We start from the raw sequence: 102,462 nt of genomic DNA, 5'->3' as shown, positions 1-102,462 counted from the left end.
CCCCTTACCCCATCCCCCACCCACCCAGGAACCCCCAATCCCCTCACCCCTCCTCCTTCTTCTCTGTGGATGTAACCTCTATCTACACCTCCCCACTCCCACCTCCCCACCCTCAAAATTCCCACCCCCTGGGGCATCCAGCCTTCATGAGGTCAAGGTTCTCTTCTTCCACCTATGCCCAGCAGGGCCCTCCACTCTTACATATTCAACTGAAGCGCTGGATCCCTCCCTAAGTGCTCCCAGGCTGGTGGTTTAGACCCTGGGAGCTGTGGTTGGTTGGTATTGTTGCTCTCCTCATGGTGCCGCAAATCCTTTCAGCTCTCCTTCAGTCTTCACTCTAACTCCTCTATTGAGAACCCCATGATCAGTTCAATGGCTAGTTGTGGGCATCTGCCTCTGAGTATGTCAGACTCTTGAAGACCTCTGAGGAGACATCCATATCAGGCTCTTATCAGCATGCACTTCCTGACTTCCACATCAGCCTCTACCTTTGGTGATTGCACATGGGATACTCAGGTGGAGTGGTCTTGAAACGGCCCCTCCTTCAGTTTCTGTCCCTCACTTTGTCTCCATATTTGCTCCCTTGAGTAATTTGTTGCTCCTTCTAAGAAGGACCGAATCACCCCCACTTGGTCTTCCTTCTTTATGGGCTTCATGTGGCCTGTGAGTTGCATCTTGGGCATTTCAAGGTTCTGGGCTAATATCCAATAATCAGTGAGTGAATACCATGTGGCAACAAGTACTTTTAAACACTGAGTCATCTCTCCAGTGCCTTTCTTAGGATTTTGCATTTAGATTCATAAGTAACTTTTATTTTGTATTTATACAAAAATACACATGCATATGTTTCTTGTAATGGTCTTTTAAGGTTTGGGTATTTATGGGATTTGAATTGTGGAATTTTTAGTTTTGTTTCCTTCCAAAGGAGTTTATGTAAGACTTGTAATTTTAGCTTTACATGGTTAGAATTTGCCAAGCAAAGTGACCTGGGCTTAATTATAGGGTCAGCTTTGCTAAGTGGTATGGAACTGTTTTTCCTTTTTCTTACGCAGTTTATTAACTCATAGCTCTAGGAATGTATCTATTTCCTAAAATTTCAAATAGTCAACAAGTTTATAAAATGGTGAGTGTAATGCCTGTTGGATCTATAAAGCTGCCCCGCCCCCTTTCCTCTGGACATGGAAGAGTTGTCTTCTCCCCTAATTTGTCAGAATTGAATTTATCTTGCAAAAAGACAAGCTTATCTTTGATGATCTCTCATTTTTTTTCTTCTCAAAATCTTTTTTTTTTTTTTTTGGTTTTTTTTTTGAGACAGGGTTTCTCTGTGTAGTCCTGGCTGTCCTGGAACTCACTCTGTAGAGCAGGCTAGCCTCGAACTCTCGAACTCAGAAATCCGCCTGCCTCTGCCTCCCAAGTGCTGGGATTAAAGGCGTGTGCCACCACCGCCCGGCCCTTTAGTTCCGACTTAAATGAAACAGATATTTAGTCTTTTCACACTTTTTTTCTTTTTAAAGATTTGTTTATTTAATGTATGTGAGCACACTATCTTCAGACACACCAGAAGAGGGCATTGGATCCCATTACAGATGGTTGTGAGCCACCATGTGGTTGCTGGGAATTGAACTCAGGACCTCTGGAAGAGCAGTCAATGCTCTTATTAACAGCTGAGCCATCTCTCCAGCCCCTCACACGTTCTTAAGATCATGAATTTCTAGCTAGGTGTTGTGGTGCATATCTACAATCCTACTAGTTTTGGAGGATGTTACAAAAAAGATCTCAAGTTGGAGGTCAACCTGGACATACCAAGATCTTATCTCAAGTAACAAAAAGATTATAATATTTTCAAAACTTGCTGGGCAGTGGTAGCACACACTTCTGAGTTTGAGGCCAGCTTGGTTTAAAGAAGGAGTCCCAGGACAGCCAGGCCTACATGGTGGAATGATCTTGAAAAACAAAAGACCCACAGAACGTATAGTGACCTGAAGAGGTAGTGGAGCTGAAAAAGTCAGTTGAGTCTAGCAGAGAATTGAAGTTTTTGTTCACTTGGCTTAAGCATCAGTGATACAGTAAATGAGACTGAAGGGTAGTGATCAAAGGTTTAAACTGTGTGTTTATTTTAGCGCTGCTGGGACATCGCCCTGGGGCCCCTCAAACAGATTCCAATGAACCTCTTCATCATGTACATGGCAGGCAATACCATTTCCATCTTCCCTACTATGATGGTGTGTATGATGGCCTGGCGACCCATTCAAGCACTTATGGCCATTTCAGCCAGTAAGTATTCATAAAATAATAATCCTTCCCTGGGTGCTAAGGATTGAAGGCAAATTCTTTGGTATATTTTTGGCTAGAGGGTATCTTGGTGGTGGTAGTCAGGGTACCATTTATAATCTTATTTTGGGTCTCTTAGTATAAATTCAAGGTTTCATATGGGAAGAAAAACGGTGTTGACAATGTTTGTTAATCCCAACAGCTTTCAAGATGCTGGAGAGTTCAAGTCAGAAGTTTCTTCAAGGTTTGGTCTATCTCATTGGGAACCTGATGGGTTTGGCATTGGCTGTTTACAAGTGCCAGTCCATGGGACTGTTGCCTACACATGCATCAGATTGGCTAGCCTTTATTGAGCCCCCTGAGGTATGGTTAAAATTAAATTTCAGGCAAATAGAATGTACAGTGAATAGCTAAGCTAGTTAGTTCATTTGATGGTAGAGAATTAGAGGTGATATTGAAGGTTCATTTCTTTTTTAAAAGCATTTACATTTTTTAGTGTGTGTGTGTGTGTGTGTGTGTTGTTTTGGAGGTCAGAGAACTTTCTCCTGCAAGTTAGCTGGCAGAAAAGAAACTATAGCACAACTTCTGACTGAAAATCTGGGTTTGGGGGAACTGAACTCAGGTCATCAAGCTTGGCAGCAAGTGCCCTTACCCACTGAGCACTCTCACTGGCTCAAGTGTTCATTTCTTAAGTTTACATGAGTTTGGAAGTTACAAGGTCATGTATGGCAGAGCTTGTGATTAAGTCACTGACTAAGAAGTTGTTTGCCATTCACCTCTTTATTGTTTTCTTTTTTTTAGAGAATGGAGTTCAGTGGTGGAGGATTACTTCTGTGAACCCAAGAAAGCACCATATATATGGACCTCGTTTGCATTTTTAAGCTGTTGACTCCTAAATATCCTCACTTAAAATAATCATGCATGTTGAAAAGAGCAAAAAAGCTTGCATTTTTTCCATGGTGAGGAGAGAGATTCTACAAGGACAGTGTGCAGCATGTTATAGCAGAAAAGAAACTATAGCACAACTTATGACTGAAAATAATGTAGAAAACTTTATTTATGTTCCCAGCACAGAGCAAGACAAACAAAACCAGACTCTATGTAAACAAAAGAATAGCAGCTGCTGAGTAGCAGCATCTCCTTTCAATAAATTAAATGGTTGAGAACAATGCTTTAATGTTTCACAAGTTCCCCTTAAGTCTATCTTAATATTTCACTTCTATATCACATAAGCAGACTTTTTTTGGAAGATGTGAGAAACTACCACTGGATTCAAATTATACATGATGAAAAGTAAGCCAGAAAACAGAGCATGTAAATATGCGTACAGTGTAACTTAATATCCACAATCAGGAATTGTTTTTAACATTTAGGGGGAATGAGGATTGGTGGGATCCTTGGGGCCACTAGAAAAGGAGGCAACAGAAGATGAAAAGCAGCGACTTTCCTCTGCCGTGAGGAAGCTGGCACCTGTCACGCAGGCCCTGTAATTCAAACTCCAGCTTTTAAGGTAGCTATGAAAGGCAGAGGGCCAATTGGGGGACAACGAATGTTACAGCCTGCCCTGCTAAACTCATAGGTAAGACACAAAAGCTGGGTCTTATAAGAAGGCAGGAGAGGGTCTTCCTCTTTCCTCTAGAAACATTTGGCCCCTTCCCCTAAGGTGCATTTTCTCTCTCAAGTTTTCAGTATTGCTTTATTTGCAGTGATTAAAAGAGATAAGACACTTTGCAGACAGACAACATAAGCAACACATAGACATGAAATGTTCTAGACAGAGATGAGTATAAATTTGGCCTAATAACCATTTTTTCCATGTAACAGTGATTTTTGTCTTGGAGACTGAAGTAATAGCTATATTAATAGCCACTATTTTCTTACCCTTTAACAGATTCTTACATAGCTCTAATCACAAACAGCCTTTCTAAAAGTAACCTTATTCTCTTGCCATGTTTGTTTGATGTGAAAAAAGTATGTATCACTTTGGTCAAGGGTAGGTGTTAGGCAGTTCCTGGGCAGGCTGGCTTTTACAGAATGGGCAGCTCCAATGCTTTGGAACCTAGGGGGTTATACTCAAGTATGCAATGGAGTGCTGGAAAGAGAACTATGAACAGTTTCTACTCTCTGCAGGAGGCAAAGGAAAAAATTCTGGATCCTTTGCTACCTCAAGTGGGCCTGGGAAGAAGAAGAACAAACCATGACTCAGCTTCTTAAGCCGTATTGTTGAGTTTCCTTCTGTCTTGGGTTGAATTCTGGGTGTTTCCTTGTATGGAGAGTGGCACAATTTACCACCAATGAAAGAAAATTTAAAAGCAGCCATGAATGTAAGCAAGAAGACAGTTCCTTATCTTGTAAATTATCTTGTAAAGGATATGGAAGTTTCACATACTTGAAAATACTGCTCAGCCAAAAAGGCTGTCTATGCTGGTAAGCCAAGTGTTTGTGATCAGTAAATTAGGAAAGAAAAAAAAAAAAAGAATCTGAGCTTACATAAGTAATTCCTTGGCACATTTAGAGCTTTTTAAAAACAAAACCAACACAGCAGATCATTGGCTCACTGAACTACTTATTTCAGAGCCAAGTTTCTGGAGTCAGAATGAATAATAATATTGAAATGGGAAAAGCTCAGCTCTGGGCATGGAGGTTGAGTGCCTCAAATCTGCACTATGGCTTTGGTGAAGAGGCCACAGATTAATTTCTTGTGAAAGAAAAGGTGCTTGTGTCAGGTCGATGCAAACCTGTCTGCCAATGTAGGCAGATGATTTTGGCACAGTGGAAAGGGTATGGCTTTCACACCCCCAGTTCCACTGCTGAACCCCTCTGAACCCTGGGGCCTTGGACTTGTCATCACATAGCCCTAGTGTCTCTTCCTTACAGGTTTTGCTTGTTTGTTTTTTAGACCAATGCCTACTAAAAGTAGAAGAGATCCTTCTGGTTAACTACGTAACAGCCCACATTTCTTAGATAATAGCTTGTGTGCTTTGTGTTGCATAGCTAACCACTGTGTTTCTATACATTTTAATAGGCACTCTTTGGAATCCCCTTAGTTCAGCAATTTGAAAACCTGAAAAAAACATTTTTACCTTTCAAAAACAAAATTTCTACAGTAACACCACTGTCTGCATTATAACCACAGAATGGGTTTTAAAACAAAGTTAAAATATACAGTACAGATAAGAAGACATGGGGGAATCTAAGTTTTGAGGAAGAAGTAGAGGCTGCAGCTATGTTTCAGGTTTTGTGTATCAGTATCCTCTGTTTCTATCCTGGCTTGCTGCAGGCTGTCTCTATAACGGTAACTCATTTTTCACTAAGGTGAGGCTTAACTGCCTGTTAACTTTCTGGTGCTCACTGACCTGTGTCTTCTGAGACTCGTCCTGAAAGTTAGATATGAACTTGCTTTCTGTTAGTTAAATTTCTAGCATATGTTTTACTAACTCATTACCTTCTGTGTGCCAAAAGGTTCCCTTTGGCTTAGCTGGTTAATTTTGACTTGCCTTCTCCTGCCATTGAAATAGCTTTTAGGACTTGACCATTCTGCTGTTGAGGGAGTATTTGCTTCTGCTGTGATGGCAGATCATGCTGCAGCCAAGAGCATAGTTGGGACTCAGCTCTGCAAGAACAGAGTGGGAGTGGTAGGAAAGGGCTCTCATCTCCACGGACGACGAGTCTTAGGGAAGGTGGACCACGCAGAATCTCACACAGCTGATTATGAGTAAATGGTGATGACTTCACTGCCACCACCACGGACAAGGAGGACTCGCTCTAATCCCTCAGTGAGTACTTCTAGAAATTCCATGTCTTCAGAAGTTGTCAAGGAAATAGGATGATCAATAGTGCATTTTATGACCTGGCATCAGTAATCTATGCTTATTTGATCATAGACCTGCAAACTTAGCATGCTTTTCTTAATTATATATTCCAAATAGGAAATGTCTAAACTTGACTCAACATCCACCTATATCCACCCACTCATTCAGCAGTGTTATGGATTAAATTTAGGGCCTGGTACTTGCTAGGCAAACATCCTACTATGTGGAGCTGCTTTACCTGCTCTGACTAACTTTTTAAAATTCTGAGACAGGGTCTCACTAAATTTCCCAGGCTGACTAGCCATGGCACCCATATAGACATTTGTAAATTTTCTTGAGATTATAGGCTTGTACCACCAAGCCTGGAATTAAATTCAGTTTTAAACTTAGGAAATAACACTGGAATCTAGACCCTTTGTGTATTTAATACAAGACATTCTCATCTGTTCCCATTCTCCACTACTTGGATCTGAACCAGGAGTCTTATGCATGTTAGGCCAACTTTCTAGCATTGAGCAGCATGAGCCACAACATGCCGGCTGGGCACTCATACCTGGGTCCTTTGCAAGAGTCCCAGCCTGTATTTATTTTCTAAATGTGATTAAAAACTGAGTTAACAGTGAGATGGCTCCACTGTTGAAAGCATCTGTACAAGCCTGACAACCTGAGTTCAGTTCCTTGGAATAAGTAGAGAGTGTGCTTGCACACTCACACACACTCACACACTATTGTGTAACACTAGCTGGCCTGAAACTCACTATGTAGACTAAACTGGCCCTGAAGTCAGTGATCTGCTTGCCTCTGCCTCCCCAATGCTGAGATTAAGAGTGTGAGTCACCATGCCTGGTATAAATAAAAAGTTTTAAGTGCCTGGAGAGATGTCTCAGTAGTTAAGAACACTTGATGCTCTTGCAAAAGACCCAGGTATGAGTGCCCAGCCTGCATGTTGTGGCTCATGACCATCTGTAACTCAGTTCTAGAAAATTCAACAAACTCTTCAGACCTCCATGGGCACTACTCACACATGCACACAAGTTTGACTGATTCAAAGGTTTCCCTCTGACCTCCACATACAGAGGTTTTCATAGACCTCTATAAATATGTATGCACACACAATTCAAAAACAAAAAAAGAGAATTCACAAGTAATATGTTATCCTTTTGACAAAAATGCCAAAAATAAGAAAAAGGTTTTTAAAAATCAGCTAAAAAGATCTGTAGAGAGACCTCACATACTTTCTAAGTGAAGCTACACGAGTCAGATTTTCATACCAGTTTCTTCATTAATAAAACAGATGACCCGTTTTCTTCAATGGTGTTGCTTAGAATGGGCCAGTCTGTGTCACTACAGGGATGGAGGGTTCCTGTAAAAATAATCCTGGGATGAAGAAGAAGAATCCTTTGTCTTTTTCTCACTTTGGTTAAGAAGTCTCAAGTGCTGCTTACCTAACTCCATCCAAAAGAAAGCAGCTTTGCAAAGTGAGGATCTTGAAAAGGAGAATAGATGGGTATTCTGTCTCTAGGTTTATCGCTGAAAATTATAAGTCATTGCAAATTTACCACCTTGGTATATTTGAGTTTCAGAGAGAACACAATAACCTGCCCCAGCTTCCTGATCAGTCAATCTCACAACTTTGGAAGTATCCCTACCTATGACATTAAGCGCCTCCTTCAAGAATTGCTTAGGGAATAGACTGACTTTAACCACTATCTAGCTGTCTTGAGAAGAGTATTTTCCCACTGGCAGCTTCATGCTTGGAAAGGATACAGTTTTCATCACCTTCAGGGTTTCGGGGTGGTCCTGGCATATTCATCAGAACCAGCTTTGCTTCATGGGACTTGTTAACTATAACTTCATTGAGCTTCACTGCTGTATGCATCCGTCTCACATTGGACTGGTCCCTGAGTGGAGAAGAAATCAAATAGTTAAGGCAAAAAGAAAACCAGTTTAAATACTCTTTATTTTGAGGCACAGAGCCTTTTCACTTGACTATGGATAATGTGGTTAAGTTTTTTGTTATATTAACATCTCTAGTTTTCTTATTATTTAAAGGTTGTGTGTGTATGTAGGAAGGCAGCTTTTTGGGAGTTGGTTCTCCTTCCACCAATTTACAAGAGGTGAGTCCTGGTGGTCGGTCGATTCAGCTACTAAGGCTTGGCAACAAATACCTTTACCTAACAAGTTATTACCTCACTGGCCTAGTTTTCTCATTCTGTTTGCCTATTTTATAATAATAAGACAAATAATATAGAAATGAACTATGTGGAGGAGAATAAGATGGTTAGCTTGTTCCAGTGTTTAAAATTGGGAACTAATCTTCACAAGCAGACAATAATAGCTGATTTAGGTAAGATGAAAACACCCATGCTTTGTGACTGTGTTCAGGTAGTCATGTATGTACCACTGTCTAAGATACTGTATTCTAGGATAAGCTTGTGAGTGCAAACACTTACGGACGCATATTAAGTAGGTCCTGGAATCCTTCCATTGACTTGACCTTTTGCCCCCGAGATGCCATGTATTTATCCTTGGTCCAAGTCATGTGCACCTTCTCCTGGTAAGTTTCTGTCTCTTCATCCTCATCAGAGCCAATGCTAGTTAAGCGTAGCATTGAGTTTCGATCTTTCACCAGTTGTGCCTGGAGAAAGTCAAATATAGTTATTTTTACTATTCTTTTTCTCATACTAAAATATTTTGAAGACAGTAAGTTATACTGGACTAACTGAGAAAAAGGAGAAAGTATCTGTCTTTTTATATAACTGACAGGCCTTACAGAACAAGATCAGATCAATTCAGCAAGGTCTTACCTCCCTGTCTCGTTCTGTTTTGGACAGCCGCATATGCCGAAGCATCTGGGACCTCTGCTCCATCATCAGGGTGCGCTCGTATGTATAGGCAGATATGTCACTGTCATGCTGCCACAGACAGCATACAAAGTAGGCACAAAGAAGAGTTAAGTACACATTTTTGTTTTTATTTTCTAAAACTTTATTATTTTTATTTTGTGTGCATCGGTGTCTTGCCTTATGTATGTCTGTGTGACAGTGTCAGATCCCCTCAAACTGGAGTTACAAACAGTTGTAAGCTGTCATGTGTGTGCTGGGAATTGAACCTGGGTCCTCTGGAAGAGTAGCTAATGCTCTTCCCCATCTCTCTAGCCCTCCTCTCCCATTTTTATTTTTACACATGACCTAATTCAGAAGAACTGCCACTACAGCAACCTTTCCCTCCTACTCTGTTCAGTCTTCGGTTATAAAGACACATGGTTTGGGTGATGAAGATTAAATACAGAGGCTTTGAGGTTTTTCCATGGTCTAATCATTATTCATTTCTTAAAACACACAAAACTAGTTTGACATTTTAGTATGAATTAAATATTAATAAACTAAGTAGCTAAAAAAGGGACCTATGTAAGAACTGTGTAATAAATAACAAAGTAAACAAAAAGCAACCCCAGGAGTAGGAAGATGACCCTAAGGGTAAAGGTGCTTGCTACCACATCGGATTCCCCAAATTTAGGTTCAGAGATGCACATGATAGAAGGAAAAACTGACTTCTGTATATCATCCTCTGACCCATACACACACACACACACACACACACACACACACTCTGTAATAAAAATGTAAAGTTTCAAAAAGAAAGCAAGTAAACCAACTGTGAACATTTGTATGTTCTACTTACTTAGGTCAATTATCTAGGGTTTTGTTGGGCCTAGGTGATTAAAGCACACATTTCTAGCTGAGCAATGTCCCGAACTAGATTCTAGGAAGAAAGCTAGGGTTGAAGAAGTGTTAGTCTTTTCTATTTCAAACTCTTCTCCTCACCATCTCTACCACTTCCACTTCTGCCTCAATGCGCAGATGATACAGGAAGGTGGCCAGGTCCTTCTTCATCTGGATGCTGTTGTCTTCTAGTTGGGCTACTGTGAAGATCCGAATGCTGCATTTTCGCCAAACCTGACATAATGCCATGTGTACATGGAAAATTAGATGCAAGAAGGGAAAAGGTGATTTTTTAAGAAGAGACATTTATGTAAAATGACCTTGCTGTAGTATCAAGTATTTGTTCTTTGCTTCCTGATAAGATTGACTAAGCAACACATTAAATACTTTCTAAGTTAACACTATACCCTAGCTTGGCCTTCAGAGTGGTAGGATTACTGGCACATTTCACCATTCCTGGTTTTAAGTTCTTAATTTCATTACTAAGAAAAAATTTAGCCGGGCAGTGGTGGAGCACGCCTTTAATCCCAGCAAATCCCAGCACTTGGGAGGCAGAGACAGGCAGATTTCTGAGTTCGAGGCCAGCCTGGTCTCTACAGTGAGTTCCAGGACAGCCAGGGCTATACAGAGAAACCCTGTCTCAAAAAACAAAAAACAAAAATAAAAGAAAAAAAAAGAAAAAAAGAAACGAAAAAATTTGCTCATGTAATATTGTGAAATTGGTCTTTGTCCCTGACTTCTGGCACATAACTTGCAAAATCCTTGGAAGGACAGAGGGGCTGAAGGTGGAGTTGACCATCAATGGTGGATGATTTGTCAGTTAGGTCTATGTATGAAAGCCCCCATAAAAACCCTACTACACTGAACTTTGGAGAACTTCTGGATAACTGGGCATGAGATAGTTCCTGGAGAGCAGTACATGCCAGCAAGGGTACACATAACTCCTCTATGCCCTATGCCCTGTACATCTCCTTATCTGCATCTTTTGTAATGTTTTAAAATTATAAACCAGTAAATGTAACAAACTGTCCAGTAAATTAACTATCTAGGAAGGGAGCCATGTAAACCCCTCCGTTCTTAGATAGTTAATTTGGATAGAAGCATGGGTAGAATAATCAGGCCTTGTAGTTGGCATTCCTAAAATACAGGAAGATAATGTAAGACTGACCATCAATTTACAATGGGTAGAGTGCTACCTACAGATAATTATGTCAGAATTTAGAGGATAATTATGTCAGAATTTAGAGGACACCAAACTGCTGCCCACTACAGAACAGCTGCTGGCTTCATATGGGGAGGGAAAAACATATCCTCACTCAGGGTGCACTGAGTGCTTTTTTCAAACAGCATAGCAATGATACCATTACAAATTTAATAGAGATCCGGGTATGGTGGCACATATCTTTAATCCCAGTACTCAGGAGGCAAAGGCAGGTATATCTCTGTGAGTTCAAGAATAGCCTGGTCTATAGAACAAGTTCCAGGACAGCCGGGACTGTACCTGAAACTGATACATTCTTGTATTTGGTTTTTTTGTTTTTTGTTCTTTCCAAGCACTGTTATACAGGAACTTTAGTAAGCTTGTAGGAATTCACTTAAGGTGGATTGGTATAAAATAGAACAACAAAGTAAAATTAAAAAATAAAATCTTAAAGCCACTCTACTTCTCATAAGGCCAGACATGGGATTATGGGATAGCTAAGAATAAGCCCTGCCTCTTCAGATTTAAAGTCCCACCACCAGTACAGCAAGAGGTAAAGAGAGTGGTCCAGAATACCTTGTGCTGTTTCAGTAGGAATGGTAATAGCATGAGCATGCCCCCATCATGTACAATCCACCACACATCAATGTTGCCCTCAGAAAACTGTTCCACATTGCTGGGAAAGAAGGAGACATTTTTAGCCACCAGCAGGGCTAGATGGGCAGCAGTTGTCACTCGAACTGTGCCTGTGGAGAGAAGAGCGAATTGGGATATGCAAACAATCTCTTGGTGTTGTTTCCCACCATTTCAGGAAAGGAAGGTAACACCCATTGACATTTCTTTAAATAATGCATCCTATTGACATAATACATTACACTTAAGAAGCAGAGGTCACTGACTGAAGTCTGGGAGCTACTAATTGAATGGGGAACCATGGCTTAGGTAAGTAAGGATGCTCTAGAATACCACATATTTAACACATGAATTTGTCACAGTCTGATGAATGATAATCCTTCTAGTTCCTGTGGGGTCATCAGAATGAAAAATAGTAACTGAAAATGTCAGTTTGAGATTTGACATAGATAAATTTCCTTGTGGACATAAATATAAAGATGAAGAAGGCAGGTTAACATCAGGTTATTAGCTTTAGAGGCCGTCTAACAGTGTGTTTCATGGCATGGTCTCTGCTTTAGGATGGGGGTTAGGGTGACAGAGATTTAATCTAGTCCCCCCTTCTGGGCCCTCATGTTTAATACAGAACACTGTACCAATGAAAGTCTTCCAAGCACGAGCATCTTCACTCTGACGCCAGCCATTGGGCCAGCCCATCACCACTGTGTTGTGCTTCATGCCTCCAAGGCCACAGGACTGGATAAGGTGGGAAATGCCCTCTTTCAGCTTGGCAGCCACCACCAGCTGGCAGAATCCTTTTACCTTTTCTGCCTCCATTAGGTGCTTAATGGTCTGAAAAAGATACAAAACTTCAACTGCTTTTCCCTGGACTTTTTTAACTCATCACTCTGTCTAGCTTCTGTATTTCAATCTCTCCTCAAATTCTACATAAGACTCTATCTCCACAGAAAACTTCAACAAATTAAATGTGTTCAGTCAAGTGTCATCTTTGTTTTGTTTTTACTTGTCTATATCATCTGTATTTATATCTGTAGCTGTCTGTCCACATGTAGCTCCTCTTCCTTCTCCTCTATTCTGTGTGCTTCCTTTTCAGGTCAAGCACTGAGCACAGGGATGCCTAAAAAGTGAATACCAGACACGGTTTGATTGTCAGGGTAAGTTCACTAATGTAAACACTTGTCATGCCAGGCATGCCCTGACTTATTTTTCAAGAAACCTAATCTGATGAACCTAGAAGTTTCACTTCAGAATTTTCTCAGATAAGATTTCCTTTTTTTTCCCCCTCTTCTTCTCTCTTCTTATATTTACTGTGATATTTGAATTGTAAGGACACCTGCATTTAAGTTATTAGTGCTGCATTTAGTCAAGCCAACTTAGAGAAAACACCGTATGTCCATTTCTTCTTACCTTACTCCTCTGGTGGAAAGATGATAATGATGTACAAAACGGATATGATTTTCCCAAAGACACAAATTAAGTCAGATCTAGGGTAAGTCTCTTCATTTGTAACCATTGTAACCATATGCCTTTTAAAAAACTAATGTTTGTCACCTGGGTTAATGTTGCTGGAATTTCTAGTTTTTTAAAAATGGATTAATTTTAAAAATTGAGAGAGAGAGAGAGAGACAGAGAGAGACAGAGAGAGAGTAGAGTGTGTGTGTGTGTGTGTGTGTGTGTGTGTGTGTGTGTGTGTGTGTGTATAGAGGAGGAGTTGGACTCCCTGGAGCTAGAGTTATAGGTGATTATGAGCTGCCCAACATGGGTGCTGGGAACCAAAGTCAGTACTCTTTAAGAGCAGTCTGTACTCTGAAATAAAATCCACTAATAATTTAGTGACAGCTGACAGTTTCCCCAAACAACAGGATTAGTTCCATCATTGACAGTATTAGAACAAATACGTCTTTATACAGAAGAACCTGCTCTGCACAGGTAATCAGAAATAGCAAACTAAGTTCTCTTGATTCCATACAAAAAGTGGTAAAAAGAAAAGTCACCTTTACCATTGCTGGTTTAAGATTTAGGAACCTTCTCCACAGCCCAATAATTATCAACACAATTTCTCTTACTTTCAGATCAACATGTTTGGAGTCTAACTAGGAATTATGTTTATTGATAATCTCACAGGTAATGCTTTAAATGGGAAGAATAGATATCTCTTCTGGTTTCTGTTTGAGGGCATATGATTATTCAAAAGTCAGCACTAAGTTGTAGGCCTAGGTCGCAAAGGGAAAGATGTAACTTAGAAATCTGAGACCTTCCTGTTTGTATGAACTTAGCTTTGTGATAAGTTGGTAAATCTTTTAAAAATATTATTAAACCTTATGTTCAAAATGGGTCAACAAACACTTGTATAAGTACAATCTTTTAAACTGATTCTTAACATCTATTATACCATTCAAATGCTTTATCTTCCTCTATGATGTCCTAGGAAATCTGTTGTCAAGGGTATATACAGAAAAGCTTTTGTTTTGTTTGTCTTGTGAGTCAGGGTCTCTCTATGTAGCCCTGGTGCTTTCTGCAAAGACCAACCTGGCCTTGAACTCAGAGATTCACTTATCTTCTGAGTGCTGGGATTAAAGACATGCACTACCTTGCCAAGCTCAGAAAAGTATTTTTTAAGTTAGTAGGAATAAAAGAATTTTTCAGCTTTTATTATATGACAACATATAATAAAAAAGGTTTACCATTTGGGGAGAGAATCACCACCCTTTTTCTGACAGGAATGCTGACCTTTTAAGGCTGGGGAGCACAAATGCTTGAGAAATGTAGACCCAGAGACAGTGCTCCTCACCTGCTCTGCCGCTAGAGCGTCACCATAGTTCTCCAGGAAGTTCCCCACGATGACAGAGCCTACAATAGTGAGTCCCTTTCCTGCCTTGAGCTGTGAGGCAAAGGTGAGGAGGCGAGGGTGCTTGACATGTAAGTCTTCATCCAGCTTCAGCAGGACAAGCAGCTGAGGCCTGTCAAGAGGTGAGGGAGAAGGCATATGGGTGTGGGAGACAGATAGCAACTTCATCCTTTACCTCAGGAGGTCCTTACAAAGCATTCAACTTTGACAGAGGGATAGAATCAGTGGAATGGTAAGCTGAGAGTTCTCGGTTATTTTGAATGTTCTCAGTATTATCTGAAACTGGCCAATATTCATTGAATAACAACAATAAATACATAACAGTAAGTAAGGCAGCAAGGTTAGGGGATAGTTTAAAACTTGACAGCCACTCCTCAAGCCACATAATTTCTTTATCTGGTGATCAAGAGGGTACAGCTGTGTGTGTTAACTGTGGGCAAACACTACTAAGCTCTGCTTTGTGATGGCTTTACCTCCAGTTTTTAGTGTGAGGAGGTCCTTCCTCTAGGCGGAGCAAAGCAAAGCGGGCTGCACTGAGCGACAGCCCACGGATACCATCGCCCCATTCTTTCTCAGCCCTCGGGAGAAAAAGAAAAAAGAGGGATAGTCAGTTTACATTATAGTGAGTAGTTCAAAAAAAAAAACCCCAAGATTTTCAAAATCTAACAGTAAAATATGTACAAGGTAGAAGATTAAAACTCATGGTTATAGTTTATTTGTTGTCCCTTACTTGCATGGGGAACCCACTGTGAGATCGACTACTCTACAGATGGTCCACAATACAGGCTGACAGGGTTACTCACTTAACCCTGTGTGGATCTATTCAAACACAACTATGTGGAACAGTAATTCAGATTAGGAAATTACTTGTAATTGTGATTTTGAAAATAATGGAAAGTAAAGCCAAAGTAATCTGAGTCAGTATATAATTTATTCCCATTTTTGGAGGTTGTTTGAGGTTTTGGTTATTTCAACATTATTCACGATTAATTATACTTTAGACTATCCCTTCTTTAAAAAGGTTAGCTAAGCTGTTTACATTTGGGTTATACTTTTAAAAAGTTATCTATGTGTATGTGTGGATATGCTCGTGTATGTTCAAGTGTCTTTAGAGATCAAATTAGGTGTCAGATCCTCTGGGGCTGGAGTTACATGTGGGTTGAGAGCTGCCCTTTGAGTTCTGAGAAACAAACTATGGTCCTGTGAAAGAGTAGTAAGTGCTATTAACCATTCAGCCATCATATCTCCAGCTCAGCATTTTTCTTTTCCTTTTTGATGAGGGAGAATCTTGATATGTAGCCCAGGTTGCTTTGTATTTGCAATCTTCCTGCTTCAGCCTCCTGTCTACTGTGACACTATGCATGGCCAAATCAGCCATTCTTGACTGCCCCTTTCAACAGTGACGAAGGTAAAATTCAAACTCACCCTTGGTACTCAATGTACTTGTAGATCATGCCAGCTATTACCATAGCTACAATGGCATAATACCAAGAAGAAATGAACATCAGAGCTAGACAGATACTCATTCCCATGAAAGAGAGGGCCCTGGAAAATGAAAATCAAAAATATAAATCAAGAAATGTCTTAAGCAGCAAGGAAAGACACCAGTTTGAGGGGTTCCTAGACTATGTTGGAGACTGTTTATGTATGTAAGTGTGTGTGTGTGTGTATATATGATATAATATATATCAATGTATGTTATATATTTATATATAATTAAAATAACATGCAATGCACAATTATATAAAATATGTGATTAACATAAATTATATTAATATTAAATTATATAATTAGTATATATCATATTCATCTGATATATTCTAATATATACTATAATATATTAATACATAAGTGTTAATGTTAGTAAATATTAATTTCCAGTTAATTTCAGACAGAACTTGTGTTAAATATAATGAAAACTGTTATTAGAAAAAATCCTTATGTTTGCTGTAGCAATGACTCCTACTTTTTCTTTTCTTCTTTCTGGTTCTGTGGCTCAAACCCAATGCCTTGTACATGTAGACAGGTCATCTATCTCAGCCTTCACACCAGCCCATATGAGATAAACCCTATGACTTCCTGTGTCTGGACAATCATGAACTATGAAGAGGGGTGCTACAGTGCTATCTGCCTCAAGGAAAATTAGTACTTATTTGGAAAAGCAGGAATTGAATACCATCAGGAATCTGAAATGTGATATTAAATATTTTTCTTGTAAGTATTCCTAACATATTTATGAATATTTAATTCCCCTTAACTGTGAAATCCAGTAATGAGACACTATTAGCTTTTAATAGCAGTTAAAGAGAAACTGGTAGTGACTGTTTTGAGCAAATAAATTATGTAGATAAAGTATTACTGAAGCCCCTTTGATTGCAGTATTGCCTTTCTAGCTCTATGATGAATGAATGTCCAAGTGTAAATAGAAGAATTGTTACTTTGGAGAGTAAAATATAACATTAAAAATGTTCACCACAAACTTTTGCTAATGTTAAAGCTAGAGGGAGGATGAGAGGCGTTAAAACCAGTTGTAGGCATATACTTTTAGCACATAAATGTCCCATCCCTGGCCATTATTGTAAGTGAAGCCAGAGGAGGGAGGGAGGTTAGAAAACAAGAGCACAGCAACAGGCACACACACGAACATAAAATCCACATGGTCATCTGATCACAGGAAGACCATGAGACAGATGACAGCTGGACAGTGGTGCTGCACGCCTTTAATCCCAGCACTTGGGGGACAGATGCAGGAAGATCTCTGAGTTTGAGGCCAGCCTGATCTACAAAGTGAGTTTCAGGACAGCCAGGGTAACATAGAGAGACCCTGTCTCAAACAAAACAAACAAAACTAAACAAATGAAAACACCAAAACCCCCAAACTAACCGTCCAAAATCTAGGATAATCTACACCCCCCCACACAAAAAAAAGAAACATAGATGGCTTAGGGACTGGCGAAACTTTACCACAGCACCATAGCTTTTCACGGAGAGCTTTACTATGTACCAGCACTGTATTAACGTGCACTTTAGCGGAGTGGTATTACTCCCTGTTTTGAATTTGTAAAATAAGATTTCAGGAGGCTATATGCTTTCAAGCAGATTTCAGGACTAGGAAGTAGTGAAGATAAATTAAGGACTTGGGTTACCTAACTTCACAGTCACATGCTTAGTTACTGAGTGAAATTCTGATAACAGTGTGAAAATAAAATCTGATGAGAAGATGCAATCCAGTGCTCAGCTAAGAGAGAACGGAAAGGTAGATGTGCAAAAGGGAGGTATATATGAACCATAAGGCTGAAGCAGCCTGTAAATAAGCACTTATGTCTCTGCAGCTGTTATTATAAAGTGATACATAGCAGTTGTGAAAGAGTAGGGAAGAAGGAATTCCAGCAACAACTGAACATCAAAATAGTATGGAGTGGCTGGCCAATTTAAAAAAAATATATTGAGCCGGGCAGTGGTGGCACACACCTTTAATCCCAGCACTTGGGAGGCAGAGGCAGGCGGATTTCTGAGTTTGAGGCCAGCGTGGTCTACAGAGTGAGTTCCAGGAAAGCCAGGGCTATACAGAGAAACCCTGTCTTGAAAAACCAAAAAGAAAAAAAATGTACACACACACACACACACACACACATATATTGAGAACCCAGAATATCCTAGATTTCTACAAAGATGAGGGGGAAGATGAAGACTTACCAGTGATAGTATCGGAATCGAGGCCTCCAGTTGGGGGTTCGCAGTAATGTTTGCAAGGCACAAGCCAAGTTCACAAAGAGGTAACACATGAGAAAAAACCTGAAGGAATAAAAATGTAAACAGAATTATTATAAAATGTTAACTGGAGGCCTCTGCACTATTAAACCCTATTTATAGAGCATCAACTATTTAAAGAAACTTTAAAAGCCTTTTCTCCCAAACCTGTTTATCTTCCAATGTTCTCTCTTTTGGCTGATGACACCATTTTTTTTAAAAAAATTTTTTGGTTAGGCAGTTATGCCACACATCTTTAATTCCAGCACTTGGGAGGCAGAGGCAGGTACATCTCTGAGTTTGAGGCCAGTCTGGTCTACAGAGTGAGTTCCAGGACAGTCAGGGCTACATAGAGAAGCCTGTTTCAAACACACAAAAAAAATGTGTATGTGTGTTTTCTTGCATGTGTGTCTGTGCACCATGTGTGTGCTGAGAGCCTGTGGAGGCAGAAGAGGGTGTTGGATCCCCTTGGACTGGAGTTAAAGACAATTGTGAGCAGCCATGTGTGTGTGCTGGGAATTGAACCCAGGACCTCTGGAAGAGCAGAGAGTGCTCTTACCCACTGAGCCATCTCTTGGGCCTGGCACAACCATTCTTTACCCAGATGTTCAGAACTCAATCCATATTTCTACTTTCTTATTCATTCCCCCCACTACATTTACCTATCAAGAAATATAATTCTGCCTACTTCAAACTTCCAAACTTCTTTATTATCTTAGTTTTAGTGCCCTCACCTTAGTTCAGGCTTGCAATTCTTTTTTCAACTTCTAGTTCAATACTATGTTCTTCTAGTCCCCCTGCCTCTATACACATACACACACACACACACACACACACACACACACACACACACACACACACACTTTTTTTTGACACAAAGTCTCATTTATGTAACTTTGGCTGTCCTAGAACTTACTGTCTAGATATATAGACCAAGCTGGCCTTAAATTCACAAAGATCTGTCTGACTCTGCTTCCTGGACTGGAATTAAAAGGTGTGTACCACCATACCGAGTGAAGATTTATTACTTTTATGTGTACAGGTGACTGCAGAGGCCAGAAGAGGGCACTGAATCCCCTGGAACTGCAGACTTAAGACACACCCTCCTTCTCTGCTTAGCAAATAACTAGTTACCTTCAAGACACATCCTACAGAAACTTCCTCTCTGTCTATGTGCCATGCTTTTGTGGCACCCAATGGTTACCTTTACCATTCTTCATTCATTGTACTATATGGAGGACTCGTGGATTCCTTACCTATCATCAGTTTCTTGAGACCTGTATGTCTTATACATCCTTCATATCCCAGTGTCAGGTAGACAGTAAGTCATTAGTAATGTACAGGTAAATGAATAGTAGCCAACAGTGAAATCAATTGCTAATGACTCATAAAATAAAGGCAGGGGCTACAGATGTAGCTCAGTAGTAGAGAACATGTTTAGTGCATACAAGGTTCAAATGCAAGCATTATAAAAAAAAAAAAGAAGAAGAAGGAAACAGGAGGAAAAGAAAGGTAGAGACTTGAGTAACTTTTGAAGTTATACAAGTTACTTGTATGTAGGACCTCTCCCTCCATAAAACCACAGTCATTTATAAAAATTAGCCTTATATAAAAGTTCTTAGGAATATTCTTTTAAAGACTTATTTTAATTGTATCCATGTGTTCATAGAGGTCAGGTGTCAGGTCTCTAGGAACTGGACTTAAACGTGGTTGTGAGCCACCTGACATGGGTGCTAAGAACTGAACTTAGATCCTCTGGAAGACTGATAGGTACATGCTATTAACCACTGAGCCATCTCCCCAGCCCCATCTCAGATTCTTCTAAGTAAAGTGAAGCCTACGTTTGGTCAACTCTGTCATCATCACTACTTTTGGATGAGTGATAGAAACCATGTATTTATCATTAAGCAACCATAATTGAGAATAAAGTAGCTCTTACATGGAAAGAATTGGGGCCACGAGATCCAGGGAGGCGATGAGAATTCCCAGCTCTGCTATGGCAGCAGTTAGAAGTAAGGCCCAGGTAGGTTCCCCATTAGCTTTGCTGTGACCAAAAACCTGTACATGTGAGAAAAAACATCAGGCATGGAGGCACTGATACAATGTGCCCATCTCAGATATCTGAAGAATAACTTCATAGCAAGCATATATAAACACATACAAAGGATCTTGTGGACCTTGTACTAAAACTCTACATGTTTCTACATTTATGATCTCCTAATTCTTAAGCTGAAAAGGGTAACATTTTCCCATAAAACCTGAAGGGAAAAAGGGCAAAGGGCACAGCAAACCATCACTCACTCACCCTAAGGAAAGGTATGATATTGTCCTTGGCAATAGCCTGTAGTAGCCGAGGTGCACCTGTGAGGCTCTGAAGTCCGGCTCCACATGTTGAAAAGAAGGAGCCAATAACAATCACCCATGGGGATGGCCAGGATAAGGTGCCTACAACTAAATTCCCTTTTACAGCATCCCCAAATCTGTAAAAGAAATAAACAGTGGAGAAATTTAATTTGAAAACAACTTTATTTTTTTTCCTTTTTTATTGGATATTTTATTTATTTACATTTCAAATGTTATCCCCTTTTCCTATTTCCCCTCCAGGAACTACCTGTCCCAACCTCCGTCCTCCTGCTTCAAACAACTTTAGATTAAAAGTTAAGACGACATTCACCCAGTAATGTTTTCTTGCTTCTAAGTTTTACAGTCTCAAATGGAGTCAAACATTTATACTAAAATATGTAAAGGTACAGAGTTTTCATAATAGCAGGCATGATGGCACATATCTATCACCTCAGCTTTCAGGAGGCTAGGAAAGGAGGATTATGAATTTGGGGACAGGAAGGCTACATTTATGAGTCCAAGGCCAATATAATCTACACAGCAAGTTCAAGGCCAGCTCAGGATACACAGCAAGACTCTGTCTCAAAAATAAGTTTCTAGCTAGGGATATCTAACACATCGCTTACTTAGCATATTTCTGAGTCTCTGGGTTCAATTCCCATCACCACTGTGGGAGGGAAAATTAATAATATATATTAAGAAAACAAAACAAACAGTACGGAAAAAAAAAACCAAGCCAAGCTTCATTTATAGATTTCTCTGGAATTGCTATTAATCTGCTTTGGGGTAGAAACTGGAAAAGTGCAAAAAATCACAAAGCAGGAAGCCCATATGAATGTTTAAGGACATTTATTACTTTTTCTTTAGTGTGCAAGCATGTTTGTGTACCAAGTGTGTGCCTAATGCCTGGAGGCTAGAAGGCCAGAGAGGTGGTGGGAACTGAGCCTGGCTCCTCTGAAAAAGCAGTTAAGTGCTCTCAAGCACTGAGCCATTTCTCCAGTCTCAAGAGTTTCATAATCTTAACTTGTTAGCATTATGCATACTTTGCATGTTTCTATCTGTTTATAACAGTTTATATCATGTTATTCTACTGTTGATATTTTTTCATTAGTTTATTTATTTATCCACTTTACATCCCAACTTCAGCCCCCTCCTACAAATACTCCTTTATTTGAAGTACTGTAATTAATATCATTATGAACACATATACAATGAAACATAAGATACTTTTCCTTGAGGCAGATTCCTAAGAATTGCAAAAATTAATATATTAAAACATTTTGAGATGACTGATACATTTTATTTATATAAAACTTAGTAACAGAGATGTCTCAGGGTAGCAGCACTTGTTGTGCAATGATGAAGACCTGAGTTCAAATCCTCAGAATCCATATAAAAAGTGGGGTATAGATGTGTATGTGTCTGTAACTCCAGAATTCTGTAGGGCAGAGACAGGAGGATTGCTGCAGTTTTCTGGATGCCAGTCTAGCTCTAGGATCAGTGAGAGATCCAGTCTCAAGGAAATAAGGTAGAGAGTGATAGAACAGACACCCAACATTCTCCTCAGGCCTCTGAGCAGGCATGTGAGTGCGCACATACCTACCTACCTACCTACTCCCACACACACATTTCGGTGTCTATTTTTCTCAACAGTATTTATTTATAATAGCATGTCCTAGGATTCCTGCCTTCGAACAGTTCAGTCAGGGGAATGTAATGTGAAAATGAGTAGCTGCATTAAAATGTGGTAAGCGCAACACACAGTAACTTTACATATAGTGAATAGTCAAAAGGAGGAGTAATTCTACTTTGGGGACAAAGATAGAAAACTATAGGACAGAAGACCCTTCGCTTATTCTTAAGGAAGATGAAGTGAGTCTTCCCAGCAGGAACAACCAACTAAACCAAAGGAAACAACACAGACAAAGTAAGGAGAAAGAGCATCTTGGTGGCAATAGGTATTAAGGTGATAAAACTCAAAGGGATATTATCATGTGATTATAAAGAGGAAAAAAAGAAACCTGAAGCCCTGTACATATTGATGGGACCACTGAACAGTGAGAAGTAGATACTCTTATCTTTTAAGCCCTTAATCCCAGGGCTTAAAAAATGACTTGGATGATGGATGAAAATGAAGAAAACACCTAGGGTAGAAAGATATTACACTCCTTAGTGAGAGGGACTGAAGTGAGGGTATTAACCAAGATGTGGAAAATGTAAGAAATAGCAGCTTTCAGGGAGAGATTTGTCCACAAATATCTCACAAAACATGAGAGAAAAGAAGTAATACATACTAAGTAGCCTTCATAAAGAAAATTACTTTCCAATTTCCATTCAGAACGCCTAGTGTTAGTAAATAGATGCCTCTCTCTTGTAGAGCAGATGCTGGAAATATGACATAGTTTCTTTCACTTGTTCTACTTTTGTACAGCTTTCTAGCAGTTCTTGGTGTACAGGGAAATATTTAGTATTTTGACAACTTTATGGGTTTTTTTGGGGGGGCTACTTAGTTGTATCCTACAAAATATCATTGGTCCTCATTATTTATTAGTTATTTACTGCTTGAGGCAAGAGGAATAGTTAACCCAGAAAATTGAGGTTGGCTTGAGGAACATTGCAAAAACAAAAACAAAAAAATTACAAGGTATTTTATCTTATCATAGGCTAAATTATGCACATATATTTTAATTCCTTTTTCAAACTTTTTTGTATTGCTAAAATCAAACCTAGGGTGTGTATGTGCTACACAAGCTCAGTTTGATGTATGTATGTATGTATGTATGTATGTATGTATGTATGTATATCTGCTCTCTATATATGTATGTATATACATATGCATATGTGTATACACACACATTTTAGCTCAATATATACATTTTCTATTTTATTAGTTATAACTGACATTTGTCCTGGTTTCTTGATATCTGTGTTAAGACTAGTGACAAAGTGTCATAGAAGACAGACATACAGTTGTTATACTTACTTGTCTCTGAGAACAACTCCTTCAATACATGCACCAAAAAGGACAACATTACTTAAATCTGTTATGCTGAGAGTCAAGGATATTACTGTTGTCTTTTGGCTTTATGTAGTAACTATACTATCAGTAAATATGTTGCTAAATTCATGACTTCTATAAAATGTTTTAATGATGCTTATGAAACAGGGCAGCTATCTGGCAAGTTAAGTGGTAGTAAGAGATGGCACTATTATTAGATAAAAGTACTGATCATTTTAATTCTATTGTATGACCCCATCACCATGACTCAAACTAGATTCACAAAAAGGATACACACGAAGGATGTGGTCAGGATGGCAAGGATGGTTCCAATGGGAATGGACTTCTGAGCATCTTTCAGATCTCCAGATCTGTTTGATCCAGCCATGATACCTAGAGGGCAAACACCAAGTTAACTTCTTAGCTTTCAGGGCACTCTGATGTTCATACTGATACTGAAGACTAGGGGTAAACAGAACACTGAGAATATAATTCTATCTCCAGAGAAAACTCACTCATTGTGGCTGATGGCCATCTAAAATAAGTAACAGCCCTACCCACTTACCTGTAACAGAAGGAAAGAAGATCCCCACCAGAAGAGTGAAGGAGGTGGTGATATCAGCAAGAACATATTCATGGTTTAAGTTGCCTAAGACATCAGATGACTTGGCTGATGGCTTTTCAATTATCTCACCCTTTGGTAAATAATTACTCCAAAGGTTTTCTGCAAAGGGTTGAGGAGTGGGGTGGATAAGAAGAAAGAGAATCTAAGGATATAAGCAATATGGAAGTAATACAACTATATGATTATTTACCCAAACAACAGTTAACCAGAGATGCCTATTTTTATTGTTATAATTACTGTAGTAGAGACTGACCAAAGAGCCTTTTACTTGCAGGTACTGTGCCACAGACCTACCTCTACCTCAATCCCTTAATGTTTTTAAAGAACCACTGTTTCTTTAACATGAACACATGTAAGTATTGTAGGATGAAACATGATGGTATTTCTCATTTATTTTAAAATAATTTTACAAATATTTTAGTGCAATAAATGTAGTTAACTTTTCTTTTTTTTACATTTTTTATTAATTTTTATTTCTATGAGTACACTGTAGCTGTTTTCAGAAACAGTGAGGGCATCAGAAGAGGGCATCAGATCTCATCTGGTTGTGAGACACCATGTGGTTGCTGGGATTTGAATTCAGAACCTCTGGAAGAGCAGTCAGTGCTCTTGACTGCTAAGCCATCTTTCCAGCCCCTGTAGTTAACTTTTCTAACACAACTTAGAAAAAGTTAAGCAGACTAAAATCAAATGTTCAATAAAGCCCATTTTTAAATTAGTTCTCAGATATAAAGCCTTAAAAAAAAAAGTATCAAAGCAGTTTTAACCTCTTAGTATGAACTTGCTTCCTGGGCAAGAAATTTGTGGACAAAACATTTAAGGTGGACATTACTCAAGAAAAGAATTTCAGAAATTTAGCTGTCTAGGAAAACATAGGTGTGTTTGGTGACATTAAAACAGTTCTATCGCAGGGTGGTGGTGGCACATGCCTTTAATCCCAGCACTTGGGAGGCAGAGGCAGGCGGATTTCTGAGTTTGAGGCCAGCCTGGTCTACAGAGTGAGTTCCAGGACAGCCAGGACTATAAAGAGAAACCCTGTCTCGAATAAACCAAAAACCAAAAACCAAAAACCAAACCAAACCAAACCAAACCAAACCAAACCAAATCAAACCAAAACAAAACAAAAAAAACCAGTTCCATTTTAGCTATCACTGAAGGAAGACCACTGGCAATTTTTCAAGAGTAAATTAAGTCAGACACAATGGCAAACCCCTGCAGTCCTAGCTTGTCAGGAACATGAGGCAGAAGGACTGCTTAAGCCCAGGAGTTTCAAGTTAGCTTGGGGAATATTGCAAAATAAAAATATTCACAAAATATTTTATCTTTTCCTATGCTAGAAAGCCATTTGTCCACCTGTTCTCAAAAAGGGGCAAATTTTAATAGCTGCATTCTGCAAAGAAGCTCTAAATATAACTTCACTAAGAGGAAAACAGAAATATGAGGGCACGGTACTGCATGCCTATAATCCTGCCAGTACTCACAAGGCTGAGGCACAAGGATTCTGAGTTTAAAGTCATCTGTGAATACACAGGGATCCATGCCAGGTTCAAATAGAAGGGTCTTGGACAGTGGGCTGAGGTGTCTATCAATGGTACAGCATGTGATTGATGCCTGTCAGACATACTCCCCGGGGTCAACCCTTACCACTGCAATCATAACCATCACCAATTAAGGTCTAGGTCATCAGCTTTAGTCGGGAAGCTACTGCCTATATTTGCTAAATGGACATGCTGTGCCTGACAAACTGCCTTCTAAACAACTATGCTTATGCTCAGGTATTGGTACTATCAGCTTTGGTCAGAGACGTCTTCTTTTACAGTGGGCAGTGGTCACTGTGGAGGGTCATTAACAACTAGTCACATTGGTAAGAATCGACTGTTTTATGCAGAGTCATAAAGGTATTTATATCACTCCCTTCAAGGCTCAGGGAACATTGTGGAAATGGGGCTGGAGGAATGGAAAATCCAGAGGAAGAAAAGGAATCATGTAGAATGCTGACTTCTTGTTGTGGCTCTTGCATCCTTGAACTCACAGCATCTCTGACTACTTGCACAAGATCTTCACAAGATGGGCTCTATCAATATGTCATCTGAGGAAGGGGGAGCTCACAAGACCCCACCCATTCCTGAGACTTTATACCCACCTACTGTGAGAGGGAGAGACATTTTCCTCAGTCTTGTAGCCACTGTAAGGTGCCCATGCTGCTATAAACACACCACCCATGAACCTATAATCAGTTCTAATGAAATTTAGTGTGTATGTAAACAAATGAGACCATAATGAGTATGAGTCAATATGATCAAAATAACATAACATGCATGCATAAATATAATAAACTCATTGTTATGCATAATTAATATACTATAATATAAAGTAAAAAAAAATAGGGGGGGGTGAAGAATCTAAGATGGGAAAGCCTATTTCCCACCACTGCCCTTAAAGATGAAATGACACAAAACAAACGGAGTCTAGTTAAACTCTCTAACTTACCAGTAATGATACCACTAGCCAATCCCGGAATGCCTTGGATTGAGGTGACATTATTGTGAACAAAATACTCATCACAGGTGGCATTAAAAAACTGACTTGAGTTGCAGAAGAATCCCCATAACTTTGATGGCACTGTCATGTTGTTAACTTCCTTGGTCTTAGAGCAAACATCGAGGTGTCTTGATGACAGGGTGCGGTTGCCTAGCATACAGACCCTAAACCAAAGCAACCAGAGAAGAAGAGAAAAATCAAGAAGGGAAAAAACAACAGAGAAAACTAAGTTTTAAAGATGAAAAACTGGTTAGTAAAGGATAAAAATGTGACTGCTATGAGATTTTACTGCCATGGGTAGAGAAGGACGAGCACCTTAAATCAAGGTGACTTATATTTTCTGCCAGTGTAACCCTCACAGATCACAATATTTTAACATTTATCTTATGTAGCTGGAGGCACTGAGGATTACAGGGATTCAGTATTCTGCCCAAGACCAAGGCCATACAAATGACAGATGAAGGGGATATGATTCAAACACAAGAATGATACAAAGAAACTATGCTCAATTATCTTCCAAAAATATTTTTGCTACTCATCCGTTTTCAGGCCCAAAAGAATTCTGAAGGGCTAAGGAGATGGTCCAGTGGGTTTGGAGTTCTTGTTATGGAAGCATGAGATCCTGAGTTCAGATCTCTAGCACCCAGGTCAAAGCCTGGTGTGATCACACATGCCTGTGATCTCGGCACTGGAAATGGGGGAACGGGGAGGAGGAGACACAGAAAGGCTGGGGTTTGCTGGCCAGCCAGTCTAGCTAAACAATGCAAACAATGATACACTATAGAGAGCAATGGAGGACACCTGAAACCTTCTGGTTTCCACACAGGCATACAAGTGGACCTCACCCGCACACCATTACCACTGCCAGCAAGAATGAAATCCCAGAGAACTTCTCTTATCTTTTTTTTTAAAAACGTCCAAATGCCTATATTTTCATTTGCTTGTTTTCTTTCTAGGCAGAGGGAGAGAGGGGGAGGAGGAAGGGAAAGAAAGAAGGTGGAAAATGAAATGTGAAGAGGCTCTATTGTCAGAACCTCCTGGGACTGCCAGCTCTTCTAAGGCTTCTGGCTGCTGTTGTAGGATAGCCTGACTAGACTTAAAAGCATATCCCTCTATGGCCCAAGAGAAAACTGTTTTTGACCTTAAACCTAAGTAGACTCAGTGGGAAAGAAGAAATTTAAGGATAATACAAATATTAACCGTAGCTTTATTTTTTTTGTACTAGCTAGAAACATAAACAAGAATGGAGTAATAGATCCACAGTAAAATACTTCTGAGCTACAAAAAAAACAGGATTTGGAATCTGCAGACTGATTTCATACATACACAATGAGCCACATACCTATCACTTGGATTCAACAACCCTTAATAATCCTAGTTTTGTTTCATGGTTTCTCTAAGGTTTGTTTTTTTTTAACATATTATGCTGGAATTTTAAAAAACAAAATAATTTGCACTGGGATTTCTTTTCCAACCAAACAGAAGTGGAGAAGCCCCAAAGAGGAACCTGAAGCAAAATGGAATTTTCCAAGTTGAGATACAGCTAAAATGTTGCATCTAAAACTTTTATAACTCTGAAAAAGATCTTTATTTTATGGCCCTAAGTAAGCAAAATGAAAATTTATCGTAGGATTTATTACTGACATCACATAGAAGAGATACCAAACAGCAATCAGGAAATCACAAAGTCCCACGTTCTTGCCTACCATCAGCTGACTTCGGGTAAAGTCATTTATCTTCACTAGATTTAGCTTTTTCATCATGAAAAAAGTGGTTTTGGTTTTTTTTTCCGTTTTAACCTGTTTTAAATCAGCATAGTATCAGTAAATTTTGCCCCTTGCTGATCCATATGACCTCAAAGGCTACTTCTGTAACAAGATTACAAATAACTCAGTGTCACCCGGCCTCTGTGTCACAAATCCATGGGAAAATAGGTGAGTCTGTGAGTGAACGCTCTGCACAAATCCATCACTTCACTACTGCACGTTATGTATGGCATGGAACATCCAGGGCACACACATGTGATAAGACAGTCATTTTCCTTAATACCTGATAATTCTTAGCACTTACAGTACCAAGAATAGAGTAAATAAACAACTTAGGTAACTCCTTGAAAAAAAGATTTAGTTTATGCACATGGGTGTTTTTGCCTACCTGTATGTCTGTGTGTGCCAGTTGTATGGCTGAAGCCTGTAGAGGCCTGAAGAGGGCACCAGATCCCCTGGAACTGGAGTTACAGACAGTTGTGAGCCATCATGTGGGTGTTAGGAATTTAACCCAGGTCCTCTGAAGATCAGCCATTGCTTTTAACTAGAGAGTCCTCTCTCTTCAGACCACTACTCTAGAATTCTTTTGAATTGATTTTAAAAGCAATTGAACATTGGTTGCTGGTAATGACTATGACTGCAAAGTCCTTCATGGATAGTTCACATAAACACAATCATTATTGGGGGGGGCAGGGGAGCACATCTAAAGAGATGTACCTTAATGATGGCGACAGCTGGTAGGTCTACATTTCAGAAGTGAAGAAGAGGGTTAATAGGACAGTATGTCACGAAGCTTCCTTCTGAGAAACTGGACCAATAGGAAATCATTCCATGAAATTCTGATGGAAATGTTCACATCACCAGATACCATCACTGACTATCCAATGATGACTATGTCAAAGATAGTACGTACGGGAAGTGTGGTGGAGCAAAGGAAGACTTGATGGCACCAGCATAGATAGCCAAGATGGACACAATTACACAGGCCAGGAAAAGTGAGGCGAACTTATTCACATAGCGTACGCCGATGAATACTACCAAGACCATGAGGATCAAGAAGGCTGTACCATAGACGCGCATGTTGTTCAGCATGGCTGCTGACTCTTTAAGTGCATCATCACTCCGAAAGATGGCAGCTCGGGGAACAATATACACCTGTCAGAAGAAGAAAGAGAAGTAGTTAAGATGTGAGACTGTTTCAAAACAATCAAGTAGAGGGGCTATAATAAAGACAGCTAAACAAAAGAATCAGACACACCAGAAGAATGCATCATATCATATTACAGATGGTTGTGAGCCACCATGTGGTTCCTGGAGCTTGAACTCAAAACCTATGGAAAAGCAGCCACTGCTCTTAACCACTAAGCCATTTCTCCAGCTCAATTTTAATCCTTTTAAGGGGGTTGTATCCTTTGTACCTGGAGTTACAGACAGTTGTGAGATACCATGTGGGTGCTAGAAATTGAACCCTGGTCCTCTGCAAGAGCAGCCAGTGCTCCTAAGCACTGGGCCTGTCTCCAGCCCTCCTTTCTTCTTTTTAATCATTTATTTTTAGACAGGTCTGATTACCTAGCCCTAGTTGGCCTGGAACTCAAAGAGATCCACCTGCCTCTATCTCCCAAGTGCTACAATTAAGGTTATGTACCATACCTAGCTGCAAATTAACCAAAATTTGGCTTTAGGATGTCTATAAAAATGTTATGCCGTAGATTATGTGTTTTCTATTTGCTATTCTGAATATCTGCATTTGCAAATGGGAAAAAGAAAAATGAATAATTTTATTCAAAAGGCTATAGAAAAGATGTATACTATATGTAGAGAAATTAAAAACTCTTTCATTGGTATAAAGTTATCAAGAAGAGAGGTTCGGGATACAACTCAGCCAGTGAAATACTTGCTGCACAAGAATGAGCACCTGAGTTTGATCCCCAGGACTTAAGTTAAGAGCTAGGCATGGTGGTATGTGCTTGTCATCTTAGCACTGGGGAGGTAAAGGCAGGAGGAAACCTGGAGCTGACCAGCTCCACAGACAAAGGTGTTGAGCCCCAGGTCCCAGTGAAAGACCCCATCTCATAAAACAAACTGGATGTGGAACAGCAGGTGAGGAAATAGGTTGATTGCTGGCTTCTACACACATGTATTCAACACACTAGAACACATACATACAAACACACGTACAATATAAAAAATAAACTTTATTTTATTTTTTTTTCATTGACATATGTGTAAGTCTTTTGTACTTAGATATGAACTCCTTGGTTGAGGTGATAGAGTTGGGGACAATCAGATAGAGGAGAAGGACAGACAGGTGAAAGGACAACTCAACCTTTCTGCTTCAGCATCATGGTAAGAGGACAGTCCCAGGCAGTCATCACCTGATTGGCTGCCCCACACTTCGCCTGATCTCAGAAACCTTGGTATCTCAGGTCAAAATAAACCCACAGAGCTTCTACACTGCAGTCCACAATTACTCCATCACTTACCAGAAAGATTTCAATGGCACCAAGAATATACATGGCTGCTGCAAATGTTGTGCCAAGATAAAAGCAGAGGCCCACAGCCCCGCCAAACTCTGGGCCCAGGGCCCGGGAAATCATGAAGTATGAGCCCCCGGCTACAAGACAAAATAGAATTTCAACAGAATAAATAAAGTAAGGGCATCACTAAAAGAAGTGTAAACAAGTCATAAACAATAATTTTAAAATATGCACAAAAAGATGTTTCAGACTTTGGGAAACCGAATGTAACAAAGTAGATTTGCTAGTGGGAATATTGTGTGCTCAATACTCTACATTTTGTCACTATTAGGGGAAAAAAATTGGAAAACTTCCTATAGAAATAAGACAGTCTAATAAAACATTTTATAAGCAAAGAGTGTGGCTGAAATTAGAGCACTGTAGTCTAAAAATAATGAGATTTCAAAACCTTAAGCTAAACAGCATTTGTTTCTCTGGCTTCTAGAAAGTGTCTGTTACAATACACTATGAACAACAGAATAAACACATTAATTTTCTTTGGAAAAGCATAAACACAGTGATTGCTCAGTAGTAACCTCTGAAATTCAAGGTTGGGCTACTAACCTGGCACCACTCCGTTAGTGGCAATGGCACTCATGGAGATGGCAGTTAACATTGTCTGTAGAAGAGAAGAATTTTACTACAGAGTAGAGCTGACATTTCCATACTACTTTCCCATGTATGAACGTCAGAGCACTTAACAAACATTTTACTCTAACCCATTTTTATGAAGCGTTGCTGTATAACATATTCAAACGAAACAGCTAGGGAGTTAACATTGCAAAGTAGGCTGAACTTACCTACACACTAGCTACAATGTCAAAAATACAGTAAGAACCATTAGAGGGAAAAATTAAAATATTATGTAGAAGCACAGTACAGAAAAGGCTTGAAAGTGAGAGTTGCTGGAGGCATAGTTACTAGCTAGTGGCTACTTTAGTGCAAATGAGATGGAAAACCAACAGTGTGGTAGTGGGAGTAAGAGGGAAAGTCTGCATATGAAATAGTTCACAGAGCACAGATTGGCCATGGTGAAGGGCAAAGGAGGAATATGACCTAGAAATTTCGAGTTTGAGAAACTGGAAGTGGGGAAGCCTGTGCTCTTAAGTTCTTAATGACATAGGTTATATCTGTTTAACCTGCATGGTTAGTGCAGGGGGAGGATGTAATGGTTACTACAACAACCAGAACAGTAGAAAGTGGGCAGGGATGGAACAAAGAAGAGTGAGCAGTTTAAATGAAGGAGAATCAGAATGGGTTGAGTGTGAGAGAGAAGTCCTGGGGAAAACTGAGTGATTTCTGGGAAAGGGACAAAAAGACCTCAAATAATCCAAACCTAATCCAGGCCCAACTCACCCTTCCACGGCACCACCAATTGTACTTTCAGTACATTTTGGAATAGTGTATGCATTTTCTAATGTTTTCTGTTACAACATCAGTGTTTTCTATGCTCAAATTATCCATATTTTAGATTATTTGAAGACCTGCATTTTGTTATGTATTTCCAAAAATCTAGGAAACCATATACTATATAGTAAGTAATAAACAATAGCTGCTTGGTGAAAATCTTTTAGATTTTAAGATGAAAATTCTCTCTCCTGTTGGGGTCATGAGTCTTTTCACATATTTTCTGTGCTGTTCCATATTTTCTGTGCTGTTCCCCAGGAGGTCAAGCACATATACTCTTGGCAGCTCGAAATGACATAGGGTAAGTTCTAGGAGCCAATGCCCGACTTACACAGCAGCAGCAGATGAGGACAATTGCAAAGGCTTGAAGGACTCCAGCTGTGCCCACTACCCAGGTAAGACGCAGAAAGAGGATCACTCCAAAAATATTCTGTAGACATGGGAGATAGACACCCATGAAAGTACCCATTTGGGGGCTCTGAAAATAAAAATGTAAGACAAAAGGGAAATTATGTAGTTAGCCATAAAAGATGCTTTGATTTACTATATTAATCTCAAAGTAGAGTCAGGAAGTTTAACCACTACCTTTTAAGATCTCTTAGTAAAGTTTATCACTATACTTCTATTATCTATATACATTTGTAATTTGGATAACTTCCCACATGTTTTTACTATATCTAAACAATGGAACATTCAAAAATCTAAAAATATTATTCAAAGTTGCTAAAATTCTTTTCATTTAAAAACAGAGCAATGACTTGTGGAAATTGTTGAGAATTCAGGTTCAAATTCTTCATAATAGTTGGTAAACAAAATAGATGGGGAAAGTAAAAACTTGAAGGCCATTTGGTTCCTTCACAAATTGCTGACCTAACTGTGTGAATTTGCGTAATTTTTTTAAAATTTATTTTTAAATCAAATCGTAATTTTTATTTATTCACACAGGGGTTATAAACACAAAAAGGCAGGACATGGGGAAGGGGATGACAGCAGAGCGTGGGTGTTCAGGGGGAGTACAGATATCTTTCAGAACAGGGTATAGATTGGGTGAAAGTTCAGGGGACAGGTCACTATGACTCTTGTCTATGATTCACTTGTCCTTATCTAAGTTGGTACTATCTGCCAAGGCTACCTATTTACAAGGTCTATGACTAGTCAGGCTGGTAAATTTCCACAAAAGCTGCCTGTTTACAATAGCTTATAACCATTTGTTTCAATGTTTTCCACAGACACCCAAGACTTTGTGTTAGCATACATGTATGACAGGCCTATTGCTGATTTTAGGCCTATGGCTGATTTTAGGCCTTCAGTGTGTAATCAGGGCTGCCCCTGTCATCTCCTCCCTTCTCTAAGTATAGAAGGGCTGTGGCAATTCTAATCTTGGGAAGGCGGGGATAGAGGCCTGACCTCCAGTAATTGAAGGGGACCTTGTAATGGCTCCGGTCTCCCTGTCGTTGTCCAGTGAGGCATGGAGCCATACCCATCCCAATGTCTTTTTCCTGGAGAGGGGATACTTTTGACATCAACCCCTATGCAGTCAGGCTTGTCCGTCAGGGAACCCAGACTGTTCTATGACAGTCCATTGATAAAAGAGATTATTAATATAGATTTATATTTCTTTAAATAGTGTCTTCATGACTCTCTGAGTGTGGAAGGAGTGGCTGTTGGCGCTTCTGTTCTGATATTACAAGGACTCTGAAAAATTGGCTTTAAAAACAAAAGAGGAGGAATGGTACTCCCCCCACCCCATCCCAGAAGGAGTCTCCCGAAATACTCTCCATCATGCCTTGTTCACTTTTAATTCTCTAAAACTGAAAGCTCATGGCAAATCTGCTGCTGACTGCCTGTTGTATCACTGAGACCAATAAAAACTATGCCACAGCTATGTGGAAGGACCCTCTTACCCTTAAAGGGAATGGCCTGGACCCAGTTCTCTTATGGGGTCAAGGATTGATATGCCTGTTTGATACCACAGAAGACACAGCTAAATGGCTGCCAAAAAGATTAATGAAATAAATAGATACCCCCACAAAGCCAGGTCCAACTATAAATAAGATGAATAACAATCGACATCCAGGGAAGAGAAATCTCCCTGAGAATTCCCTTCTTTTTCCTTTCTAGGTAAGAATTGGCATAATTTTATTGTAAGAAAAATAGTAGTATTTTTAAAAAGCCTTAACAATTGCTGGGTATCATTATCATGGTACATGCCTATGATTCTAGCACTGGAGGCTGAGGCAGGAGGATTCTAAGTCTGTCTTATATTTGAGGCATAGTCTCAAAAGACAAACCAAAACAAACAAAAGAACCCCAAAATCCTTGTACCAGGCAGACAACTTGAGCAGCCACGTAGATATACTCCACTCCACTGATGTGCTAATATCTTTTCCTGCAATGCTGTCAGTCACATGGCTAACCACTTGGATGGTTTCTGCTCAAATCTACCATGACAGAGGGCCTCCTCTGACCAGCCTACCAGAGTAGCAACTCCTTCGAGCAGGCTCTCGATAGTCTCATTGTTTTGAACCCTGCTTGGTTTTTTGTCAAGCCTTAACTAACACTAAAAATGTTATATACTTTAACAGTTTAAAGAGCATAGGGACTGGCTTCCCACATGGAGCTAGGATACTGTACATCTGTCTGGGCCATGATGCCCATGCTCAGCATTGCCCTGGGCACGTAAAGTATGTACTACACTGTTTCTTAACATGGATGGATGCCCTGGATATGTCTCCATCATCTTTACTTATCCCAGCTGTTTTGAGATATCACCTTGGTAGGCTTCTTTTTCCCTTCAGTGATGTTCTCTGCCTCTTCATGTTCCTTTGCTCCTTGTGTCAGATTTGTATAGTTCGCCATGCGGTTGAGGAGAGAAGACACCTTCGGTCTGGTGTCCATTTCTTCCTACAAAGCCAGAAATAATTTACGAAGGATACTGAAATTCAGCAACAAAATAGGCTCTCAACCAGGATACAGAAAAATAAATGATAAAATTTTTCACAGATAAATATTTTAAGAGAATTCTTCAGTGAGACAATTTTTTCCTCACATTTGAAAGACTGTACAGAACTGAAGGTACAGCTCAGTGAGAGTAGCTGCCTGCATGCTCATGGTCCAGGGTCCACCCCCCAGCACCGAGATGGTAGAAAAGACCATGCTTAATTAGGGTAACAAGTCAAGGTAGGCTAGAGTTCCGCGATGCATTAAGGTTTTTCATACAAATGTGTATATAATTATGTTTGTGTTCTCATTTGTTCCCCTCCTCCTCTGCCTTCTCCCATTCCTTCTGAACCTCTTAGAGACTAGGTTCCCTTCCTTCCCAAATTAGTTCCCCCTTCTCCTTTCATGTTACATGCGTTCTATTATCCTGTCTCTACCTCTCTGCTCACTTAATCTCCTTACATCTCCTTTCCTTCTCACAGTCTGTGTGCACTTTCCCTCTCTCCCTTTCTCCTTCTTTCTCTCTGACACACACATACTTATATACACATATGGGAGAAAACATTCACTATTCAGTATCTGTCTTAGTTTAGCTTATTTTGCTTAACATAAATGATGTTTCCAAACATTCTTCTGAAAATGTGACGGTTTCATATTTCCTAGTAGCTAATCAATTCTACTGTACAGGTTGGAAAGACAACCCAGTCAGTGGATAAGAGCCCTTGTTATTCTCTCAGAGTTCTGAGTTCAGTTACTAGCACCCACACTGGGAGGCTCACAACTCTACTAACTCTGTCTCCAGGGAAATATGATGTCCTCGTCTACACAGACACATACATATATAGATAATTAAAATATTACCTCAAAGAGTGCCAAATTTTTATCAAAATATTCATCTCCTTCTTCATAGTTGGAATTATTGAGATAAGCATTTCGAGCTTTTTTATGTCCATCATCTGAAAAGAAAGGAAAACATTGGTTTTTCATGGGTACTAAGACACCAGCACCAATAACTATGTTGCCTCTGTGTTAGCAGAAACCACTTCAGAATCAAGTTCAGCTTGAGTGGTAGACCTCAGTTAGCGCTGCTTAGAGAATGTAGTATTCTGGCAAAACAAATCAGGAAACCAAAGAAATCAATACAAAGTTCTTTTCCTAATACAGAGACCTCTGGAGGCCCTACCCTTGAACTTACCCACAAATAAACAAAAACACATAGTATTTCTTTCTTGGTGTGTTGTACTGCTCTAGGCATGGGCTACTTTACAAATTGTTGATGCTGATAATGGGGGAAAAAGCTATTTCCAAGGCTATGTTTTAGATGTATGTGTATGTATGTGCATGTGGTGCGTGCGTGCGTGCGTGCGTGCGTGCGTGCGTGCGTGCGTGTGTGTGTGTGTAGAACAGTGTACATGTGGAAGTCAGAGGACAACTTGGTAAAGTTGATTCTCTCCTACTTTTGTAAGGTATGGAGCGCAGGTTGTCGGGGGTGCATGCCAAGTACCTGTTGAGTAATGTTGCTGACCTCCTTCCTAATGCTTTATCAATTATAATAGGTGACTTAATCTTTGATGATAGTTTTAAAAAAATTCTTTGATCATTTTTTAGGATGTATGTTGAATATATTCAACCCTCCCATTGCTTCAAACCCAGCTTTGAGACTGCTTCTGGTTTTTTTTAAAGCTTCTTTCCCATGAGATCCAGTTTGTGTTGCTCAGCAAATCTCACTTTGGGGATTAAGGTATGCTCTGGTGTGTAGTCATACTATTAAGGTCATCATCATTAAATGATGACCTGAATCTCTTCTTCACAGCAATCATTAAATGATAATAGCTCCTCAGCTGGTGCTGGGATTACATATCCACTTCATTCCCACTGTACTGGATTCTGACTGGCTGGAGCTTGTGTACGTCTTGTGTACACTCCAACAGTCACTGAGTTCATATGTACTTCTGTCTGGAAAAGTTTCCTTTAAATAATCCATGACCTTTGGCTCTTATAATCTTCCTGCCCCACCACCCCCTCCACCAAAACCCCCAGCCTTGAGATAACATATGAAAATTCAGTTTGAGGCTAAGCACTCGGTAGTCTTTTGTTCTCTGTATACCAAGCAGCTCCAAGTCAGTAGTAGTTTTTGAAAGAGTCTCACCAGACTAGTCTCAAACTCGTGACTATCCTTTCTCAGCCCCTAAAGTACTAGATTATAGGTGTGTCTCTTCATGGTCAACATCTAGTATATTTTTGTATGAACCCTTCCATATTATTTTTATGTTGAAAGTACCTAACTGGAATCTAATGAACTAACTGTAAGCAAACAAAGAAGAATCCAAGATCCTGAGACAGCAAAGCTTGTGCTATATATGAATACTTCCTAATCTTTACCTTTCTAAATTGTACATAAGTTATATAATTGCACAGTCTGAGAGGAGAGAAGAGAAAAACGTATAAATGTTATTTAAAACTTAGATTTCTATTACTGAAAAAATATACTTTTTAAATATAAAAATTAAAGAAAAGTAAAAGCACTGTATATTACTTTAAATCTATTAAGAGGAGCCTGGCAAAAGGACAGCAAACTATGGAAATGAGCTGGTCATCTGAAAGGACGGGAGCCTGACATGAAGACGCTCCTGATGGTTGAGAGGAGTACAGAAAAGGAGCACATGACTGACACATGAGATGTTCAAAATAAGATTTAAGCCAATTTTGTCAAGTTTTAAGGAAACAATATATACAACTGAAAAATAATAGAAGAATCAAATAACTATGCTGTTTTGTGCTAATTACATTTGAGGATAATTATATAGCTGAAGACTAGTTTTCTTGTTTCTTTTGAAACACACTGTAGCTAATTTATGACACAAAACAGTACACAGAAAACTCCCACCAGGGGGCTCAATTTTTCTCCTAAGCTACGTGTCTCTACCCTCTCAAACCGCCATCCCACAAACATGGATCAGGTAATGCAGTTTGTTGAGCCAAGTCGGCAGTTTGTAAAGGACTCGATTCGGCTGGTTAAAAGATGCACCAAGCCCGACAGAAAAGAATTCCAGAAGCTCGCCATGGCCACAGCGATAGGATTTGCTATCATGGGCTTCACTGGCTTCTTTGTGAAACTGATCCATATCCCTATTAACAACATTATTGTGGGTGGCTGAGTCCTTTCTCATCATGGGACGAGTGAACCAATCAGGGGGTGACAAGCTCATGAAGTAAAACGTTGCCTGGATGCTTTGTGTTTTTTGTTTCTTTCCATCTTCCTATGAGTTTTTTTTTATTTCTAAATTAAAATAATTTCAAAATAAAAAAAAAGAAAAAAAGAAAACCCCCACCAGTTTGCAAACCTTTGTAAAAATAACAGATCTAGGCAATCATCTCAATGGCTATGAGAGCCACTGATAAAGAGCTGAAGAAAACCTGCCAGTGGGTAAATGAAGGTGATCACGAGCCTGTTGACCAACACTAACATCACTGAGGGCAAGACACTGTTCATCCTATGTATTCTTCACAAAAGAATGGAAATTCAATCTATTAAGCCTCACCGGGAATACAGGAAATACAAAGGAAAATACAAAAATATATGGTAAGCATACTCAAAGATATAATCTCCACAGTCAGAACATAATGATAATCTAATTTCTTCAGCAAATCACAAGCTAAAAGAATAAACTTTTACAGATTAAAGCCTTTGATATGACTGAAATCTAAGATATGATCTTTGTTAGAACCCTGGCTCAAATAAATGTGAAAAGGTATTTCTAAAACAGAGAAATGTTGGGCTAGAGATGACACAACTGCTCTTCCAGAGGACTTGGGTTCAATTCCCAGCACACACACAGCAGCTCACAATCACCTGTACCTATAGTGACAGGGATCCAACACCCTTTTTTAGCCCATGGACACCATATACACATGCTGTGCGTAGGTACATATGTACGCAAAACATCCATACACATAAAATAATATAAAAAATTAAAAACAGGGAAATTTAAATATATGCTTAACCGGTAAAGGTTGCATTTATTATTACTCTTGGGCTTCTGCAGAACCAGGAAGCACCGGCGGACTAGGTCACTGGCTCCAATGGGATCTGAGAGTCTGCAAGACCAGTTTCTAACTCCAGTGGTCTCAGAGGTCAGTGAGTGTTCTGAGCTTCAGTGGCCAAGGTCCCCTGAGAAACTGGGATTTGGCTTAAGAGGTCTTTAAGATTAGTGTGGGTGTGGGTTTTGAATTCTGAGGTTCCAGTGGTCACTGCAGGACCTGAAGTCTAGACTATTGTGGTCTCTCAGGGGTTACTTAGACCTACAGCTTTAGTCACAGCCCACATACAGATAGTACCCAGACTTGAGTGGCTCTGCTATTTGATATCCTGGCCCCGATGGAGTCACAGAACTCAGGCAATGATGGAGGTTCTGAGCCCACCTGTCTGCATTGGTTCTTCATGTGCCTTAGTCCTGCTGCCACATAGCTAATGATGGGATTATCTTGGTGACTACACTTGACAACACTAAACTTCTCCAGTCCACACAGCTGAATTTCATGCAGAAAATCCTTTGGGAAGAACCACAGAAACACCACAGAGTATACCCCAAAGATGGAGAAGTCAAAACTGAAAGTCAAACATACTCTAAGAGTACATAACACATCAAAGAAACACAAAGACTATGACACAGCCAGGTTCTCTGGTCCATCCCAACAAATCAACTCCCTAATGAAGGAACCTAAAACCATATAGACAGTTGAGGCAAAGAACTGAGTCTTACTTTTTAAAAGACTTTTAACAATGATCACATAGAAGATTCTAACAGATGGACACATTAAGGAAATTTATCCTAGACTTCAACAAAACAGTCTCAAAAGTGAACACAACAGTAAATTGGGGGTAAACATTCAAAAGATAAAGGAAAAATCTGGCAAAGAGACTGAAAAGTTAACAAACCAAAATGAAAAGAAATACTTGAAGTAAATGAGATGGTCAATCAAATAAAAACTACAGCAGATGCCATTGTGGACAGACAAGAACAAGATGGAGGACAAAGCCAATATAACTATACAAGTGTGCACGCACACACACACACACACACACACACACACACACACACACACATTTGTGGTGATAGGTACATGAAAATGTAATTGATAGTAAAAGCATGAAACATTAAGTGAAGCTTGGAATCAGAAAAACTATTCTAACTGCATGGAAGGACCCTGAGATGTATATATATCATGTGGATGTGAAACTGGACAAATGTCTACATAGGAACACCAATATAGCTGCATGATAATTTTATATCTGTGACTTTATTACAATAACTTTATTTGAGATAGGGTTTCACTATGTAGCCCTCTGTCCTATAACTCACAATGTAGACCAAGTTGGCCTCAAATTTGCTGATCCATCCACCTGCCTCTGTTTCCTGAGTGCTGAGATTAAAGGTAGGTACTACAATTCTGGCCCAATAAAGTGATTTTTAAAAGTACAATAATTTAGTTAGTGTTGGTGTACATTTGGGCACATGTGCCACTTGCCATGGATATGGAGCTCAAAGGACACCTTGTGGGTGGTGGGTCTCTCCGTCTACCATGGGAGGCACTGTGTTGAACTCTGGTTATCAGAGCTGGCAGCAAGCACCTTTATCCAAGGTGCTCTTGCCACCCAATGATAATCTTTTAATGATAAAAACAATCAAACACAAACAAACAACACCACCATGGTACGTGAAATATTCTAGATAACTATCAAGGGGTAAATTTTATTATGTTTTTTAAATCTAGCATTAGGACCATTGTGTCCAACTCTGCTACTGCTGCTCTGTTTGGATATCTCAGTCTTATCTGCTGAGTCAACTTATCTGTCAGACAATCTGTTTCTGTGCCAGGTTCTATTTGTTTGACTACTTATTTTGGAAAAGAAAGTAATTTCCCTGGAGACTTTGCATCACAGAAAGACAATGATGCTTACAAGACCTAGTTATCCTGATCAATCCTGGCCCAGGACAATCATGAAAGGTAGAGGCTTTCCAGAGACAGGACCACAATTCTTCTTTTGGTTATATATAAAAACATGAAACTAGAAGTAATTTTACTGAAAAGCATGGGTCATTTCTCAGCTAGAACATGGTGGCTGGGAACCAGGCACAGTACAGTTTTCTGTAGTCTGGATTATACAGGAATGCCAGACACAATGGAATTTCTAGATATTCCAAGTGAAAATCTTTTTTTTTTTTGTCATGAACTCAAAACGAAGCATATATTCCAGGACCCTTGAAAGTTATACAAGAATTCTGAGGCTGTAGAGATGCCTGGGCAGTTAACAGCACCTACTGCTCTTGGGGAGGATCTGAGTTTGGTTCTTAGTAATCTCATCAAATACCTCACAGTTCTAACTCCAGTTCCAGGGGACTGGAGGCTCTCCTGACCTCTATGGCACCAAGCACACATGTGAGGTACATAAAAATTCATACAGGCACCCCTGCCACCCCCCACAACACACACTCACACAAATCTTTAAAAAGAAAGGATCATACTGAACCATAGGAAGATCATTTTGTAAGATACCCACTGACCGTGGCAATGACCTGACTTCAACATCCCACCATAGCTGCCATGTTTCTTCCCCCTCATTCTTCCAACTCAAACAGCATGGATACCATAAGGAAGCTGCTATGTATCATGGTACAATGGGAAAAAAAACCTGACAGAACCTGCTTCTTCTGAACATTTTGTTCTGCTTTTTGTGACACATTATGTCCTATAACTTGCTTTTGTTGTTCTTTTTCATGTGTGCTAAGACTGAACCCAGAACTTTAAGCACACCTTCATTAAGCTACATTCTCTTTTCTCTGTAATCAGAAAAAGTACATACCTAATATCTTGTTTAAAGATCTTTATTGTTTGGTTCAATTTCTACAATGTTGTTCTTGTCAATTACCAGTAACACTGTATTTGGAACCAAGATAAATTGCAAAACTAGTTCTTTAGCCTCCTGGCCTTGTCAGATGGTCTTTGCTGTCCTGATCTAGACAGAGATGGGACACTAAGAATACTTAATTTTCTCTGACATATATCTGTTTGAACCACATCTACTAGAACAGGAAACATTGTCTCAAATGCTGTTAAAATTTTACTGTTTTTAAGTGAATGAAAAGTTGGAAAAAAATATAAGAAGTATGTTGGAAGTAGAAGTTAAATACTCTGAGAAATATAGTGGATATAGGTTTTAACTAGTGAGAAAGAAAAAGCTAAAAATTGTTTTTTTCTCCTGTACCTTTTTCTGAAAGAGATGTGAACAAGGGCTCACAGCCTGGCTTGTTTGCTTATTTCTTCAGTGATGAGGACAGAACCTTGGCACTCATGCATTCTGGGTAAGCAAGGCAACACTGAGCTATATATACTGAAGTCCTGCAAGGGATGCTTTTGGTCTATGATGTTTTAGTCTGCAGTCAGGTAGAACATATTATGACTGACTGCTCTATTTCTTCCAGCTATGGCCTGCTTTCTTCCTCTCCAAGAAATCGTGTCATGTGTCCTAGGGTTTCTGAGAGACTGGATTTTGATGATGCCATCAATGAGATTCTGTCTTCTGTTTACTGTGGTTCCTATGAATTGGCTGACAGCTGAATTGGCTTAAGCACATCACATTTGTTATTTTTAGGGGAGAGAAAAATTGCTGCATAATTGCACTGTGATCCTTTGTCTGGTTATCTTTCTTTTTGACATATAAACAAGCACTGATGATTAACGCCTGGATCCATTCTCTTATGAGGAGAAAGTGATATTTTCATTGTGCTTATCTTCATAGGTCACATATCTCAAATGAGAGACATTCTTTTAAATCTACTTCTTGGCTGTCAAGTGGTACAGTTAAATATAAAACAGATAATCTATTGTTCTCCGTCACGGAGCAATCAATGAATGGGGGCATAAGAGCACTCCAGTTATGGACAATTAGTTTTTAATTTCCTATTAAATGTTCCATCTACTTATATTAAAATGATTATATACTTCTTAAATACAAATATAAGAAGCATATAATTTTTATACATATATTTTTTGAGATAGGGTCTGTGTAGCTCAGGCTAGCCTAAAGTTCATGTTCCTCATGCCTCATCTTCCTAAGTACTAGGATGACAGGGATGAACTACCATGACAGGGACATAAATTCATTTTTGATAAAAAGCCTGTCATGGGGCTGGAGAGATGGCTCAGCGGTTAAGAGCACTGACTGCTCTTACAGAGGTCCTGAGTTCAAATCCCAGCAACCACATGGTGGCTCACAACCATCCGTAATGAGATTGGATGCCCTCTTCTGGTGTGTCTGAAGACAGCTACAGTGTACTCATCAATAAAATAAATAAATAAATATTAAAAAAAAGCCTGTCATGTATTTTAGCAAGCTGATTGATAATGCTATTTGTTTATTTCTGAGGCACTGGAGATTGGACCCAGGGCTTTGTGCATGGTAGATAAACACTCTAACATTGAGCCAAACCACAGCCTGTGGAGATAATCTTAAAAACTGCTACATGTAAGAAGACCTACACAAGACCAATCTGGCTAACATTCCAGCATGGAAGGGGGAGGTAAAGTCCCAATCCCTTGCTGGACAGCTACTGACAGGTAATGCTTCTGGGGAAAGGAGAATCCCCTTTTCTCTAAGTTTGTGGCCTCTGGTAGGTTGACCACACTCCACTGGATGGCTCAATATTCATGAGTATATGGGCATCATATACTAAACTCAGTGGGCTGTAAAATAAACAAAGCAAAAGCAAAACCAAAAACAACTCCCCAAAACAAAAAACACCAGACAGGAGCACTGGAGCAAGAGGGGAAAGAGGATGGATCTGGGAGGCGTCCAGGAGAGGAGCAAAGTGAACATAATCAAAATACACTGCATGACAATCTCAAAAAAGTAATAACAATTTTATATTTAAATTAAAATAAAAATACTGTGTGCTTCAGATTACAAATACTTTGTTTAGGCTGGACAATGCTTTTCTTATCTTGCCACTGTTAAGTTTTGGTATCAAGGCTATGAAAGACTCAAATTAATTAAAGTTTGTTTTTTTATGCTATGAAAGAAGATTGTTCAAGAATGTATCCTCTCATGTTTAAGAAAATCTGCCACAACTTCACTAATGTTTGCCTGCATGCTTTCTAAAATTTTTTAAATCGAAAATTATATACATACACATAGGGAAAAGTTCTCAAATTGTTAAGTACACACTTGGATACATTATCACAGAAGCAGTTTCACCTCCCATACATTACCTCAGCCTGACCCTGAGTTTTGCAAGAGAGCTGGTGAGTCAGTGGGAACAGTAAATACATTAAAATAACTGCAGCCTGTTGGCAGGAACAGCACTTAGCAGGTCGGAAGATGCTGTTTTAAATCCCATTTGGCAGGGAAAATCTGAAAGATGTTATTATAAAGTGAATTCAGCAAGCAAGACAGTTGAACCAGTGTTCCCTGCAGGTGAATCAACACACAGGAGCTTCTTAGAAAGACCTGGGGTGCTGGGTCATTTGTGGTGCTGGGGGTTTGGCTTTGAAGATGTTGAGATTTGTTTATTGAGGTACTGGGGTTGAGTTTAGGGTGTGGTGTTTGCTAAGTTAGTATTGTGTCACTGAATTATATCCCCAGTCCTGAAAGGTGGGGCAATTGTAAAAAGAAAATTACAAAATAAAGTCTTTGTCTATTTCAGTGCTGTTTGGTAATTCATGACCTGTATAGATTCTTACCTTTCCTCTCCCTCCACATCACAAATATTCCTGGTCAGATAACAAAGTAGCCTCGGACTTTCGAGCTTATCTTGCCAATTTCACAATTTAGGGGAGAAAAAAAGATTGAGACAAAGTCTAATGTAGCCCAGGCTGGCCTTGTAATCTTGACCTTCTTGCCTGTGTTTCCCACATGTTGGGACTACAGGAATGTGCTACCATGAGACAGACAGTCAGATAGATAGAGACAGAGCATGCATGCACGCCCAGTTTCTTCAATTCTCTGGAGCTTTTCCTGTAAGCAAACAATCATATCAAGTTCTTTCCCTACTGTGGACTTTCTGATAGCACATTTTTTCCACAGCTGCTATTGTATACTCTAATAGCTAAAAGGTCAGCAGTGTACAAACCCAGATATAGATACCACCATACAACATTAAAACATACAATAAATTTCTTATTCTCATCCTTAACTAAAAAAGTATAATACGAACTAGAAATTACATTTCACTTGTTAGTAAATATAAAAAAATATAGATTAATAATATCAGCTTGGGCTGGAGAGCTGGCTCACCAAGTAAGGGCAGTTGCTGCCAAGCCTGACAATTTGAGTTCAATGTCCACAACATACATGGTAGAAGTAGAGAACCAATCCTGAGAGTTGTCCTCTCACCTCGACACACATGCTATGAGATGCATGTCATTCCCTATACTAAATAAGTAAGTAAAAATAAAATAACATCAGTGTTTGATAACAGAGTGGCAAGCACTCCTCCATACCCAGAGTAGTGGGAGTTTATGGTGACTTATCTTGCTGAAAATGTATAAACCCTCTGAGAAAAATTTGCATACAATGTACTGACAACTTTGATTGCACACATGCAATTGCAACGTAATTTCTTTTTTAAAACATTGTATGGGTGTGGGTATTTTGCTTGCATGTTTGTTCATGTGCCACATGTTTTTTCATGTGCCACAGTGCTTACACAGGCCCAGAAGACGACACTGGATTCCCTGGAAGTGCAGTTATAAATGGTTGTAAGCTGCCACGTGGGTGCCTGGAATTGAACCCAGGTCCTCAGAAAGAGCAGCTGATCCATCTACATGCCCTTCAACATAATTTTTTTTTATCAGTGTTCTAGAAATAACCTAAATGCTCATGAAGAGGGAAAGTGGCTGAGTAAAACTGCAGTGACAACCAAGTCCCTCTGCATTCTACATCAAGGATGAAGTGATCCCTATGCACTGATACTACAGTATACTACATGTAGGAAATACTGCAACAAAACATGACACGACGAAAGGCCACTCCAATGATATAATGCCACTGACATAAAGGGAAAAAGTAATACAGAACATGAACATTTATAAATAAAATTTTCTAGAATTCCTAATAAATAATCAAAATTAAGTACTTAGAGAGAAGAGACACTCTGAAGGATTAACTTTCTTAATGTTGATCTTTTGTGCTGCTTGGATTCCCCACTGCACTGATTATAGAAAGGAGTACAAGTTGCAAGTGTATGTTTTAAAATCTACAAGATCTGAAAGCTTATGAAATTCATGTTAAATAACAATTTCCCTACAATAAATAATACCTAGAGGAAATCAATCCTGTAACTTCTTTAACTTGTTTCATAAGTAAGAAACTGAACTATCGATTTTATGGGTTATTAAAGGCCATGTTGTCTATGAAGGCTTTCAGTAATTACATTATTATTATATCTTATTTGTTTGTATATGGGGTAATGATGAGTGCATGCACACATGTTGCAGTGTGCTGTGAAAGTCAAAGCAGCCTGATAGAGTTGGTTATCTCCTTCTATGTGGGTGTCAGGACTCGAACTCAGGCTGTCAGGGATATGCTTTACCTGGGAAGCATCTCACAGAAACTGAGTGGCTTCCAGTAATTAGAATGTGATACAACACCAACATAATAAAAAAGAAGAATATCTATAAAGTCTAAGATATTACATTATGTTACAATCTTAATTACTGTACATGTTCCTAACAGGATGTGTATGTGTGTGTGCCACAGTGTAAGTGTGGAGGTTAGAGAAGGCTTTGTGAAGTTGGCTCTCTCCTTTCCCTTACCATGTGCTAGGGCCCTGGGGACCAAACTCAGGTGACCAGGTTTTCTGGGCAAGTGCCTTTACTTAATTGGCTATCTTTTGATCCACTTTAAGTTTGAAATAAGTTTTGTGTATATATGATGTGTCTGTGTGCAAACCTGCCATAGCACATGTGTGGAGGATAATGTCTTCTTTTTAATACTATCCTGGAAAAAGAAGTTCTAAGATTTTTTTTTAGCTACAGATTATGTAAAATTAACTTTAAAATGTAATTAAACTGATTTTGATAACTAATTACAAAAGTAGCTTCTTACCAAGTTGTAAATAAACACTGAAAAGCTTGTGGGATGAAGAGCAAAGTGAAAGAATCACAATAGCAACAGAGGGGAGTAGGTAGTCTGTGCAGGGACAAAGAGGGAGGTGACTTTACAGAGACACGTCCCAGAGCAATACGATACCTAACAGCTGGCTGTGCTCCCCTGTGATGGAGTTCTGATTCGGGTCTGAAAAACAAACAATTGAAAGGATAGAAAAAAAAATGAATGACAAAAACAAACATTTATTTAAAACTCAAGCAACGAAAGTCAAACAAGGTAATAAGCAAAAACTTTTTTAAAAAGAACATTAACAAAAGAGTAAAAAAAAAAAAACCCAGAATAAACTATTGTAAAAACAATGATCACAGTCTTCTATACAACATTAAACACCAAATTACTATATGACCCAACAATTCCACATCTATCCCCCAAAACCCCTGAAAGTGGGGACTCAGATATATATATATATATAACCAAGTTTCCAGTGGCATTATTCATAAGAGTAAAAGGCAAAAACAGTCCAAGCTGTCCTCCGGGAGATGGAGGAGTGATTGAAACATGTTATCCATGTAGGCTGCAGTATTATTCCCATAAAAAGAATAGAATTCTGACCCATGCTCTATAAAAATACAGCTGAAAATCGAAAACAGTATGCTGATGAAAAAAAGCAGACAAAGAACACCTATTATATAATTATATTTACACAGAATATTTGTCACAAGAAAAGTTACAAGGATGATGCCTAACAGGATTGGGTGAGTGAAGGATGGGTATTATTGCTAGATATACAGAGATACTGTTTGGACGGTGTGAAGTTCAGGAAATTTAGGAGTAAGGGCATGGAAGCACTGTCGATAATAACTGCCAAGAAATACACATTTAAAAACTGACTAACACAGGAAATTTATGTCCTACATGTGTTACCACAATAAAAAATAAATAGAAATTCACCATGCAGATCTGATCAGGCAACAGTAGTTTGTGAAGCAGAAGTGTAACCTTTCGGGACTTGTGACCCGAGTTACATTTTCTGCAGGAATTCAAAGGCATGACATGAGCACAGCATCTATTACTACCAGAATCCTGTAAGGTGAGCTGAAGATCTAGTGACTAAGCAGCTTTGATAAAAACTTGTTTCATCAATAATCTGAAAGTGGCCACAACAGGCCAAATGCCTAATGCATGAGGGATCGACAACCACCACTTAACATCAACCACTTGCTTATTTTAAGGTCTTGAAAAGCATTAAGGGCTGAATATGGAGACGGCCTTAAGCTCTACTCTCCTCACAAATTAAGTCTCTTGAGATGCTTTGAATTGCATCTGGCTTCCTTGAAGTATCTGAAGGAATGAAAATAAATTTAAATCATGGGTCTGTGAACAATGAATTTTATTAATTTCTAATTGAAGTTTTATATATTGTCTCCAATTATTCTGTCAGCAAAAAGCTATAAAAAAGTAGCAGTGTTTTTTTTTGTTAAGTGGTAAATATTCTAAATGTTACCAATATTTTACAGAAAATGAAAATAATATTCACCATGCTTTATATATATGTCATATGTAATTAAATGTAACACTTTAAAGGAAAGATCCCAGGGGTAGGACACAGCTAGTGTTAGAGAGGGTTTGACCTCCACTACTTCAGTAAGCAATAATCAAAAGGAGCTCCAAGACAGAAGGAATAAAAAGGAGTACTTAAGAAAGTCTGGTTTCGCTGGGCGGTGGTGTCGCACACCTTTAATCCCAGCACTTGGGAGGCAGAGACAGGAGGATTTCTGAGTTTGAGGCCAGTCTGGTCTACAGAGTGAGTTCCAGGACAGCCAGGACTACACAGAGAAACCCTGTCTCGAAAAAAAACCAAAAAAAAAAAAAATTCTGGTTTCTTATATACATTACAATATCCCTGTTAGTATACAATGTCATCAAAAGGGACATAATGTAGATACCTTATTTCCACAATTAAAGTTTTAAATGATTAATATTTTAGTTGTATTTTCAGAGAGTTTCTTCCTTGATTTGATTTTGGGAAAGAGAAATTCCAAACTTATCTATTCAATGACTTTAGGGCCAACACATTAGCAAGTAAATCTTTAGCTTTTAAAAAATGCATCTTCTCATCTGAATAAAAGCATGCACAAGGCCTCCACAAATTCAGCCAGACAAAATTTCAGTACTGCAAATGGGAGGTGCGCACCAAGTCCCACCCCTAATCAAAAAGCTATCTGAAATGGACACATGCTGGGAGAAGGGAAACCGAGTTTTCTCCAATGGAGTGACACTGGGCAGATCAACCAAACTACTGGGCAGGCCTCATGCTCAGCACAAATCAGACCTCGTGTTTTGTTTTGTTTTGTGTTCTTTTGGTTTTGCACTTTTTGTCTTTTGTGGCTTCTCTTTTTTGTTTTTGAGAGAGGAAGGGATTGGAGGAAGGAGGTAGAAATGATGGGTAGGGAGGTAGGGAAGATGTGGGAGGACAGGGGAGAGGAAAAAATAGAATCAAAATATGTTATATGAAAAATGAAAAAATTTAGAAATCTAAAAACAGACAAGGATTCAATCTGTCACACACCTTTGGAAGCAGAGAGAAAAATGTTTGTGGGTGGGGCTTATTTATAGATATTTTATAGATGAGAATCCTTACTACTTTACTATTGTCCATAAAATAATTATTTTCTATTGTTCTGTTGAGAATTTCTTTACCTAATAACACTCATAGTTGAGAACAGAAATATCATGAGGTTGGTTCCAGACCACAATGATAAGTCAGTCATATAATTTGTAGTTTCTGGTTCCCTAGTGCACATGCAACTTGTATTTATAATACATTGTAGTTTCTATGAAGTGTGCAGTCACATTACATTGTTCCCTAAACAATATACGTACCTCGATTACAAAATACTCTATTGATAGCGAATGCTCATGATCATCTGAGCCTTTACAGTCTCTTCACTGGTGGAAGATCTTGCCATTTAGCAGAGTGCATACTTAAAGCTGGGTGGATGGTGATGGCAACTTTTAAGTATGAAATCCGTGAAGGTTGATTCTTCACACAAAAATGTCTATGGAGCATAAGATGCTGTTTGACAACATTTCCTTTGTTTTGTCTTGGGAAACAAGATCTCACTTTGTAGCCACTTAATTCGTAGAATTTTTCAAATTAGCGAATCCTCTCAAACACTGCCATTGCTTTCCTTTTCATCCCTTTCAGCAGTTTATTAATTGTACAAAACCATGTGTTTTGTTAATGCGTATGTCTCTTGTATTCATTCTTGTATTCATTCATATGACCAAAGTTCTTCCTTTACCCTGCTCTGGCCCTTTATCTCTTCCCTAGTAATCCACTTTCTACTTTCATGTCTTAAAAAAATGGTCGGGCGGGCAGTGGTGGCGCACGCCTTTAATCCCAGCACTTGGGAGGCAGAGGCAGGCGGATTTCTGAGTTCGAGATCAGCCTGGTCTACAGAGTGAGTTCCAGGACAGCCAGGGCTGCACAGAGAAACCTTGTCTCGAAAAATCAAAAAAAAAAAAAAAAGGTCGAAGTACTACCTAAACTATCTGTCTTAATCTGACTCATTCTGCTTGACATGATGACGTCTGCTTACATCCATTTTCCTAGAAATAACATAATTCAGTTCTTTAATATGGCTACTTAAAGTCCATTGTATATTATATAATCCCTTATCCTCATTTGCTAACAGACATGTAAGCAGATTCTAGAGCTTGGCCACTGTGAAAGCGTTACTATAACACTGCTGCTCTACCAACGATGTAGGTTATTCTGAAATAGTAATCATTTCAACAATGTTCAAATCATCTTCTCCATGAACTCAACTTTGAGAACATTTATGGCCCACGGGGAATCAGTGCATCATCACTAATAGGAGCTGGAAGTAGTTGGATACTGACCTCATGTTTGAAGTTTGAAACTTAAGGAAGGAATAGCCAGATACGGCGGAAGTGGCAGAGAACAAAGATTGCAAGTGGAGTCAGAGACCATGTCTATTTTGACAAAATTTTATCACATAAGGAATTGCTTTCTTATGGATAAGCAAAGAGCGGTTTCTTAAATCTACTCATGGAGAAGATGGTTAACCCTTCAGAACTTGATGAGTGAAGCCATATTTGAGTCATAGAATACAGGGAAATCAAGCTGGTGGAAGCTTCATCCCCTTAGTTTTCATAGTGCTAGAGAATACAATGCATGCTACCAGAAGAGACCGAAAAACAAATCATCAATCATACCCAGAGATGAATCCTGCCAGTTACAAACAATAATGATGGGCCTAGCAGGAAACATCCACTGGTACAACAGTGGACTGGACATCATGGGAGTAACCAACCACTTTCTGACTGACTCTAAGGCTGCTCCCCAAAATAAAACCTACAGTTGACACTATTATTGGACCAAGAATGTGTGGCTAGACAGACCATAGGTCATAGAAGCTACTACTATTATTCTGCCAAACGGACACAGTATTAACCCAATTACTAATGACTTATGATTATACTCACAGGTCAATGTAATTCTCAACTTTCATCTGAGAAGCTTCTATCTGTAGTAGACTAACAGAGGATGACTAACTGGCCAAGGTATGTAGAATAAGAAACATAACTAAAATAATAAAAATAAAATCTTAAAAAAAAAATAAAGGCCTGTATAGAAAGAAAGTAAATGTGACGATCTTGAAAATGACTGCTTGTAGCAGAGGAATGGATGAAGAAAGGCTGTACCAAATGGGAATCAGCTTGGTACACTTGGGAACTTGTAATGTGCTAAAGTGGAATGAACAGTATAGTTATTATAGGAGGTTAGGACACAGGTAGGTAGCAGTTACACCCAAGGTCCTAAAGAAAAAAGAAAAGGACACTGCAGATAGAGGAAACACTCAGAACAAAGGTTCAAGCTGTCCTGTTCAGTGAAGAAGTAAACCAGGTTATCAGCAGCATAAACAGAGAGCAACAGAATATGGTATATGAGATGAATGCAGGCAGTGAAGAAAGCACGGGTCACATGAGGCCTTCTAGGACACAGTCATGACTTTTGAGTTACTTTGAGTAGACAGGAAGCCACTGGAAGGCTTTATGTCTCCACAGCATCACCACAGCTGCTATCAAGAACAGGCTGCATGGTAATGAGGAGGTACAAGGAGTACAGTCAGAAAGCTAAGGTGATCCCAGAAAAGAAAATGGCACCCTGAATAAGGTCAGAAGTACTGAAGATGACAAGTAGCAGTCAGAGTTGGGTATGAGCACCACAGAAGGCTGGAACAGAACAAGTAACCTAGCTCAAGAGGTCAGCTGTCAGTCGTTTGCCAAGGCAGCCGGGTAGGAGAGTCTATGTGGTGACAGATTAGTGGCTTGGAGCTCTTTGCACCTAACCTTTGGTTAGGTGTGATGTTTCCCTGCAGCTAGTAAGTATATTAAGAGTTCATTTAATGAGAAGCGGTTCAAATGTCCATTGCTGAATGGACAAACTAAATGTAATATATATGTACAGTTAAATATTTGGCCTTTAAAAGAAAGGTAATTTGGGCACAAACAGCATAGATGAATCTTTGAGAACATGCTAATGGAATAACTCAGTCACACAGAAACAAAAGCCAAATATCATATGACTCTACATGTCTGAAAATTTAAAGTAGTCAAACTCAGAACCAGGAAGGATGGTCACTAAGGGCTGTGAGGAAGAATAGTGGAGATTTGTACGATGACTCACACAATGTAAGCATTCTGAAGCTCTTTTGTAGAACAATGTGAAGATACTTAATACATCTGAACTGTACGTTTTAAAGACCATGAGCTAGGCTTGGTAGATTATATTCCTATAATCTGAAATATGAAGCAGGAGAATCTCAAAGTTGAAGAAGCTTGGGCTATACATTGTAAGAGTCTATATCCAAAAGACAAAAAAATAAATAAATGTAAAAAAATGAAGACTTGTGTTATACTATGTCACAATTTAGAAAAGGCTAGATGATGATGATTTTTGCTTTGGGGGGGACTGTATTTGGTGATAGTGGGGATTGGTGGGGCAGGATTCAGACAGATCTGCGAAGCTCAGGATGACCTCACAACCTCCTGAGTGGTGGGATCACCTTATAGTTTTGATAGACTGTGGTTTTCATTTACAGCATTCACAAGTCTAAAACAAAGGTTCACTTTTGTTATTTTTAATATTTTCTGTGTTCGTTTTTCCAGAATCCCTGTCTCCCAAGTCACAAGACAGTATGGGCTCACGACATGCTTCAGAGAGGATGACACATCATGCAGCTTAAATATAAAGCCAGCTAATACAGCTACAAACATTACTAATGTTATTCCAGTATTTCTGGAAAAAAAAGCTGAGGGAGCAAACTTAAAAGATTGCCTGTGCGGGCTGGTGAGATGGCTCAGTGGTTAAGAGCACTGACTGCACTTCCAGAGGTCACGAGTTCAAATCCCAGCAACCACATGGTGGCTAACAACCATTTGCAATGATATCTGATGCCCTCTTGTGGGGTGTCTGACGACAGCTACAGTGTACTTACATATAATAAATAAATAAAAATTAAAAAAAAAAAAAGACTGCCAGTGTAAGACCTTGGTTGACTTGGAGACTTATGCCATACGGCTCCAAGGAGAGCAACTAGATAAAATGGACACTGTTGAAACAGAGGACTTCTACCCATTGTTATCAGGACAGATATTAAAATGAAAAGGCTACAGCTTGTAAAAATTTATTTACAAGGCTGATGAGATGATCCAGTGGGTTAACATACTTGCTGCTAAACTTGAAGATTTGAGTTCCATCCCTGGAACCCATATAAAGGTGGCTGTGCTCTGATTTCCACTATTACAGCATATGTTTGTACATGAACAGTTTAAATGTATAAACCTATAAATAGCTACTCATTGATTAGTCATTTGATAGAAGCTATACAATTTTGCTGACTGAATTTGCTCTCATGTCTTCTTACCTGATTCATATCTACTAGGCAGGCATATGCCTATCATTTCCAATTTTGGTTAATGATAAAAGTGACAAAATATTTGTATGTTTTTTGTTTGTTTGTTTGTTTTCGAGACAGGGTTTCTCTGTGTAGCCCTGGCTGTCCTGGAACTCACTCTGTAGACCAGACTGGCCTCGAACTCAGAAATCCGCCTGCCTCTGCCTCCCAAGTGCTGGGATTAAAGGCGTGCGCCACCACCGCCCGGCTATTTGTATCTTTTTAAAACTTTGTGCTAATCCACTCTTTCACAGATCTCATTTTGCTGACTTCCAAGAGTAATTCATGTTAGCTTTCAGAGAGATGCTCTACTATCTCTTTAGATGTCATATCAGTTTTATAAGATGTTTAGTCAGTCTATTCATTTATGATATAAATATATGTCATAATGGTTTTGGAATCAAATGTATAAAAATAACAGCAATGGTTATACACAATAGTTGTTAGATTATGTATATGACAAACACTCAAAGAGTTTATCTGTATTATTTCTTTTTTATTATTATTATTATGTTCAGCCCAAATATATATATATTTATCACAAGAGTGAAGACTGTTGGAGCTGAGGGGGTTTGCGGCCCCAAGAGGAGAGCAACAATACCAACCAACCACAGCTCCCAGGGTCTAAACCACCAGCCTGGGAACACTTAGGGAGGGATCCATGGCTTCAGCTGTATATGTAAGGGTGGAGGGCCCTGTCTGGCAGATAGTGGGAGAAGAGATCCTTGCGGTCTCATGAAGGCTGGAAGCCTCAGTGGGTGGGAATTTGAGAGTAGGGAGGTGAGAGTGGGAGGGTAGGTAGGGGTACATCCGCAGAGAGGAGGGGTGAGGGGATAGGGAGTTCCGGGGTAGGGTGGGGATGGGGTAAGGGGATAACATATGAAATGTAAATAAAACATCCAATAAAAAAAAAAAGAACCTGAGGCTGTAGATGACTATAAAAAGACAGTATCTGTTGACCAGGAGCCATGCAGCTGGACTTATGAACTCATAGTGGTTGGACAGGATGCACATGATCTGTACAAGCCCAAACTAGACCAAATCCCCTCATGGCAAGAGGAGCTGGGCACAAAGCTCCACTCTTAGCAGAGTGGAAGTTGACAATCATTAGCTGCTGAGAGATGAAGGGTCAGTTTTCTCTAATAGTGTAGCTCTTTTTTTCTTTTTTTCTTTTTTTGGTTTTTCAAGACTGGGTTTCTCTGTGTAACCCTGGCTGTCCTGGAACTCACTCTGTAGACCAGGCTGGCCTCGAACTCAGAAATCCACCTGCCTCTGCCTCCCAAGTGCTGGGATTAAAGGCGTGCACCATCACCGCCCGGCCATAGTGTAGCCCTTGATTGGTTGACCATATTCCAGTTGAAGGACACATATCCAAGAATATTGGGGCAGCACAAATTGGATTTGATGGGGAAGAAAAAAGATACAAGGAAGGGAAGAGGAGGTGGATTTGTGAATAGTTGGAGGAGGATGGGTGAATATGTATGAAATTCTCAAATAACTAATGAAATATTTTAAAACAGCCAGTTTATAAGATAATAATAATTATAAATTTTGACCTGGATTATGACTTTCCCATTACATTATACTGGTTATAAGTATAATTATAAGAATGAATTATTATTAATGTAGGTAACTTCATCACTAAGAGATGAAATAGGGTAAATGTTATCATATAAAGCTTTGATGAAGTAATAGTACAGATCACATAAGAAGCTACCTAATATGTAGGAGGAACTAGATGGTACCCACAGATAACCATGTGATGCCCTACTGTTACCTCTTCAGACACACTGTGTACTCAGATAAGAGGACTTCCTCTCCCATCCAAAGGACATGGCAGAACATGGGAAGAAGCAGCTCACAAGGTCACAGAATCCAATCCAAAGCCAGATAAAGGAAAAAGAAAATGCCAAGAACAAATGCACAGAAGAAAATGCTTCTGTGTAGTCATCAAGCTAGTGTACCTATATTATTTAATACTTTCCATTGCTTCTATAAGGAAGATTCATAGTTATTAATTTAAATACAAAGAAACATTTAAAATATTTATTAAATTAATTTCATATTGGCTAGTCAGATAATTTTTACCTGTGATTTTTAGGCTTCAGGATGTTGATTCTACCTTCTCACCAACAACTTGACATTATTAGATCAATAAACTAAGAATTACTTTATCAAATATAATTTCAATGTGTTAGAACATTTTTAGAACTTACTAACCTTTTCTTAGAGACCATGATTGGCAACAGTATTTAACAAGATTAATAATACTTGTACATATCTATTTTTAATTTATACTGTGTTCATAGCATACAAGCTGATATTTCACTTTCTGACAAGTCTTTTGTTAAAAGCAGCCATGAAAGCTGTGACTCAACCTAAGTAAAAACAATAAACAAAATGTGAAGACGATTCATAAAGGTGAAATGACTAAAAATACAGTCTGTGAAAAATTGATTCTAGGGGAATTTTCTTACTACCATCATATGAAATCTGTACAGTGTCAGCTGTAGATAGGATTTTAAAAACTCTTGAAAACAATAAGGGTCCCAAAACCAGAGAAAAACAAGCAGGGCACATGTCTGGGTAGTTTGAGGGGTTTAGATTGAATTATGAAAATCTTGGATACAAAAAGGAAAAGGAAAACAACTGAAAAATTCTGAGTGAAACTCAAAAATGAAAGCAGAATTTTAGCAAACAATATGAAAATTAGATGAACAATAGACTGGCAGGTTCATCAAATCCACTCTGGGTCACTGTAACTCATCCATGCTAACAGCAGCATCTCTACAAGGAAGTGGTGGTACATGCCAAAAACAAGCAAATAACAACAACAAAACAAAAACAACAAACAATAACAAACCCAGCATCTCTAAGGCATTCTCCAGGTCAACAGTAAGAGTTATTCTGAGACTAGGTTCTACTGTGTTGCCCAAGCTGGTATTGAATTCTTGAACGCAACTGATAGTCCCACCTCAGCCTGCCTAATGGCAATAGATTACCTGGCACATAGTTACTACTAAGTCAACATGCAACTGGGAACGAAGGTGTCTTAGGCTTTCTACTGCTGTGACAGAACACCACAACCAAAAGTGACAAGGGGAGGAAAGGATTTATTTCATTGTACAGCTTGTAGTCCATCATCCCAGGAAGTCAGGACAGGGACTCAAGGACAGGACCTGGAAGTCAGAACTAATGCAGAGGCCATGGAGGAGCACTGCATACTGGCTTGCTCTTCATAGCTTGCTCCATTTGCTTTCTTAAACACATCAGGACTAACTGCCCAGGGGTGTCACTACCAACAAAGGGATGGGCCCTTCCACATCAATCACTAATTAAGAAAATTTCCTACAGGTTTGCCTATAGGTCAATCTTAAGGAGGCCTTTTCTCAATTAAGAGTCTCCCTCCACCCCCCCCCCCCCATATGTTTAGGTTTGTGTCAAGTTGACAAAACAAACCAGGATAAGTGGCATGCCTGAAATTTTAGTTACTTCGGAAGATGAGGTAAGAGGATTACAAATTTGAGGACAGTTTGGGCTGCATAGGGAGACTCTTTTGGTCTCAGCTTTAAAAAAAAAAGTGGCTTTAGAAGAACAAGTATGCACTTAATAACTACACGGTTATTAAGAAGGGGATGTTATTAAGAAGGGGAGAAGGGAGCTGGAGAGATGGCCCAGGTGTTAATGCTGTTCTTCCAGAGACCCCTTGTCCAATTCCCAGCACCCACATGGCAGCTCACAACTGTCTATAACTCTAGGATCCGACGCCCTCACACAGACATACAAGCAGGCAAAGCACCAGTGCACATAAAATAAAAATTAAATGTTTTTAAATGGGTGGGAGAGGCAGCTGAGTGTAGTAGTGCGTGCCTTTAATCCCAGCACTCATGAGGATAAGTTCAAGGCCAGCCTGGTCTACATAGTGAGTTTAAGGATAGTCAGGGCTACACAGAGAAACCCTATCTCAAAAAAACAAAAAACAAAAACAAACCAAAAAAACTCCAACAACAAAAAGGTGGGGGGAGAGAAGGAGGTAGAGCATTGTATTGGCTACTTTTGCACTTGTGTGACCAAATGCCTACAATGTGAAGGTCTGCTTTGGTACAGTTTCAGCTTTAGCTCATCCTGGTATGGAAGGTATGGTGGAGATCACAGAGGAAGTGCCTGGGGCACTTTACAGCTCTTTGGACCAGAAAACAGAACTTGTGTCAGAAGTGGGGCTGGGCTATTCAGGCCTTAAAGGCTTGCTCTGCACTGACCAACTGTACTATCTATCCATGCATCCCAGAGGTTCCAAAGTCTTCTGAAACAGCGCCACCAGCTTGGGACCAAGTCTTCAAACATACAGGCCTGTGTGTCTCATTTCACAGTCAAATCATAATACTGTGGTTCACGGTCATCTCAGAAGACAAAATACATTTAGTTCTAGTTCCAAAGTCTCCATGATACTAACAGTCTCCAAACCGTTCAAAAGGCCAAAGTCTCTCCTGAGAGTCTGAGGACAAGGATCACTTGGTAGAGTGTGAGCCTTGTACACATGACTAGGTTCAATTTCTAATATTGTAAAATGAACATACAAAACTATGGTCTTGTCTGAGACTCGCCGCAACTCGTAAGCTATGATCTGCTATAAAAATAAAACAGAAAGTTGTATGATTCCAACCAATGACTTAAACATTTTCATTACAAAAGGAAGAAACAGGAAATTGACAAAGATTAGATCAAATAAAAATTAAGCAGGCAAACAACCTGTAACTCCATGTCCAGCATTCATATCACACGGTAACATCACTGCCTCTTTAGCCCTGCACTGGTCACCCATGTGGGTTTTCTTGTGTTAGCTCTACTCTATACACATAGTTTTTCTTGGTATACATTCCAAGGCCATGGCATATCCAGCATCCTAGTTTCTATGGCAACTTACTTCATTTGTTGACCATTCAAGGCTTTCCTTTATGGACTCTATAAGACAAAATACATTCACTTCTAGTTCCAAAGTCCCCATAATACTATCATCCTATAGGGATACTTATTGCCTGGCCTCATCAACTTTCTACAAGCCCATGCCTACAAAACCAGCACAAATGGATGACACAGGTTTGGTTACCTATTGCATTATAGCTGCTCCCCTTCAGCACAGCTACAGTTGCCTTGGAAAACCTGCACAGCTAAACCTGGGAAAACATGTCCTTAGGTGGTCCTGGTACAAAAGGGAACCCCTGTTGTAATGTGGTCTGTTCAGAGACTTTCCCCACTCCTTTCAAATATGTCTGCATTTTGACTCCCTGAAGCCTTTGATGAACAGGGTCTTGCCCCTATTGTCCCCTTTCCTATAACTGTACTAATACTAATCTTCTGAACATTATAGCTTGTCTGCACCTACCCCTCCATGACTGTAAATGTGTACACTTCTTTCCTTCCCAAACTACAGTTTTCCACATTTTCTTGCTCCACCTTTTATTTTTAATTCCTTTTTTTTTTTTTTTTTTTGCTACAAGCAGCCAGTAACAACCATGTCAACTCAATGAAACTCAATGTCATTCAGTCTTATTTCTGTCACCAAATTAATTAGCCCATGACTTTTAAAGTCAGCCTCACTTAAATTTTCAGGACATACATGACAAGACATAGCCTGATTCTTTGCTAGAACACATCAATTGCCTTTATCCCTATTTCCCAGAGTCCTTGTTTCCTTCTGAGACCTCATGCACATCATCTTCATTGGCCACACTTCTCTCCCCATTTGGCTCCTCGGACCCCTATCACAATCACCCCATTAAACTCTGCTTACAGCATTCAAGGGTTTCTCTAGTCCACAGCACCATACTTTCCCATATTCTTCCTGCTTACCAGCTCAAAAAACTATAAACTAGTGATTAGGTTTATTAAAGTGACAACTGCTCTGTCCAGCACCAATTTTCTGTAGTAGTGACTTTTGCATGACTGTGACCAAATACTGAAAACAAAGGATGATTTTGTGTTACATTTTCAGTTCATCAAGACAGAGAAGGATGGTCAGTTCATGGCAGTGGCCATGTGCAGCTGGGGATCCTCACATCATGGTGGACCAGGAAACGGAGAGCTCAAGCTACAAGTAGAACTGGCCTATAACCTTCAAAGGCTCATTTCCAGTGACCCGACTCTATCAGCCATAATTTCCACCCGCAGGTTCCATAACCTCCTAAAATAATGCCACAAACTAGAAACCCAGTATCAGATCCTGTGGGAGACATTTAACATTTAAACTATAACTGGAGTCACAGGCATTAAAGACAACACTGTGAACAGTTTTGATATTTTAAGTCTTTATTGATTCCATGCCACAGACAGACAATTAAGACAAAAATTCCTGCACCCACCCTTGTTTTCTTGAGATTGCCAGCACTTGTCATCTGCCAGCAAATGAACTCAAGCTCTTATGAAGTGAAAAAGAAAAAAGCAATCTATCTAGGGAAACCAGGCAGCCAGCAAGAGAAAACCCATTTAGAATTAACAGTTGATTGGACCAGCTAAATAAAGATGCTCCAGCAGTCTCTAAAAATAATCATGAGAGCAGAGTGGTGCATGCCTTTGTTTGTACCATGTAATTGCTGGGACAGTGAGACTGCTTAGTGGGTAAAGGTGCTTGTCATCAAGTCTGATGGCCTGAGCTTGATTCCAGGGACCCACATGGTAAAAGATTATTCTTGCAAGTTGTACTCTGACCTCACACACCTGCACATACTCCCACAAGTTGTACTCTGTACCACCCACACTCAAATAGAGATTTAAAATAACTTAATTGCTTAATCTGTTTCTAAAGTTTCAAATACAGAAATTAAACTAGAAACAACTACTATATATGTGAAGTTAATTTTTTTTAGTATGTATGTACCAACATACTGTTTGATTAGTAAATGTAGTTTGATTTTCCATATAAAAAATAGATATGAAGGCTGGAGAAATGACTCAGTGGGTAAGAGTGAATGCTGCTTAAGTATGAGGATGTGACTTCAAATCCTCAACACTCATAAAAAGATAAGGGTGGCCGTGTAAGTCTGCTAACCCACATGCTGTAGAAAACAGAGAGTGGGGGGATTGCTAAAGTTTGCTGGCTGCAACCGTATTTCTATGTTCAGTAAGAGGCCTTGTCTTAATAGAAGAAAGTAGAGGCTAATGGCGGACACCTGCTATCCACTGGCTTCCGTGTACATGTACACTGTAACATGTGTTCACATACTCATGTGTGTATGTATACTATATACAACACACACACACACACACACACACTGAATAAATAAATGGAAATGCAATCTCATGCATGACTTTTGAGGCTGGCCTCAAGTTTCAATTGGTATAATGCCTTGGAGATTTATTCCGTTTTTTTTTTTATGTTATGAACATTAGCTTCTTTACTATAAAATAAGATGTAATTCAAACATTTGTTATAGTTTCAATGAGACTGGAAGAAAGGCAAGTGTGAGAAACTTAACCCTGGATCCACCATGACTGGGAGGATGGACCTCAGCCCAGGTGTTACGCTATACGGGCAATGTCTTCCTGGATGGATTAGTATTATTAATGTAAACACAGGACTGCTATAACAAAGTGTTTGGTCCACTTCTTTCTTCTCTTGGTCAGGAAGGCCCTTACCTTATACTGACACTTTTATCTTGGACTTTCCAGCTTCCAGAATCATGAATCAATTCATTTCTTTTACAGAGGTTTAAATTTAAAGGGGGAGGGAGAGGAGAAGGAGGAAGAAGAGGGGGAAGGGGAGAAGGATGAGGAAGAAGAAGAGAAGAAAAGAACTCAGTGTCTGCTTCTGTTAGCAGGCAGTACAACAACAAAGTACAGGCCTCTGTTGGGGGACAGGAAGAAACCTCTCTTCACATCTACCTTATTGAATCACACATCTACCTATTACCCTCAGAGATAGGAAGATCTCAGGGCTTTTCTTACTCCCCTACAAAGATCTCAGGGATCTCTACAAATCATATCCTTTTTAGCTTTTTCATTCTCAATATTATCTTGAGGCACTAAAGGCTCTCATGTAGCTGTTGAGAAACAAATCAATCCTACGCCATATTTTCCTGAAAGGGCCTTGAGAGTCCATTATCTCTCTCATCCCCAACAATTCACTAGATCCAGAGTACTTCTGCTAAAGAGAAAGAGGTACAAACTAAATTAGGAATGGACAGACAGTGGGATATATGCAAACACCACCTTTGAGGTGGGATGGCTTATAGCTGTAATATCCATATTCAGTAGGCTGGGGTAGAACAATCTCAAGTTCAAGGCCAGCTTGGGCTACAAAACCAACAACTTTTAAAACTTAGAAAATAGTCAACCTTTCTAGAACATGTTCTGAAACATAACATTCAGTAAAAGTGGTTCAGCTTATAGACTAATCCCACACACACTAAAATTTGGACAAATATATAAAAGAAACCTACTATCTTTTAGCCAGTTTTAAAAACATATTTTCCCTTGGAGCTGTGAATGATTAAACAAAAACCCTAGTGTCCCTACTGAGTTGTCAATCATAGGAGCCCCAGGAGTACCCCTAAACAAGATCAACTCCTGCCATTCCTTTTGGCTGTCCAGCAGAACTACATAACAAGACACTATTGCTGAAGACATTATGCACATTGATTGCATGAATAGAGAAATCAAGTTGGAACTGACCTGGAAGCTTCCTCTCTGATGGCTAGCTTCCATAATCGCAGAAGGCAGGGCATTCAGAGAGAAAAAAATACCAACAGTCTCTGTGGTGGTTTGAATATGCTTGGCCCATAGAGTGGCAGTGTTAGGAGGTGTGACCTTGTTGGAGTGGGTGTGGCTTTGCTGGAGGAAGTGTGGCACTTTGGGGTGGGCTTTGAGACCCTTCTAGCTGCCTGGAAGCCAGTCTTCTGTTTGTATTTGGAACAAGATGTAGCACTCTCAGCTCCTCCAGCATCATGCCTGCCTGGATGCTTCTGTCTGATGATAATGAACTGAACCTCAGAACCTGTAAGCCAGCCCCAATTAAATGTTGTTCTTTCTAAGAGTTGCCTTGGTCATGGTGTCCCTTCACAGCAATGGAAACTCTAATTAAGACAGTCTCACCACCTGTAAACCCTGTGAACTACAAGACCAAGAAGCAAGATGTGCCTACTTGTACAAGAGTGACAATACTGTTAGGGGTTAACCAAGTGCTCTGATTGATATGGTGGCCTGTGACACAGGAAGGAATGATGTCTGGTATTGTACTGCCTGTCAAGAACTCCAAAGAGTAGAGATCATAAGCCCTAGTAGGGAACTGCAAATTGTTTACAAGTTAAACTGACAAAGCATCAAACTTCCTGAGAATAAGTAGTGGGTAAATGTTCAGCACTAACCAAGACTTGTATACCATTCTCTGTGAGGCTCTGGGAGCTTCATGGAAGCAGGAATAGAATCTAAGAACTGGAAGACAGAGAGAAGGACTACAACTGCCATCCTCTGGAAAAGACACAGACACCACAACCTCAATATCTCAGGCCTGGTAACAGGTATGGATGGAGAAAGGGCTCAGGGGACCACATCCCCCACGGATAAAGTATTTGTTAATGATAGACACAGGAAGAAAGGGAGTTATTGCCTTCATTTGTGTATCCACTGGTGATTCCACCAGGCTCTAAGGAATAGTTCCAAGGCAATGTTCACACAGATGGCTCTTGCTAAATTTGGTGGGACACAAAACCAAACCAATATTCAAGAATCTGGGAAAGGGACTGGGATGGATGAGAGAGAGTGTCAGAGATGGGAGGGAAATTACAGGGAGTAGGGAGAGTAGTGTGTGTGTGTGTCTGTGTGTGTGTATTTTGGTTATGTTGTCCAGATTGGCTTCTAACTCCTGGGTTCAATGCTCCTTCTGCCTCAAATTTGCTGTGAAGTCTATATGTTTATAGATTGTCTTGTCTTCAACTACTCCCTTGAATACTAAGTTCTACAAAAAAAAAATATGTTAAGAAGAATTAGAATCAAAGGATACTGACAAGAATGAATAAATATCAAAATAATTATGTTGTATAAAAGAAGACAGTAATGCTATTATTCTATTCACATAAAATTCTCATAAATGCAAACGAGTGAATAGTGTCAGAAAAAAAAAAAACCCTAGCTGTTGCTTGCAAACCAGGGAATTAGGTAAAAGTACATTATAAAGGGCACAGGGAAACTTTTGTGGGTAATGAAAATGTTCATTATCTTGATTATGGTGATTGTTTTACAAGTACATGCATGTGTGAAAACTCATTAAATGGTACATTTATGTAGTTAGTTTTATGTCACCTATACCTCAATGAAACATTAATAAAATAATGATTGAGGAAAATAGTTCTAACATTTTTTAAAAAGATTGGTATTTCTAAATATAAAGATCTAAACCAAACCAAACAAAACAAAAAAACAGCAAGAGAGGAGAGATACTGACAGGAAATTCGCCGTTTTTCCAGTCTGAAATTTCCTGCAATAGAAACTACTTTTATTAAGACTATCTCTCATCTTCTCACAATTCATAATATAACTGAAGAAATAAAACTATAATTACAATGTCAAATACGGCAGTACATTCCTAAAATCCCAGCACCTGTTGGCCCGAGCAGAAGGGCCACAAGTTTGAAACTAGCCCTCTGCACATCAATCAATGAAATAAAATATATAGGTTTAATCACAAGCATCTGCAAGTTGACACACAGAGTTGATATGCCTGAGTGCTGACAGATACTGATAAATGGAGTAAACAAAGCCAGGGACAATCAGTCATGCCATCCTAGAAGACATGGAGACAGACCAGACCTGGAGATAATGGAGTTCAATGTGGTTGTGTGAAATTTTCATGGTATGTAGAGAATGAAAACAGATGTTCAGATAAAAAGCAAACTGGAGTAAAAGCAAGGAGTTTCGAGAAAGATGGCGACAGCTTTTTAGACTCTTGCTCCAGAGCTGACATTTCTAACACTAACATTAGGATCTTCTTCCACAAAAGGTTCTGCTGCAATAGGAAGAACACAGGGAGGGAAATGAGGTCACCCACCTCATATATGGGGCTTACTGAATTTAAATCATTTTATCTACATATTTATGTGCCATATTCAATTTTTACCATGTGTATGTTTCACCCATATGAAAATTCTTTAAATAGGATTTTAAAAAATTATTTTATTTAAGTAAAAACCACCTAGTATAATTTCAGCAATACATGTAGGTTTTTCTTGCTTTTCTTTTTTTCTTTTTGAAACAGGTCTCACTCTGTAGCTCAGGCTGGCCCTGAGCTTGTTCAAATGACCCCTCTGCTAGATATACTACCGCACTGGCCAACTTCCCAGCTTCTATCATTTTAAAGTAATTCTAAAAATTAATTCTTTTACATTGTCTACATCTTACCACTAACCTTAGTCTTTAAGTCTCCATCTCACTGGTAAAGGTGTGCCTGCCTACATATGACAGGTAGATACTCTGGAACAGTCAGATTAAGCCAAGCTTCCTACTTCTTCAGTTTTCTCAATTTTTGGCATAATTTAGAAAAATACAGTATATTTGGAAATATTCCATACCAAATAAAAGAGCAATGCAATTCAAGTGCAATCCAAAGTTTGACAAAGAATAAAATTTCACCAAATTCTGAGGAATTCATATTTACAAAAGAAATAAAGACTCAGAATTAGTAACTATAAGAATACAGCACCCTAGTAGTATAAGAGTTTTTAAAAGTGTTTATCATAACATGTGTATAGATATCTACACATATAAACACACACACACACACATATATATGTGGGAATGAAGAGAAGGGACATGGGAAGATTTGGAGAGAGAAAAGGGATAAGGGAAATGATGTAATTGTATTTTAATTTATATTAAATAAAAATTTTAAAGTATGTTTAAAAAAGTATGGGGGTGGGGTACAGGAATACAGTACCATGGAGGAAGGCAGGCTCTGCTATTGTACCGACTCTCCATCTGAGACTATCTGCTTGTGTAGCCCAGATTTCTTGGCACCTCATTTTCCTGATCTACCGTGGTTCAATGGTTGTTGTGGGAATGAAGTAAGTCAATATTGTTAAGAGCCTGGGTTAACATTGGCTCAGCTACTCACCTGGCCTAACAATGCCAATTGCTATTATTACTATAATGCTGATAACATTTTATATGTAAAATGTGTTCCTCTTTCAACCTGTCAAAACCAAAAAATACTAGTTTCTTTTTTTTTTTTTTTTTTTAAAGATTTATTTATTTTATGAATGTGAGTACACAGTTGCTGTGATCAGATACACCAGAAGAGGGCATCAGACCCCATTACGGATGGTTGTGAGCCACCATGTGGTTGCTGGGAATTGAACTCAGGACCTCTGGAAGAGCAGTCAGTGCTCTTAACCGCTGAGCCATCTCTCCAGCCCAAAATACTAGTTTCTTTAGAGGTTACCAGCGGATAATCTTTCTCTGCATGTCCAAATTTGGATTGAAATCTGAAAATCTTTCAAATTTTCAATTTCATGGTGAATGTGGAAATATGGCATAAGTTTTCAAAAGTTGAATCATATGCTAAATTATACATAATACATTCTTCACTGACAACTAAATATTGAGTATATAATATAAAAGTAATAAGCAATATTTAAAATCAAATGAGGTCATTTGGGGCTTCTAATTTTTGAGACAGGGCCTCATTATATAGGCTTTTCCCTTAGCCTTCCAAGTACTCAGATTACAGGCATATGCCACCACACCCACTTACAAGTGTATTTTTATAGAGCTTTTATCTTTATAGCATTCAATCTTCAATCTGGTATGTCTCTTGTGGGGCCAAAGTAGCAGACAGTACGTGAGGGTTGGGATACTAAGAAAGAAATCCTGGGAGTGAGAAATCCTAACAAATCAGTGCTTAAGCAGTGTAGAAAGGGAGCGAGTGGGCAAATGTTAAAGTCTGAAGAGTGTTACATGTCAAGTCCAAGTGTTTCAAGGTGCAAAGACTGTAGGGAAACACATTCAGATTTATAGTCCTTTTTCTTTTTCCATGTTCTATGTATGTGTGGTGTATATGCAGGTTTGTGGTTTGCATGTGTATGTACATACATGTAGAGGTCTAAGACTCCAACATTGCTTAGGCAAATCCAGAACTCAGCAAGGCAGTTAGTCTTGGTAGCCAGCTTACTCTGGGAGCTCTCTACCTTCTGAGGCTGGAAAGACAGGCAGGCGACATGCCCAGCAGGCATATGAACTCTAGTTCTCACACTTTCAGAGCAAGCATTCCAACCACTAAGCCACCTCCCTAACTCCAAAATCCGTATTCTTATTTTTAGGTACAATAAAAGTCATGACAAAATGATTGAGAAGATATTTGCAGGACATGTGAAGTCTTTCTTCCAATTCTGAATACTGGAGTGTAGTGTAGGAGGTAGAAAAACACATCTCACTCAGCCACTTCCAAAACTTTTAACTCAGATTTTACAACCTGCAGATCTGTTTCTGCTTTCACAGTTTGTAAAAATCCCAACTAAAGAAAGGGAGAAAAGTAAAGTTTTTAAAAAATTTCTTTTGCAATAGCGTCTCCAGGCTGGTCTGGAATTTGCTATGTAGATCAAGCTGGCCTTGAATTCACAGATCCCTCTGCTTCTCCCTCTGCTCCTAAGTGCTGGATTAAAGGAATGTTCGGAGACAGAGGTCTGGCTGTTACCCAGGCTGGGGATACAAGTGTATGCCAGCACATCTCACTGAAAATCGTCACTCCAGAAAATAATCTATACAGAAAATTTGTAGTTGTCTAGTTCAATCTATTTTAATTTTAGTCAACAAGACAATAGTCAAAAGCCACCATTTAAAAAATATTCCATGGGTAACAAATACAACTAATATGTAGCTAACAGTTGTATTTTGTGAGAGTTACTAAGATTTAGTCTTTACTTAACAGAACTTTCACCTGCTCTTCTACCAGGTTACCACGGAGTGGCTGTTTCTAACAACAGAGGGTGTTTTCTCCACTTCTACATTCTTCCGTTTCTGAAACCCCCTTAGACCTCTATTTGCATCCTACTTAACATCTCCAATCTGCTATCTGAGCCGCACATGGCAGTCCACATTCACCTAATCCATAAGCTGATTTGAGGAGCAAGGAGATTTAGAGCAATTATTTAATGAAAATATTTATGTGAACTTAATATTTAAATCAAGAAATAAATGTAGTATACAAATCTGATTAAGAAAATGCAATGAAGAGTTAAAGTCTGTAACAGTCCTATAAAATAATTTATATTTTTTTCTTTATTTAAGAGCCTCGAGAAGATGGAGGAGATGTACAGTGTCAGCAAATTGAACAGAGGTGTCTGGCAATGTGGGATGGGGAACTGTAGGTGAAGTCCCAGACACCAGGAAAGTAGGAGCCTCCCAGGACCCCACAGGGATGACATTAGCTGAAATACCCCACAACGGGGAGGTAGAACCTGTCAAGACCATATCCAGAGGTTAGGCATACTTCCCCCGAGTTGAGAGATGGGGCCACCCACCCATCTCCAAAATATTAATCCAGAATTGTTGTCTAAAGAAACACAAGGACAAAGAGTGGAACAGGGACTGAAGGAAAGGCCATCCAGAGACTGCCCCACCTGAGGATCCATCCCACATGCAGACACCAAACTCAGACACTATTGCTAATGCCAAGAAGTGCATGCTGACAGGAGCCTGATACAGCTGTCTCCTAAGAGCTCTGCGAGATCCTGACCAATACAGATGAGGATGCTCACAGCCAACCATCGGACTGAGCACAGGGACCCCAACGAAGAAGTTAGGGGAAGGACTGAAGGAGCCTTATCTGGCATCAATGGGAGGGGAGGCCCTTGGTCCTGTGCTTGATGCCCCAGTGTAGAGGAATGCTAGGGCGGTGAGGCAGGAGTGGGTGGGTGGGTGAGCACCCTAGTAGAAGCAGGGTAAGGGGGATAGGGATAGGATAAGCGGTTTGCAGAGGGGAAACCGGGAAAGGGGATAGCATTTGAAATGTAAATAAATAAAATATCCAATTTAGAAAGAAAGGAAGAGTGAGTGAGAGAGAGAGAGAGAGAGAGAGAGAGAGCGAGCGAGCGAGCGTGCTTCACTGTAGAGACAAGTCTGGTTTCAAACTCATTATCCTCCTGCCTGAGCCTGGGATTATAGGCTTGAACCACTATACCTAGACAAAAAAAATATGTTTAATAATCCTCCTATCAAACTCAGTGGGCCAAGCACATTAGGACTTAGCAAAATGATGCAATGGGGAGCACCAGTAACTAGGCACCACGTCCAGTACAGATTATGTGGTCCATGGCAAGTACTAGCCTGGAGGGGGTATCCCACAAAAAGAGGAGATGAAACGGATAGAGCTTTGATAACCAGTCTCTACCTACTTCCTCCCCCACCTCTTCTTTACCACATGCCTTGGGATTTCCCTCAAATTTTGTTTCTCATAAGAGCTTAACTCTCTCCTGATATCTTCAAATTATTTCTATTCTTGATGATTTTTCTCATTCCTCCCTTAAGAATCATTTGGGTCCCCTACTGGGATGCCTACCTTCAATGCCCTCCAGGCAATTTAATATTCTTCCAACATCAGTTATGCAAACCTTTTCCTTTTTCTAAATGAACCACTACTCACAATGTAAGAATAGGTATTCATATTTGTAAGTGTGATGTCAGACATGTATCTACGAATTACCTATCCCATACAGTTCTTGTAGCCACCCTGTAAAGTAGGCATTGGTTTTATTAATGAGGAGAGAAGCTAAACAACTTGCAGAAAGTCACCCAAGTACTAATTATTACAAATTGTCACTATTACTAATTAGGAGTAATTAGTAGGTCTAGGATTCATAGGCAGATCCCTGACTCTAAAGCCATTTTATTGCCTTTGGTAAAATTTACACCTTTGGAACATTAGGAGGAAAGTCCCACAGTTGGCCTGAAGTTTGGTGACTTGTAGGGCTGAGAGAGACCATGCCTAGTCACTGAACTGTTTGTTTAGCAGCTTAGGACCCTGAGATACAAATGATCTGACACATTCTGTGTCTCAGGGTGCTTAACCTCAGCCTGGTGTGGGGACAGAGGGTAATGCAGGCGTGGTAGTGCTGTTTCCACAGGCATGCTGCCGAGACAACAGTGCAGGGGAAGAAAGGAAGATGTTCCAGAAATCGGAGGTTTGCTTTCCTTCTGAAACTCCAGCAGGGTCTACTACAGACTTTCTAATATCTCATGCAGCAATAACGACTATACTTATTTTACTTATGTACAATTTATGAAAATGTACCCCAACAGCAATTTATGCTTATGTAACCCAACAGCATGTACAATATATTCACATTAATGATAATAAAATACATTTAAAATTATTCTATGTAAAAATTAGTTTGGATTAGCCCTATTTTTTTTTTTTTTTTGGTTTTTCGAGACAGGGTTTCTCTGTATAGCCCTGGCTGTCCTGGAACTCAGTCTGTAGACAAGGCTAGCCTTGAACTCAGAAATTCGCCTGCCTCTGCCTCCTAGCCCTATTTTCATATTTCTACTTTATCTCAAATTATTTTATAGTTCAAATAAGTTTATTAATAACATGTACTATATATTTTTCTTGCTACACAGATGCAGAAGGAAAAAGAAAGGTTGGAGGTGCTACATAAGTCATCAGGATTTGAAATAATAAAATAATAAACAAGGAAGTATCTTCACTAGTACTATTCACTGTACAAGATATTAGGCTTCAGTGAGTTTCTTTCTTTCTTTCCTTCCTTCCTTCTTTCCCTCTTTCTTTCTTTTCTTTTTCTCTTTCTTTCTCTTTTGTTCTCTTTCTTTCTTTCTTTCTTTCTTTCTTTCTTTCTTTCTTTCTTTCTTTCTTTCAACTTAGAAGAGCAAGGGGCTAAAACTCACTACATTTCAAGCAAATGTGCCCAGGAAGGGAGAGAAATAAACTTTCAATAACACGTAAAGAAGAAAGGATGCCCTTTCCTTCTACTGTAACTTTACGGTAGAGACAACTAAGATAAGACGCTCACAGGAGTTGCTCCCTTGTCACGTAGCTTATTCAAGTGCATACTCTCTGCAATGTTATAGAAAACACCAAACTAAAGACTCTTAGAAAATTCCAGTTAGCTTATTTCTGTTGTTTCTTCTTTTTTCACAGCAATTTTATGGAAAAATATATTAAGCCTAATAATATTGTATTATTAATAAAGCTGAGTTCCATCAAAACTTTTATGGCTTTCTTTTTTTTTTTTTTTAGATTCAAATTCAGTATGGAGAAATTTATTAACTAAATTTTACAAGTGCAGAAAAGATAAAAAATTAATAGCAACAGACAATTTTAACTTTTATGGCTTTCTAGGCAGCTGTTAATGGATCAAATGATTTTATTACTCTGCTCTAGCCCCTCCTACCAAAAAACCAAATTTCTCAAAACAATGAGACTAGTAAAGATGAAATAATCAAAGGCAGAGGAAAAAATAGCACAAAGAAATGAGAGATGAGACACGTCGTTTCCATTTTGTGAAATTATTCAAGACAGCAGACTAAACACTAAAGGAACTGAAAGCATCAGCAAATGAGAAGTGTAACTTCAAATACACCCAGGCCTGAGAGACTGTCTCTACTAGCTCTTCTACCTGAAGCCATAGAAAAGCAGGTTCAAGTTCAAGGCAACGAAGACTAACTTTCAGAGTTCACTGATAGTCAGCAAAGCAAAAACTATGTAGAGGACAAAATATTCACATAAACTATCTTCTCTACTGTCTCCTGACAAATTCTCTCACTCCAAGGATGAGAACAAATAAGTGGAACACATTTCTCTATAGCAACATTTTCCTCCATCTCAAGTTAAAGGTCCCTAGAACTGTATCAACACTTTTCTCCATCTCAAGTTAAAAGTCTCTAGCACTTAAGATACTACTACAGCTGCTTGTCACAAGGAAGAACTACGGAGGAATTGTACATTTTCCTTAACTTTGTCCACATACAGATGTTGATGATGATTTACGAATTTTAAGAGTCAAAATGTAACTATACTTAATACCACAGTATTAACTAAGACTTTAATTGCATGTTTAAAAATCCCAAACCACAATCCCCCAGGAAAGTATAACTGTCAACATTCTGAGGCCACAAGAGAGATAAGCACATTCATTAAATAATTTTATTAAGCTCAATGCTATGCTGATCACCACAATGACCAACCAATGTACTTTTTTTTTAAGTTATTAGAACATTTGTTACTGATTTATTGTGTACCGGGTAAATTGAGGCACAGAGGGTTCTGAATAAATGCAGGTCCACAAGTAAAAAAGTCCACAGAACAAAACTACCGAACCATACTCCCTTTGTATATATTATATAAACTGCTAAGATTAAAAGGACACTTATCTGTTTGGTTCGAAGCTTTTTCTAGATAGCATCTAAGCCATCGGAGCGAAAATTGAATTCTGAACTCTGCATAAATGACTTTTACTTTCTTTGTGCTTTAAACCTCTTTTCATACATTGCTACCGATTCAATTTCACCTGTTGGTAATGGACACAGAAAACTCTTTGTGGGGGAAAAACAAACCGCTTGGTGGAAAAAAAAAAAAGGCACGTTATCAGATATACGGGGAGTGAAACAACTGAAAAAAACAAGCCTTTTCTCCATCGGTATCTGTAAGCAACAGTTGGAAGACTGATGGCCAAGTTACCACTTCCCTCACGAAAACTAGTCTGTGGGTCCCCAAAGCTACAAGTGCAGGACTTACCTGGTTCTTGGGGATCCTGAATCCGGGCTTTTACTTCTGCTGGGCTGGGGTCATGAGAGAGGGGGCCAGCTGCCCCCTCCTCTGGATCTTCCACCTTGGTCACGGTGAAGTGCGGCATTGTTCTTACAGACCCTAGCTCTCCGCGTTTAAATTTCCTTCCTGTGTGTCCCTGCCTCCCTCCACACTCAGAGCACAGCCTAGGGAGACAGTGGCTGGGAATCGGGAAGTACTGAGCCCACGTGACCACAGCCCCAAGGGAGTGGGACGCTTGAAGACACGCCTTCCGCTGTGTTTATCATTCTCTTAAAAGGCTTAAGCACTCCACCCCTGGCTTATTGTTATTAACCTGTGGATCCCCAACTGTCTGGGCTGTTTCTCCAGGCGGCACAAAGCTGAAGCCCGGGCGGGCGTAGATCGTCAAGAGCTGTCCACCCTGTCTCCTCCCACTTGTTTCCTTTACTTAATTTACTACCACCTCTCGGGGCTCCATCACGTCAACCTCTTACTCACAGTATCTGTCCATTTACTTCATACGAGAACGATTAGGGGGCAGTTTATTTCACAAACTACCTTCTTTAATGAAGACTGGCACTATGTCAACTCAGAAACTAAAAGGTAGGCTGTCGGGTTTCCGTTGTTGCTTAAGGTCAAAGCATATGGAAAAACCTTGCCAAGAGTCTGAAAAGTGAAAGGCTTTTCTCCTCCTTTAGGAGAAACATCTATTTAGCCAATATTTAATGACACATAAGCATTTTATAAACAATAAAGTTTAGATTGCCAGATGCATGCAAGGACATAAAAGAAGAGAAACCAATTTTATCAAAAGCACAAGTTTAAAAGAGAAAACTGTATTTAAAGTTTTAAAATGGTGTGTAAAGAAAGCATCAACCCAACTGTTTTAAAGAAAAAGAACCTAGAGATAGCCTTACGGTGTCTGTAGTCCCATAAGCACACATAAGTAACATACTTTACTCCACAGTAACATTGAATAGCTATATCAAGTGCTCAGCAGATTACATAAGCAGGGAGATAAGTAAATTAAACCTTATGTTACTTTCCATGTTGATGTTGTCATAGCAAGACTCTGTCACTAGAAATGTCTTCTACCAGACAAGTAAGACTGAGCAAAATGTACTGACTAAAGACTAAAAGCACATGGCCATCGTTCATTCAAAGCACACCACTTCTAAAGAGGACCCATCCAGTAGTCAGTCCTCCTTTGTACTCTGTATTACACTAGAAACTCTACATCAGTCTCATTAATTCACTGCACAAATATTTACATACAAAAGATGCCTAAAGTCATGGTGAATGGTAAGGCAAACTTTAAAATACCTAAAGCCTTATAGTAGGCAACATAGACTATATTTAAAAGAAAGTTCACAAGTACTTAACGTTTACTTCATGTGTTCCTAATAGTCATGGTTTGCATTCACACAACTGCGGAGCTTTTAAAATACTGATGCTTGGGCTCCCTCTCAGACATTACTATTTAACTGCTTTGGCAATAGAGCCTGGACCATAAGACTTTTAAAAGTCCCTTCACACTGTTTTAATGTACAACCAAGATTTAAATATAAGACTGCTTAAGTCTTAAATATAAGACTGAGGTTAAATTTATCACTGGAGAAGTCTGTGTATGTCTTTTTTTTTTTTAAGAATATTTTCGCCGGGCGGTGGTGGCGCACGCCTTTAATCCCAGCACTTGGGAGGCAGAGGAAGGTGGATTTCTGAGTTCGAGGCCAGCCTAGTCTACAGAGTGAGTCCAGGACAGCCAGGGCTACACAGAGAAACTCTGTCTCGAAAAAAACAAAAAACAAAAAGAAGAAGAATATTTTCATCTCTCCCCCCCATCCCGCATGTGTGTCTTTTGAGACAGGACCTCCGCCTGCCTCTGTTTCTCTAGTGCTGGAAATCAAGGTATGCACCACCTGACCTGGCTTATTTAATATCTATTTCTTTGAAATAAATTGTCATTTGTTTTTGTGTTTTGTCCATATTTATAACTCAGCTACTCCACTGATTTATTTGAAGGAACTTAAAAGTACCAACCTGTCAAAGGTTTCACTCTTACATTCAGAGTTCAACATTCATTAATACTTTTGGTACCAGTACATTTTCTACATGAACCCTGTCTTTCACATTCATCTTAAGAAGAACAGAACTGTGGCTAGTGTTCTGCAGTTGGTGGACAGAAACACTGTTTACAAGCACGTATATAACTTCTGTGTGTATAAGTCTAGATCCAAAGGCTGGAGAGACCACATAGCAATTAAGAGAACACTCTTAGGAATTTTAGGCATTCTTGAGGACTCAAGTTCGAATCCCAGCATCTACACCAGGCAGCTTACAACTGTCTTTAACTCTAGTCCCAAGGATTCTGATGCCTCTGTTCTCATTTACACGTACCTGCATGCATGCGAATGCATATGGACATAAACACACCCACTCAAAAATAAATCTTTTAAAAAAAGGACTAAATCTAAATGTTATCCTCTCACCTTCCTCCTCTCTAATAGTCCACCAAACTAAACAAGTAAGAATGTGACAAAGTCCTGTTAATAAACTCTATGATAGGAGTAATTTATTTACCAACTCAGTGCTCTGTACCACAGTGGTCAGCAGTTTTACAGTTCTCTCCTAGGATGAACTGTAGATAGAAGTGCAGGCCATAGAACACTGAAGGTGAAGTAATGTTAAAATATGAATGATGTGGACAAAGAGTAATTACATAAAGGTGAGATGTCATAAACAGATACTTAAAATGCAATGCACTGTCACAATAAAGTACTAATACAGTCCCACTGAGACAGCTAAAATTAGTAAGACCAAATGTGGCATGAAAGGAATGAAAGGACTCTCAAACATTGTGGCTGGGGCTGTTAATGGGGATAACTATGGAAAATAGCCTAGACTTGCCCTAGCACTCAACAACTTCACTCTCAAGCATTTACTCCTAACAGTCAAACTGTGCTCCACGAAATGTTCATATTCCTCAAGTTTCTAAAGTGGAAATACCTTAGATATTCATTCCTAAGAAAAATATAGAGTCAAAGTATATTTACTATTCAAAAAATTAAAAATGAACAATAGATAAGCACAACATGAATGTGTCTGGAGTGCTTTAAGGTTTTAAAACAGACACTAGTCTATGGCATGGAAAGTCAGGTGAAATCCATCTAGGTGTTTAACAAGAAATAATAGATAAAGAAAACATGGGTTTAAAAAAAAAAAAACGAGAGCAACCAGAAATCATCACATTAAGCAAAATAAGCTGTGCTCAGAATGACAACTATTATACTACAGCTTGTACATGGACGGCGGGACTACTGATGAAGAGTCAGGGTGCCAGTGAGGGGGAAGGAAAGGGGCCAATGAGGAGGCCAGGATCAAATATACGTGAGTGAGAATGTTAGAATATAACCTATTGTTGTTATATTCATGCTAATGGCCTTTCTAATTAGTACAATGGTTGCCTCTGAGAAGGTGGAGTAGAGATTAACTGGGCTCTAATGTGGTAAAACTTCCTGAGATGACGACAATAGAGGTCTTGCTAGGGCTTAGGAGTATGCTTTTGTCAATTTCAGTAATTCACTTGGAATCTCCCTTTGCATTTCACTGTATACGAAGTTAACGTCAAAAGAAAAAGAGGCTTCAAGAAATTCTAAGCTTTAAATAATAATACACATTCAAGTTTGTAGGAAAGTGAACTGGTATCTCAATTTACCTTGAAATACAGGACTTTGGATATAACTACACAAAGATTTCTTTTTTTTCATATTTATTTATTTATTTTATGTGTATGAGTACACTGTAGCTGTCTTCAGACACACCAGAAGAGGGCATAGGATCTCATTACAAATGGTTGTGAGCCACCTTGTGGCTGCTAGGAATTGAACTCAGAACCTCTGGAAGAACAGTCAGTGCTCTTAACCACTGAGCCATCTCTCCAGCCCCACACAAAGATTTCTTAAACTCAGTAATAAAAAGACAAGACTTATGATTAAAACAAACAACTGACAAAGGACAACAAACAAATGGCTAAGAAACATTTGAAAAAGTACTCCCTATCAGAGATTATCATGAAAAAAATGGAGAGTACATATAAATACCTTGGGGAAAGTTCTGGGAACTTTCTATAAGTCTAAAACATACTTTCACCATATGACCCAGCAAACCCTCTTGGTATTTTTAACAAAGAGTACTAAAAGATGTAGTTCCCCCACCCCCACCCCCCAAAAAAAATCAAGTATGTATATAGCAGCTTTTTTCACAATGATCCAAGTGGCCCAAATAGGGAACAGGCCAGTATCTATAAATCAATAGGATAAACACTTCAGTAGATTTAGACAGAGGACTGTTACTCAACAGGGAATAGGAGAAATTGGGTAAATTCACACCACAGCATTAGAGATTATGCACTATAGACAACACAAATGAAACACATATCAGTGTTGTTGGGTGAAGCATTTTGCAAATGAAACACATATCAGTGTTGTTGGGTGAAGCATTTTGATTCCTACAACTTTAAAATGCTTAAAAATAGATAAATGAAGGGGAAAGGTATAGTAACCTACAGAATAAAAATTATGAGTGGGCACTGCATTAGTCCTTCAAGTTTGCTGTATGTTTGAACATTTTCCTAATGAAACCGTAGGAAACGTTCCAATGGAAGATGACTCTCAGCATTCCTGTGGGGCTACCCTCCTTTTCACACACAGGTTCAAGAGCTGCATAAATGTTTTGCTTGTGCTTCATTTTAGAGCTGTGGATGTTGAGAGGGTTGTTGTGCAGGTTTGAAATATTTACACTGTCACGTTTTTAAAATGTGCAGCATTTAAAATTAATAAGATACCCAGGCCAGGCCATCGGTCTTTATGCAATGGAGCATCTTTAATGTCTCCTTCAACAGTGTAGACATATTTTCTTTGCTAATTAGTTTCAGTAAAAACCGTTTATTTGTAACTATCTTCAAATTGTCAGAACTGTCATCCTTCAAAAGAACGAGGCTATCTGAGATAATTATTTTTAAATTATAACTTACTGTGCCACCCCATGCAATTATGTATTTTTAGGTTGAACTTACAATTCATTATAACCAGTGTTTTGTCTGATTCAAGCCGTTTATTTAAAAAAAAATTAAAGCCGGGCGGTGGTGGCGCACGTCTTTAATCCCAGCACTTGGGAGGCAGAGGCAGGTGGATTTCTGAGTTTGAGGCCAGCCTGGTCTACAGAGTGAGTTCCAGAAGAGCCAGGGCTATACAGAGAAACCCTGTCTCAAAAAACCAAAAAAACTAAAAATAAATAAAAATAAAGATGAGTTAAACACAGTGAAGAGACTAGAACAAGGACAAGTTAGTACAAAATTATTTTCACAAAAATTATCAAATCATAAGATGTTTTAATTATTCTCTCCAATGGCAAAAATACTCAAATTTTGGTCAAATCATATGCATTTTTATCTTGGTTTTTGGAAACTGACAGTTATATATGAATATAATAGAGCCATATGATCTTTAGCTTTGTTTGGTTGGTTGGTTTTTGTTTTTTTGTTTTGTTTTGTTTTTGAGACAGGGTCCCACTATGTAGTTCTGACTATTCTGAACTTACTCTGTAGACCAGACTAGCCTCAAACTCACAGAGATGCCTCTGCCTCCCACATGATGGGATTAAAGGTGGTGTCACCACACCCAGCCTAGAGGCATATGATCTGATTGCTGAATGGTTTTGTTGTCATTTTTGTTTTTTTGTCTTCATTTTGAGACTGGGTCTTGATAGTAGCCTAAGCTGGTCTGGATCTTATGATCCTCCTGCCTCAGCCTCCTTATAGTGAGAGAAATAAGGGGCATCATGCCTACCTTGAAATAGTTTTAAGTTTCTTCTAGCACCTATTTGAAAGTTGGGTCCATGACATAAGAAAACTATTAGTAAGTAGAAAGCAAAACCCCCGATATTTAACTGTTCTATGTATCTTAAAACATGAACTATGACATGTGCCATTTTGTGCACTCTTGAGAACATCCCACAGATATGTTAAACATTTTGTAGTATATTTAAATTTAAATAGAACACACTTTTTTTTTTTTTTGAGACAGGGTTTCTCTGTGTAGCCCTGGCTGTCTTGGAACTCACTCTGTAGACCAGGCTGGCCTCGAACTCAGAAATCAACCTGTCTCTGCCTCCCAAGTGCTGGGATTAAAGGCGTGCGCCACCTCTGCCCAGACAGAACCCACTTTAAAATTAAATATAAAATTAAATTTGATCAAAGGTTCAGGCATATTATCTTTAAAAACTGGACACAGAAGCAGGAGAGATGGCTCAGCTGTTCATTGGCTGTTCTTCCAGAGAACCTGGATTTTTGATTCCTAACACCAACAAGGAATCTCACAACCATCTGTAATTCCAGTCCAAGGGAATCCATTGCCCTCTTCTGACCTCCATGGGCATCAGGTACACACATGGACACAGGCATACATACAGGCAAAATAGCAATACATACACAATAAAAATAAAAACATTTTTAAAACAGAACATAGATACAACAGACTAGATACCATGAGCCCACACTGTGCAGTCTTCATCTGCATATACATGTTCACAGAATTCTCTCATTAACTTATACACATATGACCACATACCACACAGGATAAGAGTTTATGAAAGTATAGTGCTCACTGAGAATCCTCAGTGAAGTGCAATGAATTCTGGCCTTGAAACAGATTCAAATCACATGAACTTCTCCTAAACTCCTGCAGTTTTTAGACAGCGTTTAAAGTACTTTCTCTGCTGTTAGGAGCTAAATAAATACCTGAGGTGGACCCTTCAAATCAAGTCCAATAGATGACTATACACGACAGTATTCATTTTATTTCCAACGGCATTTTAAACAAATAGTAAAGGCAGCAGCAAGTACTTGAAGAGTTCCAACATATGATTGTTTTCACAATAGTTATGGTAGGCTTTCTGATTCTGGTTTTTGAAACAGGGTCTGGAGCTCACTACATATATCAGGCTGGTCTAGCCTCACAAAGATCTATCTGCTGCTGCCTCCCTAGTGCGGGAATTTAAGGCCTGCACAACCACATCTGGCTTTAAGTAGATATTTTTACTAAATCATGGTAACCATTAGCCAGCACTCAAGTAAGTTAAAAATTATACTTTCATTTATGTGGACACTTTTATAAATGTATAGAACATATTTTGATAATATTGCTTCCTTACCCTCTTTTGTTCTTCTCACTCCCACCGAATTCTTTCTTTCCAGTAAATCCCCTTTCTAGATTCATGTATTTTTTTAAGTGACCCACTCAAGTTAATTAGTGTTGCTTGCATGAGCATGGTATGGGTTAGTCAGGGCACAGGCTACCTACCAGTGTTTACACCACTGAAGAAAAATGCCCCCTCATTCACTTCTCCAGCAGCTGTTAGCTACCAATAACTCCTCAGTTAGGCGCAAGCCCTCATGAGTTCCTCCATCTATCATTTATTTAAAATGTCTGAACTGAAGAATTTATAAAGTATAAAACTTATCTTGTAAAGAAACCTATGTTACATTTTTGAACAAAGATCTTTTGTGTGTGTGTGTGTGTGTGTGTGTTGGAGCGTGTTCATATGTGTATGTATAAGTCAGAAAATGAAATAAAGTGTTCTCTCTTTTATGTCTTTCTGCCTTATTCTCTTGAGACAAAGTCTTTCATAGAAGTTGAAGTTCACTGAATCTGGAAAAGCAGACTGGCCAGTGAGCCCAAGATCTACCAGTTGCCATCTCCCGATGCTGGGATTACAGACACATACAGACATACTAGGCCTTAATGTGGGAGCTGGGATTTGAACTCAGATCCCCATGCTTATACAGTAAGCACTCTCATACAAACTCATTTTCCCAGCCCTAGAGCAGTGATTCTTAGATAAAAACAGTTGCATGAAAGAAAAACCTATTCCAGACTCCTACTTAGAACCAATGGTAGAGAAACTACTCAATCCCTCCATTGAGTGTAGTGTCATTTGGAGGGTCAGGCACAAGTATAAAAGATGATTAACTGCTGTTTTAGAATAGTGTTTTGCAAACTATTTCTGGTGAAGTCTTTTTTTCTATTTAATGAGACTTGGTCTCATATGGCTCAGCCTGGCCCAGCCTCAAACTCATCATGCAATGGAGACTGGCTTTAAAGCCCTGATCATCCTGCCTCCACCTTCTCAGGAGTGTGCAACCATGCCAAGCACAATTTTTTAAATATTCAATTCATTACATGTTAATAATCTTATGAATAACAAGGTGAATTAATGAAATAAATGAAATAAAGATATACCAAATAAATCCCAAGTTTTTAAATCATGAAACTCAGCAGATATAGTATTACTCTATTAAGCTACTATGCAACTTCTAAAATTTCATTTCAACCTTACTTCCTCAGATAGGCAATATGACCCAACACTGTCTGCATACTACACTCGGAATGGGTGTTTTACAGAATGTTGTAAACACCTCCCAGAAAATAATGAGCAGTTCACTACTTAAATTTAGAGTGGCTGCTATTGGTGGAGTCTGCTAAGTATACTCTCATTTTCCAGTAAAAGATCTACCTACACCTTCCCTATTTATCATATTCAGCAAACCCTTTTATCTATTTGCTATGGAGAGACTGAATAATAGGTTAAAATATCAAACTAATGGGCCAGGAAGATGGCTCAATGGTTAAGAGCACTTATTCTAGCAGAACTGAATTCAACTCCAGCATCCACATGGTAGCACACAACCTTCTATACCTCCAGTTCCAGAGGATCCAGTGCTTCTCCTGACCTCTCAAGGCTCTAGGTATGCATGTAGTGCTCACACATACATGTAGGCGAAACACTCATACACATAAAATTAAGTATCTAAAACAATTTTCAATTTAAATGACTTAAAATTCTAAGTTTTATCTCACGTAGCATACAAGTACAGAAAGGGTGAGTGAATTACTGTTGTGAAGACCAGGTAACAAGGATAGCAAGGACATACTATTTAAAAGCTATGAAAACAGATTTCTATAAAATGATTGTAGTGGTTAATATTTAATAAATTTTAGGGCTGAAAGTCTTATAGATAAAAGATGAGACATTCCTTCCTGGTAGATTCATACTGTTGTAGAGAACAAAAGGCAGAGTCCTCTGGTTGAGGCCTCAAGACTCTCAAAGAATCATGCATTTACTCTATACTATTACAGTGTCCAGTAGGTACCAGAAATGGGTAAGAAACAATGCAAGACACTGTCTCCAGCCCTGCAAGAGAGTTCAGTCTTGTTAGTCAATGAACTGTACAACCGTGAGTACAATACACAAGCAAGCAAGAACCAGGAGAACATAACACCCCACTGCTCTGCTCAGACCGGTCACTTCTTCAGGAGCCCAAAGCTGTGAGTGTTCACTGGAGGGATGTAATAGGACGTGATGGCTAACTCAGTCATTTTTGGCAGCAAGGTCCAAACATTAAATGAGGTATTACTAAATGCCTCTGGAAACTAAGTGTCTGGCTCTTAAAGTTGTCTCTTAAGAGTTTAATCCATGAGGTTGGAGAAATGGCTCAGTAGTTAAGAGCACTAGCTGCTCTTCTAGTGGTCCTGAGTTCAATTCCTAGCAACCTCATGGTGGCTCAAAACCATCTATAATGTGATCTGATGTCGTCTTCTGGTATGCGAGTGCACATACATACATAAAATAGAAAAATCTTAGAAAAACAAGAGAGTTTAGTCTGTGTTGTAACTTCCTGTACAGGACTGCTGTTCCCTTGGTCTAATGTCACTGAACTTAGGTGTAAGTTGGATCCAAGAATCACCAACCAATGAGGCAGCATTGGTGGCTAAGAATACAAACATCTCAGTTCCTCACTGCAGTTCAATATCCCATCTACACATTTCATTTTTCTGTTATTAAGTGATTGGCAGGTTAACAATGCATGTCTACTGATGAAAAGTCTACAGAATATAAACATAACACTATGGGATGTATTGTCAAAACTATAAACATAGTCTTAAAAAACATAAGGAAAACTAAGTCTCAAAGAAAATGTCTTTGTTAACAAAATAATTGATTAATCAAGCAATAGTTTCTCTGTGGTGCCAACTGTTGACCCCAGGGCCTTGCATATGCTATGTTAGTAGTCTATCACTGAGTGGCTTCCCCAGTTCAGGACCATCCTTGTTCATTTAATTTCTACTTTAAAAAAAAAATGATTTTATGAATCACTGCTTCGTTTCTTCCCCCCTCCAAAAGTCCATTTCCGAAGAGATTTCCTGAGCCAGATATGGTGGGGGTGAACGCCTAGTATCCAGGAACTCAGGTTGAAGGGGGAAGATCCACATTCAAGGCCAATTGGGCTAAACAGCAGCAAGACTGCCTCAAAAAAACAAAACAAAAACAAAAAAAACAAAAACAAAAAAAACATTAAAAGATAAATAAAGAAGCCAGGCAGGCCGGGCGGTAAAAAAAAACAAAAAAAAACATTAAAAGATAAATAAAGAAGCCAGGCAGGCCGGGCGGTAGAGGCAGGTGGATTTCTGAGTTTTGAGGCCAGCCTGGTCTACAAAGTGAGTTCCAGGACAGCCAGGACTACACAGAGAAACCCTGTCTCGAAACAAACAAACAAACAAACAAACAAAAAACAAAAACCAAAAAACCAACAACAAAAAAAAAAGAAGAAGAAGAAGAAGCCAGGCAGGCCGGGCAGCGGTTACTTTCAGCACTCCAAAGGCAGGGGCAGGCAGGACTCTGCCTGGTCTACAGAGCTAGTTCTAGGCCAGTTAAAGCTATACAAAAAAACCCCTGTCAGGAGGAGGAGGAGGAGGAGAAGTAATAAAAATAAAGAATCAAGAAAAGGCCGGGTGGTGGTAGCGCGCCTTTGATCCCAGCACTTGGGAGGCAGAGGCAGGCGGATTTCTGAGTTCAAGGCCAGCCTGGTCTACAAAGTGAGTTCCAGGACAGCCAGGGCTGCACAGAGAAACCCTGTCTTGAAAAACAAAAAAAAAAAAAAAAAAGAATAAAGAAAAAAGATACAAAACTTCACTAAGACTTGGCTCAAAACATGAATATTTACTAACTTTACTGCTAGACTAATGTAGAGTGTGCAGTGACTCAGCAGTACTACACTGCACTAGACTAATGTAAAGTGTGCAGTGACTCAGCAGTACTACACTGCACTAGATATGAGCACACATACATTTTCTTAGGCTGAATTTCCTTTAAGAAACACGGACGCTAGCAATCTAGAGAACATGTAATTGTATTGCCTTCTGTTTGTAGCTTTCCTCCAAATGTCAGGCAAAATAATGTCCCAGGGTATTTCTTTCATGAATCTGCTATATTACTATATAATTACAATTTAATAAACATTCTGGCAGGTTATGTAAGACATAAACACTACTCCTGGCCTCAATCACTACTTTTCAATGATTACCACGAATCTGGCCAGTCTACTTATCTGATGCCTCAGATTTTTTTATTAGATAAGAAAAAATTTATCTTAGCACAGGAAAAAAACAAAACAAAACAAACAAAAATCCATGGTGAAAAAAATTCAAATCTTGCTTTTATTTTTTCAGGAAAGGAAAAAACATTATTTATACAGAAGAACATGAATCCTAGCTCCTGCCTGTGCTTAGTCCCTTAAGTGAAATAGAGCACACTGCTAACCTAGGAAAGAAATCAATCATAAGTCCTTTGTATGTATCTTAGGATGTAACTAGCCACTTTTCATATTTTCAATAATGAAAATAAACATTATTTATATGTTTAAGGTAATAATGCAAATAACCTCAAAGCAAAACAAATTGCAACTATAATCAGTTTCTCTTCTGGCAGCAGGTGCACATACAGATAGAGCACTCACATACATAAAATAAATAAATCTAGGGAAAAAAAGAGTTTAGGGCTGGAGAGATGGCTCAGCAGTTAAGAGCACTGACTGCTCTTCCAGAGGACCTGAATTACCAGCAACCACATGGTGACTCACAACCATCTGCAATAGAATCTGATGCCCTCTTTTGGTGTGTCTGAAGACAGCGACAGTGTACTCACATACATAAAATAAATACATACATAAATATTTTTTTAAAAAGTTTAATCTGTGTTGTAACTTCCTGTACAGACAACTGTAGTCACTCCTTAGGTGAAAAAGTACATGTGTATGCCCAGGTTTTTATTTAATAGTGTTTTCTTTTTTCTTTAACCAACATTATGTAAAATGAAGAGCTTTTCATCAAAGTGAAGGCAAACCTAACTGGTAAGCTGGAAGAAACTTAAGTGCCATTTAGCCAAAAATCTTAAATGTACTAAATGATTATGAAAGCAAACAGATAAATGCTATCAACTGCCTTTTGTGTATAGACTTCTCAAGGTCACTTTGAAACATACCAAGGTTTATTAAATTCACCAATAAACAGCAAAGCAAAAGCTGCCACTGATTAATTAGGTGAGGAACCTAGAGGCTGGAATGAGGCTAGTTCCTGACTAAAGAGAGATCTTAAATACAAAGAACTAAAATTAGGAGTAAAAAGTAAACATAAGGGGTCGCTGAGGTGACAAAGGTCACAGGCATTTGTTTCAAAGCCCAGCTACCTGGATTCAGTCTCTAGGACTTACATGCTGGAAGAGAACCACCTCTTCAAACTTTTCTTAAACCTCTGCATGTGCCTTATGGTGCACACTTATACCCACAAAAATAAAATATCAAAAGAAAAACTAAACTAAATATAAAAATCAAAACAACAAAAAAACCATATACCTGCCACTTATGACTTAATATTGCTTTTTTTCTAGTTCTGAGCTTTTTAATTTTAAAAACTACACATTTTTAAAAAACTATTTTTAATTGTATTTACATGTTGGTAGGACTGTGTGTGCAGGTGAATGAACAGCAGTGCCCTTGGAGGAGTCATCGGTCCCCTGAAGCTGGAGATACAGGCTCCTGCGAGATGCCTGGCGTGAGTGCTGAGACTCATACTCCATTGAGGCCTTCTCCAAGAAGAGTGTGCGGAGCCACTTCTCCAGCCCTAAATACTGCACATTTCAAAACTTCCATCTTATCAGTTACTCTATGGAAAAAATTTTCGATATTTCAAATTTTCTATAGTTCTCAGATTTATTACATATTTGGGGGGTGTGTATTTGCGCACATGCGCATTAATTCATGTACATATGCTGGTGGAAGACAGATAATAAATAACCTTTTAGGAACTGGTTTTCTCTTTCCATCGTGTGGGTCCTAAGACTGAACTCAGGTCATCAGGTTTGGCGGCATGTGTCTTTAGCCACAAACCATCTTATCAGTCCATGAGAGTATTTATTCTGACTTGGATTATGAACCTTGTAAATTAAGGTTCATTACTGACTTAGAAGGAGCTTAAAAATTGGAATAACAGCTATCCAGCCCAGCCAGCCTATCCTAATTAATGAGCACCAAATATCAGTGAGAGACCCTATCTCAAAAGTAAGATGGGTAGCTGCAGAGATGATACCTAAGATTCTGGCTTACAAATGCACGCTCACGTTTGTGAATGCACATGCATACACACACGCATGCACGCACACATGCGTGCACACACTTGTGCATGCATCTCACTTCAAAAATAAAATATGCACTTAGGTAATAGAGGTAGAAGATTAATGAATTTGAGACAAAGTGAACCTATAAGAGTTACACAGAGACCAACCTTTAGTACAACAACAAAATTTAAATATATGTCTGGAGACTTCTCAGTGGCAGAACATGGCAGGCCATTGTTAGCAAGGCAACAGACCCTGGGTTCAGTCTCTTAACAACACACACATGTTCACACACACATATACAGACATTCAAGGGCAGCAGGAATAAAATGTTCTGAAAACAAGAAATGTTAAAACAGGACAAAGGTATACCTTAGAAGTAAGAAAATATTCTTTACTAACCAACCATTGAACTACTGCTCAGGCAAAATGTCTCATGTATGTACTACATATGTATGTTATGTGGTTTTGCCTTCATATGTAATTAAGGTGGTGGTGGTGGTGACAAACACCATTAATAACAACACCTGAGAGGCAGAGGCAGTCCAATCTCCAAGTTTGAGGACATCTTGGTCTACAGAGTGATTTCAAGGGCAGTCAGATCTACCAGACTTTGATTTGTTTTTGCGGCAGTGTCTCACTATGCTGTCTAGGCTGGAGGACTGTTTGTAGGTATAACTGATTCCTATATTCTGTTATCTTGAGTACTGGGACTACAGATACACACTATCTACCCAGTTCCCATTATCTCACAAGTGTCTTTTTATAGTCCTTCTGGCCACTGTAGGAGCTAAACCAAACCTACACACTGCATTTAATTGACATGGCTCTTTTTAATCTATAGATCACTCTACTTCTAACCTGTGCCATTCATATTTTGAAGAATGTAACTCATTAAATACAATTTCCCATATTCTGAATTTGGCTGATTGCTTTTGTGATAGAGTAATATTAGTATACTATCAGGTTTTAAAATGAGCCATACTAAGTGTAATTTTTCTTTTGTCAATGTATCAATTATGGTCCACACATCTCACTTCTATGACTTGATCTTGGAATTCTACTAGCTTTAGAGACCAAAGTATCATAGCCAGGTGGTGGTGGCGCACGCCTTTAATCCCAGCACTTGGGAGGCAGAGACAGGTGGAGCCTGGTCTACAGAGTGAGTTCCAGAACAGCCCGGGCTATAAAGAGAAACCCTGTCTCAAAAAAAAAAAAAAAAAAAAAAAAAAAAAAAAAAAAAAAAAAAGTAATGCTTGGTGAGGCTGAGAATGGAGTTACAACCTTTTAATATTAGCACTCAGGAGGCAGAGGCAGACAGCTCTGTGAATTCAAGTCCAACATGGCCTTTGTAGCAAGTTCTAGTCCAGCTAGGACTGCATAGTGGGACTTTGTAGTAAAAAACAAACAAAAAAGTGCTTCGCATTTTAAAACCACTGCCCTATGAAAAGGGCTTGGGATTGGATGAGACCTACTTATACAAAATCACAGAACTGGGAGAGGAACTGGGTAGGGTAACTTCCACAAGAAATGCAGCTGAGCAGTGGTGGCACACACCTTTAATCCCAGCACTTGGGAGGCAGAGGGAGGTGGATTTCTGAGTTCAAGGCCAGCCTGGTCTACAGAGTGAGTTCCAGGACAGCCAGGGCTACACAGAGAAACCCTGTTTCGAAAACAAAACAAAACAAAGAAAAAATGATGTAATGATTCCAAATGTAGGTAAGTATTGTATAACATCCTCTAATATTTTCTTAAAAAGCTAGATGTATCCTAAACACTTGGTGCACGTTGGATCACCTTTCAAATGACATTAAAAGTATTTTTCATGTATGTAGCATTAGTCATTCTTCCATTTGAGCTGTAGTCAGCACTGTTTTCATAGCAGAACCAGCTGGAGAGGTTTTTGTTTTTTAATATTAATCTAAATAAATCAGAATGTCTAAAAATGGCACTAGGACAGAAACATTTAAAACAATTCTCTGGTTATACATCACACACACACACACACACAAAATCTGCTTCTCTTCTCTGCTTCAGTAGTTGCCTTTCATCTATCTCCTTTATCATATTCATACATACACACACACACACACACACACACACACACACACACACACAAACACACATATGCATGCAGGCACAGCTGGCCTTGAACTCACAGATCACCTGCCTCTGCCTCCCAAGTGCTGAGATTAACGGAGTGTGCCATCACCTTTGGTCCTTCACCATATCCTTTAAAATTCTGTTGAATTTCTTTTTGGATATGTCTGGAAGTTCTTTGACTCACTACTGAGCACAAAATAGATGTGATATCATACATTATTCTAAGTCCAAAAACTGTTCCCCTGTCCTCTAGAACTTTATAGTCTGGTTTGGAAAGATAATATGTAAATAAACACAACAAAGTGATGTAGACATTGTAGTCATAGTCTTGAGTAGGGACATAGGATGTAAGACCTGATCAAGCTGACTGGATTATAGAACTGAATGAAAAGGTATCAGTACTCCTTGAAGGGACTTATGTACATTGTAGTTTTTAACTGGCATTTTTTAACAATTCAAATGTAGTGTGATGAATTAAAGATTAAAACTATAATTTGGAAGTAATTTGGTGCCTGCCTAGCATGCAAGAGGCCTTGAGTTCCATCCACAACATCACATAAAACTGGGTGTGGTTGAGAAGGCCTTCAATCCCAACACTTGGGAGGTAGAGGCAGGTTCAAGCTCATCCTTGACCACATAGAAAATTCAACGTCAGCCTTAGCTACTTGAGATCCTGTCATAGAAAGATAGATAGATAGATAGATAGATAGATAGATAGATAGATAGATATGGTAGAAAAGAAAGTTAGGATCTTTTATTTCATATTTTAATTTTAACACAGTGTATATAATCCAGTGTAAGGTTTATTAAGCAATGGAAAGCAATTAGACCAGGTATTAACACATACTACTGCTATAAAAGAAATATGACTAGCTAAAGATTAGTAAATTCTGGAACTGTAAGCTTTACCAAGTCTACCTTTCTCAAGACATAGAAAACAAACAAATTTGAGGAACTAAAACTATTTTGGCTTCCGGAACACTTAAGGTCAGGAGGAACAGTATTTCCTGAGACCGGAAATGGTAAGTCAGTCTTGCTTTAACAAGTCAGTGGCTAAGGCCATAGTTTCAAACTTGTGTAGAAATTTTAAACGTCTTTAAGATTCTTAAGGAAAAACTTAAAAAAAAATAAAGGTTATGCTGGTCAGAATGTAGCATAAAACTTAAGAAGCAGTTCTCAAACTTTTTAATTGAGTCTGAAGAAAAGTAACTTTTCTCTTTGCACCACCTCTGCCCACTAAATCAAATGAAAATTTCCAATACAAGTTAGTCTGGTCAGTTCAAGGTCAATTCTGGAAAGTGGTCAATAGGTGGTTTCTATATGTCCTGACTACAGAAACCCAATTAACAATATACAAAATAGTTATCTATAGCTCAGAAAGGAAATGATGTAAGAATCAGGCACTAAAAACCCCTCTTGCAAGTTCCATTCGTTCAAGAGAATAACATCTCCTTGAGTGAATTCAGTTACTTTAAATATTCTATAAAAACATAAATTTCAAAAAATAATTTTATGATGCCCAACAAAGTCTTTGAAAGAAGCCACTAAGACACAAGTAACTACTCCTTGCAACCTGCCTTAAACGCTGATTTAGGAGTCAAAACCCCAAAGCTCTCTAGAAAGCACATATCCAGCCCAATAAAATTTTAGTTTAGGATTTTTTTGTTTTGTAAGCGATTTAATTTTTTGTTATTTATCTTTAACCACAGTCACTTTAGTTATAAGACAAAAATGAGGAGGATCAAAATATACATTTCCTTGTCCTCTTGCCAGCTACCTTCCCACGCCAAAAAGGCTACTGCAGTGACCTACTAACTGTCGCTATTATCCCCACACTCGTTAGCAAAGGGGCCTTAATTCCAGGTGATTACTATAAAATGGAATAGGGTAGTTACCCAGCATGGTCAACCCAGGGGTTGGAACATGCTGTTCTCCGAGTCTCTACTTACCCTCGGTAACATCCTGGGGGTTAGAAGTCCGGTCACTGGGAGGATCTAGGGCAACAGTTGCCAGAGAAGTGGTGGCCCCAGACAGTTCACTCATAGGCTCACTTCGGCTTGTTTCTGGCACACTTTCTCGGGAGCTAAATCTTACTCGAGAACTAGATCGAGAACTGAGGTCCGGGCTGGTGTCTGACAAACCTGGAATGTCATCAATCTTCGTTGGTGTCACCATGAACCGAACTGAAGACATCTTGGTGGTGGCTTCTGGAGGATGCATTTTTTTTTCCTTTCCTTTTTGACAAAGAAAAAAGGAAAAGCTCACAAAACCTCTTTTCCTCCTACACTAGCTACTTTTGATTGCAAAAACAGAAGAAAAAAAAAAGAACTCAATTACCTTGATTTACATTCCACAAAAGGCCAATTAAAAACCCTTCTACTTAGAATTCAAGCGAATTGTTTTATAAAGTGCCCCACCAGTAACTGAAAAATATTTTTTTTTGAGAAACAAAATGAGAACAAAACGATGCTAATGCTGTGTAACTTGGTTCCTTCAGAATCCTAGCTATCTCCCCTGGTCCAGGGCTGAGGGCTCCGAGCCATGATCTCACAGCAGCTGGTGATGCCTCCCTCGGCTCAACCCCCAGGGTCCGGATGAGGTAGTTAGTCCTTTATCTGCCGAGTGTCCCACGGTTCTAGCTGAGGACAGAGCATGCAGGCCCACCCTTATCAGGCGTATAGAGCGTGGATCAGATTGCGCAAACGTGTGCACCAGCCACCTGTTGTGTATCAGGTGAATACCCCACAGGTCTGGCTGGGAGGAGGTGTGTGCTGAGCCACCCGATGTTTTTGAGGTCGATAATCCACGTGGGTCTGGTGGGAGAGATGCGCATGCATAACGGGAAAATACCCCCACACTACAGGATGGAGAAAGAGGAGAGCAACGAGAGGATGCCGAGGCAGAGCGGATTCCTGCCTCCCAGAGGTCTCGTCCTGGCAAAGGAGCTGGAGGAGGCGGCGGCTAGCGGATCAGGGTAGCTCCTACAGCAGGGTCGCGGCAGGTCGTCGCGAGTCCCTCGAGCCCACGACCGCTCGCCGTGTTTGCACTGCGTGTGACAGGACGCGCTTTCCTCCCGGGCCCGGCGCGGGTAGCCTTTCGCCGGCTTTCCTTGGGTCTCGGCCGAGAAGACTGCCAGGCAGGCTGGTCCCAGCTAAGGAGGAGGAGGTCGCAGGTGCGGGAGCTCGCGCCAGCTGATGCGGGTGCGCGCGCAGCTGTTGTTTACTAGCCGCTAACCGTTTCGGAGCCGCGGCGCGCAGTAGGCCCCCTCCCCGGCAGACGTCCGAGGCCGTTACGTGACCTCGCCGCCCCCCGCCCCGGGCGCGGCGGGCTGTGCCCGCGCCGCCGCAGCCCTCCCCTTCCCGCCCCGCTCGTTCCTCATTCGAGGTTAACCGTCTGAAGAAGTCTGGGGAGCTAGAGGGCGGCGCCGTCCCGCGGGCGGGCAACAGCAGCCCCGCCCGGAGTATGCAGAGCGGAGACAGAGGGCAGCGCGCCTGCGCGGACTGGCGACTTTCACATAGAGCACGACGGGAACTGTAGTCGGCCTCAAGGCCTGAACGCATGTGGCGAGCTACTCTTGTGTCATTTGTACTGCATGTACTCAGTATGCTGCTTAGAGGCAATCACTGTACACTGACCCTGGAACCGCAAGGATCATCTCTAATTAAAATCTCTCTGAAAACCTTAACTTTATGGCACCCAAACCTCCCTTAACTGTATCTATTTACCTTAGATGTTACCTCTGAAAATTTTCAGTTGTCTTTTCTAAAACACCTGTATCTTCATCTTCATCGTGGGCTACCTTCCACCTTCTTGTTCCTATCCTTTTGAAATTGCAAGCCAGGCTTAAATTTCCATTAAAAAGAACTATACAGACATGGAAAAGACATTGGGGTATTTGTTCTGCACCATTTCCAGGGTTTGACCTACTTTACTAACACTAGAAAGTTTAGTGTTTAATTCGTCAAAGTGTTTAATAACTTTCAGTTCAACATGTTTTGCTTGAAAATTTTCTGAAAGTTTGATCAAAATGCAGAAACTCGCTGGAGCCTTTCCTGAGTTCTTGGTTTCTCCTAGGTGCAAATAGTTAAATCATTATACTTAATGGATCAGGAGGCTAGAGTGACCCTCAGTGGTTAAGCGCATTTATTGCTCTGAAGGAAACTCTAGTTTCTTAGTTCCCAGTTCTCACAAGTGGCTCTTAACTGCCTGTAATTCCAGGTCTAGGCGATCTGACCTCTGCCGGCACTGCACTTAAATACATATAAAAGATTTATATTTTTAAAGAACAATTAAAAGACATGGATGAAAGCTGTCTTAATTCCCGGTCTGGAAAAATCCCTTTGATTAAATGACAACCTCCAGTCTAGTTTAATAACCTGAGAATAAAACGAAAGCTGTTAAAATGTAAAACTGTATCAAATCTTTGAGTATTTGACAGATCCAAAGCCCTAGATTCTATCCTCATCAGTGAGAGTGAGGGCAGGACTAAAAATCTGGTTATTTTTGTTTGGTTTTTTTTTTTACACACACATATTTCTCGAGTGTACATATACATGAGTCCTTCTATTTGTGGGTCCCAGGAACTGAACCTGAAACCAGGTCTGCAGACTTGTTGGCGAAGCACCTTTGCTGGCCAAATACCTCTTTTGCTCCTTATAGACAAAGTGTGACATGAATTCACACATGTTGCACAGGCTGTCCTCAAACTTTAGATAGCAGAGGATGACTTTCAACATCTAACCTACCTTCACTTCCCAAGTGCTGGAATAATAGGGTGACTAAACCCAATCTATGGCGTTGTGCATTTTAGAAAGCACTCAACCTACTCTGTACAACCTTGGCTTCCTTTTAGTTTTCTGATACAAGAATAACTACATAGCCCTGGCTGGCTTGGGACTCATAGGGATCCTTCTACTTCATTCTCTCTATGCTGGGATTAGATATGAACCACCATGCACAGAGTGGTTTTCTTTATATAGCCTATGGCTCTTGATTAAAATTTACAATTGCACTTGAAGAAAAGAAATCCATCTCCTCAGGAATCTACTTTCTAAGGCAGCCTTGCTGGTCATTCAGACTTTACAAAGACATTCTGCACAATTTTTGTTCTAACACATACCAGTCTTTTCGCATGTACTTATATAAACTACCTAGCCCACTCTTACAGCTCTTCTTGCCTCCAAACACTGATATCAGGCTCCCTAAGCCATGTATCAGATGTTAATATCCTTCGAAGCCCTTGCTAGATTCATGAGTTTCCTTTCCTCCATATTGCCTAGTACTACTTCCAGATTGAAGTCTTTTTATTTTGGTCTGCTGGTGGCGTGGAATAATGCCAACAATGCTAATATTTTACTTATTTTTACAAGCGAAGGGCAGAATTGTATCCAATACTGAAAAAGCAAGAAGACACACCTCCTACTACCAGACAGACTTCACTGACTTGGTTAAGAAACTTCCATGGGCTGATGCACGCCTTTAAGGTAGTGCTCAAAGGCACAGGCAGTTAGACCTGAGAACCACGGCAGCCAGCTCCACATAGAGACTCGACTAAGAAGAAAAAGAGAGAAAACTTCCAGGGTTGGGCACACTTGTAATCCCAGAACTCAAAATGTAGTGGTGGGGCTGGAGAGAGGGGTGCTCTCCCAGAGGACCTGTGTTCTATCCCTAGCAGCGACATAAAAGCTGACTATCACTGTCTAACTCTAGTCACCAGGGATCTGACTCCCTCTCTGGCCTTGGTGGTTACTGGTGCCTTGGTGCACACATATGCATAGATACATGTCAGAAAAATACTAATACACACATTGTTTTTTAATCTTTGAAGAATTCAGAATATTTTTAAAAGGGGCCACAATTAGTAGAGTTTTTCCAACGAATGCTGACCTTCGTAGGAGTCTTTCACAGCTTCTCTTCCCCAACACCCTGCGGCTGATGGCACAGTTCGATGGCTACAATGAGGGCTTAAGAAAGTTCTCAAGAATGCCAGGCAGTGGTGGCCCACACCTTTAATCCCAGCACTTGGGAGCCAGAGGCAGGCAGATTTCTGAGTTCAAGGCCAGCCTGGTCTACAGAGTGAGTTCCAGGACAGCCAGGGCCACACAGAGAAACCGTCTCAAAAAAAACAAAAACAAACAAACAAACAAAAAAAGCTCTCAAGAGGCCTTTTACTACCAACGGTACTTATTACCTTTCCCCCATCTTTTCCTCCAACAACACACAAAATGAACTTTCAAGTCATTGTATCTTTAATAATCTGGCAGCAAGTCAAAACATAAAAAAAATTGTTCCTTTTACGGGCGAGGCCCATCAATATAGACTCATTCACGTAGTGAGTAAGACAGCATTCTAAACAGCATGGGAAGGCTTCAAGGCTTACAGTGCGTTTGGTTGCTGATAATCGGCCGGGGGACTAGCAGCACAAGAGATTAACGAGCCCTCAGAGGACAGGACGCGGTTGCTGGGTCATGAGCACCTTGAAGCGTTTCTTGATGGTGATTCGGTGTCTTGAGTATTTGTCATCTGGGGAGAACCGAGCAGGATGGGCAGAGCAAGTCTGTTGTCCCATGGGGTCAAATTTCTGCTCAAGGGAAAAAAAATAAAATGATCTCAATATATGAATGGTATGATAGGAAGGGGACAAGAAAATGGGAAACCTGAGACCGGGAGACGCGATGGTCAGAAGCCACAGCCTCCATCTACCACGTTTTGGTTCCGACATGGCTCCACTCACTAGGCTGCGCAGGCCGGTTCCAACCGTTCCTCCCATCTAAATTTCTAATCCTTTTGATATACAGTTGTTTCCTCCCCTTACCTTCAGGGTGTAGACGCGATCGCCCTGCTCATTGAGGTAATACTGGAGAAACATGACTGCCCCACAGCAGAAAGACACCTTTCCGTTTACCGCCAGCCGCGTTTGCCCCGAGTGAGCCGCCTCAATCCCGTGCGCCAATATCCTTCCTCTCTGAACGGAAGTCTCTACGCGGCATGCTGGGAAATGTAGTCCATTTCTTCGGTCAGCTCCAGGTGACCAGAAGGGGGCATAGTAGAGCAAGTCTTGCTTGGCCTTGGGTTCCAACTAGCAGCAACCTTGCAAAGTTATTAAGATCCATGAAATTGCCCACTGTGTGCCAGGCACTGCTAGGGATTAGGGAGTAAGGATGGATGTGGGTTGAATGTTGACATATCATTCATTGTTGATAGCAGTCCTATCTTTAATTTCAAATTGCACACCCATTTCAGAGGCACTAGTTTTCTAGATCCTGGAGAAACAAGGGCTCCAGGATTTTCAACCTCCTATATCCTAGGGAAGAAGTTAAGTTTTTTTTTTTTTTTTTATCCCACTTTTTACATCCGGTCTCCCGCCCTATTTCAAAATATTGGCGGCAAAGAGTGCATGATGGGTATTGGATATTATGCAAAGCGAAAAGAACGTTAAGGTTTTCTTATGAACTGGCGGCTTTTGTTTTAGAGGTCGAACCAAGATTCAAACTCGGGACCGGATCACAAATTCAGCTCTTTCTTATTTGGTGAGTAGCGGATAATAGCACAATAAGGTATCCCTTCTCGGAGTATTTCCAGATATTTTAAAAGACTGAAAAGTCTCATAAGAGTCTAGTTTAAAGAATTAAAAACTAAAACCAAGATATTGCAAAATGATCATTGCAGCACTATTTCTAGTGGCAAAAATATAGTAGCATACTAAATTTGTAGCCAGAAACGCCGTGATTTTTTTTAAAAAGTAATGAATATAGATGGTTTGCCCGCCGTTGCATAAAATATATTTAAAAAACCAGGGAGCGAAACACGTGCTTATAACCCCAGAAGTCCGGATGCTGAAACGGAAGAGTCTCTAACATCCAAGAGGTCCAAGGCCTGCCTGGACAGTATTCTAAACAGTGAGACTCTGTTTTTAACCGAGAAACAAACAAACAAAAGTGGTTGTGTGTGTGTGTGTGTGTGTGTGTGTGTGTTCGGGAATTTGCCAGCGGAGGTGGGAATGTACAACAAAAAGTTAATATTGGTATCTTCTGGAGGACTTGGTACAGGAAAATGAAAGAGAAGAGTGCTTACTGACATATGGTTTATTTTGCTGGATTTTTGTTTGTTCTGTGTAGGTTTTGATGTTATTGTTGTTGAATGCTTTAATACACACACACACACACACACACACTGAATTTTAGTTGTTTTCACACTCCTATCTGTCTTTCTTAACCTCCTTGGACTCCCCCTCAAAACTTTTCTTAGTTTGACTTTTGATTCGTGCTAATGTATTAATTTAAAAATTAAAAAGTAATTTAATTGAAAAAAACTTTATGGTAATTTTAAGGCAAGGGTTGTGGACTCAAGGGGCTAAGATAAGAGAGTCTTAGATTTCAGTCTAGGCTACATAGCCAGACTGTCTCAAAAAATCCAAAAAGCTCAGTGGTTAAGAATATTTGACTCCTTTGCAGAGGACCTATCTTCAGGTGCCAGCACCCACATAGCAACTCGTAACTGGTTCCAACTCCAGTTCTAGATGCTCTGACTCCCTCTTCTGGCTTCTGCGGGCACCAGGCATGCACCCATCACAGTCATACATTCAGGCAAACATTCATACACATAAAACAAAATGACATAAACCCTTTAAAAACTATTAAAGATTTTTTTCTTTTCTTTTATTTTTAAGGTGAAGGTCTTTAATACCAGTTCTCAGGAGGTAGAGGCAGACAAATCTTTGCTGAGTTCCTACCCAGCTAGGGCTAAAGAGTGAGATCCTGTCTTAAAAATAATCAATTAAGTAAAATCTTTTTTAATTTAGTTAAGTTTTTTCAGCAAATGGAAAAGAGGCTGTGGCTTCCATGAATTGCAGAGGTGTTGTGATGGGACTGTTTGGGTATTACAGAGAGAACTTTTCTTTTCAGAGTTAGTCCCACTTTGTAGCCCAGGCTTTTCTCAAACTCTTACCTCCTGAGTCCTAGGATTGTGTGTGTGTGTGTGTGTGTGTGTGTGTGTGTGTCGGCTTTTCAGGAAAGTGGCGCTCAGCCCACAGCAGTTGAACACTTTGGATCATCTGAGACACTTCAATGCCAAGCATTCAGTTTTGTTTTTTGGGTTTGTTTGTTTGTTTGTTTTAAATTCTCGAGTATACAAACTGCATTCTGAATCTGGCTCAGAAAATAGAGTCATCACTGAAACAAGCTAAAGGTCCACCACGATTCAATATTCAGGTGCAGAACTGGAGAAAGGGTGGGGCTCAGGATTAGATGTATTGTTGAAGAATAGAATGAGAAGCCAACAGTGAAAACCACAGTGTAATGCTGGGAATCTGAGAGACGGTGTGCAAACTGTCCTAAAGGAGGACACCCGATAATTATGCTACCAAATTCACAGAGGGGCTATCTAATTTTTTCTTACTTGCTTGAGTAACATCTCCCCATTATCACTAGACAATATCTTTTCCCCTCCCCCGATACAGAATGCCAGAGTCCAAGATTCTAATTCTGTTTGACTCTCAGTCTTTAGCCTATCTTCCTTGGATATCATCTGTTGGAGCTAGGTTATTGCCTGGATCCTGGACCCAACTGTTTCATTCTGGAGCCTTCCAGACTGCCACTGTTGGTGTGCCTAAACTTCAGATTATGGCATCAGATGGAAGTAAGACTAGATATAGTGGAATGTGGGGTATCTGCCACCTGGGGTGTCACATTTAGCACTTTACCTAGGGACAAATCAACCTATAAGGATTTGAGGAATTAGACCCCACACAGGTATTAGGGAGCCCAGGGAAATAGATTTTTACCATTAAGAATGGGGAGGAGCATCCTTGGAAATGAACCAAAGTATGTCAGAAGTAACACACTGAATATTGGGACTGGATAACAATTACCAATGTGATTCCCAGGAAGAGGAACCACTTTAACATGCTTGGGGTGGAAACAGAGGTTTATGTATTAGTGTAAGTTATGTTGCCAGGGTTTCAGGGGAAGAGTCATGATCCTTGTCTTCCAACCTGCTCTAGAACTTCACCATGGAGAAGTCAGGGCCAACTCTCTTGATCTTTCAAGGAAAAGTAGGCTGAAGGATGGAATTGGGCCAGGTCTATTAGCCTTACTCAGAAAGCTAAAACTCTGCGGGGTTATTCACTTATGAGCCAGTGAACAGAGCTAGAGATTTTGTAAAATTGCTTGTTCCCAGGGTCTGACGGCTCCTTCTAACAGAGGTGGTACTTGTCAGTTCAGGCAGCAGGCTTTTTTTTTTCTTTTTTTCTTTCACTGTAATTTATTATGCATATAACTGGAAGTTGAGAAGTTTAAGGTCAAGTTTCCATCTAATTAGTGTTCTGGAGAGCAGAATTCCGTTTCTGAGCACATGTTTTCCTCTCTCTCTCTCTCTCTCTCTCTCTCTCTCTCTCTCTCTCTCTTTCTGTGTGCACGTGCGAATATTTGTTTAATGAAATTGAATCTGGGACCTTGCATCTGCTAGGCCAGCATTCTGTGAGCCAAATCTGTAGCGCCCATTTCACTTTTTAGTTTGAGGCAAGGTCTCGTAAAGTTGCTCAGGCTGCCCTTGAATTCTCTCTGTAACCCAAGCTGGCTTTGAACTTGTGATCATCCTCCAGAGTGGTTGTATTTACAAACCTTCATTTATTTTTTAAGTAAATATATTAATTTTTTTGTTAGGGGCAATCTTTCTTGATTTCAGGCTGCAGGAGATAGGCTATCTTAGCGACAGACGGTGAGATGCTCAGGTTTCCTACCTATTGTAGAGCTCAGATCTTAGGGACAGTTTTACTGTGTGCAGAACTTGGTGGTATAACCTGGCCTTCTGGTGTATGGTTCAGATGCATATGAACATTGGGTTGTTCCTATTTCACTCATGTCTCCTTTATGGTCAGAAAGTGGAATCTGAGTGTTACTGGTCTGTCAGTGGAATAATTTATTTTTTTAAGATAGGAAGAAGTATTGCATGAAATTAGGCCAATTGGGCTCTGTTTTTATCATTAAAAGTCATGTGGGATGCAGCAGGCCCGGTTTAATGAAGCACATTTGTGTGCTTCTCAGCCTGCTTTGCCTGACCAGCATCCACATAGCTGGTCCCTAGCAGGAGCTATGTTCTAGACTTCTTTCTTCCTTAGCTCCAGTGCTTGCTTCTCCATGAGCCCTAAACTTCTGCTGGTTAAGAAGCAGAACCACAGATAGTCTGTGCTACCAAATTCCAACTCGTCCATAGTTGAAACTGAAAGCACTGGACATCGCCTTCTCTCCAAGGTCCTCCCCTCATTTGATGACGTTTAATGACGTTCCTGGGAACCAAGAGTCTAGACTACCATATTCTGTCCTGGGAATTGTGCTTCTGTGGCTAGTGACAGGAGCCATAGAGCAGTTGGGATCAGTGGCTTCCCTGTCTTGTAGAGTATGTAGGGTTAGTAAATGTCCATGTATGTTGAGTGGGGCTATTTCTGGAGAAATGAGCTTATGAGTCCTACAGTCATTGAGCCTGTTCAAAAACTGCATCTTCTGTTATTTGAGGAGATTATTAGGAGCAAGAGGTGTAGGAAAAGAAGGAGAGGGCTAGACCAATGTTTGTGAAACCGTCTCCTTCTCAACTGTCCCATGGATGCTTCTCAAGAGCCTGGAATTTTCCCTGTACTCAGCATGCTTGCAAACTGCTTTTCCTGCAGAACAGCTGTCAGTCTTACTTCACATCTTCTTGACCTGCCCATGGAACTGGCAGGGGAGTTCTTCAGGAGTGTTTTGAGAGAGGCTATTAGAGGCAGGGATGGCTTGAGCTTGTTCTTCTTGGAAGATGCAGGTCTATGTGTCTCTTTGAAAGGGAGGAACTTCTCTAGCCCAGGGGTAAAGGACTACTTGAGAGGCATTTACAAATACACCCATCCATGTCCCTTCCTTCACACATTGAAAGTCACTGCTCTAACCCCATAGGGACTAAAACAAAGTCAAGTGGCCTAACTTCTCATCTTCTTCCTACCTCCCTCTCTTCTTTGTCTCAACAGCCTCTCCATTACCAGGACCAGATATGGCCATGAAACCTGGTGCTGGCCTGTCCCCTTTCAGTGCGCTTCCCTTTGCCCCACCTCCTCCTGTTCCACCAGACCAACCCCTCTGGGAGCCATCACCACAGCCCCCTATACCTCCTGTCTTCTCTCCAGGCAATCCTCTGCTCCTTTCTGCTTTCCCCAGCCCATTGTTGGTGACAGGAGAAGGAGGCCCTGGCCCCAGTGTGGCTGGAACTAGCCAGGTCATTGTCAAAGTCAAGACAGACGTGGGGCCAGCTGAGTCCTCTCAAACTCAGAACCTTATAGTTACTCAGACAGCTCTAAACTGGATTCCCTCAGGTGCTCCTTGTGGGAGCCAGGAGGGGCCTCCTCCTCTGTATGTGACAGCCTCTAATGTGAAGACCATCCTGCCTGCTGTGGCTGTTGGAGTGAGCCAGGAGGGCCCTGCGGGGCTTCCTCTGCAGGTTCTCCCACCAGCTGCCCAACTGGCTCCCATTGTGCCCCTGGAAAAGCCCTGGCCAGGAACACAAGCAACAACCATGGAAGGAGGTCCCATGGCTGCCCGGAAGCCCTCTCAAGGTGACCTTGCCTATGCTTCCAAGGGTGTTTATGAGAACTATCGTCGCTGGCAGCACTACAAAGTCTTGGCCCGGACTCACCTATCCCAGAGTCCTGATGCAGAAGCTCTTTCTTGCTTTCTTATGTAAGTGGGGGTGGGGAGTATCCAAGGTTGACTTTTTTTTCTAGGGCTTTTAGAGGGGACTCTAGGATAGAAACGGAGGTTTTGGTTACTCCAGAATTCTTGAAGGCAGTTGTGAGAGTGAAAAAACACTGTTAAGAGAATGAAAAACAGTGCTACGTTCTTCCCAGCTTATAAGAAACGTTCAGGTACCATTTCTCAAAGACTACCTACAATTCTGTGAAATCAGGCAAGCATTTTATGGTAATCCTGAGAAGACTGAAGGGCTTCCTGTCATAAAACAGGAAGCAGAGATAGACATGTAGGTCCCTGACTCCAAATGTCAGGGCCCTGCCTGCCTGCCCTCTGACTCTGACTGGGATGAGGCGGGCTGGGCCCTGACTCATTCTTATGGGAATGAGGAAGATGGCACTGGGTCAGGCAAAGACCTTAGTGTGTGTGAACCCTATCTTACTGGGGAGTCAAGGTGAAATGGGGAAAGGGGGAGCACAGTTGGCTCCACACATACTAGGTGTGTGATCCAGAGCAGGACATTTAACACCTTTGCCCTACCTCATCACAAAAGGGGGTAATTATACCTATCTCAAAAGGTTGATCAGAAGATTAATGGTGCTTGGCAAAGTGCCTGGCATAGAAAATGAATCATTCAAATGGTCATTCTTTTATTAATACTATAAAAAGGCAACCTGAAAGAGGAAGGGAGCCCACAAAAGGCCAAAGTATCCTTCCTTTAGAGCCAAGATGCCTGGAGTTACAGGCTGTCTTTTTTGTTTATATATTAATTATTAGTCATCTGGGAAATTTTCTCTACATCCCAACCAGAAGGGGTAGTTCTCAGCTGCAGACCATTGAGTAAACAGTCTCTCTCTCTCTCTCTCTCTCTCTCTCTCTCTCTCTCTCTCTCTCTCTCTCTCTCCCTCCCTCCCTCCCTCCCTC

At 39.8% G+C, this 102,462-nt stretch overlaps 3 protein-coding genes, 1 long non-coding RNA gene and 1 pseudogene across 7 annotated transcripts; 3 read left to right on the top strand and 2 right to left on the bottom strand.

The window, feature by feature from the left end:
• The first annotated feature begins 1,975 nt into the window (after nucleotides 1-1,975).
• LOC114616629 (ER membrane protein complex subunit 4) lies at nucleotides 1,976-3,453 on the top strand. Its single transcript, XM_028762060.1, has 3 exons — nucleotides 1,976-2,274; nucleotides 2,474-2,634; nucleotides 3,073-3,453. Exons 1-3 carry the CDS (start codon nucleotides 2,163-2,165, stop codon nucleotides 3,106-3,108), a joined length of 309 nt encoding a protein of 102 aa, XP_028617893.1. The 5' UTR covers nucleotides 1,976-2,162; the 3' UTR covers nucleotides 3,109-3,453.
• Nucleotides 3,298-91,750, bottom strand: LOC114616628 (solute carrier family 12 member 6). 4 transcript variants are annotated; one of them, XM_028762056.1, is made up of 26 exons: nucleotides 91,166-91,450; nucleotides 90,778-91,062; nucleotides 47,627-47,671; nucleotides 36,238-36,332; nucleotides 35,209-35,340; nucleotides 32,768-32,914; nucleotides 31,594-31,648; nucleotides 30,997-31,127; nucleotides 29,427-29,668; nucleotides 26,697-26,911; nucleotides 24,147-24,305; nucleotides 23,876-23,974; nucleotides 23,567-23,624; nucleotides 20,546-20,720; nucleotides 20,180-20,298; nucleotides 18,187-18,285; nucleotides 15,916-16,035; nucleotides 14,964-15,068; nucleotides 14,434-14,602; nucleotides 12,278-12,473; nucleotides 11,586-11,755; nucleotides 9,911-10,042; nucleotides 8,891-8,998; nucleotides 8,537-8,721; nucleotides 7,851-7,984; nucleotides 5,790-6,072 (listed from the first exon to the last, which is right to left on the bottom strand). In XM_028762056.1, the coding sequence occupies exons 2-26, from the start codon at nucleotides 91,046-91,048 to the stop codon at nucleotides 5,981-5,983; spliced, it is 3,453 nt and encodes a 1,150-aa protein (XP_028617889.1). In that variant the 5' UTR covers nucleotides 91,049-91,062; nucleotides 91,166-91,450; the 3' UTR covers nucleotides 5,790-5,980. The 4 variants fall into 4 exon arrangements, with proteins under 4 accessions (XP_028617888.1, XP_028617892.1, XP_028617890.1 ...); XM_028762055.1 differs by having other exon boundaries at nucleotides 3,298-6,072; nucleotides 90,778-91,750; XM_028762059.1 differs by lacking the exons at nucleotides 90,778-91,062; nucleotides 91,166-91,450 and adding an exon at nucleotides 73,208-73,419 and having other exon boundaries at nucleotides 3,298-6,072.
• LOC114616631 lies at nucleotides 12,327-16,651 on the top strand. The gene is made up of 4 exons (XR_003710669.1): nucleotides 12,327-12,386; nucleotides 12,736-12,796; nucleotides 13,715-13,766; nucleotides 16,513-16,651. It is a non-coding gene; the product is annotated as an uncharacterized LOC114616631 (long non-coding RNA).
• LOC114616630 lies at nucleotides 38,328-38,605 on the top strand (annotated as a pseudogene).
• A 3,305-nt stretch (nucleotides 91,751-95,055) lies between the features above and the next one.
• Nucleotides 95,056-95,773, bottom strand: LOC114616632 (H/ACA ribonucleoprotein complex subunit 3). The gene is made up of 2 exons (XM_028762061.1): nucleotides 95,643-95,773; nucleotides 95,056-95,408 (listed from the first exon to the last, which is right to left on the bottom strand). The coding sequence occupies exons 1-2, from the start codon at nucleotides 95,694-95,696 to the stop codon at nucleotides 95,268-95,270; spliced, it is 195 nt and encodes a 64-aa protein (XP_028617894.1). The 5' UTR covers nucleotides 95,697-95,773; the 3' UTR covers nucleotides 95,056-95,267.
• Nucleotides 95,774-102,462: the final 6,689 nt, after the last annotated feature.

The sequence above is a fragment of the Grammomys surdaster genome, unplaced genomic scaffold (genome assembly GCF_004785775.1).
Source record: "Grammomys surdaster isolate TR1022 unplaced genomic scaffold, NIH_TR_1.0 332765, whole genome shotgun sequence".
Taxonomy (NCBI): Eukaryota; Metazoa; Chordata; class Mammalia; order Rodentia; family Muridae; genus Grammomys; species Grammomys surdaster.
This window is presented reverse-complemented; position numbering and strand designations above follow the sequence as displayed.

Coding starts and splice junctions, on each gene's coding strand:
- LOC114616629 (XM_028762060.1), top strand. CDS start 2,163: ATGAACCTCTTCATCATGTACATGGCAGGCAATACCATTTCCATCTTC. Junction 2,275..2,473: donor ACTTATGGCCATTTCAGCCA/GTAAGTATTCAT, acceptor TAATCCCAACAG/CTTTCAAGATGCTGGAGAGT. Junction 2,635..3,072: donor CCTTTATTGAGCCCCCTGAG/GTATGGTTAAAA, acceptor TCTTTTTTTTAG/AGAATGGAGTTCAGTGGTGG.
- LOC114616628 (XM_028762055.1), bottom strand. CDS start 91,048: ATGCATCCTCCAGAAGCCACCACCAAGATGTCTTCAGTTCGGTTCATG. Junction 31,649..32,767: donor TCCTCATCTGCTGCTGCTGT/GTAAGTCGGGCA, acceptor TCTCTTCTACAG/ACAATGTTAACTGCCATCTC. Junction 16,036..18,186: donor CGATTCCGATACTATCACTG/GTAAGTCTTCAT, acceptor TTCATTTTCCAG/GGCCCTCTCTTTCATGGGAA.
- LOC114616632 (XM_028762061.1), bottom strand. CDS start 95,696: ATGTTTCTCCAGTATTACCTCAATGAGCAGGGCGATCGCGTCTACACC. Junction 95,409..95,642: donor ATCGCGTCTACACCCTGAAG/GTAAGGGGAGGA, acceptor TCCCTTGAGCAG/AAATTTGACCCCATGGGACA.